At 43.2% G+C, this 143,512-nt stretch overlaps 3 protein-coding genes and 1 pseudogene across 10 annotated transcripts; 2 read left to right on the plus strand and 2 right to left on the minus strand.

The window, feature by feature from the left end:
• Positions 1-1,138: 1,138 nt before the first annotated feature.
• DBI (diazepam binding inhibitor, acyl-CoA binding protein) lies at positions 1,139-6,911 on the minus strand. 2 transcript variants are annotated; one of them, XM_045869005.3, is made up of 5 exons: positions 6,781-6,901; positions 5,936-6,218; positions 5,617-5,734; positions 3,070-3,132; positions 1,139-1,434 (listed from the first exon to the last, which is right to left on the minus strand). In XM_045869005.3, the coding sequence occupies exons 2-5, from the start codon at positions 6,002-6,004 to the stop codon at positions 1,361-1,363; spliced, it is 324 nt and encodes a 107-aa protein (XP_045724961.1). In that variant the 5' UTR covers positions 6,005-6,218; positions 6,781-6,901; the 3' UTR covers positions 1,139-1,360. The 2 variants fall into 2 exon arrangements, with proteins under 2 accessions (XP_045724961.1, XP_045724963.1); XM_045869007.3 differs by lacking the exon at positions 5,936-6,218 and having other exon boundaries at positions 6,781-6,911.
• A 5-nt stretch (positions 6,912-6,916) lies between these two features.
• On the plus strand, positions 6,917-64,907 carry CUNH2orf76 (chromosome unknown C2orf76 homolog). 7 transcript variants are annotated; one of them, XM_064586422.1, is made up of 7 exons: positions 6,946-7,046; positions 13,614-13,749; positions 33,760-33,904; positions 47,928-47,978; positions 51,822-51,859; positions 56,091-56,172; positions 64,718-64,907. In XM_064586422.1, exons 3-7 carry the CDS (start codon positions 33,772-33,774, stop codon positions 64,792-64,794), a joined length of 381 nt encoding a protein of 126 aa, XP_064442492.1. In that variant the 5' UTR covers positions 6,946-7,046; positions 13,614-13,749; positions 33,760-33,771; the 3' UTR covers positions 64,795-64,907. The 7 variants fall into 7 exon arrangements, with proteins under 7 accessions (XP_045724953.1, XP_064442492.1, XP_045724956.1 ...); XM_045868997.2 differs by lacking the exon at positions 13,614-13,749 and having other exon boundaries at positions 6,917-7,046; XM_045869000.3 differs by lacking the exons at positions 6,946-7,046; positions 13,614-13,749 and adding an exon at positions 7,078-7,234.
• LOC123839953 (U4 spliceosomal RNA) lies at positions 21,617-21,741 on the plus strand (annotated as a pseudogene).
• A 46,530-nt stretch (positions 64,908-111,437) lies between the features above and the next one.
• On the minus strand, positions 111,438-131,764 carry STEAP3 (STEAP3 metalloreductase). Its single transcript, XM_064586421.1, has 5 exons — positions 131,651-131,764; positions 130,448-130,947; positions 128,273-128,800; positions 121,651-121,815; positions 111,438-114,271 (listed from the first exon to the last, which is right to left on the minus strand). The coding sequence occupies exons 1-5, from the start codon at positions 131,700-131,702 to the stop codon at positions 113,990-113,992; spliced, it is 1,527 nt and encodes a 508-aa protein (XP_064442491.1). The 5' UTR covers positions 131,703-131,764; the 3' UTR covers positions 111,438-113,989.
• Positions 131,765-143,512: the final 11,748 nt, after the last annotated feature.

Raw genomic sequence — 143,512 nt, forward strand, 5'->3', positions numbered from 1 at the left:
CTTCATTATCAAGACTTCTATCTGGTGCCACTTCTCACTGAAGGTATGCTGTATGCCAGGCCCTTCCTGCTGTTCCGGTTTCTCCCGTTCCAGCACAGGGCACACCTGTGAGGCTACCTGTGTGGTGCAGGCATCTGAGCCAGGGAGATGAGCGTGTGAATGCTGGCTCTTATTTGCCAGCTGAGTGGCCTTGGGCAAGTCACCGCAAATCTGATTCCTCCCTGTACTGCGGGCTGAACGAGGTCTAAGACCAGGGCAGAGGCTTCGGAGGGAACGGACTGAGGCTGTGTGTTGGGGGAGGGCGGGGGGCGCGGGTGTGCTTCCAAACCTGGCAGAGTCTCAGAATCACCTGAGATGCTTAAAAACGTATGGCTTAAAAAAAAAAAAAAGAAAAAGAAAAAAGTATGGCTGTCTGGCCTCAAGGAGCTTCTCCCTTGACCCCTTTCAGCCTCAGCATCCTCACCTGCACAATGGGAAAACCACGACCTTCCTCGCAAGACTGTGGGAGTGAGTCGGGTAGAGCATCTGGCAAGGAGGGCCTGTCGGCTGTCTTTTGCTTTCTTACTTTTCGACAACCTATAACCCCCAGGGTCAAGCTCCAGCCTTTCTTCTCTGTAACCTTAACCCTTGGCCTCCTGGGTCCTGATCTCCCTTCTTCCTGCTGAACACCCACTTCCCCACTCAGTTTTGCCTGCCCAGCTGCCCACGGGCCTGGAACTCTGGGAATACCCCGTGGCAGATGCACAGTTCATTCCTGACTGGGGCTTCTAGCCTTGCTCCTTTGCTCTGGAACCATGGACGGGAGGGACTTCAGACAAACCTCAAATACTTGTCAACCCTGCTTTACTTGGAGCTTGAGGCCAGCAATGTCTCCAGCAGAGGGTTGACAGTCCCTGAGGCCTGAGGTCTCAGCCAGCCCACCCGGTCAGTGTGGCTGGAAGGGGGAGGAAGAAGGAGGTAGGAAAGGCTATTTCTGTAACCCTTTCCCTCCCAACCAGAGGTGTGTCACCTGCTCGCATCCCACCAGAGTAGAGGAGGGTGAGCTCAAACACTTCCAGATGAAATCTTTAGAAAAAGGGTGTGAGGAGGAGTGATCGGAATGGAGTAAACTATTTCAAGAACCCAGATTACTGAAGACTTAAAGTAACAAATGTGCTTTTAATAGATCTACGGATAAAAACTACTCAGCGCAGGTCAGTAACCATGGCAGGCCCTACTCTGTTGGAACCATGCCCTGTGCGGTCTTCAGGACCTAGGCTAACAGGCTATTTGCATTATTTCATGTCATCCACAGTATTAGAAAAGAAAGGCATTAGATCGGTTTAGATGATATGCAGTGTTGGCAGCCAAATCCAGTCTGTTATATTCCATATTTTTTCTTTAGTTCTTCTACTTTGTTGATGTAAGCTTTCATGGCGTCTTCCTTGGAAGTCCCTGGAAGGAATCAACAGGATTATTTGTCAGAGAGGCAGCACGGTAGAAAAGCAGCAGACTTAAAAGCCCTATACAGTCCCAGTTTCATGTTTGGAGGCTCAGTTTCTCCCCTGTGAAGTGGGGTGTCTCTTACCTGCACCTCACAGACGTCCAGGATTCAACTTGAAATACTTAAGGAGCTGGGCCTGCAGCTGATGCTCCCGAAAGCACTGAACCCCTAATGTGCGTGCAGCTGTCCTGAGGCCCGTCATTGGCCTGCTGGCCACATGAGTCTCCCACTGTTGTGAGTGAGTGGTCAACCTGAGCCTCAAGGGCAAGGCTGGATGCTCCAGACAGGTCGGAAAGCCTAACATGGGGAGTCGCAGTGACTTTCCTGGCCCTGTTGACTCTGACTCTCATGGTTGGCTCTGACCTATCTGTTGGGCTCTTCTCTGCTGGAGAAAGCTGGCAGTGAGAAAGCAAAGCCAGGCACCCTCTTCTCCCCAGAGAGGAGCTGTGGGAAAAGTTTCGAGAACTGTGAGCAAAGGCAGCTAGCTCGTGGAGGTGAATGAGGCACATCTCTGCCCTCGTGCTGCAGTCCAAAGGACACGGACAGTGAGCTCCGGTTTCCTGGACTCTGCGGTGAGGGAGAGACGCTGGGAATCGGAGCGCCTTCTGAAACACTGCAGAGCGCCTGGACACCGGTATGCGAATGGCCAGTGACGATGGGCAGTCAGACGCGCATTCCTGTTCCAGTTTCTTGCAAATCCTAGGAGTGTATTGATTGTATCCTGGCCCTTTTTGAATCCGAGGGCTTTTCATTTGCAGGAAGACAGAGGGCTTATTCAGAAGCTAGCGAGCGAGAACACAAAAGCTGGTAGGCAGCTTCAGTGCCAACTGGCAGGTCTTGCTGCCGCAGGCGACACGTGATGAAGTCGGAGCTGGGGTACTTCTTGGCTACTGCTGTTTAGCGTGTAGTAGCTCCGTTCATGGGGAGTACTCACTCCCTTCCTTTATGTGCCTTTCTGGCTGGAAGGGAGCTGGGGAGGGCTGCTTGGGCTAGGGGATCACTGCCCGGCCTTGCAAGGAAGAGGAAGGTGCAGGCAGGAAACCACTCCTCCTTTTTTTTTAAGATTTTATTTCTTTATTTGACAGAGAGAGACACAGTGAGACAGGGAACACAAGCAGGGGGAGCGGCAGAGGGAGAAGGAGAAGCGGAGCAGGGAGCCCAATGCAGGACTTGATCCCAGGACCCTGGGATCATGACCTGAGCCAAAGGCAGACGCTTAATGACTGAGCCACCCAGGCGACCCGCAACCACTCCTTCTTGTGAACACATATAAAGCCCAGGCCAACTATTTCACACACCGCCCCCCCCACCCCCCGCCCGCCACAGTCTGTTTTTCAGTAACCGGGTCCCCAGCCCCTCCTCTCCCGACAATACCACTGCTCAGAGACAGTGCTCTTGGAGAAGGCATACATGGTATTAGGAGAAAAAGTAGGTGGTCCAGTTTTTTTCCATTTTGGCCAGGCCAGGCTGGTTTCTGGCATGTGTTCCATCCACTCTGTTTACTCTCCTTACCCCTTACACTCCATAATGAAGAGTATTTCATTACTGGGCTTCACAGACTAGGGAAACTGATTACGAACAATTACCTTTCAGATGATTCCAGGCATCCCACTTGGCCTTGCCTTTGAGATCCAACAGCCCAGGCCGTTCTGAAACAAGGAAAGAAAAAGACATTAGACCTGCTTCAAGTTCTAATGGAGAACATCATCGACTCTCTTGTCCTGAAAGCCATCTTTCATTTCATTGGTTCCTTCCAAGCTCTGTTAGGGAGTTAAATGGGTCCAGCACAGTGGGTTCTGCCTTCAGAAACCCAGATGTACAGAAATCCAAACTTAAGATTTAGAGAAAATAGGAAGAAAACTGTTCTCATTACTAGGCAGACTTTGTCTTAGAAGTTAAATTTTAACTCCAAAATTTCTCCTTTTAAAAACCATACTTAAAAAAATTTTTTTAAACAAGTACTACATCCATTCATATGGCTTAAAATTGAAATGCTGTCACGGAGAATACTATAAAGTTTCCCTCCCACCCCTGCTCTCAGTCACCCAATTTCTCTCTTTCACGTTATTATTGCTATCAGTTTTCTGGGCTCCTCTTTCTGTGAATAGTCTGTTCATATCCTTGCCCCATTTTTCTACCAAGTTGTTAGTCTAATTCTTGTTAATCTGTGGGCGTTTTGTCTCCAAAGGCAAAGCATTCTTAAAGTTACGCCATGATTTTACACCAGACCTGTCATCAGCTGCACTTGGGAAACACACTGGCTACTTCCCTGCTGACCTATTTTACTGCCACCCTGAGAACAAAGGCAAGAGGAGCAATCCCAGTGCCCATGGCCCAGACCACTGTGCCTGAGAAACCGCAAGTCTCCTCAGATGCTTTCAGAGAAGCATTTCCAGGGATGCTGGAGAGGGCGCCTACAGAATCATCATCCAGGAAGAGTGAGCACACTCCAAAAGCCCTTTTTGTGATGATGGACATGTACATTTACACTAACTCAGGGCCACTGGCCACTTGTGGCACTTGATATGTGGCTTGTGCCACTGAGGACTGAGCTCTGGATTTTAACTATTTTCAACTTAAAACTGAATGGGGCTAGTAGTGACAATCTATTGGACAATGGAGCCCTAGAATGAGCTGATGCCTCCCCAATGAGGAAGCGACAGATTTCCAAGCCAGTCTACATACTCATGTAAAAGCAGGGCAGAGGCCAGGGTCTGGGAAAATCCTGTTTGGCAGAAAAGCATCTCAGCTCCTCTGGCCAGCCCCGCTTCATCTCTCCTTTCCCTTCCTGGGAGGATATAAAGTTTATAAACCCAGCGCAGAACTCACCTTTGCCCCAAGACCTTCTCAGCAAAGCCCTTCCTGGGAACTTTGATTTGGCACTGCTCTGGGCACCATTTGCTGCTTCCCAATGGCTGGCAGCCACCCACCTGCTCCACCGCCCACCCCAAGCGCGGTGGGATTGGCCATGCTTTCCCTCCTGAACAGAGGAGGGGGTGACCTTCTTCTATGCTGCCGTGGCCACTGCACTCCGAGTCCCTGCAGAGACTGCATTGTGCTGTTGCCTCAGTACACACCTGAGTTGCAGGGACTTAGGGGCAGAATGAAAACTGTCCAAAGCAGGAAAGACTATTCAGAATATGGTAGTCTAAACTACCACCTCAAAATCTGTACTAAGATTTTCTTCTTTTTTTTTTTTTTTAAAGATTTTATTTATTTGACAGAGAGAGACACAGCAAGAAAGGGAACACAAGTAGGGGGAGTGGGAGAGGGAGAAGCAGACTCCCCACCGAGCAGGGAGCCCGATGCGGGACTCGATCCCAGGACGCTGGGATCATGACCTGAGCCGAAGGCAGACGCTTAACGACTGCGCCACCCAGGCGCCCCAAGATTTTTTTCAATAGGGAAGAAACGGTCAGCAGGAACCACTGTCAGCAAAAATGCTTCTGACCGGCCTCAGGAAGCCGGCTTCTCTGCTCCGGCTATCAGGCTTGGCCTGGCTGCCGAGTGCTCTGACTTTGATTCTGCCTGTCTGCGGTGGAAGTAGTAGGATTCAACAAAGCTGCTACTGAGCTCAGAGCTTGGACTAAGTCTCTTCCAGGCTGGGGTCTCTGCTTCCTCCCAAGTAGATGGAAAATGCTGGTGATAACCAGTAAAGTCCTTCCAAAAACTAGGATTTGAATTCTGCTACCCAAGCCACCAAGAACAGTACAGGGTCCATGAGCCTCATTCAGGAGCATGATCTTGGCACGGGGGCGGGGCGAGAACGCCATGAGCCATTACCATGTTCCACCTGAAGAGTAGGGCTTTGGGTGGTTTTGAGTGTGCAGTTCCCATAGATTAAGAGTTCCAGCACCCGTCAAGGCTGCTGAGTCTGCCTTGATGAGTAGGGGGCCTTCCCAAGCTCATCTCAGCATACCTGTGTTTATTTTTTTAATTAAAGATTTTATTTATTTATTTGACAGCTAGAGAAAGCTAGAGAACACAAGCGAGGGTAATGTCAGAGGCAGAGGGAGAAGCAGGCTCACCGATGAGCAGGGAGCCTGACACGGGACTTGATCCCAGGACCCTGGGATCATGACCTGAGCTCAAGGCAGATGCTTAACCAACTGAGCCACCCAGGCACCCCATACCTGTGTTTATGTCACCCACAGTTGCTTGTTTGTAGTGGCTGTAGATGAACAACATCTCATCATCTGCTGGTTTGGTCTTGAGGTGCTTAACATCCTCAGCAGCTTTGTCAAACTCAGCCTAAACATGAGGGAGAGAAAAGGCCTAAATAGAGCTCAGTAATGGGGAGAGACAGGGTGGAAAGGCAGCACTCCTGCGATGCCTGTGAGGAAAAGCAGTGTGTGTTCCCCAACAGGGCAGCCAGAAAGATTCAGCAAAACAAGGAGGGGAAGCACAGGGGTTCACTCGTTCGATGGATAACTATGTACTGGATGCTCTTACCATACCAGGTACCAGGTGCTGGAAACACAATGGTGAAGGAAGCAGGCTAGGAGTGCCTGCAGGAGGCATATACTTCACTGAAAAAGCGTGGTCAACTGCCTGACCACCCCTGGGTCAGGCCGGGGTCTCAGTAAAGCCCTGACTTGCGGATAGGGCTAGCACAGCGTGTTTCAAACAGTTGAGAAGGAGACGGGGTTTGAGTACGGAGGTGTCAGCGACCGGAGCCCGTTGGACTCCCGCCCCCTGGGGCTGGGCGTCCAGCGCTGACCTCTATTTCAGTGTTCTGATTGGAGAGAGGTGAGATGAGTCAGAGGTCAGCCCACACAGCTCAGTCTCCGAAAGGCGACTACATTCGAAGGAGGAAAAAGGCTTCTGGGCCACCTCTCCCCAAGCCCTCCCCTTCCCGCACGTTGGACACTAACCTCCAATGTCCCCTGACCTCTAAGTTGTCAGCCGCGGCTTCCTTGCTTCCCCATTCTGCATGGCGTCCCTACTCCTGCCCTGACCTTCCGGATGGGGAACTCGGTCTCTTTGCTCCTTCAATCCACGGAACCCTCTACCTGCCATCTTTCTACCTAGGACCCTCGCCTCAGACCCCTGTTCCTGCTTCATCGCGAAGTCCACCCCATGGGCAACTTTCTAGCGGTTGCGGGTGGGTAGCAGTGTCCAAACCCTGCAAGTTCCGCTCACGAGGCTCCCTGCAAAGAGTACCTGGGCACGGGTCCAGGAGGCACAGCGGGGCGTGGAAGGGAAAGACCCTGAGGAGTTCTTCCTGGGAGATACACCCCTCCCCCTAGCCTGCAGCCTCGCCGCACCTTCGTTGCCAGGCTAGGCACGCTTTATACCTGAGACATGCTGGCGGGGTTGCGAAGATCCGGAGAACCCGCGGAGACGACGAAGAGCAGGAAACACACGACTCGACTGGCAGCGCCTTTAGAGGTGCAGCCGCAGACGACTCCAACCCCGCCAGGCAGGCAAGAGGCAGCCAATCAGAAGCCAGCTCTACGCTGGGGGCGTGTCCAGCCGCCGCAGCGCCGCCAAACCCCGCCCGAACCCACGTGGGTTTGCTCGCATGCGCGCAGTGAGGAGCCGAAGGGGACGCCGGGAACAGGTGGGGCCCGCGGAGGTCGGGCGTGCTTGCTGGAGGGGGCTTGCAGGGCCGAGTCGGGGTCAGGGTTCGGCTGCTGTGGGGAGTGGACCGCGGGGGCGGAGGAGAGGGGGCGGTGGCCGAAGAGCAGAGACTTCTTCATTCAGTCTTGTGTCTGGAGTGAGGAGCCCGGAAGATGCGCCTCTGTACAAGTAATCTCTCAGGCCTGGGGAGGACGAGTGGGCTCCGCCCCTCACGGGGGACTAGGGCAGTTTGTTAGGGGCTGAGGGAGTTGGAAGTTTACAGTTTTACATGGAAGGTAGGGTAGGGGAAGGTAACATTTGAGAAAGCCTTTTAAGGAGAGGAAGGAGCATTCCAGGCAGAAAATAAGTGTAAAGGTGTGAGCAAAGAGTGGAGGGAAAGAGTAGAAAGAGATGAGGCTGGGGAGTTAAAGAGGTGTCAGACTGGCTAGGTGATGCAGAGCTTGGCCTTTATAAGAGCTATAGGAATTTGGGCTTTTATTTTGAGATGGGAAGCCAGAGGATTTTAAGCGGAGGAGGATGAGACTGAGGGGAGGCACATCTTCGCGAAGTTGTTGTAGAGGCTGATCCTCTCCATGGGAACAGAAAAGAGCAGCGCAGGTGGCTGACAGAATTTGAAGTTGATGAGAATTTTCTGGTGGTTACAAAGCTGGGTGAAGGGAGGGAATTGATGGAAAATTCACTGGAGATCATTTACAAAGATCATTCCTCTCCAATTCCTAATTTGTGTCAAGAGGACTAGACTAGAAATCCTCACACACACACCCCAGCCCCCCCATTTACAGCCACAGGTGTTTAGAAAGAAAGGCCAGGTGAAAGCTTTCAGATGTAACTTCTAACTAGTGGTAGGCCAGCCTTTATAAAATGTTTGGGAAGAAGTGGAGATGCAGTAGCAGGGAACAAATCTAGAGGCTTAAGTCTATGAATAATTTTGGTAGAGAAAGCAAAGCCAAACAAATTAACAAAAAGATTGTAGTTAAATTTGGGGAGATTACATTTGAATCTTAAGAAATAGAGGGTCCCTGGGCGCCTGGGTGGCTCAGATGGTTGAGCGTCTGCCTTCGGCTCAGGTCATGATCTCAGGGTCCTGGGATCGAGTCCCGCATCGGGCTCCCTGCTCCTTGGTAGCCTGCTTCTCTCTCTCTCTCTGTCTCTCATGAATAAATAAATAAAATCTTAAAAAAAAAAAAAAGAAATAGAGGGTCCCCCCCTAACAAAGTGACAGTTCAGAGCTGTCCCCCCCCGCCCCGCCCCGGCACACGTGAAGCCTGGATTCATTTTTGTTCCATCATTTAGTGCTTACAGATTCCTTGATGGAAATTCAGATTATTGTCTGTGTGGGTCAGATTTATAGTCAAATGTATCTTAAAGTCATTAGGTTTTAACACTAGGTTATTGTGTTTAGCACAATAGCACAATTAGGTAACTCTGACAATGTAACTTTGTATTCCTCAAAGATTGGTTGATGTGATTGAGTTTTGTCTGGACACTGTGGAAAGCAAGGCTAGTATTTTAACTTGGCAATCACCAGTTTAAGTGAGGTTGATTTGTTGCTTTCTTATTTGGAATATATTCCACTTTCCTAAAAAACAAACAAAAAAACCCAATTTTCCACATGGTAGTTCTGTGCCCAAGTGAGTCCACAAAAGTTGCCTAATGCAAGTGAAGTATATAACTAGTAAGGATTGTGGGACTCAGGGAGCAGGGTGCTAAGGGGTTTTCCTTGCTACAGGGCCCACCCTAGGCCAAGTTTTGAAATAGCTGAAGGCATGCTCTTTGGCCTGTGTCCTTCTTCCTTCCCTCATTCCTCAGGGACCCATTTTGTGTGATTTCCACCTACTGAAATGTTGCCTTAAGTCCTCCATTTACTGTTTCTATTCAGGCAATTAGAATGGCATTTGTATTTTAAAATGAAGAGCTAACAAGCCAGCATCTGAGATTTAATTTTTTGAAGTAAATTTTAGAGTAAATTTGGGGATCAATAAATTGTATGAATTTTTAATTCCAGATTTCGATAGCATTGGAAAGGAAATAGTTCTTCATATCCCCAGAAAATGCAGGTTCCTCAGCTATGTTTATATCCTTGCTAACAACTAGCACACTTCGTAATAATTTTATTTACAATCACTTTTACTTATTCTTCTGTCTGATTTCTCTCCCCTACATAAGCCGGGGAAAATAGGGATCACCTTGTATTGGTCAGTGCTCTATCTCCAAGTGCCAGGAACTTCTTAGGCACTGAGCAAATGGCAGGTGATGAACAGAGTCCTTTGCTCTCTATGAAATGTATTCATTTTGATTAGCCATGAACTTGGAAACTAAGTTTTTGGAACTGAATGTGCAACTATAGGCTATGGTAAAGTAGATGAATTCTGGTGCAAGGACCATGTAATCTCTTTGTATCACTCCTAGCTGGAAAACAGGACACAAAACAAATATTAAGGGAAGATGGGGAACCTGATGAGCCACCTAATCAGTCTAATTGACCCTCCCCATTTAGTAGAGAGGCTCTTGTCATTGCTGCAACCTGCCCTCACATGCTTGGGGGTGCCAATTTTGACTATTCACAGGCTACACTTGCTGGGTCTCAGTGTAAAGCCAGACGGGCAAGATACATTAACAGGTGAAAGCGGTTCTTGCTCAGTGGGTGTGAATAGTAGTTTTCTTTTTTCCCTATTTATTTATTTATTTTTTGATGTAGTGTTCCATGATTCATTATTTGCGTGTAACACCCAGTGCTCCATTCAATACGTGCCCTCTTTAATACCCATCACCAGACTAACCATCCCCCCACCTCCCCCCAGAACCCTCAGTTTGTTTCTCAGAGTCCATAGTCTCTCATGGTTCATCTCCCCCTCTGATTTCCCCCCCCTTTATTTTTCCTTTCCTACTATCTTTTTTTTTTTTTTTTAACATACAATGTATTTTTTGTTTCAGAGGTACAGGTCTGTGATTCAACTGTCTTACACAATTCACAGCGCTCACCATAGCACATACCCTCCCCAATGTCTATCACCCAGCCTCCCCATCCCTCCCACCCCCAACCACTCCAGCAACCCCCAGTTTGTTTCCTGAGATTAAGAATTCCTCATATCAGTGAGATCATATGATACATGTCTTTCTCTGATTGACTTATTTCACTCAGCATAATACCCTCCAGTTCCATCCACGTCATTGCAAAATGGCAAGATTTCATTCCTTTTGACGGCTGCATAATATTCCATTGTGTGTGTATATATATATACACACCACATCTTCTTTATCCATTCATCTGTTGATGGACATCTTGGCTCTTTCCATAGTTTGGCTATTGTGGACATTGCTGCTATAAACATTGGGGTGCATGTACCCCTTCGGATCACTACATTTGTATTTTTGGGGTAAATACCCAGTAATGCAATTGCTGGGTCGTATGGTAGCTCTATTTTCAACTTCTTGAGGAACCTCCATACTGTTTTCCAGAGTTTTTTAATATTAGGTTTCTTTTTTTTTTTAAATATTTTATTTATTTATTTGACAGAGACACAGCAAGAGAGGGAACACAAGTAGGGGGAGTGGGAGAGGGAGAAGCAGGCCTCCCCATGGAGCAGGGAGCCCGATCCCAGGACCCTGGGATCATGAGCCGAGCCGAGCCGAAGGCAGACGCCTAATGACTGAGCCACCCAGGCGTCCTAATACTAGGTTTCTTGATTAAACTAAACGTCTAATTTCTAAAAGCAACCTAATCATTAAAAAAAATGGACTACAGTTGCAGTAAAGCTTTACTAGAAGGCAGGGGCTAGAGTACTCACAAATGATGAATTATATCCCTTTGGTATTTATTTTCACTTCTTGGAATGTGATTCTTGAGGCATGGCTCAAGCAAAGGTGAGAGATTAGTGTGTTTTAAAGGGAAGGAAGCTCTTGGCAAATGCTTCTGGGATAGTAGGTGGGCAGAGTTGGGGGTGTTTGTGAAGGTGGAGGGGGGTAAGAGCTGAGATGAGATAAGAATGTAGTCCCCCCCCCCCCCCCGCCCTTCTTTTCGATTCCTCTGTCTCTTTAACTTTTCTGATGGCATAACTCCTCTTCTAGAGGCTGGGCAGCTGCAAGTCTTAACCAACCCCTCCCGCCTGCCATCCTCTTGTTCCTTTGGGTATTTATATTCAGAGGAATTGCAGCAAGCTGGATGTGAGAGAAGTGTGTGTGTGACCTGTATGTGTACGATTTGCTCCTTTCCTGAGTCCTGTTTCCAGCTAACATGGCGGGGTGGTGGTTTGGGCTGAGGTGAGACTTGGATACCAGGGCTTGGGAGCAGGGGGTTGTGGGGAAGTGTCCTACACTGGCTGGGAGTAAGGAAGGAGAGAAGACTTTCTTTTTTTTTTATTTTTTTTTATTTTTTTAAGATTTTATGTATTTGACACAGAGCACAAGCAGAAGGAGCAGCAGGCAGAGGGACAGGGAGAAGCAGGCTTCCTGCTGAGCAAGGAGGCCAATGCTGGGCTCGATCCCAGGACCCTGAGGTCATGACCTGAGCCGAAGATAGATGTTTCCCCGACTGGGCCACCCAGGCGCCCCGAGAGAGGACTTTCTGAAGACTTAACTTAAACATAAGTAAAGATAAACACTGCTGAGACAAAACTCCTGTATCCTGTTTGGAAATACTTACGATTATGGACAGGAGTAATGAAGCACCTTAGGAAGATAGCTTGAGTTCAGTACCGTAGTTCTTATTCAACCTCATTGGAAGTATAAACTCTTCTAAATCTGCTTTCATTTTGCCTGTTTCCCTAGCTCCTAGTTGCACATGACAGACCCTTGGTAAATGCTTTAGAACTAGGTTGTTAGGTGAATTTTCTAGTGAGCTTTTTTATTGCCCATCAACAAGAAAATTAGAAATATTAAAGTCTGATGATAGGTGTTTTGGCTGATAATACCTTTAGAGACGATGCCATTTTAAAAAACTTTATTTTTGAGGTGATGCACTAAAACAAACAAACAAAAACCCTAATTTTTATTTTGAGGCAATTGTAGGTTCACATGGAGTTGTTAAGTAACACGCAGATCCCTTACACCCTTTACACATTTCTCCCAGTGGTAACATCGTGCAAAACTATAATACATACCACAATCAGTACATTAACAATGAAATATTTAAGATACAGAACATTTCCATTATCAAGAAGCCCTTGTGTTATCCTTTGATAAGGAAATCTATGTGATTTAAAAAGTTAGAGCTTTTGCAACTTTATTACTGGTTACATAAATTTGGCCATTATAATGTGCAAGCAATTGGAAAAAATGTCAAGTAAATGCTTGTTTTTATAGCAGTCCTCATTAAAAATATTCATATGATAATGTCTGTAAACAGCATCACTTTGATTAAGTAGATGTAGTGTTGTGATAAATTGTTTAATGGGGGAAAAGCTTTCCATTATTGAGTCTGATGTTAGCTGTGGGTTTGTTATATATGGTCTTTATTATGTCTATCCTCTTCACTGAGAGTTTTTGCTATAAATAGATGTTGAATTTTGTTAAATGCTTTTTCTACATCCATCAAGATGACCATGATTTTATCCTTCAATTTGTTAATTTGGTGTATCACATCGATTGATTTGTGGATGTTAAACTATACTGGCATGCCTGGAATAAATCCCACTTGATTGTGGTGTACGGTCTTTTAATGTATTGTTGAATTGGGTTTGTTAATATTTTGTTTGGGATTTTTGCATGTGTATTCATCAGGGATGTTGGCCTGTAATTTTCTTTTTTGGTGGTATCTGTCTGGTTTTGGTATCAGGGTGATGCTGGCTTTGTAAAATGATTTTGGAAATATTCCATCCTTTTCAGTTTTTTAGAATAATTTGAGAAGGATGGGTACTAACTCTTCTTTAAATGTTTGGTAGAATTCATCTCTGAAGCCATCTGTCTCTGGACTTCTGTTTTTTGGGAGTTTTAAAATTACTGGTTCAGTTTCATTACTTGTAATCAGTCTATTCATATTTTATATTGCTTCGTGATTCAGTCTTGGAAGGTTGTGTGTTTCTAGGAATTTATCCATTTCTTCTAGGTTTTCCAGTTCGTTGGCATATAATTGTTCAAAGTACTCTCTTTGATCCTTTGTATTTCTGTGGTGTCATTTGTAAGTTCTCTTTCATTTCTGAGTTTATTTGGATCCTCTCTGTTTTTTTTTGTTGAGTTGGTCTAGCTAAAAGTTTGATCTTGTTTATCTTTTCAAAGAGTCAGATTTTTTTTTTTTTTAAGAATTTATTTATTTATTTGACAGAGAGAGACACAGCCTGAGAGGGAACACAAGCAGGGGGAGTGGGAGAGGGAGAAGCAGGCTTCCCGCGGAGCATGGAGCCCGATGTGGGACTCAATCCCAGGACCCTGGGATCATGACCTGAGCCGAAGGTGGACGCTTAACGACTGAGCCACCCAGGCGCCCAAAGAGCCAGATTTTTAGTTTTGTTGATCTTTTCTATTTTTTTTTTGTTGCTATTTATTTATTTCTGCTCTGATCCTTATTATGTCCTACTAAATTTGGGCTTTGTTCTTTTTCTCGTTCCTTTAGGTTGAAAGACCGTTTATTTGGGATTTTTCTTGTTTCTTGAGATAGGCCTGCATTGCTATGAAGTTCCCTTTTAGAACTGCCTTTGCTGCATCTCATAGATTTTGGAAGGTTATGTTTCCATTTGCATGTGTTTCAGGTATTTTTTAAAATTTCTTTTTGATTTCTTTGTTTGACCCATTGGTTATTTAGTCTCCATGTGTTTGTGTTTTTTCCAGTTTTCTTTTTGTGATTGATTTCTAGTTTCATACTGTCGTGGTCAGAAAAGATTCTTGATATGATTTTAGTCTTCTTGAATTTATGGAGACTTGTTTTTTGGGCCAACATGTGATCGATCCTAGAGAATGTTTCCTATGCACTTGAAGAGAATGTATATTCTGCCTTTGGATGAAATGTTCTATATGTATCTATTTAGTCCATCTGGCCTAATGTGTTGTTTAAGGCCAGTGTTTCCTTATTGGTTTTTTTCCTCTGGATGATATATTCATTAATGTAAGTGGGGTATTAAAGTCTCCTACTATTCGGTATTATTGTCGATTTCTCCCTTTATGTCTGTTAATATTTGCTTTATATATTTAGCGGCTCCTATATTGATTGGGTGCATAAATACTTATGAGTGTTATATCCTCCTGTTGGATTGACCCCTTCATCATTATGTGTAATATTCCTCTTTGTCTTTTGTTACAGTCTTTGTTTTAAATTCTTTTGTCTGATGTGTATTGCTACTCCAGCTTTCTTTTCATTTCCGTTTGCATGGAATATCTTTTTCTATTCCTTCACTTTCATTCTGTGTGTCTTTATTTTTTTTTTTAAAGATTTTATTTTATTTATTCAACAGAGAGAACGCGAGAGAGGGAACACAAGCAGGGGGAGTGGGAGAGGGAGGAGCAGGCTTCCCGCGGAGCAGGGAGCCCGATGTGGGGCTCCATCCCAGGACCCTGGGATCATGACCTGAGCCTAAGGCAGAGGCTTAACGACTGAGCCACCCAGGCGCCCCTCATTGTGATTTTAATTTGCATTTCCTAATGGCTAATGATGTTGAACATCTTTTCATGTGCTTATTTGCCATCTGTATATCTCTTCTGTGAAATGTCTCTTTGTGTCTTTGTACATATTTTAATTGTATTTTTTCAATGTTGAGTTTTGAGAGTTCTTTATGTATTTTGGGTACTAGACCTTTGTTGGCGAATATTTTCTCACTGTTTTTAGCTTGTCTTTTCATCCTTTCACAGAGTCTTTCATAGAGCATAAGTTTTTAATTTTGACTGAAATCCAGCTTACCCATTTTTTCCTTTTATGGATTGGATTTGGCATCTAATAACTCTTTACCTAGTTCTATATCCTGAAGATTTTCTCCTATTTTTTAAAAAGTTTTATAGTTTTGCATTTAGTAAATGCAAATAATACAAATAACGTAATTTTTGTATATGGTATAAGATTTGGGTTGAGGTTCCTTATTTTTTTCAAGGGTTTAAGTTCCAATAACACACAGTGTGATATTAGTTTCAGATGTAGAATTTAGTGATTCATCACTTACATACAACACCCAGTGCTCATCACAGCAAGTGCACCCCTTAACTCATCCCCACCCCCCACTTGAGGTTCTTTTCTTTTTTTTTTTCCTCCTGATGTCTAATTGCTTCAGCACCTTGTTGAAAAAATATCTTTCCTCCATTGAACTGCTTTTTACCTTTATCAGTAATCTGTTGGGCATATTTATGTGGTCTTTTTTTGGGTTTTCTCTCTGTTCTGTTGATATATGCATCTATTCCTCCATTAATACCGCAAAGACCTGATTACTGTAGCTATGTAATAAATCTTGAAATTGGGTAAACAGATTCCTCCAACTTTATTCCTCTTTTTCAAAATTGTTCTAGCTATTCTAGTTCCTTCATTTTTCCATATAAATTTTGTAATGTCTATGTCTACAAAAAAATCTTTTTGTGATTTTGATAGGAATTGCATTAAATTTGTATATCAGTGTGGGGAGAATTGATTTATTTACTCTCAGGTCTTCTAATATATGAACTCCATATGTTTTAACTTTTATTTTGATCTTCTTTAATGTATTTGATCATCAGTTTGTACTTTTTAGCATATAAGTCCTGTACGTGTTTTGTTAGATTTATGCTTGTTTTTGAGTGATTGCAAATGATATAGTATTTTTAATTGTGTGCACGTGTTCATTGCTAGTATATAGAAATACAATTGGTTTTTATATGTTTGTCTTGCATCTGTTACTTTGCTGAACTCACTTATTCTAAAAGCTTTTTTTCTTGTAGATTCCTTTGGATTTTCTCTATAGATAATCATGTCATCTGCAAATAGGTACAGTTTTATTTCTGATTTATGTGTCTTTTATTTCCTTTTTTGGAAATAAATTCCTTTCCTATTTTCCTTTTCCTTTGTCTTATTGCACTGGCTAGAACTTCCAGGATTGTGTGGAATAAGAGTGATGAGAGAGGAAAAGAAGTGATGAGAGTAGATATCTTTGTCTTGTTTCTCATCTTAAGGGAAAGGCATTTAGTCTTTCACCATTAAATATTTTGATAGCTGTGGATTTTTTTTGTAGATGTGCTTTATCAAGTTGAGATAGTCCCCCTCTATTCCTATTTTTCTGGGAGTTCTTATTGTAACTGGATGTAGAAATTTGTCATATGCTTTTTTTTTTTACCTTGATTGATGTGATTATGTGATTTTTCTTCTTTGGCCTTCTAATGTGGCAGATTACATTGATTACTTTTCAATTATTGAACTAGCTTTGCTTCCTTGGAAGAAACCCCACTTGGTCATGACTTATAATTCTTTGTATATATTGCTGAATTCTGTTTGCTAATATTTTAAGGGTATTTATATCTGTATTCATAAGGCATATAGGTCTGTAGTCTAGAAGGGTTCTGTCACCCATAACAAGTCTGGCTGGTGAGTGATCCTGACCCGAATGCCCTGCACTGCAAGGTGGTGGTACTGATCACTGTAGCTAAAACAGGAGACAGATTTCATACCACCTTTTCTTTTCTTTTTTTTTTTTTTAAAGATTTTATTTATTTATTTGAGAGAGAGAGAGCACATGAGAGGGGGGAGGGTCAGAGGCAGAAGCAGGCTCCCATGCCGAGCAGGGAGCCCGATGCGGGACTCGATCCAGGGACTCCAGGATCATGACCTGAGCCGAAGGTAGTCGCTTAACCAACTGAGCCACCCAGGCGCCCTCATACCACCTTTTCTAATTGGAGGTCTCATTGTAGGGAAAACTACCCATAGGGTACACTTGAAGTAAGGAGCCAGTTAATCTTTCTAGAAGCTCCCCCTGAGTAATTAAGATTAGTTTTGGAGTGATTGCCACTGTTGGTCTGCTTGTTGGTATCCAAGAGCTTGCTCATGATGTTTTTAAAAACATCTGCAAGACTAAGATGCAAATAACAGTGTTTTAGGGAGGGAGGCAAGTTAATACTGACTTCCACAGGGAAAAAAAAAAAAACAACACAGGCCTGGGGGTGCACATGGTGTCCTTGGAAAGAAATTGCTTTACAGTGTATGACTGGGACCCATGTGGCTCAGAGGGCACAAGGCATCAAGGCCTCCAGTATAACCTTTGGCCAGCTGGTAGGCATTAGGGTTCTCACTTGAGTACACATCATTGCATTTGGAACTTATTTTTGGAGGGACTGCCTGAGGGCAGTCAGTCTGGTCTGTCTTGTTTGTCTGTGCCACTAGCTGAGTGACATTTGTTTGTCCCATGGCGTGGCTGTGGGAAGGGGGTGGCGTGCGGCAGTGAAGAAGACACCTGGAAATGTTGACAGGTGTTTTGCATGGGAGGCATAGGAGCTGGGATATGTGTTTCTGATAGACAGTTCTGGTAATGGTGATCCTATTGTGGTCAGAGCCATCTTTCAGGACTTGGCAGATTCAGGTGTCAGTAAATTGGAGGTGCTTAGAATAGTTTGGGGGCAATTCAGCAGGGTGTTTTGCTTCATGAGGACTTTTGTAGGGGCAGGTAGTTTTCAAGACAGATCTCTAATGAGCGAGCGATCCTTCCCACCCACATCTCCTGGGGTATAAGTTGTTCTCTGTGTAGATGCCTTAGATGCTGAGGTTATTTCCTTCCCTCCACCTCTACAAAAATCTGTATGTCTCATTCTGCTAGCTATAACTTTACCTTTCTTCTAATTAGCTCCTATTCCCTGAAGATATATTTTTTAAAGATTTTATTTTTAAGTAATCTCTACACCCAACATGGGGCTTGAACTCACGACCCCAAGATCAGGAGTCACACATTCCACTGACTGAGCCAGCCAGCACCAATCCCCACTGCCAGCCCCCAAAGGGAATTTTTGTAAAACTCATAGGGGCCCCCCATATAAAACTCATTATGTCCCCCACTTTGGCCTGCAGTGTATTTGAGTGGTCATTATGCTTGTGATCTAGGACCTGGTCAGTTCAACAAGAGAATCCAGAATTCAAATTCCCTAAGCCCCTTTTGGCTTCTTGTCACATGGAGGGTGTAGCAATTGGGCTGGCAGGGGGGTTTCTGTAGAGGAAAGAAAGAAGCATTATACAAAGGAATGGCCAGGGTGGAATCCCAGGATTTCACATTGGTCTGTATAAGCGCCCCTCCCCTGCCTCAATTTTGTGTGTTCGCATCGTTACCCGGGAAATGGCTGCGAGAGGCCAGTCCTTTTCTGGGGGTGGCCACATTCAGTGCATAGACTGCTGCCCCATGTTATGTGCTCCCGGAGGTTGGGCAGGTCGGCTGAGAAATCTTTTCAAGTTGATTTTTCAGGAGGCTTTTTCAATGCGTCATGACGCCAGATGGCTGTGGGTGGTGGAGTGGAAAGTCTATGGAATACCTCGACTTTTAGCCCATTGTTCCTTAGTGTTGATGATAAAAGATGAACCATGGTCAGACTGCAAATAGGATGGAAAACCAAACACACGGCGCAGGTTCATTTCAAGGGTCACGGTGGCGTGACCAGAGTCAGGTGATTTGCAACATTAATACTGAAACCTGGAAAAAACTGCCATCGGGAGTGTGGAGTCTTGAGAGGAGGTCAAAGGTCAAATGTCATCCATCTGCTGGGAGCAGGGGTGAGGGTTGGGCAGCAGTGTGTGCCATGTGGCCTCCCTCACTGCAGGACCAACGCGTCAGCTTCTGGCTGGAGTCACAAGCCTGGCGGTGGCCCTCCTCAGAGGTGGAGTTCTTGTTGTTGTGCCCGTGCGTGAGGATGGACCCAGGTAGCAGTGGTGGCGGTCTGGATGGTGCGGGCTCCAGCAGGAGCTGGAGGCCAGGGGGTCTCATCGGAGAATAGGGCATCTAGATGAGTTGCCCCGGTGGTTCAGTCAGCAGCTGAGAATTGTCACAGTTCACAGTGGATAGTTTTCCAAGAGGCAGATCAAACCACTAGGACTTTGGTGACAGCTCAGATGTCAGTAAAAATATAAGCTCCATCTGTGGGAACATTAGCCAGGGCTATGGGAATGGCCTTGAAGTTCTGCCACTGAGCAGAGTGACCGTGTCCATTTTGGGTTCTTCACAGGGAGGGAGCCTGGGGAGCTTGTGGTGGTGTAGCTCTTCCCGATGGGGGAAGAATCCCCTCTGGCACTACATACAGGGAAGTGTAAGTAAATGTAACGTACCATTCATACATTCACATGTAAAAACAACAGTACTTTGAATTGGCCTGAAGGGCCCCCATCCACTGGGTCGTGTTAGTCTCTTTCCCACCGTGAATCCTGTCCAAACCCCATTGGCTGAATCTGAGTACTTCCTCCCAGCACAGATCCAGGTAGGATGGTACCTGGGTGTTTGTATCCACAGAGCCATGAAAGTTTGAGTCCCGGGCGCCTGGGTGGCTCAGTCGTTTAGCGTCTGCCTTCGGCTCAGGTCATGATGCCAGGGTCCTGGGATCGAGCCCCGCATCGGGCTCCCTGCTCACTGGGGAGCCTGCTTCTCCCTCTCCCACTCCGCCTGCTTGTGTTCCCTCTCTCCTGTCTCTCTCTAAATAAAATCTTTAAAAAAAGAAAAAAAAAAAGAAAAGAAAGTTTGAGTCCCTCCCCTCCCTGAAGTTCCTCGTACTTGGATACATAAAGCCTTCAGTCTCTCTTAGGGACAGGGAGAGCCCAGCCTACCTATAATCCTCCTCCTCCTTAAAACAGATGTCAGGGTAGAGGGTGAGGGGAGGAATTGGGGGTGCACAGCAGGAGAGCAGCTCTATGCCAGTCAGTAAGGCATGCTTTTAGTTCCAAGTGGCCTGGCTCAACTTAATGAACTTTTCAGTCACCCAAAGCTCTAGATCCTCATTGCTGACATCATTTGTTTCGGCTTTGCAGACTCCTTCCCTGTTGCTGCAGCCACATTGCCTCTCATCAGAGGGGTGGGTGATGTGCAGCATTGCTAGGGAGAGTGACTGACCGACCGACTGACTGAGGGACAGCCAGAGCACCACTGGACAGCTCCTTGCAGTCCTCCCCTTTGCTGCTCATCCTCTAGAAGTTAGTTAACCCTTTCTCCTCCACACCCACTGCTTGGACAAGAGCATTTGCTGCCAGATCCCAGGGGATCTTCTTATATCCCCTAAGCCCACGAGACCTTTGCCTGATCCAAAAAGCCCTGTCTGTGGCAGGATCCATTCTTGTCAGCAACAGCTGCCAAGAACTGTGAAGAAGCTGAGATTTTGTCCTACTTGAAAGCCAACAGTCAGCCTGTGACAGTTTGCCAGACACTGGCAAAAGACACGGCACTCTGGGGTCAGAGACAGAGGACTCTATATAGCACAGGCAGAAGCATGAATTGCATGTTTGTGTCAGTGCTTCTTGCCCCACAGATCCCCTGGGGGGAGTGGGAATGGCCCAGAAGGATGCTGTCCACGCAGTGGGTTTGAGTCAGGCTGGAGAGCCCTGAGTTCAGGTAATCTTAATCTTTTATAAAGTGCTGCGAACAAACCTGCCCAACCTCAGCCCAGAGGGAGACACTACTTTTTTTTTTTTTTTAAAGATTTTATTTGTTTATTTGACAGAGAGACACAGTGAGAGAGGGAACACAAGCAGGGGAAGTGAGAGAGGGAGAAGCAGGCTTCCCGCGGAGCAGGGAGCCCGATGCGGGGCCCAATCCCAGGACCCCAGGATCATGACCTGAGCCAAAGGCAGACACTTAACGACTGAGCCACCCAGGTGCCCCGGAGACACTACTTTTATTATACTGGACAGCAAGCAAACCTGTCTTCTCTGGAGAGAGAGGACATTTCTAGGCTGTTTGCTAGACACACACATGGGCATAGAGTGTTCAGAACTGGAGCAGCCAGTTCCTAATAAGAGATGCAAACGTGTGAGAGATCTGTGGAGACTTGCCTCCCAACACACGGTACAAGGATTAACGTTCTCACTGATGATTGTGAATCAAGAAAAATAGAACTTGTATTCCATATGTTGTGTTTCAGAAGGAAAGTGTGTGAAGTATTCTTTCCAAAGAGTTAGGTATCTAACCGCTTTGGAAAACTCAACTGTCCAGGATAGTCAGTTCTCTGAGTATCTTGCCTTGCTTTGAGCAGAGAACACAAATTGTGATTTTGTGTATTTGCCCTAATTTGAGAGTCACAAAGGCAGGTCTGTGGAATTATAGGTGTTAATTTTTCAGGGGGTAATATACTCAGAGTGAACAGCATTCAACAGTTTGTTGACTAGAATTGCTTATGACCCTTCCGCAGGAAAGGGTAGCTGCTAATGGCATTATGCAGTGAAATACTTACAACACTGAGAAGCGTTTGCTAGCCATCAGATTTAGCTAATATTCTAATATTTATTTTGTACACACTGTGCTATGTGAACACCTAAGGAGGAAGACTATTTTTCTTGACCTACCTAAAAAAAAAAAAAAAAAAAAGTTGAGGTTAAAGACTTTAAAATCATAAGTTAATACATTGAAAATGACTTTCTCAAATGTTTATTTAATCCTCACGTGGTCTTAGTCTATAAATTTATACTTAATTTCATATTTTAAAAATTATGCTTTTAACTTTGCACAGTGGCAGTATCGTAGCCAATGAGGTTTATCCGAGGCGCGATTATTGCTAATTAAAAATGCTTTTGAAAAAATTTAAAGCCAATTCCTGTTCATTTTTCCCCATTTGTATTATAATGACCAGCTTTTACTATTTCATTGTCACCGAGATCTATTTTTATTTTTTTAATTTTTTTTTAAGATTTTATTTATTTGAGACAGAGCACGAAACGGGGGTAGGGTCAGAGTGAGAAGCAGACTCCCCACTGAGCAGGTAGCCTGATGTGGGACTCTATACTGGGACTCTGGGATCATGCCCTGAGCAGTTGCTTAACCGAATGAGCCACCCAGGAGATCTATTTTTGGAATAAAGTTTTGTTCTCCCTCTAAGAGTTAAAAAACATAAAAAATGCTTTTGAAACAGGCCAGAAGAGATTAAATTAACATTTCACTTTTATTTTTTTATTTTTATTTTTTTAAAGATTTTATTTATTTATTAGAGAGAGAGACAGCGAGAGCAGGAACACAAGCAGGGAGAGTGGGAGAGGGAGAAACAGGCTTCCCGCTGAGCAGGGAGCCCAATGTGGGACTCGATCCCAGGACCCTGGGATCATGACCTGAGCTGAAGGCAGACGCTTAACGACTGAGCCACCCAGGCGCCCAACATTTCACTTTTAGTCATAATCTTCAGTGTGATGTGATTTAATTTACGAACTTCATAAATGATTCTTATGAACTTTAGAAATATAAAGTTATTGGCCAAGGTTGAGTTCTCTTTAAAAGGCGAACATTTATCATTCACCTATTTAGCAGGTGCTCACTATTTTTAAGAGTAATAAAAATAATGTTTTTTTTCCCTCTCCTCCCCAGGTCTTAAACAACTTTTTTTTTTTTTTTTTTTTGGGTGAAATGACCTATTTAGATGATAATTTAGCAATACATATGATTATTTTACTCCACAATCAGTAAGGTGCGATTTTAGAATCATTTGCATTTCAGTGATTGTCATCTTAGCAGAATTCCTTCTTTATCCTACTTTTATACCTGATCATCTGTGCCACTTTAGTTTCCTCACATAAAGGAACAATAAACTGTCTTTCTTATCCTCTTTTTATTGATTTGTTTCAAAAAGCAGGTGAATTAACTTTTTGCCCTGTAATATTAGTTCCTAACTCTAGAGGAAAACTAGGCATTTAGTGCAATATACATATATATTCTTTGGTTAGAACAGTAATTTTTTGGGGCGCCTGGGTGGCTCAGTTGGTTAAGCGACTGCCTTCGGCTCAGGTCATGATCCTGGAGTCCCCGGATCGAGTCCCGCATCAGACTCCCTGCTCAGCAGGGAGTCTGCTTCTCCCTCTGATCCTCCCCCCTCTCATGCTCTCTCTATCTCATTCTCACTCTCAAATAAATAAATAAAATCTTAAAAAAAAACAAAACAGTAATTTTTTGAAAGTTGTACCTTTTCTTTGTGGGCAACACAAGCTTTTTTTTTAAAGTTTTACTTTTAAGTAATATCTACATCCAACATGGAACTTGAACTTACAACCCAGAGATCAAGAGTCGCAGGCTCTACTGACTGAGCCAGCCAGGGCCCCATATGGGTAAGACGAACTTTGAAGCAAACTTGTTATATGGCAATTTTGGCTTTATAATATTTACATTTAGGAAGTAGATATAAGTTTACAAAGATTTTTAGTTTTTCCAAAATGATTCACCCTAGGGGTCTGTTAAAATTCAAGTCCTATCCAACACTTCTCAGAAACCTGCGGGTTGCAGGAAGGAAGGTCACCCAGTACCCTCTTCTGTCTGGTGGTTATAGAATCCTCCTCCATCTTAACTGCTCGAATGTTGAGTGTTTTCGTACTGTCACAGCTTCTAATACTTAACTCATTTTGGATTCCATTCTCTTACAAAAAGGTCAAGAGCATGCTTTCTTCAAATGCTTCAAAGGCGCATGTCCTTTTTTTTGGGTAATAAAGTCAGTCTTCCTTATTTGCATATTCTCTGTGAATTTGCCTACTCACTAACATTTATTTGTAACCCTGTATGCAAGACTCAGAGTACTTTTTTGGTTGAAATGTGCAGAACACTGAAAAATTTGAGTTAACCAATATTCACATTCCCAGCTGAGGTCAAACCAGGGGACCTTCTTGTTTCAGCTCTCATATTGTAAACAAGTGTCTGGTTTGCGCTCTGTTTAGTGCCATGCTTTTCACATTTTTGTGCTTTTTGTTGGCGATCTCACTATTTAAAATGGTCCCCACCTGGAGTGCTGAAGTGCCCAGGAAGGCTGTGATGTGCCTGAAGGAGAAAAATACATGCCTTAGATAAACTTTTTTCCAGACCTGAGTTATAGTGCTGTTGGCTGTGTGTTGAATGTTAGTAAGAAATCAGCAATATAAAATAAGGCATCTTTATTTATTTATTTATTTTTTTAAAGATTTTATTTATTTATTTGAGAGAGAGAGAATGAGAGAGAGCACATGAGAGGGGGGAGGGTCAGAGGGAGAAGCAGACCCCTTGCCGAGCAGGGAGCCCGATGCGGGACTCGATCCCGGGACTCCAGGATTATGACCTGAGCCGAAGGCAGTCGCTTAACCAACTGAGCCACCCAGGCGCCCTAAAATAAGGCATCTTTAAACATAAACACACATAAAACAAGGTTACATATTGGTCAGTTGATGAAAATGTTGGGACCAGATGCACCAGTGACTCGTGAGAACCTAACCCTGTATTTCCCTAGGAGCAGCGGTTCAGTGTTCACTAATTCAGTGTTTGCGACCACTTGATAGACCTTATCCACTACGAATAACCAGCATTGGCTGCAGTTAGTTGTTTCATTTATCTCATTTGGGCTGGTAGAGATCCGCCTAACATCAACAACTAAGTGTTCTGTGAGTATGCATATTTTGTACTTGTCGTCATGGTAGGCTCTGAGCCTTTACATACTGTGCTCAGTTTTTTCACCTCAGGAGCCCGTGCCAACTGGTTGACAGTCCCTCCGCTCAGAATTTTGCAATGAGGAGAGGGGCCAGCTTGGAATGAGAATAGCTGGGTGTTTAGGGAAGCTAGCATGCAGCTTGGCTTGGCTTTCCCTGACCCTTCCATGCTGAATTTCCATCTTCGCCGTTCATGCTGCTGGAGCCTGGGCCATAAAAAAACAGCTCCAACTTGTCCTGTAAGGACCAGGGAATTCTAGTCCAGGAGGGGAGGCTGCTGGGCTGCATCCATTCTTGGCTCTAATGAGACCCCCGTTACCTGTCAGGGACGTGGGAGCTCTCTGTGAGGAGGTTCCTACACAGATTTTATGTTTCTTTTGTTTTTTCCTTGTTTTCAAGAGTTGAGTTTGCTTTGGATATGGTGGCTTCTTCATTATCCCAAACCAGCTGGGTAAGTATCAGCCAGAACAGGTTTTTTTTAGGCAGGGAGGTTTAAAGACCTTCCTAACCCCTAGGCACTGTCACTTTTTCTGTCTCTCTTTTTTTTTTACACCCCTCACCCCTCAGTACTGTTTCTTTTCAGATCCCCACACTACATCATTTAAAATGTACACATATCCTATATTAAACCTAACATTATTATGAATAGAGTTGAGTTGCTGTTGAAATGTTATATGGTGGGCGCCTGGGTGGCTCAGTTGTTAAGCGTCTGCCTTCAGCTCAGGTCATGATCCCAGGGTCCTGGGATCGAGTCCCACATCGGGCTCCCTGCTTGGCGGGAAGCCTGCTTCTCCCTCTCCCACTCCCCCTGCTTGTGTTCCTGCTCTCGCTGTCTCTCTCTGTGTCAAATAAATAAATAAAATCTTAAAAACAAAAACAAAAACAAATGTTATATGGTGCAGGTATTTGATTAAATGTTACTTCTGATTTTTAAAAGTTTTCATATTCTAGAGCAATAGGGCTTTTCTTTAAGGTCTCAAATATTTTCTTCCTTTTTTTAAAAGATTTTATTTATTTTTGCGACAGAGGGAGAGAGTGTACATGCGCACACAAGTGAGGGGGGTGGGGGGTGGGGCGGGGTGAGGGGGCAGAGGGAGAAGCAGACTCCCCGCGGAACGGGGAACCCGGTGTGGGACTCGATCCCAGGACTCTGGGATCATGACCTGAGCCGAAGGCAGACGCTTAACCTGAGCCACCCAGGCTCCCTAAGGTCTCAAATATTTTTATGGGAAGTGGAAAAGCTCATAGACCCCAAGGTACTATGAATGCAGTGCAGGAAAGGATTCAGGTTTTCCTTAGCCCCTTAGCTGCACTCGGTTCTGCTGACGTTGTTGGGGTTCTGGTGTGCCTCAGGCCACACATGTTGCTGTATCCAAAATAAGCCGTATAGCATTCTTTCCCTCAAGGGGCTGATAAGCCAGACCCCTTCAACAGCTGTCTTCCCTGTGACATGACCAGGTGCTGTGGCCAGCCAGAGGGTCTGGTAGCTGAGCCCAGGGCAGAGGAGTTGCTGATGGCAAGGGTGTCCTGGAGCAGGTGGTCCCGACTGAGTTTTGAAGGCTGCCTGCGTGGTGAGGCAAAGAGGTGCGGGACAGAGGGAGTGTGGGGACAGCCGGGGGCGGAAGGTATGGCCGATGCTTGGAAACTGGTATGTGTGGGAGACTGTGGGCTGTCTTGGCTGCTGGAGTGCTATATGGAAGGTGGATCGTGGTGGTGATGGGTAGCATCAGAGTGGAGGGAGGGGCTGGGTACCGAGTGCCTCTGTGCCATCTCAGACAAGATTAGACTTGTCCTGGGTGTGTGACCTACTTCTGGAACCTCTGACTGTTGCATGCATTTGAGATTTATTGGTATCCCTTAACTGCATGTCCGTTGCATAACTAAGTTCCTCACCCTCTCTATCCTTGACAGTATTGATACATCAATTCTGTTTTGTTTACTCTTGTCCTGTTACCTCTTAAAAGGAAATGGCTTTGTTTTAAAAATAACTTTTTGTCCATGCAAAACACACCAGAGAAGCACAAATGTTAAGTATACAGTGAAACAGCTTAACTTAAAAACACATTATCGTTATTAAAACATCAAGCAATATTAAAAATATATAAAACAGAGAAGTCTCTTACATTTCTACCGTTCAGAGATAGCCACTGTCAACATTTTGGTAAATGGCACTCTGGATGTCTCCGTGTGCTTATGGAGATACTACATGCCTGTGGTTTTCTAGTTTGTTTTTTAGTTCACTGGTCTGTCATAGCCATCTTCCAAAATGGTATCCATGGATCCCCTGTAGTGGCTGCAGGGGATTTTATCTTATGGTAACTGTGTGACAGAGTTTACCTAAGCAGTTCTTCGTTGATGGGCATCTAGATGGATTCTAATTTTTTGTTAACTCCTAGAAACACTTCAATGAAAAACAAGTTCCTTGAATGTAGATCTTTGTGTATTTTTCTTAAAATGTTTCTATTGTGAGAAATTTTAAACATATAAAAAATAGAATAGTATGATGAGGTCCCATATATACCCAGCTTGAGCAGTTAACAATGTTCTGCCATTTTTTCTTTTAATCTATGCTCTCATACTGGTTTTTCCTCTGCCAGGGTGTTTGAAAGCAGATTATTCATACCATTTCATCTATATATACCTTACTCTTATAAGAACTCAAAAATATAATAATATCAAATAAAGAGAATTAATATTCTTAATATCGTCATATTCTATTTTTTATATGTTTAAAATTTCTCACATTAAAAACATTTATGCAAATCAGAATCCATTTAAAATGTTGCATTGGTTGATCTCTTTAAGTCTCTTATAATTTATAATCTTCATCCCCTTCTTTATTTCTTGTGTTATTTATTGAAGAAACCAAGTCAGGGATGCCTGGTGGCTCAGTCAGTTAAGCGTCTGCCTTCAGCTCAGGTCATGATCCCAGGGTCCTGCGATCGAGCCCTGCATCGAGCCCCGCATCAGGCTCCCTGCTCGGCAGGGAGTCAGCTTCTCTCTCTGCCTGCTGCTCCCCCTGCTCGTGCTCGTGCTCTCTCTCTGTCTCTCTCTGACAAATAAAATAAAATAAAGCAAAAAAGAAACCAAGTCGTTTATTGAGCAGAATTTCTAGTCTGAACTTGGATGCAAATAAAATCTTAAAAAAAGAAAAAAAAAGAACTACAGCTTGTTAGTTTAGGGAGGCAGGCATACTGAAGAGACAGTTTAGAAAGCTAATATTACAGATTATAAAATATGATATTTTCCCAGAGGTTCAGCTACTTAACCTCTTTTTTTTAAAGATTTTATTTATTTATTTGACAGAGCACAAATAGGCAGAGCGGGAGGCAGAGGGAGAGGGAGAAGCAGACTCCCCACTGAGCAGGGAGCCTGACACAGGGCTCGATCTCAGGACTCTGAGATCCTGACCTGAGCCGAAGGCAGCTGCTTAACTGACTGAGCCACCCCTAAAGATAGCCAATTACCTTTACCCATGTTTCTACTAAGGTATTGGTCTTTTCTTATATATTTCTGTTGTTATACCTATCAGCCTTTTTCTGGATGGTTGCTGATTTTTATTCACTTAGGAAGGCCTTTCTTACCGTAAGATTATAAAAATATGTGCCCATTTTTCTGGTGCCTCTCTATGATTTTACAGTTACGTGTGAATATTTGTTCCATGTGTGATTTATTTTTGTATAAGGGATACAGTAAGGATCTAGCATTACTTTTCTCTGAATGTCTGACCAGTTTTTCCCAGTGCCATTTATTAAATAATCTTTTCCCCACTAATGTCAAACACCACTTTTTTTTTTTAGATCTTATTTATTTTTTTGAGAGAGAGACAAAGATAGAGCAGAAGTGGGGAGGAGAGGGAGAAGCAGGCTCCCCGCAGAACAAGGAGCCTGATGTGGGACTTGATCCCAGGACCCCGGGATCATGACCTGAGCCAAAGGCAGACGCTTAACCGACTGAGCCTCCCAGGTGCCTTCAAACACCACTTTTATACTCAGTTCTCTAATCTTGAGTCTATTTCTGAGTTTTCTGTTGTGTTCCACTGATTTGCCAGTTTTTCCTGTTTCATTATCCAACTTGAATTGCTACAGCTTAATTGTCCTTTAAAATTTTTATTACTGACTTTGGTGAATATATGAATCATACCAGCTTATTCATGTATACTATTATATGTCTAACTATTGCTTAATAATGTGTTGTAATAATTGGTGCTGCCTTTTTTTGTGTGTGTGTGACTTTGCTGACTAAGCTCACAAATTTATTCTTCCAGATAGATTTTAGAAATATTTGTGACAGGTCTCCCAAGGTACCCTTTTATATTTTGATTGAGATTTTATTCAGTTTCTAGATGAATTTAGGGGAGAATTGATTTCTTTACAACTTTGAGCCTTCATAGTTAACAACATGGTCATTTCATTTATTCAAATCTTTTGTCTGTCCTTGAATATTTTTTATTAATTTATTCCAAAGTTTTTATTGGTTTTGGCTTCTCTGTCGCTTCAGTAGGATGCTTTTAAATTTGACCAGATTTTGGGCGCCTGGGTGGCTCAGTCGTTAAGCATCTGCCTTCGGCTCAGGTCGTGATCCCAGGGTCCTGGGATCGAGTCCCACATCGGGCTCCCTGCTCGGCAGGAAGCCTGCTTCTCGCTCTCCCACTCCCCCTGCTTGTGTTCCTGCTCTCGCTATCTCTCTCTCTGTCAAATAAATAAATAAAATCTTAAAAAAAAAAAAAATTTGACCAGATTTTTTTTTAAGTAGCTGAACCTCTGGGAAAATATCATATTTTATAATCTGTAATATTAGCTTTCTAAACTGTCTCTTCAGTATGCCTGCCTCCCTAAACTAACAAGCTGTAGTTCTTTTTTTTTCTTTTTTTAAGATTTTATTTATTTGAGAGAGAGAGAGTGCAAGAGAGTGAGTGGGAGTAGGGGCTAGTAGGGGGTGGGGAGAAGGGCAAAGGGAGAAGCCGCCCTCCCCATGCCCCCCATATGGGGCTGGATCCCAGGATGCTGGGATCATGATCTGAGCCAAAAGCAGACCTTTAACAGACTGAGCCACCCAGGCACCCCTACAAGCTGCAATTCCTGCCGTCCTTAGGACAAATCAGGTAATGGTTGCCTCCTGACAATAGCTATTTTTTTTTTTTGACATGGAATGTTAGAAATTTCTTTATTCTTATTTTTATTAAGCACTAGCTTAATACTGCAGAAAATTTCAAATCACCTATTCTTCCCTCCCCCACCCAAATTCTTGATAAAGAGCTCTTCAAGTGAAGACATGCTCTCTTCTGTCTTCTGTATAAAACTTTATCAAATAAAGGCAAATAATTGTGTACATCTTGCTGTAAAATGCTGCCCACGGCTGTGCAAAGTGTCTGCCCAGGCTCCTTTCACTGTCCGGGTCCTGAAAGACTCTTGTTCATGAACTGTCTCTTCACAAAGCAAGTCCACCACATGCTAGGTTTATCATTCTGAGGGTCAAAAACTTTCTCACAAAGTCTCAGTCCAGTCTCTTGTCTCAGTTGCTGTTAAGTAGGCCCTCATCACCTCATCTTCCTATTTGTTTGCAGGTTTGGCATAAATTGCATTAAGTGGAAAACCAGGCTCTCCAGGAATGGGAAAATTAGTGATTCCCAGCATATACATTTCTTTTTCACCTTGGCTTTTGGAATTGCACTTTTGGAGTTTCTTTTTTTTTTTCTTTTTTTTTATTCTTATGTTAATCCCCATACATTACATCATTAGTTTTAGATAAAGTGTTCTATGATTCATTGTTTGTGCATAACACCCAGTGCTCCATGCAGAATGTGCCCTCCTCAATACCCACCACCAGGCTAACCCATCCTCCCACCCCCCTCCCCTCTAGAACCCTGTTTGTTTTTCAGAGTCCATCGTCTCTCATGGTTCGTCTACCCCTCCGATTTCCCCCGCTTCATTCTTCCCCTCCCGCTACCTTCTTCTTCTTCTTCTTTTTTTTTTCCTTAACATATATTGCATTATTTGTTTCAGAGGTACAGATCTGAGATTCAACAGTCTTGCACAATTCACAGCGCTTACCAGAGCACATACCCTCCCCAGTGTCTATCACCCAGTCAGCCCATCCCTCCCACCCCACCCCCCACTCCAGCAACCCTCAGTTTGTTTCCTGCAATTAAGAATTCCTCATATCAGTGAGATCATATGATACAACTTTTGGAGTTTCTTTAGACACTCAGAAATGTAGAGAGTTATATATATCAAGGTTCTATCAGCTTCGTTCTTTTTTTTTTTTTTTTTAAGATTTTATTTATTTGGGGCGCCTGGGTGGCTCAGTTGGTTAAGCGGCTGCCTTCGGCTCAGGTCATGATCCTGGAGTCCCGGGATCGAGTCCCACATCGGGCTCCCTGCTCAGCAGGGAGTCTGCTTCTCCCTCTGACCCTCCTCCCTCTCATGCTCTGTCTCTCATTGTCTGTCTCTCAAATAAATAAAATCTTTTTTTTTTTTAAAGATTTTATTTATTTGAGAGAGAGAGCTTCATTCTTAATCTCATAGTTTTTGAAGAAGACATTGGCCTTAAAGTAATAGATGGCTTTATCCGCAATATCTGTATCTTTTGTCTCTCTAGGGGCAGGTCCTTTGAACTGACTTCTGATAGGCAACAGTGCCATGTTTCCAATGAGTTTGGTGTCAGGGTCCATGAGAGAAGAGTGGTAAGCTGGCATCTTGGTGGCGCCCATGTTTCAAGCTAGACGAGGAGGTTGGGGCAGTAGCTATTATTCTTTAGTGACTGAGTACAAATTATAACAAATTTCTGATGAAGACGACAATGCACTGCTGACCAAAATTAGGTATGAACACAAATGCAAAATTTCAACTATTTAAGTGTGACATTTGGGCAGCTTTTTATTAAGTGGAAGGAACAAACCTCTAATTATAAAAGTTTCACAAGCCATGCATGTGCCAGTCTGACCAGCCTCGTTAGACCATTTATATGGTTTATTTATTGCACCTGGGAATCTAGGATCTTCTCCTGCCTCCATGAGCTGTCCTTATGCCCAAACCTATTTTATCCCAAGTTGACTTGCTAAAAGCGGCTACTATTCATTAAGATTCTATTATGTGAAATACAACTGTGTGTTACAGCAAAGAGGTGGAGTTGATTTTTAGTTAGATCTGGCCATGTCTAAACTCTCTGGGGACTTGGACTACATGATAGGGCTTCCTAGCATGTGTGCCTGGTTGTGTGTGTGTGTGTTTTGGAGGGCTTCTTTGTTGTTGTGGGAGCTCCATGACCGGAGGAAGAAGTGGTCATGATTTCAGCAAACCTGTAACACTGTTCTAAAATCTTTTACAGAAATCTTTTACAGTATCCCTTTTTCAAGAAGTATACTTTATCAAGTACTTCAGTATATCTTACATTGTAATTTTGTAGATGTCTGCTGAAGTGCTATTACTTGATAGATTCTAAGATCAGAATTTTGGGGGAGCATGGTAATCCAGATTCAAGAAGAAATAATGTCATCGCTAATATTGGAAGTATCCATTCCAGTTGTTAGAGGTCATTAAATACTAAGCAAGATTATAAGGTGAGCCCTTACCTTATTTTAGAGGGGAAAAAAATGATTAAGTTCATTAAGAACCATTCATTTAAATATAAACAATGTAAATTATAAATTTTTGTATTAAAACAGCTTGAGCCTTTGCTTTTTTTTTTTTTAGATTTTATTTTTTTGACAGAGAGAGATATAGCGAGAGCAGGAACACAAGCAGGGGGAGTGGGACAGGGAGAAGCAGGCTTCCCGCAGAGCAGGGAGCCCGATGTGGGACTCGATCCCAGGAAGCTGGGATCATGACCTGAGCCGAAGGCAGACACTTAACAACTGAGCCACCCAGGCGCCCGAGCCTTTGCTTTTCACACATAATGTGCTATATATTCTCTCAACCTTGTAAAATATTTGTTTAAGCATTCTATGATACAGAGATTTTCTAGGCCAAATTAGTGTGGCTTGTTTGGGTATATTATGAAATAGTCCAGACACACTAAAAGGCATAAAGAGTAATACATTATCCATGTACCTAACATCCTGCTTAAGATATGAAATTCTACCAATATAATGGCCCATGTACTTCTCTCTAATTGCATAATCCTTCCTTTGCCTCAGAAATAACAATTATCTCCTTTTATTTATTTATTTTTTAAAATTTTGTAATTATCTCCTTTTAAACATAATAAAAGCTATGTTTTTGAACTTTAGTGTAAGTGGTGGGGTACTATGACTCTTCTGCAACTTGCTTTTTTTTTTTCATTTGCCATAATATTTTTGAGATTCATTTATGTTGATGCATAGGTCCGTTCATTTTTGCTGCTTGTACTCTTCCACTGTATGCCATAATTTCCTTATCTCTTCTGTTGACAGACAAGTTGTTTCTAGTCTTTGCAATTAATTAACAGTGTTCTTCGTATGCATGTATTTCACAGATTCCCTAGGGTACCTTTGAATGAAATTGCTGGATCAAAAGATACCTGTTGGGGATGCCCACCTTCCCTGATTAAATTCTCATTGCTTTACACACTGTTCCTTGCCAACACTAGGTATTATCAGATTTTTTTTTAGTTTGTTAGTTTGGTGAGTGATAGGTCTCATCTTAAATTTCTCTGATTACTAGTGAGGTTGGACATCCTTTCTAATGTGTCATATTACAGGTATTGTTTCCTAGTATAATTGTATATTATGGCTGAAAATTATATGTAAAGTTGAAAGTACCATGAAGTAGTTACTACTAGATAGAAATATACCATAATTGTATCTTTAGAACATGGGCAACTTTGCAGATTTTTTGGGAGGAAATCATTTGGCATGATTTTCCAATAGCATATTAGAGCATGGACTTGGGAATTAACTGATGCTTGAAACCTGGCTGCATTGTTTTTTGTTTGTTTGTTTTTTGTTTTTAAGAGGGGAAGGGAGGGGCAGAGGAGGAGGGAGAGAGATTTATCATTTTGTGCCAATCAGGACATTAGTGACTATGACAAAGCTGTCTAGGGGTCACAGTGGATAGGTGGGAGTAACCTTGGGACTCTTGTGGGTGCCTGGGCTCTGGCCTAGGTTTGGGGACTGTCAGTAACCATACGATGTGGGAGAGATGGCTGGGTGCCCTGGAGCTCATGGTGGAAATGCAGACTTGTAGATTATTATGAATTTATGTTATTTAGACTGTTCTCATGTCCCTTACCACAGGAATTTCTCCACATGGCTTCCAAAGAAGTGACTGTTACAGTTCGCCTCATTCGTTCATTTGAGCATCGCAATTTCCAGCCTATAGTATATCATGGAGTTAATTTGGACCAAACTACAAAGGAATTTATAGTATTTCTAAAGCAAGGTATGAGATGTCTTAGTCATTTTGCTTTATTAGTATTTTGAAAAAATAGTTGACTATTACATGGATGGTAATCTTTTAAAAATACTTTGAAAGATATTAATCTAGGTTCTCAGGTACTAGGTCACCTCCTGTTCTGTTCCTTGGCATCAGCCTGAAGTACCTTCCCGAGGCTCACTTAGCACTGTGTGTGCCCACCTCAGGAATTATTACCCTCATGTTTGGCTTCTATCTTTTTTCCCTCCTTTTTAAATTTTTAATTTTTTATTGTTATTTTTTAATTTTTTGAAAGATTTATTTGAGAGAGTGAGAGCATGAGCTGGGGGGAAGGGGCAGAGGAGAAGCAGGTTCCCCACTGAGCAGGGAACCCAACATGGGACTCGATCCCAGGACTCTGGGATCATGACCTGAGCCTAAGGCAGATGTTTAACCATCTGAGCCACCCAGGCACCCACTTTTTTTTTAATTAAAAAAAAATTAAGATCTAGGTTTTCTTATAATAGGTTTTTGTATTTGGAGGTTGATTAACAAGGGAATGCAATGTAGCTAATTGTGTTACCTGGCTGAGCACACAGAGGGCCTCACGGGTAGCAAGCTAGGAAGGTGGCAGGCCTCTGTACGGCCAGAAAATCATGAGAGCTGTTGGTCACTGAGATCACAGAAATGACAGCCAGACCAACTGGTGCTATTTTATCATTTTGAGCTTAAAATTTAATAGGTATGAAGTGAGCAAAGACTTTCTTTTTCCCCAAAGATTTTATTTATTTATTTGTCAGAGAGCGAGAGAGAGCGAGCGCACAAGCAGGGGGAGCAGCAGACTGAGGGAAAAGCAGGCTCCCAATGTGGGACTTGATCCCAGGACCCCGGGATCATTACCTGAGCCAAAGGCAGACACTTAACTGACTGAACCACCCAAGTGTCCCAAGTGAAGGCTTTTGATAGGACCTCGATGGGTTTATAACCCCCGTTTTTTTTTTTTTTCTTTCCCCCAAAGATTATTTATTTATTTGTCTTACAGAGAGAGAGGGAACACAAACAGGGGAGTGGGAGAAGCAGGCTCCCTGCGGAGCAGGGGGAGCCTGATGTGGGGCTCGGTCCCAGGACCCTGAGATCATGACCTGAGCCGAAGGCAGCCGCTTAACCAACTGAGCCACCCAGGCGCCCTCTAACCCCTGTTTTTAATTATTGAAGTGTTCCAATCATCAACATTTGATAAAACATCTAGAATGAGCTTTGGTTATTTTAATTGAAATGTAATTTACATATGGTGTACAGATTATAGTTTCATGAGTTTTGACAAATATATTGCTTTATAGCCATCTTAATTTTTTTTTTTTTTTACTTTGACATAATTTTAGACATAGAAAAGTTGCAAAAATAGGACAAAGAATTCCAACTTTGGGTAGTTTTACTGCTCAGTATTACCTGAGTAGGGAGTAGGCAAGGTAGGCGACCTATACAGAAGACAGACCACTCAGTCTCCCTTGTAGTGACTGTTAAAAGATTTCATAAGGAGAACATCATTACTCCTTAAAGTAACTATAGGCTGACATATGGAGCATATGTTGTTATTGCTGTGTTCTTAATTGTTAGGGGGAAATTGAGAGTTGGTACTAAGATATTGCCAATTACAGAGTGTCTTGCTTTTGAAAAGATAACACCAGAAGCATATTTGGATTTTGAAATAAAAACAAATCCCTATATTTCTTATTTTGAAATCTTTATGCGTATTATGGATTACAGTGTTTCTTAGTATTGTCATAGTAAGTGCTACGATGTTCTTGGTACAGTGCAGGATAAGTTCTTCTCAAAGTCCTTGAGAATGAGGTATAATCTTCAGGTTGCTGCAGTGGTAGAGGAAAATGTGCTGTTCCTATATCCTGCCCCAGTCCCAGAATCAGCCATTTCTCAAAGGAGCCCCGGTTCCTGAGAGCCAGATCTGGGTGCTAGCTGTGCTCACTACTCCTAGGGTATTGTTCTTTAAAGCTCTCTCAGCTGAAAGAGCAAACAAATAGATCACCCTGTGTACATACACCTATCTATGAGTATTTTCATGTCACCATCTGTATCTGTATGTTAAACTTGAGTCCTTCCTGATGTTTTCCAATCCATTCCAACACGTATCCTTCTGGCTTCCTCCCCTTGTGTATTTATATTCCTACTCTAAGTGAGAAGTCCGGCTCCCATCATCTGCCATCCATTTACTTCATTTTTTAATTCCAGTATACAGGGTCATTAATCTGTACCCTCTGGGAAGCAACTTGATATTAACTAGAAGTCAGCGCTTTGGCGCAGTTCCTTTTGCCTTAGATTAAAAAAATGTCTTCATTGCCACAGTTACTGATGTCAGCAGCTTTTCCTCCACTGCCCTCAGGAAGGTTGTTTCATACATTTGCAATATGTCTAGATTCTCTTGTCACCGTTTGCATTCTTGTCCTCCTGAATGGTGATGTTTTTTCTTTTCTTTTTTTTTTTACTTTGCATACATTGAAGTTCACTCTTTGTGCTGTAAAGTTCTGCGGGTTTCAACAAATGAGTAATGTGTCACATTACACATACAGAATAGTTTCACTGCCATAAAAATCCTCCATACTTCACCTCTTCATCCTCCCTCGCAAGCCCCAGGCAACCGCTCATCTCTTTACTGTCTGTAATTTTGCTTTTTCCAGGATATCATGTGCTTGGATTTGCACAATATGTAGCCTTTGCAGACTGGTTTCTTTCACTTAGAAACCTGTATTTAGGGTTCCACTGTATCTTTTCTTCTTCTTCTTTTTTTAAAAGAATTTATTTATTAGAGATAGCAAGAGCAGGAACACAAGCAGGGGGAGTGGGAGAGGGAGAAGCAGGCTTCCCGCCAAGCAGGAAGCCCGATGTGGGGCTCGATCCCAGAACTCTGGGATCATGACCTGAGCTGAAGGCAGATGCTTAACGACTGAGCCACCCAGGTGCCCCTCCACTGTATCTTTTCATGGCACATCCTGTCTTCTTAATTTCCTTTAATCTGGAACAGCCCCCCAACTTTTGTCTGTCATTGTATTGATTTTTTTTTTTTTTTTAAATCCAGGTCCATGTTCTTACAGACTGTCCTAAAATCTGGATTTATTTGATTGTTTTCTTGTGATTAGATTCAGGCTAAACATTTTTGGCCAGATTATTCTGTAGGTTGCAGGTCAACGAGCTATGACAAGCTAAGACTGACCTGCGACCTGTTTCTATAAATGAAGTTTCTTGGACCACAGCTACAGTTGTGACCCAGACTGTATGTCACACAAAACCTAAAATGTTGATTAGCACGCCTTTACATAAATAGTTTGCTGAAATCGATGGAGGTGATTCCTTACTGTTGCATCACATCAGGAAGTGCCTGATGTTGCTTTGCCCTGTTATTTGTCATACAAATTTCCGTCATTTGGTTAAGGCACTGTCTACCGGATTTCTCTGTTGTAAAAGTATCTTTCTGATTAATAAGTAGTGTATGGAGTGATAAACATTGAGACCGTTCACATATCAGGTTTCCAGGAGTTTTAGTATCTCTTGATGATCCTTACTTGAATCATTGATGTTTACAAAACTCAGGATTTTTCTTCCTCTGTGAGTCCTTCTACGTTTATTGTTTCGCCTTCTGCTGTAAAGAAGCAGTCCTCCGATGCCCCTCTTTTTTAGAAAGCAACACAGGGTAATTTTGCAGCAGCTAAGTCACAGCGCATTATCGCCTTATCACAAAGGGACTCTTCCTTCAATGTTGTGTTGAGGCAATGTTCTCTTGTTTGTACTATAAAATATACTGTAGATTCTTTAGTTTAAATATTTAACTCTATAAACTTAAGACACAAACTAACACTCTAGTCTCTGTGTCTGTGACCAATGGAATGAGAGTATAACAATAAAGGGGATATGTTACGTGAGGGGCAGTCAGTGGTTATCTCTAGGAAGGGGGGTATAAGGGGACTAGGGAAAGACAGAAGGTTTCCACTGTATCATGTTGTTTTATTTAATAAAAAATAGTAAAGTGTCTGAAGCGGTCATGACAATATAGTAAATGTGGTTGGTGGGTTAAATGAATTTTGTTCTAATCACCACACTTTTTTTAAAAATTTAGTTTTTAGAGAGAGCGAGAGAGCGAGCAAGCGGGGGGCTGGGGGCCGAAGGAGAGGGAGAGAATCTTAAGCAGGCTCTTCCTGTGCCCAGTGTGGAGCCTGACACGGGGCTCGATCCCATGACCCTGAAATCACAACCTGAGCCTAAACCAAGAGTTGGAAGTTTAACTGACTGAGCCACCCAGGTGCCCCTATTCTCCACACTTTTTATGTTTAGATTATTTCATAATTAAAGTGAAAAGCATCTTGATAGATCTTAACCTTGGAATCTTACTGTAATATCAGACAAGACCCCTTATTAGGTTATAATGTTGGCACATTGTTCTGATTAATGGTGGGTATTTGGTATTCTTGCTCATACAGATTAGTCATTAAATTAATCAATTTCTTTTTTTTTCCTGTAGGTGTTCGTGCTTTCCTAAAAGTCTTTAAATGTAGAGCTAACATCTAAAAATAAGTTACAAATTGTATCCCTTCTATTTTTAGAGGCTTTACTATGAGGTAAAGAATTATTTTATTGCCCATCAATATTTTAATAATGTTCAAAACTTTATTGATCTTTACATTGAAATGTGATTTAACATTTCAGACTTTTAAAGATTTTTATTTATTTATTCATGAGAGACATAGAGAGAAAGAGAGAGAGAGGCAGAGGCAGAGGGAGAAACAGGCTCCCCACTGAGCAGGGAGCCCGACGCAGGACTCAATCCCAGGACCCTGGGATCATGACTTGAGCCGAAGGCAAACGCTTAACCATCTGAGCCACCCAGGCGCCCAACATTTCAGACTTTTTTTGTGGCATCCTAACTGCCAGCAGTATATTTATTAAATTGCCTTATTTTACTAATTAATTTTTCTATGGATGCCTTTTATGGTGACCTAAATGAACAAGTAAAGTTAGTGGTTACCTTTTTGTGAACTTTGCAGTAATGAAATATTAAACTGATTTTTTTGCAGAATTCATCTTGTAATCTGAAAGTCTTCTGTAAAAGTTCATTAGGTCTCAAAGTTAAGTTCAAAGGTGGGGAAAGATAAAATTAAAGGAAAACTCTGTGCAAAGTGGGAAATACTTTCCAGAATGTAATAGATATGCCACAGATTTTCCTTTCAGCCCAGGTGAACAACAGGGACTGAACTTACTCTTCCATCTGAAACAACTGAAAAAACTATGCAAGATTTATGAAACAGTGGTTTTCAGATATTGTACATGAGGGAGCACAAGACAGTGGTCCCTGGGATAGGAGAAACAAACAAGGTGGAGAGAGTCTTTAGGCCACAGAGCAGGGCAAGGGGAATGCAGATAGAACTTGGTTAGTTCCATGAGTTCAGGAGTCAAAGCTGGCAGTCTGGAGTGGAACCTGGAGAGTTCATAGAACAGAGAACTGGCATGGAGAGGGTTGTACAGAGAGAACACTCCGAACATTTGCAGTGTCTTTGAAGATTTGCAGATGTGTATCTTCAGTTGAATACAGTCAGCACAAGTGTGTGAGGAAACTACCAGAGGCCAGGTAAAGAACAACCTGATGTAAGCAGAAGGCAAAATGCTCAGAGCTCATATAGGCCTGGGAATAGTTTTTTTTTTTTTCTTTCCATACCAGCCAGAGTGGAAGACCTTGTAATTTACAGGTTACCAGGCAGAGTATCTAGAAGGGTATTGCTGAATTGTAAGGCAGAATGAACCCTAGAGTGAATTCTACACTGCTGTCACCTAACAAAGCTCAAAAGCAAGACTCAAAAGGATCTAACAGTTTCCAAGTAATTTAACCAAAGCTCAGAATGTTTATAGAAATACACAAATATCCAGCACTCAAACAAGATAAGATTCACAATGACCTGTATCAAATCAGAACTTCCAGGCATGCAAAGAAGCAAGAAAATATGAACCATAATTAAGAGAGAAATCAATCAATTGAAGCCAGCCCAGAAATGTTGCAGATGACAAAATTAGTAGACAAGGACAATTGAAAGTTATTATAAACTATATTGCAAATGTTCAAGAAGGTAGAGGGACAATTGAACCATGTTAGAGATGGAGGATAGGAAAAAAAAACCCAAATGGAACTAGAGATGAAAAATATGAATTTGAGATGGATATGCACTGAGTAGGATTAACGTGTAGATCAGATGGGGCAGAGGAAAAGATCGGTAAACTTGAAAACAAAGCAACAAAAGCCATCTAAGAGCATAGACAAAAGACTGAAAGAAAAATAAATAGAGCAGTAGAGAGGGGTGGGGCAACTTCCACTAGCCAAATATACATGTAATTGGAGGCCAGGAGGATGGGAGCTGGAACAGGGGGACAGAAGACATATTTGAAGAAATGATGGTTGAAAATTTTACAAATGTGATGAAAACTATAAACCCACATATTGGAGCAGTTCAACAAATCCCCAAGAAACATGAGGAAAGCTACACCAAGGCATATTTAATCAAATTGCTTATAGCTGGTGATAAAGAGAAAATCTTAAAAGCAGCTGGGGAAGAAAAACCACACACACATACATTACATAAGGAGGAACAAGTATGAAGGACATCAGACTTCTCATCAGAATCAATCTATGTCAGAAGATAGTGGAGCGACATCTTTAAAATACTGAAAGAAAATCAGTCTAGGATTCTATTCCCATCTTTCAGAAATGGAGGCATAATAAAGACTTTAGACATACAAAAGCTGAGAGAGTCCATCACCAGGAGACCTGAACTATAGGAAATGCTAAAGGACCTTCTTCCAACAGAAGGGAAGTGATACCAGATAGAAATTTGGAGGCACACAAAGAAATGAAGAGTACAGGAAATGGTAAACATGGGTAAATATGAATGCCTTTTTTTTTAATTTTATAATTTTTCTTCAAATTTCATTACGTAAAGAAAAACAGTAACAATGTGTTGTGGGGTTTATGGAAAATACATGCACTAGCACAAAGGCTGGGAGGGGAGAAATGGAAGCATAAGATTCTTTCACTATAAAGTGTTACAGTATCGCTTGGAGGTAGAATGATAAGATAAAGATGTTTACTACAGACTTTAAAGCAACCTCATGTGCACGCACACACACCTCACCTAAGAGTTACAGGTAATATGCCAACAAATGTGTTAAAATGGAATCATAAAAAAGTGTCAAATAGGTCAATCCAAAAGAAGGTAGAAGAGGAAATAACACATGGACCGAACAAAACAAAACCCAAATAGCAAAGTGGTAGGTTTAAATCCAATCATATTAATAATCACATTAAATGTAAATGGTCTGAACACCCTAATTAAACGACAGACATATAACAGGAAGTCCTAAATTATATGTTGCCTATAAGAAATGCACTTTAAATATAAAGATAAAAAGCAGTTAAAGGTAAAAGGATGAAAAAATTATACCATGCTAATACCAATCAAAAGAAAGCTGGAGGGGCTATAGTAATATCAGATAAAGTAGATTTCAGAGTAAAGTAGATTACTAGGGATAAAGACTATCATTTTATAATGGTAAGGCATCAATTAAGATGGCATAATGATTCTAAATGCTTATGCACCTGACACAACAGAACTTCAAAAATATGAGGTCAAAACTAACAGAACTGCAAAGAAAAATAGATGACTCTTCAATCCCTGGGAGATTACAACATTGCTCCCTCAATAATTGATGAAACAAATAGGTAGAAAGTCAGTAAGTATACAAAAAACTTGAACAACACTATTAGGCTAACTTGACCAAAGTGACATTTATAGAACACTCCACCAAACAACATAATACACATTCCTCTCAAGTGCACACAGACCATTTACCAAGAGACTATATTCCAATCCATAAAACAAGTCATGACAAATGGAAAAGGATTAAATTCCTATAATGTATGTTTTCTGACTACAGTGGAGTTAGATTAGAAATCAATGACAGAAGAATCTCTGGAAAATTCTGAAATATTTGGAAACCAAATAGCATACTTCTAAATAACTGGTTTGTAAACGCAGAGATCAAAAGACGGAGTATTATGAACTGAATAAAAATGAATACACAGCTTTTCAAAATTTGTGGAAAGTAGGTAAAACAGTACTTACAGGAATATTTATAGGACTAGAAATGTCTAAAAAAGAGAAGAGGTCTCAAATTACTGGTTTCAGCTTCTGTGTTAAAGTAGAAAAAGAAAAGTAAAATCCAAAGTAAGCAGAATAAAAGAAATCATAAAGATTATAGTAGAAAATGGAAAACCACAGAGAAAATCAATAATCAGCCATACCTGATTCTTTGAAATCCATGAAATTGATAAAGCTGTAGCTGGACTGATTGGAAAAAACAAAAGAGAGAAGACACAAATTATTGGTATCAACAGTGAGAGTTGTTACATTGCTACAGAATCTCTACAAATACTAAAAGAATAATAAGGGAATACATTAAACAACTTTATGCCATAAATATGTTATCCCAGGACAGTGGGCAAGTTCCTTGAAACACCCAAACTACCGAAGCCCACTAACAAACAGACAACCTGAATAATTCTGTATTTTAAAATGACCAGTAATTAAAATACATTTCTGCCATATATTTAAGGAAGAAATAATCCCAATTCTACAGAAAGTCTTCCATAAAACTCAAGAGGAGGAAGTATTTATCAGAAAATATTTTCTGAGGCCATCCTTACCCTGATATCAAAATCAGAGAATGTAATTAGAAGAAAAAAACAGCTACCAACCAACATCTTTCACACAAAGAGATACAGTAGTTAAAGAAGAATATATTATGACCATATGGAGTTTACCTTAGGAATGCAAGGATGGTTTACTATAAAAAATCAGTGGGGGCGCCTGGGTGGCTCAGCTGGTTAAGCATCTGCCTTTGGCTCAGGCCATGATCCCAGGATCCTAGGATCGAGCCCCATGTCTGGCTCTCTGGTCAGCAGGGAGCCTCCTTCTCCCTCTGATGCTCCTCCTGCTTGTGCTCTCTCTCTGTCAAATAAAATCTTGAAAAAAAAATCAATGTAAAAACAACAAAAAGCAATCCAATGTAATTCATTATATGAATAGATGAAGGAAGGAAAACCAGATGAATCTCTCAGTAGATAAAGACAAAATCCAGCATCCATTCCTGTTAGAAACTCTCAGCAAAGTAGGAATAGAAGGGAACTTATTCTACCTGGTTAAGGGTATATGAAAAATGGACCTCCAACATCATACTTAATGGTGGAAGACTGGGTGCTTTCCTCCTAAGATTAGGAACCAGGCAGAGGTGTCTGCTCATAATCACTTCTATTCAACACTGAGCTGGAAGTTCTAGCCAATTTATTGAGGGAAGAAAAAGAAATAAAAGGCATCCCTATTAGAAAGGAAAAAGTAAAATTGCCATTATTCATTGGTGACATGATTACCTACATAATCTATTATGATTTTATTATGATTATTATAAAATCCTGCAGAATCTATATAAACTATAATCGAGGCTTAAGGAAGTTGTAGGATATAAGACTAATACACAAAAATCAATTGTATTACTACTAATATACGGCTTGAAAATTACAAAAAACCTTTTATAATAGCATTACAAAGTATGAAATGGAATACATTTGCTAGAGTGTAAGACTTTTGCACTGAAGACTCTTAAAACATCACTGAGAGGGGCACCTGAGTGGCTCAGTTGGTTGAGCGACTGCCTTCAGCTCAGGTCATGATCCTGGAGTCCCGGGATCGAGTCCCACATCGGGCTCCCTGCTCAGCAGGGAGTCTGCTTCTCCCTCTGACCCTCCCCCCTCTCATGTGCTCTCTCTCATTCTCTCTCTCAAATAAATAAATAAAATCTTAAAAAAAAAAAAATCACTGAGAAAACTTTTAAAAGACCAAAATAAATGGAGATACCTTGTGTCTGTGGGTCAGAAAAAATATGGTGAAGAGGTCATGTCTCCTCAAAATGATGTATAGCTTCCAATCAAAATCTCAGCACACTTCCTCCCTTCATAAATATATACATAATTATATACTCTACAGTTTAGAAATAACTTATTCTATTTTATTCTAAAATTTATAAGGAAAGTTAAAAAGACCTATGATGTGGGAAACAAAGGCAGAAGAAAAATTATAAAATATCCTTACTACCTACAGCCCATTGACAAGTCTTTGAAACAGGCAGAATGACATTCCTCTAGGGACTCAACTGCCTCAATGTTAATACTTTGCTAAGGGCAAAAGACAATCCTAGGACAAACCCCCAACCCTGGATCCTGTAAGTCTACTTTAACATATAAAAATTCCTTCAGAAATTTCCTTTATCTCTAAACTCCCCAAGATACGTATTATTTATCTCTAAACCCCCCAAGATACGTGTTGGCAATCACCTCCCCCCCTCCCAAACATATGGCCCACCGAGATACATCTCAAGGGTCTCATGACTTAGGTTGTATTAGACAGTAATAAATGACCTTTTCCCAACAATAGTTAACCCCCTCAAGGTCCTGGAAACCTCACTTCTAAATTCCTTAGAGACTTAAACTATAACTCCCTCCCAACTTGAAAGTACATAATGGGCCACTCCTCATGACCCCGGTGCAGCTCTTCCTGCCCATGGGTCCTATCCCCGTGCTTTCATAAAATCACCCTTTTGCACCAAAGACGTCTCAAGAATTCTTTCTTGGCCATCGGCTTCGAACCCTAATGTTCTATCCTACATCAACCTGTAGTTAACTCACAAAAAGAAGAAAAAAAGTTGTAGGAATTACACTGATTACATGACTTAGTACTATAAAGCTACATCAACCAAGACATTGTGTGTGGTATTGATATATAGATGACATATCAATGAAAACCAGTGCAGAAACAGACCTACACTTACATGTATGTTCAGTTGATTTTTGACCAAGGTGTTTTTGGGGGAAGAGGTGATCTTTCCAAAAAAAGGTACTGGAACAGTTGGATATCCATATGCAAATAAATGAACCTCAGCTCTTACCTCGTACCCTATGCAAAAATAACTCAAAATTTGTCAAGATGTAAATATAAATATAAAAGCAGAAACTATAAAACTTCTAAAAGAAAACACAGAAGAAAATGTTAAAGACTTTGATTTTGGTAAAAATGTCTTAAATACAGCACAATGAACACAAACTGTAAAAGATTAGTCAGGCTTCATCAAAATGAAAAAGTTTGCTTTTCAAAATACAGTGCTAAGAAAATGAAAAGACAAGCCATGGACTTGGAGAAAATATTTGTAGAACATCCAACCAAAGACTTGTGCCTAGAAAACAACAACAAAAAATCTCTTCTAACTACATAGGTAGGACCTAACCCTATTAAAAAGTGCTAAAAGATCTGAACAAACACTTGAGCAAAGATACGTCATACTCACCATTGTTAGTCTAGTGAAGTGCAAGTTAAAGTCACGGTGAGAGGCACCTGGGTGGCTCAGTCATTAAGTGTCTGCCTAGAAAAACACATTTCCTAATTCAGATGTGTGGGTTTTTAAGAACGTTTTCTTTATAGATAATACATGTATGTAGTTTTAAGGTCAGAACGTAAAAGGAAATCAGTAAAAACTCTCCTTTCCACTTCTGTTCTCTGACCAGTACTCCGTGCTCTCCCCTACCCCGTGAACGTTTAAGCAAATACAAACATATATGCTTCCTTTTCCCCCATTTTCCTCAAAAGGTGGCTTACTTTAAAAATAATGGTCTGCTTTATGCTTTCCTTTACCTTTAACATACCTTGAAGATACTACTAGAGCACTTCCTGTGCCTCTTTATTTTCTTTTTTTTTTTTTAACAGTTGAAAAATATGTTTCATTTTTTGGGCATATTATTTATTTAGTAAGTCCCCCCACTGGAGGACATTTGGATTTTTCTGAGCATTTGCTACTGTAAGCAATGCTACAGTTAGTACCCTTGTATGTATATAACACACACATGTGAGAATGTATCTCTGTGATCAATTCTTGGAGTGGAATTCCTAGGTCAAAGGGTATATGCATATGCATATGTAATTTTCATACATATCAAATTGCCCTCTGACGTACATACCTCAGGTCATGGTCCCAGGGTCCTGGGATTGAGCCCTATATTGGGCTCCCTGCTCGGCAGGAAGCCTGCTTCTCCCTCTCCCACTCCCCCTGCTTATGTTCCCTCTCTCAATGTCTCTCTCTCTAATAAATAAATAAAATCTTTAAAAAAAATTATTTTAAAAAATAAAGTCATGGTGAGAACACAACACTCCCACTGAAATGGCTAGAATTAAAAAGGTTTATTGGGCGCCTGGGTGGCTCAGTTGGTTAAGCGACTGCCTTCGGCTCAGGTCATGATCCTGGAGTCCCGGGATCGAGTCCCGCATCGGGCTCCCTGCTCGGCAGGGAGTCTGCTTCTCCCTCTGACCCTCCTCCCCTCATGCTCTCTGTCTCTCATTCTCTCTGTCTCAAATAAATAAATAAAATCTTAAAAAAAAAAAAGGTTTATTAATTAAAACCCCAGTTTTGGCTAGGATGTGGAAGAACTGGAACTCTGATAGGCCACTGGTAGGAATGTAAAGAGGAACCACTTTAGAAGATGAGTTGGCAGTTTCTTAAAAGGGTACCAACCCCTACCGTACAATCCAGCCATTCCACTTCTGGGTGAAATGCAAGTGCATGTCCGCATATGACTACCCGCAGCCTTATTTGTTGTAGCACAAAATGAGAAGCCACCTCTTTTGCCTCTTTCGTAAGGAAGGTGTTTAGTTTTGTCTCTTCCTCCTCAGGCCTTTTTATGTGTTTGTGCACCAAAGTTCTTATCTCACCAAATGGGTTGAATGGCTGGTGTCTTTCTGCCATTGCAGAAGAGAACCCCTTCCCCTTGCTGCAGAATGGGAAGATTGGATTCTAGCCCTAACTCTGACACTCTGGGCCAACCAGGACCTTGGAGTTCTTAACTGCCAAATGAAAGGCTTAAGTTATATTTATTCATTCACGAATATTTTTAAGCACCTGACATGTGCCCAGCACTCTTTTGGGTACTGGTAACACAATGAAAATTGGCTAAAGTCCCTGCCCTCATGGAACCAGTTATCTATTAACCTATGATGTGGCGGACACGGTCTTCGGTTTCAGGATCTATGGCCTACTGTCTTAATCTCAAGGAGTTTATGAATTAGTAGGGAAGGGAGACCAACAAAACAGAACTACTGTTGTAAGGAATGTCATGAAGGAAACCGTTTGAGGGGAGACCCACCCTTAGCAGGGCCTGCAGGGGAGGCCTCTCGGTGGAGTGGCACTTGAGCTGACATCCAGAGGAAGAAAGACAAAGTGCTCTCATTTGCCTTCCCTGTCTCTTCTCTCAGAAGTCCAGACTGAACGGAAGACTGTGATTTGATTTCTTAGAATGTAGGCACCTCTAACTGTGAGCAGTTTCACGGGGCCCTCTGTTCCTTACCTCACACCTTCACAGTGTTTCAGTGTCTTGTTCAGGAACTATAAGGGCTAATAAATTAAACAGATCTAACATTTGAAATTCTGTTTTAAAAAGAATATTTAATTTGTTTTTGTTTTCTTTGCTGAGTTAGAGTTACATTGTAGGTTATCTGAATTTTGGTAAGAGTAATAACACTCATCTAGATCATTGGTTTCCACTACAGGCCTGAATGAGTTCTCAGGTTCATATGCTAAATGAATGTCACCTAATAGAAAATAATATCTCACACAGGCATGCTATATATTTCGAATGTACATAGATGCTGTTGTACTTAATAAAATGACAATTCATTTAATAACGTTACTGAATTCTTAGTTCAGCTAGTAACAGCTCAACATTTCCTCAGTGGTTCCATTGTTTTAGATGACCTCTGAATTTTGATGGCGTGTTAGCTTCATTTTGTGTTCTACCAATTTTTCAAAGTAGCTTAGTCTGGAGATCTAGGAGAACGTAGCAAAAGACTGTGCATATACTACAAGTGTCTACTTGAATATAATAAAAATAATCTTTCTCTTATAGATATTCCTTTAAGGACCAACCTGCCACCACCATTCAGAAATTATAAATATGGTAACTAATTTTACTTATTCTTTAAAAACGTATATTAATACAATTTTACGTTAGTTTTATGTTGATAGCAATTTAAATTTGGTTTTCAAAAATGAGTTTACTATCTGTAAACAAAAACCAAAATGGAAGTTTATTTAGAAATATAGGAATCCTGGTGTATCGGTGAAGTAAATTGTAATAGTGTATGAAAGTGGCCTATTTGTGAGGAACAAATAACATGTTTGGCAAACGATGTCTAAAATGAATTTCTTTGTCAGTTAACCAGGAAAGAAAAATGATTTCAGACTAGGAATTAAAAGAAGAGATTAAACATTTTAAATGCCAATAACTTAAGCATAGTATATAGGAATTTTGCATGTTACAGGGGTCGATTAAACAATGCAGTAATGAGGCAGGAAGTTGGGTTCCATTATTTGGTATAAAGGTGGTACAGTTATTAACCTTCAGCATAGTGACACTCACCAAACTTTGAGTTTGAGACCTCACTTGAAAATTATGACGCATCTAATAAATATTTCTGTTAATTGGTACAGACATTTTTTGAAGTATAAATTTTTTATTACCTCAGATCATTTTTTGGAGTGGCTTTTAATTCTGTTCCCATTTGGTAGAGCAACTTATGACCTAAAATACTTTGAAATCACAATCTTCACCGTGTGTATGCATTTTAATATCCAGAGACTAATTGTGAGGTCATAAGGGGTAGTCAAGCAGAAGTTGAAGGCACTGAGTGGAAAGTACTTTGATTTATTGGGCTTAAAGAATTTACATACTAAATATTGAATAAGAGAAGGGAATAAAAAGCACAGTTAAGTAAATATGAAACTTCTCAATTCTGGCTTTCGTGGCTTTCAGAGTATAATGACTTGCAATATAACCTTAAACTTGAATCAACCTACAGATGCCATTTCCTTTTTGCATGGTGTGTGTGTGTGTGTGTGTGTGCACACATGTGCATGCATATGCATACATATTCCAACTTGTGTTCCATATAAGTCATTTTGAAAGATAAGTTTTAGATACTGAATGCATTAGAATATCTGACTGTTAATCATCACGGGGGTAGATAACGTACCTCTTATATTGTCCCACCTTATTAACACTGTTTTGACCTAGGATTTGTATACTATTCAGGTGAATTGGCAGAAGAAGTGAACACATTTATCTGTGAGATGAGAAATTAGAGAAACACTAGGGTTTTGATGGACTTTCAGTGACCCAGTCTGGGTTTGGCTCTGTAACAATCTGCTGCTTTGTGTTTAAAAAGGAAGGCCAAACGTTACTTTCTCACCTGTCCTTGTCCTCCAGTATTGCTACCTGCTCTGTGGGAATAGAACACATTGGGTGTTGGGGAGTGGAAAGGGTCCAGAGTCAGATTTCAGCTTTGCTAGTTGCTGTCTCCATGCCCTTGGGCAAAGGGCTGGCTCACCGGCCAGACCACGGAGAGTCTGAGATTTCTTAGGGCCCCTCCTCCTATTTAATTGACATCTACATCTATGACTGATTTATCCCGACCAGACTGGGTTCTAAAGCACATTGGATGTGGTCTTATTTTTAAATCCTGATCACCTAGACGCTGTGCCTGTGTACAGTAACTATTGGTGGCTATGCAGTGTGGAGCTGCTGATACTGTTTATTTCATAAGGCCGTGTGTGATTAAACCCACTTGTGTGAACACATCAAATGCACCACAGATATATTCTTTTTATTTTTTATTTTTTTTTCAAGGTTTTATTTATTCATTTGAAAGAGACAGAGAGAGCACAAGCAGGGGGAGTGGCAGGCAGAGGGAGAAGCAGGCTCCCCGCTGAGCCACATACCTGACGGTGGGGCCTAGGACCTGGAGATCATGACCTGAGCCGAAAGCAGATGCTTAACCGACTGAGCAACCTAGGTGCCCTGATTCTTTTTATTTTTATGAGGTGACTTTCCTCAAGGAATTTGCGCTTCAGGTACAATACCCACAGATGCTGTTTCTGTTAATAATGAAGATTTTTTTTTTTTTTAAAGAAGTAAAAACAAGTGAAAGAGATTATTCAACAAGGAAAAGGACATTATTAGTACAATATCTTTTGCTAGCTGGTTGTTTCCCTGACCCTCTTACCAAGTCTTACTAGTTTCTGTTGGAGGGAAAAATCTGAAAATTTCTGTTCAAATCATTTCTTATTCTGCTAAAAAAAAAAAATGTGGCCTTCTTATTGTGGGTTTGCAGGACCCATTAGAGCAAGGATATTTCTAATAAAGGCTCATTAGCAAAATATGTAGAACATGACTAATATTTGGTAAGATCAAACCACAATTTGGCTTGTTGGTTGTAACAGACTTTAAGTAGGATCCTTTTAGTTAAAAAACTTACTGGCTTTTCTTTTTTTTAAAAAATATTTTATTTATTTATTTGACAGAGAGAGACACAGTGAGAGAGGGAACACAAGCAGGGGGAGTGGGAAAGGGAGAAGCAGGCTTCCTGCGGAGCAGGGAGCCCGATGCAGGGCTCGATCCCAGGACCCTGGGATCATGACCTGAGCCAAAGGCAGACAGTTAACGACTGAGCCACCCAGGCGCCCCCTTACTGGCTTTTCTAACTTGTCTCTAATAATAAACCGTTATCTAGCTATAATGAGAAAAAGATAATAGGTAACTCAGAATAACAGATAATCCAAAAGCCAATTTGTTTATTTTCTTGTGTACATTCTGAGCTTATTTTTATCAATTGTGGTGTATTTACATTCCTAATATGCATTTTTTCACCTAGATTAGATTTATTTTTAGTTCTTAACAGTACATAGTTGCAGTCCTAGGATTAGGCTGACCTTGTGTTAAAAATTGCAATAGATAACTGAAAGTTGACTCTTTAAAATAATGGGTAATTCAGTGCTAGTTCTTAACTGGGTAGCTACCCTTTTCTTTCGTATTATTAGAACAGAGTTAAATCAAGGCCTGTTTTTTAAGTAGATCCTTTCATTTCATTTTACTGTTGGAATTCTTTATTGAATCGAATGGAATTGATAGAAATGAATTTTAGTTTAAGGTTAAGAGTTTGTCCAGATATAATAATACATGTAATCATAATACATTAATTTGATGGTTAAACAAAACTGAGTGAAGAATTGGAAACTTTCTGACTTGAAACCCGTTAAATGCTGAGCCCCTGCTATAATTAAGAGCTCACTGATGCAGAGTCGGACTTCACCGAATGTAGAGAAATGACTTACTGGAAAAGCACAGCATAGCCTGACATCAAGATAAACAGATTAAGGAGTGAAGGAGGATTGAATAAAGCAGATTAGATGGTGTGAGCCTGTGCAATGTTTGAAAACCAGGAGGCAAATACTGATATTCTTTGGGCATTAGCAGCCCTGCTCACATTACCAGTGAGCCTGAGCTCAGAGAGTGGTAACAAGTTGTCAGGATAATCGTTTGACTCCTGTCACTATATGTATTCTGAAATATTACTAGGTTTTTTTGAACTGCTTATGTTAATGTGTGACATTTTTTACAGTATTTGCTAATTATAGCCTTTTGCAACTCCAAAAAACAGGATCGAGTAATATCCACCTGTCTTCTATTCTAAGGGAAAGTGTGCCAAGTTCATTGCAGGTTATGGCACCCAGTTGTGTGTGTCAAAGACGAAGGCTTTCAAATATCTTTAAACAGCAGTGACCTTTAAGGTGATGATATATAAAAGTAATTTTTTTTTTTTTTACTGTATACTAGATTTTTAAGTGAATGGATCATAAGGCAAGGACTTAAGTTTCTCAATTTCATAGCTGCACCCTCCCATTTCAGATTATTCAAATGAAGTTTTAAAATAATCTTTTACGAAGACTTCTTTTTTTCTTTCAGATAAACTAAAGATTGTTCATCAAGCACATAAAGCAAAGGTACGTTTCATATGTACAGTAGTATCTGACACATGGCAAGTGATCGCTGTTGGCTGTCTCAGTGAATAAATGAATGAACACACGTACTTCTGAAATATTTCCCATTATAATAGCATTTTTTATTTTGTAAGTACCCTTTCTACAGCCATTAAGGAAAAAAAAAACCCACTAAGCCCCTGTTAGTAGTAGATCCTTTAAAAAAGTGTTAATTTTTTAAAAAGCGTGCATGTTCTATATCAAGCAAATATTTAACGTAAAAATTAAATTTGCAAAAAAATGTTTTTTGAAGTTACTAATTCATAGGCAACAGCCATACCCTCATGCCGTTTTCTTTGTAATCTCTGGTATACAGTTATTTGAAAGCTGATTGAGTTTATGGTGGGTATCTAGGATTAGAGAAGACAATGAAATTAGGTGAATTAAAAAATAAATGCTTGGGGCGCCTGGGTGGCTCAGTTGGTTAAGCATCTGCCTTTGGCTCAGGTCATGATCTCAGAGTCCTGGGATGGAGCCCTGCATTAGGCTTCCTGCTCAGTGGGGAGTCTTCGAAATGCTAGTGAGGGTCATTCAGTTGTCCACACTCATTGAACTGAACTCCCCTTAAGATCTGTGCGTTTTATTTATATGAAATTCTACCTGAATTTCACAAAACAATAGACATGCCAAAAGGGATCCAACATAAGACTTAAATGGAAATGCTTAGGATATTTGGATGGGAAGATGCAACAGTATGAAGATGTCCGTTTTTTCTTAGTTTACGAATTTAATGCCACCCCATCTATATATGAATGAAAGAAGCTGATTATAAAATTAATATGCAAAAAATAAATAAGAATAGTTAGGAAAAGGAAGAGAAAGGGGAATGACTAGCCCTGACATGTGTTACCCATATTATTAAACTCTAATAATTAAAACAGTGTGGTGCTGCCATATGAACTCTTAGGTCAATGGCACAGAATTAAAAGTCCAAAAATTGACCCAAATATATATCAGAATTTAGTGTATAGTAAATATGATATTTTAAAGCTATGGAGAAAACATGAGGATTCAGTAAGTGTTACTGGGACAATTGGGAGATATCCAGAAAACAGTGAGTTGAATCCATATCTTTTTTTTTATGCCAAAATAAATACCTACTGGATTAATGACTTAAATGTGAAAATAAAGCTCACAGGTGAGGACAGAGGTGAAACCAACTGAACATGAGTAGATCATTTGTTCAAGCTGGGTGATGGGTGTGTGGAGGGTTCATTGTGCTGTTCTATATGTTTGAAATTCTTCATAATTAAAAACTTAAAAAAAAATGAAATTGACAAAAACATTTGAAGAGAACAGGGAATTTTAAAATTAATCTTAGAATGAAAGTCTTTCTAAGTATGGTAGAAAACCCAGAAACCATAAAAAATTGATAATTTTACTTTATTCAAACATTCAGCACCTTTTTCTAGGGAAAAAAACACTAAAAAATTGAGAAACAAGTGAAAACGGGGAAAATTTTCTAACTTATATTACAGAAAAGGCCTGATTTCCTTAGTATATGATGCTGTTTTATAATTCCATTTAAAAAATTATCCTTCAAGTCCATTAAAAAACAGTATTTACGACTTGACTCAAAATAAATGCAAATTCAGACTACACTTACTCTCCATCTGTTAGGTTGGCAAGGATCAGATGGTTTTGATAGTACACCGTGTCAGTGATGCTCTGGGGACTAGTACTCTCAGCGATTGGTAGCGTTCCTGTAAAGTGGTACGGCTACTCTGGAGCGTCATTTAGCAATATCTGCCAAAATAAAATTGCACGTACTCTCTGACCTAACAATTCTACTTCTAGGAACTTACCCTACACATAAAACTCATACAAAGGCAAAATGATACACGTTATGAGGGTATTTGTTGCAGGGTTGTTTATGGTAGCAAGAGATGGAAACAACCTGAATGTCCATCCATGGGGACGGAGTGTGTTGTGTGTGTGTGTGTGTGTGTGTGTGTATCCCTTCAGTGGAATAGCCCACGGCCTTGATAAATTGAGGCAGCTCGTATTACTGGTTTTGAATGATTTTAAGCTATATTTTAAGAGGAAAAAGTCATGTGTTAGAATATACCATACAATATGCTGTTATGTGTTTGGAAAAGTTTACCTGCACATTTCTGCCTGCATGAACGTGTACAGAGACAGCCTCTAGAAGGATACGCCAGAATTAGTGTAAGTTCTTTGGAAGGAAACTAGACCACCTGGTAGATAAGGGTTGGGAGGAGACTTACTTTTCTCTCCTTCCCTATGTGCTTGGAGAATTTTGTATCATGAGTATGTGCTACCTATTCTTTTTTTTTTTTTTTTTTTTAAGATTTTATTTATTTATTTGACAGAGAGACAGCGAGAGAGGGAACACAAGTAGGGGGAGTGGGAAAGGGAGAAGCAGGCTTCCTGCTGAGCAGGGAGCCTGATGAGGGGCTTGATCCAAGGACCCTGGGATCATGACCTGAGCCGAAGGCAGACGCTTAATGACTGAGCCACCCAGGCGCCCCTTTGTGCTACCTATTCTAAAGTGATTTTTAAAAGATTTTATTTATTAATTTGACAGAGCGCAAGAGAGCACAAGCAGGGGGAACGGCAGGCAGCGGAAGAGGGAGAAGCAGGCTCCCTGCTCAAGCAGGCTCCCTGCCGAGCAGGGAGCCTCACTCAGGGCTCAGTCCCAGGACCCTGGGATCATGACCTGAGCCGAAGGCAGATGTTCAACTGACTGAGCCACCCAGGCGCCCCTAAAATGACTTTTTTTAAATAACATTCCCCCCCCCCCCCTTTAATCTGTGTACTCTGGAGGTCAAGCCCTGCGCTCTCTAGTGGGTGAAGTTGTGGACTGTGGAGCATGGCTTCTGGGCCTTCTGTTTTAGCTGCTGGAGTGGCCTTTCTGTTCCCTCTTAGCTACATTCTAGAAATAGACTATGTTGCTAAGCAGCACCTGGTTGACAGGTGGTACTGTGTGTCCAACTAGTGGTCACCTCTGTATGCTTTTTAGGGGCAGATATCAACTCAAAATCTTCTCCTATATTATAATGTTTAACTGGATTTGTAAATTTCAGTGGAGGGCCAACTCATCCACTCCCACCCCAAACCTCATAGAGAAAGGTTACAGTCAGTATGACACGGGGTCAAGTTAATATGACGTGGGATCAAGTGTTTGCTATTAGGGCAAGGTTTTTAGATACGTGGACTTTCGGCCGTACAGGTAAACTTGCTTCTCTCCGAAGTCAGGCTGGTCAGAGCTTAGGGGCCTCAGTTCCGTATACTCTGGGGTCTCTTTCTTTTTCTTACTCTCTCTCTTTTTAAAGATTTTCCTTATTTATTTGAGATGGAGCGTGAGTGGGGGTGGGGGTGGGGGGAAGAGGCAGAGGGAGAAGCAGACTCCCCGCTGAGCAGGGAGCCCAACGTGGGGCTGGATCCCAGGACCCCGGGATCATGACCTGAGCTGAAGGCATCCGCTTAACCGACTGAGCCACCCAGGCGCCCCCCTCTGGGTCTGTTTCTTAACCTCTCTGGCTCCTGGAATATTGTGAGGATGAGATGACAATGATGATGGTGAGGACAACAGCCACAGAACGGTGACAGCTAGCATGGAGAGGCCTTGCTCTGTGACTGACACTCCCTTACGGTTTTCTGTGCTTCATCTCATTTCATCCTCACCATGGGGCGAAAGAAGATTCATCCCCCCCCACCTTTTTTTTTTTTTTTAGAGTGAGAGATTGAGGGAGCAGGGTGTGGGGAGGGAGAGAGAGAATCTTAAACAGGCTCCACACCCAGCACAGAGCCTGACATGGGGCTCCATCTCACGACCCTGAGATCATGACCTGAGCCGAAATCAAGAGTTGGATGCTAAACCAACTGAGCTACCCAGGGCCCCCTCCCTGTTTTTTTATAGAGGAGGAAACTGAGTCTTGGAGAGGCTGTGTAGTTTGTGGAGAACACAGAGTGGGGCATCAGTGGAACCCAAATTTTCATCCAGACCTGGCCCCAGAGCTCCATGCTAAGGCGCTGTCTCCCCAGCACTTACGGAGTGTGTGCACACGGTAGGTGCTCACATCCATTTGCTTCTGCCCTGATGATGACGGGAACAGCATGTGACTTGGTTATTGCTGTGACCCAGAGTAACAATTCTGTGTCTTCGAGAAGCCTTCACCAAATATGAAGCACATACGAGTACCCATAAGATGGAGGTTTTCTTTCTTCCTAGACGAACGAGCTTGTGTTGAGTCTGGAAGACGATGACACACTCATTCTGGAAGAAGACAGCACGCTGCGTGCCAGTGGAATCGGTGAGAAAGAGTGCCCCATGGTGCTGGACGGGCGCTCACTTCCCCAGCCTCTCTGCCAACGCCCGGCTGATTATGTTTGGATAACTCACCGCAAAGTAAATGCTACCCTGGGTGCTCTTTACACTCCCTGATAATTATTCAAAGGAGGAGGATGAGAATGATGTACGTTCAGAGCGTTTGACTGAGGGCAGGCGATATCTGCTCTCCAAATGTGCAGAATGCAAATAGTTCTTTTCTGCAGGTATGCTCAGAATTCTCCTGAGGGTTGTTTTAAGTGATTGACAGGTTATTACTCACTTAATAACCTACTTACTCTTATCAGCATCATTTGAACCAATGGTTTGAAAGAAATGAACCTGGTAGAACTAATGTGGAATAATGAAGTGAGATGTTTGTATAGTGTGCAGTGCGGTTTCTAATAGTCCTCCGGATTACTCAGGGCCCGCCGAGTCGTGGAATTTCAAATAGGAGCCTCGCATGTGCACTCGAAAGGGGGCCCAAATTCGCTTTTCAGCCTAGAATGTGCATGTAGTGCTCTTTTAAAGAAATGCCATGTGACGTGTTTTGTGACCATTAGATGTCACTCTAATTCTGTGTATGTACACCTGAAGGTTATCTGGCAATGGGAGTGAAGATTTTCAGAGAGGTGTGAGCTGTTGAAGGTGCTATGCCTCTGACGCACCTTTGTGGTCCGTGACTCTAAGGAAACAGTCCAAATCACACTTTATAACTATCCAGACACACAGCTTACGGGGCCCTCTAAGTGAGGTCCATGTTAGGAAGCCTTACTTTTTTTTTTTTTTTTTTTGACAGGTGTTCTATTGAGTTATTTTAAGGACATATGTCAGGAATTCAGTTTTGAGTGACACGTGTGGCTAAAGTGAGTTCCTGACTGGTCTTCTCATTTAAATAGGATTCTAAATAACATGTTACAAAATCTTAGACTTACTTTCCTTGTTTGTCTACACTATTGGCTACACTTAATGTCTTTCCATATTATCAATATGTAAGGTTGCTATTGTTCGAAAACAGTTTTTATTTTGGCATTTATTTCCTCAAATGCTGGTATATTATTATAGCAAGTGGCACCTGTGTTATTGAGGCACGGGGCACCTAGAAGCTAGCCCTGCTTGTTGTTAAAACATAAAGCTATAATTCTTACAACGGACTGGTTTGGTATGATGTAGGGATTGAAACCTCTATGGAAAAGATCAGAAACAAACTAAAAAAAAGTCAGATCTCACAATATGGTAAAGTTTTGACCTCTCAAATAAGTGTGGTAAGAATGAATTAGCCAGAAAATGATGTTGGGCCCATTGCCAAAGTATTTGGGAAAATAAAATTTAAATCCTATCCCAACCTTTATTCCAAAATAAATTGTAGATTGATTATATGTCATAATGTAAAAAAATTTTTTTATTATTTTTTAAAATTAAAAAAAAAAGATTTTATTTATTTATTTATTTGAGAGAGAGAGAGAGAGCACGAGCAGGGCAGAGGGAGAGGGAGAAGCAGACTCGCCGCTGAGCAGGGGGCCCAACATGGGGCTCAATCCCAGGACCTTGAGATCATGACCTGGGCCGAAGGCAGACGCTTAACCGACTGAGCTACCCAGGCGCCCCTAAAAAATTGTTTTTAAATAAAATGTAGCTTAGTAGTTTCATAATCTTGGGGAGAAAAGCTTTTCAAGCATGACCTTGAAGGCAGAGCCATAGAGCAGGGAGAAATGATAGATTCGTCCATGTAAAAACTAAAAAATGTAAGCAGAGTTAAAGGAGAAGCACTAAACTATGAAAAAAATACTTCATATATGACAAAAGGTATTAGCCTGAATTTATATATAGATATATATATTTTTTAAATCAAGAAAGACAGTTTGTTTTTTACAGATTTTATTTATTCATTTGACAGAGACAGTGAGAGAGAGAACACAAGCTGGGCGAGTGGGAGAGGGAGAAGCAGGCTTCCCGCTGAGCAGGGAACCCGATGCGGGGCTCGATCCCAGGACTCTGGGATCATGACCTGAGCCGAAGGCAGATGCTTAATCAACTGAGCCACCCAGGTGCCCCTAGCCTGAATTTATAAAAACCTCTTATAATTAGGTTGGAAAAATATAAGAAATCCTACTGATAGAAGAAATAGCTAACATATGAAAAATAGTTCAGCCTTACGAGTCCAGAGAGAAATACACATGAAGATAGATGCTATTTTATGTAGTATACTACATGGTTTTTAAGTGGTTAAGAATTAGAGACTGGAGCCAGAGTGCATGGGTTTACAACCCGATTCTGCCACTTACTGGCTGGGTGACCTTGGACAAGCAGTAATTTCAAAACTAACAGACATCAAGAAAAGTGGTAGTATCCAAGAGAGTGTTGCGAAGTGGATACTCTCTGGTACTACTGTTGGGAATGTATATTACCTCTAACTTCCTGTAGGTCAATTTGGCCAGTAAGACTTTACCACTCTTAACTTCCTGTAGCATCTGTTACCAGGCCAACAGGAGTATCCTTCCTTAAGCTCCGTGACTCCCCCGAGGTTGAGATGTGCCTTCAACAGGGTGGCAGGGTTCTCTCACCTTCCCTGTTTGTGAATCACTGATAGAGAGCTTTCTTTATTGCATGGAAGTAGAATATATTGTGTGATGCCATTATTGTTTATAAATGTATATATTTACACGTCTGTATGTGTATGTGAAGAAAAAATCATGTAACAAAATTGTAGAAATGGTTCTCTGGCTGGTGGCACTGCAAGCATTTGATTTTTTTTTTTTCTTCTCGATATTATCTAATTGTTCTCATAATTTAAAATTTTTCTACAGTTCCCATGTAAATTAAGGAACCAATTTTAAAGAATAGACTCCTAAAGTTGGAGAAAATTGGTTTGAATGAGGGCTCTGCATTTTACTTATTTTGTGACCATTCATAAGCCATTTAGTGTTTTTGAACTTCTGTTTTGATTCATGTAAAACAAAACAGAAACCACTGAACCTGTTTCAGAGCGTTGTCCTAAGAGTTGAATGAGAAAAGCCTATGAAAACATCTGGAACGATGCATGTAAAGACCCTCAGAAACACATATTTGGAAGCCATTTTAGAGAAGGCAATTGGCGAATGTTTTGAATTTATTAAAATTACTGAGTTGTTGGCTTAACTGTCATTTTCAGACTCATGTAATGAACCAGCTGTAAAGGTAAGAATTAGATCCATCTTTCTGTCATTCTTGTTGTAAGGCTATGGGTCTTTGATAAGCATCAGATTCTTGTCACGAGTTCCCCACTAGTTTCAGGGTGGTCCTGGAACCTCACGCTGCCCCCCAGCCCTGGCAAGCCCACAGCCCTGGTCTGGGGTGACTCCTGGCCCGGCTGGAGTGGCTTCCTGTCCGTGTCACCTGGAGCCGCCATGCTGTGCCCTGGAGAAGCTTCACATCCACATGGGAAGGAGGTGGTGGTCCCTGGAAGCCACAAAAAATTCTGAGTGGGAGGAGAGTTGTAAAAATGACACTTGAAGTGTGTGATTTTTCTAGGGAATTTCCCCTCCCTCGGTGCCATGTCTGGTTAGGTTTTTAAGTGGTTGAAGAGAAGAATTCCGAGTCCTCACTCTCCCTTTTCCCCACTTGATCTTGCTTAGAGCTGTCACTCTGCCATCACAGTTGCCATGGGAATAAGGCCAATGTAACAAATTTATCATTAGACTTTTCTGCAGAATTCATGAAAGGAAGACAAGGACTGTGAGCAGGGGGATCTTAGGGGAAAAAACTTGTTTGAAGATCTCTTTTTTCACGGAGAAATTCTCTGGTTCCTGCCCCAGCCTTTTAACTGTATTGCGGATCCCAATTGTATATTCTGTGCCTGACGTCAGGGCACATTTTCGCTTGTGGACTCAGAGCTAAAAGACCTCAGTAAAAAGATGTGCTTTTTTTTTTTTTTTGGAAGGAAGAAGAAAGCTTTACTTAGAATTGTTATTTGTAAATGTAAAGATTTTTACCTTGTCATTAATGATTGTAGTTTTATGGACTCATTCCCCTAAGTGGTAAATTTGCACATCAGTATTTTTGGGGTGGTGTTTTATCTCTTTCCTTTGGCTACATTCTACTACTATTATCTTTTGAATCCTCTTTCCTTAGGAAAGAAATGGTGGCAGGGTAACTCTTTTCAAGCCTCTTGTGTTTTACTGGAAATATTTTAAAACAAGATACAGCAGGCCAAACCCTAAGTGCTTATCTGAGGGAAGAGTTTGCTTCAAACCGGATCCTGTACTCATTCCAAAGCTCCCCTGTGGTCGGTTTTCATTTTATGTGTCAACTTATGTTGTCTGCCCACAACCAGAACCCTGACTTTGTGCCCAGCACCTTTTGATTATCTCAGATGTACAGCTGATATTGCAGGATTCTTTGGCTCTCACTTCTTTATCAGGATCGTGTTTGATTTGTGTTTCCTGAACATTCCAGGTGCCTTTCCCATCCTCTTTTGAGTAATAGTATCTTAGGGCATACATGCTTTCCTCCCTTAACAGCGTCTTACAGGGGCTGTTCTTTACCTTAAACATCAAAACAGTGGTAGTCTGGTATTCAAGAAGGTAGGTGGTGGGCTTGGGGAATTTGGGATTCCAGAACAAGGGGCCTGGATTGTTCTTCCCTTTTTACCCTCCCTTCACCACTGTGGGAATCCACAGGCCTGTGTCCAGTCTCTAAAAGGTCAGATTTATTTTACTATTTGCTCTCTTCAAACTGAACCTTGAAATCCTCTCTGCCCACTGATCTAAAAAACAGATGCTTGAAGCAAATGTGAAATAAAGCACTGTGTTTGGGAACTCTTGGCTGGATCACTTTGGTGCAAACTTAGAAATATAACTCAGCTGTAAAAAAAAAATATATATATATATATAAATATATAACTCAGCTGTGAGCATACTTTTGAATGATTTGTAGTTTCAGATTTTATGAGCCTTGGAAGGATAGGATATACTCCTGGAATAGGAGAGAAGGTAAAACTTTGTCCTTTTGGTCTCAAATTGCTGCAGAAACCAGACCTCACTCCTGTATTTTTTTTTTTTGGCCAATAACCTGTACTTATTATCACATTACAGCTTGCCTGATCATTAATTATCTGTACTACAGAGTCCGTGTGCAGGTCTCTGTCTCTCTTCTCAGACAGCAGTTGCTGTGCCTTATACTACTTTGGTGCCGACTAGTACAGGCTAGGGAGTTCAAAACTGTGCAATAAATCCTCATTGATAGGTGAGTTTTTGGAATAAATTAGTTAGGAGCTTAAGTATATTGCCTTGAATTTTTCTTGAGCTTTTACATACAAAATTGGTTTTTCTTACATTCTTTTATTTAAAGTCATTATTATTTTCCTGTTAAAGGTGTGTATATACATGGAGCTGACCTGTTTGGACACATTATAAAATTATTAATTTCAGGGGCCCCTGCGTGCCTCAGTCGGTTAAGCATCCGCCTTGGGCTCAGGTCAGGATGCCAGGGTCCTGGGATTGAGCCCCCCCCCACCCCCGCCCCATGTCGTATCGGGTTCCCTGCTCAGCAGGGAGTCTGCTTCTCCCTCTCCCTCTGCCCCCGACTCATGCTCTCTCTCTCTCTCTCAAATAAAAAATAAAATCTTAAAAAAATTATTAATTTCATTTTCAAAGTTTGAATGTCCTGGCTTGTGTTCACTGCATTAAACTTGAAAGTCACATTAAAATGGTGCACAGTATTTGGAGGGTTCTTACTTGATTTCATTTGATAGTAAGACAAAGGGATGAACTGGCAATGTATTTATTGGATTTTAGATTTTACATTCATTTCAGATTCACACGCCAAGGCACTCTGCACCTGAGTGCACTGCGCCTGCTGCACATTTAATTTAAAATCAGGTGCCCTAGGGGACTGGCACATAGTAGACTTCCTTGGGGTTCTTTGGAGCCATTTTAGGTAGAACTGGGGAAGCAAGAATTTAAGGGATAATGGTCGAAAGGGTGATGATGCAGAGGTCTTGAAAATCTTCTGTAATTTGTTTTCACTCTAATTGATAAGTAAATTTGTGGTGTAAATACAGGACATCATTCTCAAACATTTTCAAGAGAATTTTACAGATTTTAAAAAGCATTCTATTTGGTTTGTTTGAGGACCACATTACTCAAGTTTAAAATACATTTTATGGGGTGCCTGGGTGGCTCAGACAGTAAAATGTCTGTCTTCGGCTCAGGTCATGATCCCAGGGTCCTGGGATCGAGCTCCACATCGGGCTCCCTGCTCGGCGGGGAGCCTGCTTCTCCCTCTGCCTCTGCCTGGGCTTCCCCTGCTTGTATACTCTCTCTGTCAAAAATAAATAAAATCTTTTAAAAAAAATTAAAAAAATACATTTTATGTCTGACTTTTGAATGTTTAGAGTAACCCACTTTGAACTTGTGTGTTGTTTTCCAGTTTTTGAAGGGTGTAAATTTTATCAGCCTTCATGAAGTATTGGGAGTTGAACCCATTTGTCAGTCTTGTTTTGTTGTTGTTGTTGTTTTGAAAAAAAGTATTCATCTGAAAATCTTTATCTTAGGGGATCTCATGTTGAGCGTATATTGTGAGAGATGGCATATAAATACTTCAGATAAGTAATGAATTGATCTGTAAGTTAATTAGACCCAAGAAAACCTATGTGGCAAAACAAAAATGCTTTGTCAGTTCTTCTTTACTTCAGCTTATCCTGAACCTATTATTAACATACTGAGGAACTCTACGATGTATTTGTTTCTCAAAAGGGGTACAGATAAATGTCAACGGCAGTAAGTGAAAATTGTAATTACAGTTAGTGTGTATTGAGCAAAGTGCTGCGTGGGCAAAGCGCTATGTAAAGTTCTGTATGTAAATAGCACATTGTAGGTAAAACCTTGCATTGTGATTCTGAAGAACATTCTGCATTTGGAGGATGATTAGAATTACTTGCAAATGATATAGGTCTACCTTTGGGCTTGCTTCCCTTCAAAAAAGGAAACCCCGGGAGCTTTTTATATAAAGGAATAGATCTCAAAATTATCTTCTCTCTGAATATTGAGTTTTCTGAACCCGCCCCCCCCCCTCAACATTTTACTGATTCCACGTGTGGAGCCTCTTAGCCATTCTTTTAAATGCTATTTTCATGTAAAATTCAGCTGTACAAACTTCTTGTTTGCCCAGGGTTCATTTGTTTCCAGCATCTTCTCACTGATTCTCAGTTTGTCGCAGCCCTGTCTCCTCCTCACCCCCAGGCTCATTGTGCCGAGAGTTTGCAATCTGATTTTCATCAAGATTAATCTTCATTTAATCTTGAAGATGCACTGGGACTGGAATGAGGATCTGAAACTATGGGTGACTTTATTTTCTTCTTTCAGCATTTCTGTATTTTCTGTAATGAGCACGGGTAACTCATGATTGAGAAACAATAAATTTGATATTCTTAAAACCAGCAAAAACTTTTTTTTTTTTAACTGAAATGTCATGCTAAGCTCCTTAATTTCATTCTTTTGTGATAAATTCTGTGATGAGATGAGTTTGGTAAACTAAGAGACCAGTGGGAATCCTTGGCATCTTTCCCTGTTATCCTGTTTATTTGGCTTGAAGAGTTTTTACTTGTCTGTTTTTAGAGGATATGTTAATTGAGTGATCGGTATTCATTACAAATAATCTCGTCTGTTTTCTTGTCGAGAGTCTTGCAGGCCCTTTTGCTCTTTCTGTAAAAGCTAAGCAGACTGTATTAACTTCTGGTTTAATTTAAAAAAAACAAATGCGGAATTTGTTGGCGCACACCTTAAAGAATTGCATGTTTAATAATTGGAAGGCTCTCCATCAGATTTGTCTCCAGTCTGAATTAATAATGTTGCTGACTTACTGTTTTAGAAGACGGAGTCCTTGACCTGCTAGGTTGAAAGAATTGTGACTGCTCTGCTCCTTTGTGGGTCCTTTAGCTGTGCCATATCCCCTGTGAATAATTAGAGGTGTTTGAAGGTATTGCGGGAGAAGCCAATTTGTGTCTTTCACTTTGCATATTGTTGAAGCCTCATGAATTAGTCATAAGCAGGCAAAAAATTAACTTCTTCAGACACATATTTTGATGGGTCATGAGGGAGAATGTAAAGTGATCTGTAAAGTATTCTGATCCTCTAAGTATTAAATTATTATACCTACAGGCTAATTTTAGAGAGAAAAAAAAGCGTTTTCCCCTCCTCCTTCAGTAACTGAGCAGCACATTTGGAAAAAAATAAACGTTTATTTTCTAGGATTGTTAAGAGGACTATAACATGAGTAATTTTATGGTTTCCTGGAAACCAGTCTTGTACTCATCCTTGTTTTTAATTTTTTTTTGGTTATTTTTCTTTTTACTTTTAAATTACTTAAATTCTAAATTCTTATAGTGACAGCTGATACTTATTGATTTGGTGAAATGTGAAACCAAACAAGTAGCTCGTCTTTCTCACTTTAGGCATCTGAAACACTGAATCAGAGTAATATGGATTTCAATGCTTGCTTAAAATCTAGTTTTACATTAAAATTTTTTTCCATTGTCTTTTTTTTTTTTCCAGCTCATGAAACTGAAATTGCATTTTTCTGTGAAGAAGATTATAAGAACTACAAAGCTAATCCCATTTCATCCTGGTGAAAACCTCTTGGGGGCTCCCTTTTTGCATACCTGTATTAAGCTCTTTATTCCACTAGTGAGTTTTGGAAATTGACAAATAAACTTAAAAATTAATCTCAGGCTCTGCTATTTGAGCTGAAGTCTGTGGTGTTTTCTCTCTCTGCCGGTCTGCCCTTTTTCTTTCTTTCTTGTTATAAAATAATATATTTATGAGAAAAACATTTTTTTTAAGTGAAAGAAAGAGTTATTCAAAAATTATCATGGAGGGGTGCTTGGGTGGCCCAGTTGGTTAAGCGTCTGCCTTCGGCTCAGATCATGATCCTGGGGTCCTGGGATCCAGCCCCAAGTCTGGCTCCTTGCTCAGCGGGGAGCCTGCTTCTCCCTCTCCCTCTGCCCCCCCCACCCCCTGTTCATGCTCTCTCTCTCAAATAAAATCTTAAAAAAAAAATCATCATGGAATATTGGTTCTTTAGTCATAACTTATTTTTCTGAAATTAGGGGTTATTTGGGTGGCTTGCATGTTGGGTTCTTTAAAAAGATTGTTAAGACTAAGGTCATTCTGTTCATTTTATATTTTTTTCAGTTTCTATTAGAGCCACTATGCATTGTTACTGTCTGTAGTTAGCAAAGATTATGAGTCTCTGATGACCACCAGTGCCATCTTTTTGCTCACGATGATACACTGCCATGCATGAATTGAATTGTGTATATTTTAGGGAGGTTTTCTGATGTAAGAGAGTTTCTTCTTTTAATATTTCAGCCCACACAAATAACATGGCTGAATTCCCCCCCCCCCTTTTTTTTTCCTTCAGGAACAGACTATAATAGAACCAAACTCATTTCTTTGGAGAGAGAAGGTAGCAGGATGTTTGCACTTCTGGAAGAAAATTGTTCATTGAGAACAAGGCTAAGACATGGAAGATACATTCTTTCAAAATAATATAATACTCTCGATTCCTGATAATGGCTACTCTCAGTGCCTGAAGACTAGTGATTTCAAAGGGGCCTCTCAGCCAGGATGTATATCTAATCAGGACTCCTACGAGATTAGTTGGCTCTAGAATTTTTCTAAGAACCCTTAAAATAGCTAGTAAGGCAAATTGGTTTCGTTGTGGTAGGAGGCTAACTTAAAAAAAAAAAAAATCAGCTTTGAAGTCTGGTTAACATAATCAGAATATGCTTTTTTGCTTTGTTGAAAGATGTGGTAGAGCCTTATTTAAAACAGAAAATTTATTAATTTCATTCATTAAAAAAGGACCAATGACCCAGGCTTCTGGGGAGTTAACAAAGAATTAAATAAGACACAGTTTTTGCCTTGGTGAGTGGGGAAAGATATTTAAGCAAGTAATCTTAATATAATGGCAGTGAGAACTGCTATGGGAGCATTGATGATGGGGTAGTTAATTCTATGTGGGATTAATTTTTATTTTAAAAGAAGTATCAGTTGAGCTTGTTCTTAAAAGGTTGAATAGGAATTTTTGCTTAGTAGAAAATAAGGGAGAGGCTTTTAGGAAAAGGGACCGGCATATGCAAAGGCAAAGCACGGTGAGAGAGCTTGTGATTTTCTGTAGAAAGTACAGATTTCAATGTACTGGTGTGGAAAGCCCTTAGACCAGAGTGGAGGAAGAGAAGGTCAGGAGGGAGGTTGAGGTGGGCCTTATCCCTCATGCTAAGGAGTTGGACGTTTATCTAGTAGGTAGTGGGGAGCCAGTGAAAAGATTTAAACAGATAACATCACATGGCTAGATTTGTATTTTAGAAAGGGAGCTTTGGCAGCTGTGTCCTGATGGCAGAAAGATAGTTGTCATGGACCAGATGAAGACTGGAGAGCCTGACCTAGGGCACAGCACAGGAGAAGGAGAGGGGAGGAGACCTTCGTGAGATAGTGTTAACATTTGCTCATGCATTACACAGCAAACATCGTGCTAGGTACTTTACATATATTATCATTTAATTTTGACCACAGCTTTTCAGTCTTGGTAATATCCTATCTATTTACAGATCAAAAAATTGGGGCCCAGAGAGGTAAAGTAGTTCATCAAAGCAGGGCAATCATGTGCAGTGGGATTGGAGCTGGGTGTGTCTTGAAGTCCTGACCTTGCGCATTCTGCCCTGTGGCCTCCCATTAGAGGCATGGGGTAGAGTGACTGGTGGGATCCTGGGACTTGGTGAATGCTGTGTGCAGAGGGTTTAGCAGAAGGAGGAGTGGGGGCTTCGGTGGATTCTGGCTCCAGTGAGTGGCCTGATGGTGACGACATTAACCCAAATAGGGAATTTAGTGAGTAGAACAGGTTAAAGCACACACTATTTGCTCATTTTGCACACATTTAGTTTACACACGTTTTTCTTTTCTAAGAAAAATTAAGTCTATCTTTACCTGTATATTTTCTTTTTTAACAAAAATGCAAAAATATGCATATATGACCCTTTGGTGTGTATTTTGGTGTGTATTTTCCTTGTTAGACAGTTACATGTAGTTATAAACACAGGTGTGAAAACTATATTATGACTAAAAAGGGCTATCACCAGGAGTGGAAGATTGGTTCAAAACTATAGAAAACCGATCAAAGTAATTCACAAATCCTACAGATTAAAGGAGAAAGAAATTATGCTTATCTCAATAGATACCAGAAAAGCATTTGATGATCTGCAACCCCAGGCACGAATAAAAACTAAGACTAGAAGAGGATTTCCTTCACTTGAGGAAAGTTACCCACAAAAACTGCTTAATGGAGAAGTGTTTTAAGCAGGTCTATTAGAGAAGATACAGGACCAAGATGACCACTGTTGCCAGGACTATCCAGGATTGTTCCGCAGGCCTTATTATAGCCAATACAGTAAAAAAAAAAAGTCATAAGAAGCACCGATACTGGAAAGGAGGCGGTAAACCATTCATTTGCAGACAATAGGATTGCAAGAGGATCAACTGACATGTTATGAGAAGTAATGAGAGACTTCCAGAGTGCTTGATAACAAACCTACAGTGACATGTGCACAAAAGCTACAGAAATATTACTAGAGGATATAAGACACCTGAACAAAGAGACCTCACGTGTTTATAGATGGAAGCTTTGGTATACTAAAGACATAGATTTATACTGAATCTATAATTTAGTGTGACCTCCGTCAAATCCCAAAGGATTTATACTGGAATTTGACAAACTGATTGAAAGATTCATTTGGAAAAGTAAATGTACAAAAGGAGGCACGATCACTTGGAAAAGCAAGAAGGAAGGGGGATTGCCTACCAGATGTAAAAATGTATCTTTGTGTAGGAATTAAAACAGCTGTGGAGTGATACAGAAATAGACCAAAAGAAAAAAAAAAAAGGAATAGAATAGCAAACTAAGCTGACTAATGTATTTGGAAACTTATTATATAATAAAGGTATTTGTAAGAAAAAGGTATTTAACACCTGACTAGGCATTAAAAAAATGATTAAGGGTCCTTTTTCCTACCATTCACTAAAATTTCAGATGGATTAAATAACTTGACATGAAAAATGAGATGATGAGCTTATTAGAAAAAAAAGTGGATTATATTTATGACCATGGGATAAAGAAGTTCTCCCTAAAACACAAAATTCAAATACTCTAATTTGCTAAATTTGATGTATCTATGAAAAACTAGCTCCCCCTCAAAAAAATCAAAGGTTGAAGGACAAAGATGGGGAGAAACTACTTGCACTTATAAAGGAGACAAAGGATAAGTTTCCAGATTTTGTGAATGACTTTTATAATAAGTCTATGAGAAAAGGACAAACATGCAGCAGAAAAACACATTTTATAGAGAAGTAGTTCATAAAAAAAAATCTATATGGCTTATAAACGTGAAAAGATGCACATCCTGTTATTCAGGGAAATTCAAAATAATAGGATACATTTTCATTTGTCAAGTTGGCAAAGAGTAAAAAGGGCTTGGTAATAAGTATTGGCAGTGATGTGTGCCCACTCTGCCAGTGGGAATATAAATTCGTGTACAGTCACTTAGGCAAACAATTTGGTTTGCTAGCTATTAAAATAACAAATGTGCAGATTCCATTGATCCAGAGGTTCCACTTCTTAGACTCTGACCCAAAGAACCCTCTCACACATGCAGAAGGGGCATTTTATAAGGGAATCCACCACAGTGTTATTTGCAATAGAAAAACATTGTAAACATCCTAATTGAAGTCAGTAGCAGAATAGCCAAACTACGGTGTATCTATGTTCTCAACTACTTAATCCCAACAATGAAGGGCGTATATCTTATTTGTGGACATGTGACCATCTTTGGGACATCCTGATGGATGGAATTGCAGAGACTCAAACTGTGATGTCATTTGTTTAAAAGCACAAAATATCTATAGGGGCGCCTGGGTGGCTCATGGGTTAAGCGTCTGACTCTTGCTCTCAGTTAAGGTTTTGAGCTCAGGGTCATGAGTTCAAGCACCACATTGGGCTCCATGCCGGGCATGGAGTCTATTTAAAAAAAATCTATAATGTATATATATGTGTACATGTATGTGAATATACACATCTATTCATATGCACAAAAGCATATACACCAAATTGATCACATTGATTATCTCTGGGGAGGGGACTAGTACTGGGAGGTGACGTGGGAAAAGCCTCTGTAATGTTTATAAGGAGAATGTATTTGTGTTAAGAATTAGTAAAAACTAATACCTGTGTAGAAGTTAAAAGAAGCAAGAAAAAAAAAACCCATTAGGCAATGGCCATTACCATTTTGGCATATTCTATCTAGGTTATTTCTTCTATATACGTTTTTCAGTGTTTCTGATCTTTCTGGTGTGTTTTAAGTTACACAGGTAACCTCGGATTTCTAAAAACAACCAACTCTAAGGTAAAGTGAAAATCCCCTTCTTCAAAGGTCACTTCTTTGCATAGCCTGATATTCCATACCTTTTTCTGCACATATGTCATTATTTAAAAACATGCATTCTAAAGCGCTATCCTTTGATATTTAAAACAGTTATTCCCTTAAATACAGTTGAGGTGTCTCTTTTTCCTTTTGAATCCTCACTATGTGCCGGACACTGCATGTTACCTATTATCTCATTTAAGTTGTCCCATTGGAAAGAACTGGGGGCAGCCCCATCTGTAAAATGGAAAAGACAATCCCCACCTCCCAGAGTTTTGGGGATGAAGCGAGATTGCCTATGGGCACTTAATAGACAGGGCCTAGCACAAAGTTACATGCTCAGTAAGTGTCTTATGATGCTTATTATGAGCAGTGCAGCAGAATCAACTTTATTTTGGAGCCAAGAACCTTGATGTTGTTGGACATTACGGCACTTGCCCAAGACCTGAAATTTGGTTAAGTCCGAGAGCAGCTTTCTTCTGACTTCAAATCCCACATTCTGCCATTCTTTGAAAACAAGGGGTGTCGGGCCCTTGGAGAAACATGGTAGGAAGGGGGTCAATCACAGGCCAAGAGACCGTGCCCCACTGTTTGTGGTTGGCACTCCTTCTATATGATTTTTTGCCCTTTTCAGTTGAAGAGAACTTACTTCCTCTTCTTGTGCCACAAGAGCTTACAGGCCCTAGTCCCACTAACTAGCCAAGCCTAGTTATGAGTTCAAGGAGCTTTTTCCATAGCAAAGGTGTTTTATTTGCCTTGTCTTTCTGCCTGTTCCAGACGCAAGCAGGAGAGGGGATGATGTTCCTGCCTACCTGGGACACTCTGAGAGGTGGCCTTGCCTGGGCCCCTTTGGAAAACTGTCGCTGCATGTGGAGGCAAGGAGGGCGCGTCTAAGGTGGTGGAACCACCTCCCTAGTGGGAAGAGAAGAAGTCCAAGTATGACGGTGTCCGAGGACCCGAGTCTTGTCATCTTTTCTTCATTATGTGCGTGTGTGTTGGGGGCAGGGCTCCGATTATCGGTTGCTGGCAGTTGCCCCTCGTTTTACTCAAAACTCTTCTGATTCATCAGATTAGCAAAGGTAATTGAAGTAAGAATAGTTCCTTAATTGATTTGAGGTCAGTATTTTGAACTCCACTATGAAGACAGTGGGATTTGGGTTCTGCAGGCCTGGGCAGCTCCCATCTCTAACGTTGGACCCACAGTGTAGAACTTGTTGCCAGTCTCCACCTTTCACTCGGCCCGGCCAGCACTTAAGTTCGGGAAGGAGGCTGGTGGTAGAGGAGAGCGCAGCTTTTGCCATTTCTTTCCATCAAAGGAGATCTATTTATTCAATGAATCAGACCTGAGACTATTCCCCACCCCCACCCCCACCCCCATCCCCAAAGGTGCATTTTGGGTTATAATACTAACGTTGACTTTAGATAATGGCCTTTGGCGATTCGTTTTTCGATCATTAGTCAGTGAGAGGATTACATCATGTGTAACGATTTAAAGGAAACATACAGGATGTGTGTCATGCGGCTCTCTCTGCCGTGTGGTTTTTAGAGAGCAGTGACCCCGCTCTGCTGGGTGCTTTTGGCACTTACAGAAGTATTCAGTAAGTAATGTCATTCATTGGGTACTGAGATTTACGATGGAGCACATCCATTTCAGGTCCCAGATAATGTCATACGATTCCTGAAATAAATGAAGGCAGGCTGTTTTGGGAATGCTGCCTTAGAGACTCAAGCTTTTGGTTTTAGCCTCATTCCTGTTAAGTCCAATACACAGGGAAAGATGTCCCTGCCAGTGACACTGTTCTTGGGGTCAGAGCCGTGACCAGGGTACTCTGAAGTTTCCATTTCTTCAACAGGACTAAGGCAAATGGGAAGGATGAGGATCATGAGGGCTTTTCCCCCCTCCATTTCTCACCTGGTGGGAAATGAGAGCCAGAAAGATCAAGAGCTGTCTCTTGTCCTTTCGGTGTTAAATTCTCTTTAGCAAAAAACAAAAAACTCATTTAATTTCCTAATCACTGCCCTGCCTCCTCTCTGTACCCCTCAGCTTTGCTCCTTATGCCATCAAATTATGCACTGCTACCTCCCTACCCCCTTTGCAGACACCTGCAGGCCCCCAGGCCACTCCCCCTCATTCCTTCACCATGTTAGCTCTTGGCTCACTGTCACCTCTCCAGTACTGCTCCTGTTGTAGTTCAGTATAGACAAGCCTTCCAGTACCATGGGGCTCTCAGGCCACTGACCAGCTCGACTGCGGTGTTGTGATCATGGACTCGGTCTCAGCCACCTGCTCCCGCAGTCACACCCTAGCCATAGTCACCACCAGCAACCACACCCCAGCTTGTAACATGATCTTCATACCATGCCTCCTGCCCTTCACTCTCTCTCTCTCTCTCTCTCTTTCAGTCTGGTGCCCCCTCCAGCAGTTCTTCAGCCTCACCAGACCTGGAGTTTACAGCCCCTACCACCTTTTCACGGCCCCTCCTCTAACCTGAGATTCTCTGGTCCTCCTCCTCATCCCCTCACTGCCCCCAAGCCCTGGGGTTTCATCCCACTCTGTGCCAGGAAGAACTGAACATGGCGGGGTAAAAGGATGCAGACTGACAAAGCTCTGGTTCATGACTGCCAGGCTCGAGGAAGTTCCTGACCTTGCCCTGCAACTCTGCACTTCAAGGTCCCTTAGTCCCCCAGGTTCTCTTTGGCCGTGGACCCTGACACCTCCTCTCTTCCTCATTCTGGGCTGCCGCCCTTGTTTCCTATTTCACTGAGAAAACAGAGGCCATTGGCAGATGGCCTGCTCTGGCTGCACTCCCGTGTCCCCCTGCTTGTGACAGTGGTGAGCCAGCAGTGCACCTTTCCAAGTCTGTCCTCCGTCTGGGCATGGCACCCAGAGCATCACTGCAGGGCTGTCCTCCCCATCTCTTCTGGGTCATTCCCAGAGGCATGTGAACGTGCTGTGGTGTCTTCCATCTTGACTCCCACACCAGTTGCCCCCTCTTCCCTTTACAGCAAACCCTTAACAGAGTTATCCACACCCTCCTTTTCCCACTTTCTTCTCATTTTCTCTTCAACTCTCCGGTTGGGCTGCTGTTCCCATCAGTTGACTAACAGCTCTGGTCCGGGTCACCAGTGGTTCCCCTGCTGCCAAGGGAATATGATTCTCCGTCTTCAAATTAACCTGTCAGAAACATTTGACATGAACCAATGGACACCTTCCTTCTTGCAAACACTTTTTCTTTTCTTTCTTTCTTTTTTTTTTTTAAGATTACTTTATTTGAGAGAGACAGAGAGTGAGCGCATGAACATGAGCGGGAGAGGCAGAGGGAGAAGGAGAGAGAATCCCAAGCAGACTCAGTGCTGAGCGCAGAGCCCGACATGGGGCTTGATCTCATGACCCTGTGGGCAAACACTTTCTTTATGTGGCTTCCTCATGTTCCACTGGCCACTCATCCTCATTTCCTCTGCGGGTCCTTTGTCATCTCCTCCAGCATTGGAATCCCCAGGGCTTGTCCTCGGGCTTCTTTGTTTGCATAGAACCCCCTTGATGAGCTCATGCATCTCACAGCTTTAAATAACAATGACATGCCGTGGACTCCTCATTTTATCCCACAGCCCAGATCTCCCTGCTGAACCTAGCACTCGTACATTGAACTGGCCACTCTCCATCTCCATTAAGGTGGCTAATCAACTAATAGATATCTCAGACTTTAAGATGTCAGAAAACACGCTTCAGATCTGTCGTCCCTAACCTGGTCACTCAGTCTTCCCCACCAAAGGAAAGAACTCTCATCCGTTTGTGTAGGCCAGAAACTTTGGAGTCCTTTCTCTTTCACGTCTTAGACCCCATAGCCAGTCCATGAGCCAGCCCTGTCTGTTCCACCTTTGAAGTATATCCAGCATTCAGCCTCAACTCACTTTCTTTACTGCTACCACCTGGTTCGAGGCACCACTGTCCCCCACTGGGATTACTGCAATAGCCTAACAGGGCTTCCTGCTCCTACTCCTGCCCTGCCACCGTTTTCTACCCAGGAGTCAGAGTGATTGTTCTAGAACATAAATTGTCATGCTTTACTCAGGAAAAAAGCCAGTCTCTTGCTGAGGCTTGCAAGGTCGTATGTGATCAGCCTCTACGACCTCTGTGACTTCATCCAGCATCTCTCCTCTCTCCATATAGCCACCTTGGCCTTATTTCCCTTCCTGGTGTATGCCAAACACATTCACACCCCAGGGCCTTTGCACTTGGTCTTCCCTCTGCCTGCAATGCCTTTTCTCCTAGTTATTTTTGTGAGTTTCCCTATTTCTGTCAGGCGTCTGCATAAATGCCATTAGGAAGACTTCCCTAGTCACACTATATAAAATAGCAAATGCCTGCCTTCTGCAGCACTCCCTGCCCCTCTAACTCTAAAAAAATTATTTTTCTGGTCTCCTGCTATTAGAATGCCTCCAGCGTATAGAACAGTCTCTGGCACTTAATAGGCCAGCATAAATCCTTCTTGAATGAATGAATGACTTTGAGACTGTATTTGAATCTTAAGGCGAAACCTTACAGATTCTCGAAGCTCATTTCACAGCAAAGTATACCCGTTGTAGATTGGATGAACTCTAGAAGCTTCTGCACTTGAAGAATGGTCATCCAGATTTATGCACGGATGTAGACTGGGCTCTGGAGTAATTGGTCAGCAGTCCTGAGTGCATACGTGTTTCAAATGGAGTTCAGGAAATGAGATTAAAGATCTCATCCATAGTTTGTTTTTATTGGTCTGAAGCTGGTTGCTGCTGCACCTGCAAATTCGTGGAGCGGACAGCTCTTTTGTGTGGTGCGATTGCTGTGTATGCCTGGAGGCGATCCTGTGCCTCATGTGAGGGCTTTTTACCAGGTGGAAAAGCGCCGTGGTGGTTATTCACAATAGGCAAGATAAGTGTCCTAGGTTGTCATTTGTTTCTGTTTGAACTGTTCCCAGAAAGCCAAGCAGAAAATTGAACAGTGGATTCTACAACTGTACAAATTGCAGCAGGATTTTTTTTCCCCTCACCTGCCTTAAAGCAAAGTTCCTTGTTTTAAAAGTGACCTAGAAGGGAACTTGTGGTGATATTTAAAATGACACAAATTGAAAAAGGCAAATGGTGCACTTTTGCATGTATTGGAATTCTCTTTCCCTCGGTGTTTGGTTTCGGCAAGCGTGAGGAGGAGGAAAGGGGATGGGTTTTGAATTCAGACAGTCCTGGGTTGGAAGAACGCACACACTGTCGCTAGTTTGCAGGTGTGACCTTGGGCCAGCCACCCGGTCTCTCCGCGTCTCTGTTTCTTTCCCCGTTAAATGGGGGATAATGGCACCAACTGCACGGAAGTGCGCTGAGGTTTTGGTCAGATGACCAGGCTCGGTGCCTGGCACACACGTACTCTGTTTTGGGGAGAACTGTCATGTTGCTTTTGCACAAAGCAGATGACTCCTGTTGCACAGAGGGAAGGTTTAGGCACAGAATGAGACACAGGGAAAGCACATCAAACACTGGGGAGCAAAGCCAGGCCTTTTCCTACAAGTCGGGTGTTTCCCACTGCTTGTCAGCTCTTTCCCATCCACCTGCACCTGTCAGCTCTCACAACACTGCCCAGCACTGCTCCTGCGACCCAGGGAAGGACTCTCATTTTCCAAGAAATCTTCCCTCCCCATTCCCTTGCCTTGGGTGCCCTTAGCGCGTTACCTGTCAAATGTTTCCTGTACACGTCCTCTTTCTCCCGGTTAGAATTTTTCCCAATTAGGGCCGAGTTCATTAACAAAAGCAGAATAATTCAAATTTCCTTTTCGTAAGAGTAAGGCCATCCCTATTTTCTGGGCATAACTTGCGTAACAAGAGTGGGATACGGGTGGTAGAATGATTGGATATAGAGATGGATCAGAGGTTGTTCAAACACGTACAGTCTTTGGGAAGAACGATCTTGCAAAGGCAGGCTTTGCAGTATAGATATCCTCACATCTGCCCGGGCATCTTCAGTGGTGCTCATGCCTGGCCATTACTCTTTAGAGCTTGTAGCTCTTCCTCCAATATAACACCTTTCCTGCTGTTTTAGCCAGCATTCATTACACAGACTCGACATCCAGGTGGCAGGTCAGGTAGAGGGAAATCTGCTTTGGACTCAGGCCCATCTGCCTGCTGTCTGCCACCAGGTGTCAGCAGAGCCTGCCTAGACCTCAAAGTCTCAAGGGCAAGAGGGCTGGGCATTTGTCAGTGACTGTGCTTAGTGGGTATGTTTGTCCACCTGTCAAATCAGCCTTTAGCCGACTCCTTTAGCTGAAAGTCAAAGCCTTCAGCCTGTAAATGGTATGGAGTTTTGTACTTTTGTTTAAAAGTGATCATATGGCTGCTACTGCCTAAAATTCAGATTTATTTCAAAAGTCAGTGCCTAATTATTTCAAAGCCAATACCTACCTTTAATCAGACCTCAATAATCTTACTTATTCCTAAAAAGAATACCATGATGCATTTATGCTTTGCAAAATGCCCCTGCTTATTTGTCGAGCATTATTTTTTAAAGTTAAAGATTGAAAAGTGACAAGCAAGTGTTAATAGGTCCTTTCTTAAAGCTTCCAAGGATACTGCATTATGTGCAACTTCCTTTGTTTAGCTGAGCTTAGATGCGTAAACAAATCCCTTTCCAAACCAGTGATATTAGACAAGACACTCCGCTCGGTGGAAGGGCCTGGAAGCGATCCTTCTGCATGGGAAAAGGTGAGTTGACGGCAGAGCCCAGAGCTTTGGAAGCAGAGTGACTCCCACCTCAGGGACATGGTAGCATGAGGTGCTGTCTCTTCCCTTCTGAAAGCTGGAAGTGCTCACATGCAACATCCCATTAACTCTTCGATAGTTTACAAAAAGCCTTGTGTTTATTTCTAGGTTATTTAATAAGTTAAGAAATACAGCTTTCAGGTCATAAATAGAATAAAAAATAAAAACCAAACCAACCTACCAGAGTGCAGAATTGCCTCTGCGGGCTTTCTTCATGATTCAGCTCAAGTCTGGCCGACGGAAGCAAATTCTAGGGCAGAGGGCTGGATTAGCCCAGGAGCAGGGCCTGAGATGGCAGGATCTCTGTATAGCTGGTGACTCTGTTGGGGTTGAATTTCGGTCCCCAGTCCTGTCAGTGTCACTGAGCTCTTTAAGATGCCGGGGAGAGACTTGGTCATACTTGGGATGAAACACAGGAGCTGGAAAGGAGAGAGGACCACCCGAAGGCCTGTATCAGGTGGGAGCTCCCCAACTCCTCCCCAGCTCTCCCTTTTGCAAACTGTTACAGGCCTGGGCAGAATGGGGCTTTCCTGACCTCGAGAGCATTCTGTGTATGGTCTTAGGTCTCCTATATGTGATGGAAACATGTTGAGACCTGTGTGCAGAGGTTCTGCTGACTGGCCTTCCTCAGATCTCCAGAACAAGGGGACAGAGTAATTTATTGAGATGGGAATTTGTATGCAATTCTCTGTATTCTTTTCTCCTCTCATTCCAAGGTAGTCAGGGCTCTTTGGTGTTTTAACCCAGGGGTGCTTGAAGACTGAAAGCAGAAGCAGCTTGAAGACAGATTCTTTCAGTCTTTCCTGGAGCCTTATGCTGGTCAGGCAGGTTTTGCTATGAGGCTTGAGGTGGAGGGGAAGGAGGAGCGGACTGGAGGGCTGGAATGATTCCACAAGGCAGGTTCTACCCCTGGCAGGGGTCTGTGTTCTGGGGAGGAAATAGGTACCTAGAGGGGGCAAGCCCTCCCACTCTACCCAAGACTCTGGACCTCCACTCCTCACAGGAGCCAACAGGTTGCTCAGCTTCACAGGATCACATGGATAGAGACAGCAGGAACCTCTGGGAAAGCCAGTGTGTACCGAAGACTGAAAGAGTCTCCTCGGAATACTTTGCCCCAGGACTTTTACATAGCCTAGAGGTAGAGGATAAGGAAGCTCAATAATGTGAATGAGTGAGATTGAATTTCAAGCCAGATGGGGACCTGGAATCCGACTTAAGAAAAGAAAGAGGATGTATATGTGAAACTAATAGTACACTGTATGTTAACTAATGGAAATTTAAATAAAAACTAAAAAAAAAAAATAGGAAATTTCTTTCACAAATATTTATAATCACAAATTCATATACAACATACGGGAGTTGGCCCAACTTAATATTTAAGGAAGGACAATGTAGCCTCTTGGTTTCTATTGCCAACCAAAAGGATAATTTGATAAAAATGGAGAACAGAATGAAATTCTACTTCCAAATTATCAAAAGAACCTTCTCTTCTTTTTTGAGAATTAAAAAATGTGTAACTTTTTACCAATTTAAAAAAAACATCAATCATACTAAAAGACTTCTACCACAGTTTCCTGACCTAACTCCTCCCTCTTTGGTGAAGGGTGTGTTTTAAATTTGGTGTGGATACTTTTAATTTAGAAACTCATGTCTTTCAGTTTGGGGAAGTTTTCTTGTATAGGTTCTCTGTTGATTTCTTTCTTCTCTGTTTCCTTTGTTCTCTCTGGCATTTCTATTAGCCAAATATTGGACTCCTGGAATTGTTCCTCTGGGCCTTTAACTTTTGGTTTTTGGTTTCCCTTCTTGGCAAGTGTACTAAGTTTTATCTTCCTAATTTTTTCTATTTTAAAATATTTCTGCTATCATTTTCAGTTTTTTTTCTAATTCTCTATTTCTTTTCTATAGTGTCTTTTCCTTCTTTTATGGGTGTAATATCTTCTCTTTTCTCTCTAAAGATATTATTAATTGACATTTTATCTAAATGTTTTAGTCTGCTGCCCATATTGTCTCTGTTTCCTCTGGGTTTCTTTTCCCAGTGGTTTGCTTTGGGTTCTTTCTTACATGGTAGAGGCATTCCCTAAATGTCTGTCCACTTATATTTAAGCTTGAGGTGCTAAAAAGCTCCAAAGTAGTACTCTACATCTGGGTAGAACCTGTTTCTCCATGGCGTTCCAGGCCCCAGAGCCCAGAGAATAAACCTCCAGAGTGGCCTGGGGCTCCCAGGATTTGGAAGGGTGAGTGAGCCAGCTTCTTAGGGATGTCACTTTCTGTGACCACTCCAGTTGGAGCTTCCTCCAACTCAACTCTACCTTGGCAATTCCTACTTCTCTGTCCACTTTCCATCTCCAAAATGGGATGAACTCTGTTGTCCTTTTATCTTCTGGTCTCTCTGTCTTCAAGGGCTTATTATACCTATGTTATCCCTTTACTCCATTTTAGTAGGATTTCCAGAGGTGCTATAGTGAATATGGTCATTCTATCATGTTTAACTAGAAATCTCACTCCGTCCTTCCTTCCTTTAAAAAAATTGGAGTATTGGGGCGCCTGGGTGGCTCAGTCGTTAAGCGTCTGCCTTCGGCTCAGGTCATGATCCAGGGTCCTGGGATCGAGCCCCGCATCGGGCTCCCTGCTCCATGGGAAGCCTGCTTCTCCCTCTCCCACTCCCCCTGCTTGTGTTCCCGGTCTCGCTATCTCTCTGTCAAATAAATAAATAAAATCTTTAAAAAAATTAAAAAAAAAAAATTGGAGTATAATTTACATGCATTAATATGCAAAGATCTTAAGTGTATAGTTTAAGAGTTGTGACAAATGTGTAACCTACAGCCCAATCTGTGTCTTTACAGAGCATGTCCATGACCTCAGACATTTCCTTCTCCCCTTCCCAGTCTCCTCCCTGCCTCTCTGCCACCAGCAGCCACTATTCTGATTTCTGTCACCATAGATTAGCTTTGGGGCCTCATTTTTGGATGTTTGAGGGAAATATGTACACAGTCTAAATTACTCTCCCAACTTAACTCACTGAAGAATAGCTCTATTACAAGAAATTGGAATTGAAGAGAGAACAATGCCATTTTATTTTTTTAAAAAGCACAAAATTTGGCCAACTCTAACCTCGTTTTTCAGGAGTGAAGAGAGATTTATTCTCTCCTAGATAGGCTTTTGGGGAAATCTGTTTTCTCCATAACCAACAGAACTTCATATCTCATATTTAGTTAAAAACTCGGTAATCAAGGGGCGCCTGGGTGGCTCAGTCGTTAAGTGTCTGCCTTCGGCTCAGGTCATGATCCCAGGGTCCTGGGATCGAGCCCCACATCGGGCTCCCTGCTCAGTGGGAAGCCTGCTTCTCTCTCTCCCACTTGTCCTGCTTGTGTTCTCTCTCTGGCTGTCTCTCTCTGTCAAATAAATAAATAAAATCTTTAAAAACAAAAAACAACAAAAAAAAACCCTTGGTAATCAAAAAAGATCCTTAATGTCTTTGAACCCACATCATGCCCCCTTTACAGATCTTCAAGGTCATACTCTTCTTTCTTCTTCTGAACAAAAAATGAGATTTCCCTGTTTTCAAATGTGTATCTGACCTCTATCAAAAAACATTTGACTAGCCATCCTTCTAGTACCTTCTGAAGTGTGTGCACTCATGGGCACAGGGCCCTCATGGCAGGGGTGGCAGTGAGGGGTGGGTCTTGGGGGGCTGCCATGTGCACAGAGGGAGCCTGTAGTATTGCTGGGTTAAGAACTGGGTGTGCTGGGCGCCTGGGTGGCTCGGTTGAGCGACTGCCTTCGGCTCAGGTCATGATCCTGGAGTCCCAGGATCGAGTCCCACATCGGGCTCCCTGCTCAGCGGGGGGTCTGCTTCTCCCTCTGACCCTCTCCCCTCTCGTGCTCTCTGTCTCTCATTCTCTCTCTCAAATAAATAAATAAAATCTTTAAAAAAAAAAAAAAGAACTGGGTGTGCTAGTTGCTTGGCTTCCGGTTGGTGGTTGCTCCCTTCATGTAGACCTCCTGTGACTGACAGGAGCCATATTTAAAAAGACCATGTCTGAGTATCTTTCCTACAAACAAGTTCAGCAACCTCTGCAGGACAAGCCAAGCCATGGGAAGGGAGACCTCATTCAGTAGTGCAGTAACAGCTAGTATTTAGTGAGTGTGTAGTCTGTGTGGGGCCTCACCACTTTATGTGTTTTCTCACTCATTTACTCTGCTAGTAAATGATGGAGGGGGCATTTAGAGCCTGCTCACAACCAACTATACACTATCTTTGTAAGGAAGGCAGGAGGGACTCTAGGGGTAAAAGGGGGAGGCTCCTTATACTCACTGGATGTGCTAGAAAAAAATTCCTAACTGTATCTACCATGAGTGATACCTTCTTTGCTTCTCAGTACTTTCTCATGACTCCTCAGGATGAGTCAGCTCAGAATTCCTAGAATTAACACTGCACAGGAACACCCTTCCTTCTCTTTCCACTGCTCCTGCCCTAGTTTGGGCCCTCATCATTTCTCATCTTGACCATCGAGACACTCTCCTGTCTGGTGTCCTTACCTACAGACTCTCATCCATCGGGTCCGTCTGTCATGCTTGCTGCCAGAGTGCTCCTTTAAAAATGCAAGTCTGACTGTGGCCCTCCCTTGTTTACAACCACCTGGTCATCCCCATTTCCTTCAGGATAAAGTGCAGACTCTAGTATGGCGTTGGGGACTTCCTGGCTTAATCTCAAGACACATCTCCAGCCTTTTGCTGGTGATTTGGCAACCCCCTCCTCTCTCCCATAGCCGTCTTCTGTCCCTACCATGTGTTCTTTCTGGACACACCAGGCTTCTGTCTACTTCAGGTTTCTCACACTGTTCTCTCCACCAGACTATCATTCATCTTGGGAGACAGTCAAGGACCACCAGTCTCTAAGATCTTTTCTTACCCACCTCTCCCACTACTTCACAGCTAGTAGACTCGATTATGCTCTTCTTTGGGTCCTCACCATTCCTGGCCAGTTTTTTATAGCCATTAGAATACACTGTTGCCTTGCTTTCTTATATGTTGATCTTCCCCACAAGATGGGGCTCTCTCCAAGTTTGGGGATCAAGTCTTATTCACAGTTGTAGCTCCACTGCTTGGCACATATCAGGACTTAATAAATGTACAGGTTTATTTATTTACATATAAATGAATGGGTTCACTTTCCCTATTGCATCTGTATTCTTCTGAAAGCTACTGGGCTTTCTGGAACTTACATTAAGGAATTCACATACTAGCAATAACAGCCAGATAACTCAGCCTATGTCCAAATTGCCTAATGAGATTATCTGTGTCTCACAGCTAGGACCACAATTTCTCCTTCTTTTATATTCTCTCCGTGTCCTGACACAGTGTTGGATATGCACTATCTGTTTAAAATGTATTTGTTGATTTGAGTTGGCTAGGTTGGGGGATATAAAAGACAGGTAAAATGTGGTCCCTACCATTGAGGACCTGACACATAAAAAGGGAGACAGGACAGGTCCTGTGTGTGTGTGGGGGGGAAGCCTCATTAAAACCAATTACTGAGACTTTCTTCCAAAGTCCCCAAAGATGCCTGCACATATCCCCAGAGAAGCCCTTCTGAATTACATGACCCTGATGAAGGTCTTCCTTCACCATATGATTTGTTGCAGGAAAAATAAGGAAGGAATTTCGAAGCGGTTAAGGTCACTTTGTACTAAGACGGTGGCACTCGATCATGTTAAATAAAATGTCAGTTGATAGTTACTGTGTCATTCTTTTCACATGATTTTATGCACAGTGGATAATTTTATTATATATCGGTGTCTATATATGAATTGGATTTGACTAAATTATTGATTTTTAAGAATTTAGTAAGAATATGCAAACAAATGTGTGTCCCTTATTTAAGGAACCTGAGAAGGAAATGACAAGATACTGATGTGTTGTGAGGACTGTGGTGGGCTTTTTGTGTATGAATGCCTTTATCTAATCTTATGCACAACCCTGGGACATGGATATTGCGTCCCTTCCTTAGAGATGAGAAGACCGAAGCTCAGACACACTAATTTGCCTCAGATCTCTACAGCGAATATCACAGAGCATAGGCTCGAAATTTTAGAGGTTTTCACATTATGCTACCTACAGATACTCAAATCTAAATTCATTCACATGAAATTTTGGGTTAAATCCTTCACAGATTGTCAGCCATAAGATTCTATTGGCGAATACCTATGGTGTATGTATGTGTATATACATATATGTATATTATTTTTATATAATATATATCTTTTTAAGATCTATTTATTGAGAGAGAGAGAAAGTACGCATGTGTGCACAGACGCATGAGCGATGGGGAGGGCAGAGGAAGAGGGACGCTGAATCCTCAAGCAAACTGCCTGCTGAGCACGGAGGCTGACTCGACTTGGGGTTTGATCTTACGACCCTGAGATCATGACCTGAGCCGAAATCAAGAGTCCAACGCTTAACTGAGCCACCCAAGCGTACCTGTATATTTATTTCTTATATGTGTGCATGTATTTAAGTTTTTAAACATGAGAAATATCTTAGCTGTTAGATTGCCAAAAAAAAAAAAAAAGATGCATAGTATACGAAATGAACACAAGCTTATATACCTCAGTACTTCTGTGTAGTAACAGCATGAGGAAACCTAGAATAGTATTTTCAGTGTGGAGGTAATTTGACAATATACCTAAATCAGTATCACACAAACCCAGTGACTCATTGAAATCTCTTTGGGAATTCTATGGGCACAGTGAGACAGTGGTTAAGATCACAGCTTCCGGGGTCTGTAGGACTCTGGGCAGTTTACTTTGAGCTCCATTTTACTCATCTGTAAAGTTAGGCCAGCAGTGCCTACTGCAAGGGCTGTCATCAGGATTCAATATCAGGATGTCTGTCAGGTGCTTAGCAGGTGCCTGTTCACAGCATGGCTCAGTGATGGGTAGGTAGCTCTTGTCATTGGCTGGATATGCACACTTCTTAGCTACCACCTGAAATCATCCCTAGTACAGCACTAGGAGTGGGCTATACATACTCTGGAAAGTTCTGGAAAGGCCAATAAGATATTAGCGAGATGCACTCTCCTGGTCATGATGATTGAGAGGGCATGGGGAGGCTGATGTTGGGTGCTGGTTAATCATGGGAAGCTTCTAGGAATGCCAGTGTTTGGAGGGAGAAAAGCATGTGGCACAAAAGAGGAGTCAGCACAATGTCTGAAACCGTTTTCATATCATGGTGAGCAGGGTGAACAAAGCTGGATTCTACCAGGTAGCCAACTTTGAATGTCTCAGCCGTGCTCTTGAATGTCTGTGGGTATTTCATTGTGCAGTCGCATGGAGCTCGTATTCTGGACTTTCTGGGAAGCCTCAGTTTCCAAGATTCAGTCCCATTGTCAAAGCCCAATTTCTGATTTTTGGATTTGGCAATCTAAAACCTAGAAATGGGAAAACCCTCCAATCTCAGTCTTTAAACACTAAAATAGAAATGAGGCATGGGGGTGCCTGAGTGGTTCATTTGTTTAAGCGTCTGCCTTCGGCTCAGGTCTTGATCCTGGGGCCCTGGGATCAAGCCCTGTGTGCGCTCCCTGCTCAGCGGGGGGTCTGCTCCTCCCTCTCTCTCTGCTTCTCCCCTTACTGCCCTCCCCCCGCCACGGCTTGTGCTCTCTTTCTCTCTCAAATAAAATCTTAAAAAACAGGGCATGGAGAAGAGACAGGGGAGCAAGAGGAAGAGGAGGGAGGCATGTAAGGGCAGAGAGAGGAGAAAGAACCAAAGCAAACCCGGGGCTTACACCCAGGCAGGGGGGCTGGGCAAGCACATTACATAGAGCAGAGCACGGGAGGGCTGGGAGGATGCTGGGCGTGAAACCCCTGTGCACGCCGGACCCCCACAAGCCCATGCTGCCCCTTGGTGCCACCATGGGCACCCTACCTGAAGCCTGGAGAGAGATGGTTGCCAGCATCTTTCAGGGACCCTGGGCCTCCTGCCAAGGGTCCTGTGGACAAATTTCCCGGGTTGGGAGAGGGGCCGTAACTTCTCGATCCACTGTGAGCGGCCCAGTGAATTATCCTGACACTCAGCTAAAGTGGCCAGGCTCCGCAGTGTCTCCACAGAGAGGGAACCTCAGAAGTGGGCACTCTTTCAGAGGGACTTAAGATAATTCTCCTAAGGGCAAGAATGTGGTTTCCTACCTTAGCCTTGAGGTTTTAAAAGACTCAGATGAGAGTGTTTTGTGATTCTGGGCTTAACACTTTCACCCTATTTACCATTCCATCACACCCCTCAGGGCTATGAAATTTGGATTATTTTTTAATCTTCCCTTCCCATTTCCGTTGTTCTGGTGTTGAACTGATTATGCAGAACCCTGTATTGATGGCTCTGTGGCACCTTCCCTCCAGGGATGGAGCTCTGCTTTCTAAACATCCCCCTCATCCTCTTATGGGGGTTGGTGGCTGCCCCAGGGTGCTCACCCCATCCATCAGGGCCCACAGAGACTGAGCTTGACAGGCGCTGGGGACGTGCGCCACACAGAACAGGAGGTCCCGAGGTGCTAGGACCCCACACCTGCTGCCCTCCCCTCGAGCCACCCTCTCAGGTGACACTGGTGGTTAAAAGAAAGTATACATGGCAATTGAACCAGCCCCGCCCACGGAAGAGAACAGGAGGCAGGCTGGCTGGGAGCTGTCACCTGTAATCACCTACTGGGAAGTGTGGAGTCACCCCCAGGTGAAGGACAGCCGGAGGATAGGTGAGTGACAGTCCCACGCGCAGCGCCAGGTACAGCAACACTTCAAAGTGAAAACAGATTCTCTGCATTGGAGCCAGCCTGGTAGTGTAAGGTATTTTGCCTCAACTTGGGGATGTTTGTGATCAATGGATCGACACGGGGGTGCCTGCTTTCATTTTCATTTATATGTGTTACTCGGGACACCTCTCCCTTTCCCAACTTTTTACCTCTGGCCCTTCCAGAACTTTCCAGCGTGTATATTCACTCAGGCCTCCTCCTAGTGCACCAGGGGATGATTTCAGGGGGGTAGCACAGCGAGAAAGTTAGTCTTGTTTTGCTTCTCCAGGTCTTCTGGTTGGGTGGAGGAGGCGGCCTCGGGTTGCCCTTGGCAAGTCTTGAAGATTTCCTTCACCTCTTGCCTTCCTCTCTGTTTTACATTTTTTAAGATGAGACCAGGCCTACTCTGCTAAAGTATCTTAGCAGGCAACTATCTAGCTAGAATTTAACAGCACCATTTTGTTTTTATCTTTAATGTTTTATTTAAGAAGCAAGTGATCCTGGTTTCCCACTGATGTTAGAGGTCTCCTTTAGCCAACTTATATAGCACTTACGCTGTGGAAGGCTCGTTTTAAATGTTTAGAAAGAGCGCTGATTCTCATAACCTAATTATAAACCTCTGCAATAAGAACTATAATTGCCCTCATCTTATAGATGGGGAAACTGAGGCACGAGGGGGTTAAATCAGGTTCAGAAGTGGGGGAGGCAGCATAGTAACCCTCCCAGTTTGGCTCTAGGCTCTTGTGTTCTTAACCTCTGTGCTATGCTGCTTCTCCACAGGAGCATGTTAAAAATTAATGTATTCAAGGAAAAAAGTGAATCGACTTGAAGGAAACGTTGCTATAAAGACAATAAGGCTCCTGCACTCTCTGGGATGGCAGAAATGGTGAAAGGGGAACTAAAATGAGGGCAAATTGCTGGCTACCCTGGCTGACAGAATCAGGAAGTGCCTAGCCAATTAAGCACCTGACCTCAGACACAGCACACTCCACCCAAAGGATCCCTGGAGCTTCTGATACAACTTCTTGCAGGCTGGTTCTGTAATGGAGTCATCTTGCAGGACCGACTGTATGGGTAATAGTATGCGCATGCGTACACGATGCGTGTGTATACACTCACACGGAAGTCCACACACTGGTGCTCTTGGGTGCCAGGAATCGAGCCAACCAGCGCTCTCCTTACATGCATTCTCCTCTACCATCCATGTAGTATTCCCTTTAATTGTGGCAACAGCCTGGGAGGTGGCTTTCATCCCCACTGCTGGATGCAGGAGCTAAGCCCAGGAGAAGCTGCTGACCTTGTCCACTCTGTGCTGGGAGGTCAGCCCAGGCGGCTTCTGAACCCAGGCCAGTTCTCTTCCAGCACATGACACTGCCCGTTACTTGTGATTAAGGGGTGAGCCCACTTTCCCTGTGTTCTCTTTTGAAAAAAGAAAGTGTGGGGTTCAAATACGACTCCGGACAACAATTCTGAGACTCTGAGATTTAAATAATAAATAGTTTAAATCTTAGGGATTGATTTGGGTTCACCAGCTCTCTATTCTACCAAGTAAGGACATTTAAAACTAAACAGTACTTTCCTAAAGTGTAACAAAGCCTGGCCACCGTCCATCGTCACTGTGAATAGGTAACTGAAAGGAGATCCTAACTCAGCAACCGGGGGAGGACATAAACTCGGAATAACCTGGGTGCGTGCCTGTATGTGTGTGTATGCATGCATGTATATATATATATATATATATATATATATATATATATATATATATATATATAAGATTTTATTTATTTATTTGACAGAGAGAGCGAGAGAGAGAGAGAGCAGGAACACAAGCAGGGGGAGTGGGAGAGGGAGAAGCAGGCTTCCCACTGAGCAGGGAGCCCAACGTGGGGCTCGATCCCAGGACCCTGGGATCACGACCCGAGCTGAAGACAGACGCCTAACGACTGAGCCACCCAGGTGCCCCTATATATTTTGTTTTTAAGAAAATTAAAATTTCTTCATGGAACCGAATCAGCAGTGTTGGGGGACCTCGGTCTTGGGAGTGCTGGTCTGCCTTTCTGCTGTTTCCTGTTGACTATTTAATTGCCTTAATTTTAAAATCACCTCCCTCAAGGGATACTGAGAGGGGATCTCCCACCCATCCTGACACTGATCGTGCTTACTGTGGATGCTCCTGGCTCTTACCTTCTGCAGATGTTGAAAAGTCGCTTCACACTCAGCACCATCTCCAGTCCTCGGAGCTTGTGTGCTCCCAGAGGGTAGCAGTGGGGTCTGTTCTGTTCACTGCTCTGCTCTAGAGCCTCACCCAGTGCCTGGCATACAATGGGCACACAGCAACTATCTGTTGAGCCACTGAGTAAAGGAGCAGATGGCCGGTAAAAGGAAGAATTCCATTTTCATTTCTTTCCCTCTTTGTCTGCAGATCTGATAAGCTCTTCATGAAGAACATATTGGTAAATTATGACAGGGTAATGGGAAGTACACTGCCAACCAACCCACCACACCACCTAAGAAGAAAGTTCATGAGCACCTTCCTTATCTCATCCTTGTTGCTTCCCTCGAAGTGAAAACCATCCTGAATTTTGGGTTTCTCATTCCCTTCCCTTTAGCACATAGTTTTAAAAATCCCATATGTATATTCCATCCTAAATTTTGTATTTACCACCCTTGCCTCCCTAAAATAGTTTTTAACATCACATATGTATGTAGACTCTCAACAATGTATTATATAGCTTTTGCTTGGTTTCTGAAGTTTATAAAGATGGTATCCTACAGCTTTTTCTTGATTTTTTTTTTTATGCTATTGGCTATTTTCAGTCTATATTTTGTTTAATTGGAGCAATGGGTGGTTTATTTTCATTGCTGGGTAATTGGCCATCGCCTGAATAGTACAATTTATTCATGTGTTCTCCTTTCAGTGGAATTTGGGCTGTTTCCATTTTGGAGCAATTATGAATAATACTTCTGTGAGCATTCTTTTTTAAAAGAAGTTTAGTTGTTAACATGGCATTATATGCTCACATATATACATGTATATAGAGCATAAAACAAAATGAAAGTTAATTAGTTAACAAGGGAATGCATTTAAAGACCCGCAAGGCAAGGAGACTGACTCTGACCCCATCAGCCCGACATGCTCCCTTTTCCGAACACAGTGCTCTCCCTCCCCCAGCCTGGTTTTTATGCTGATCACCTCTGGTCTTGCTGTTTTGTCACCAGTCCTAAACACTACAGTTCAGCTTTGCCTATGTTTTTTTAAGTGTCTTTTAAATCTCCCTTAACCTGTAGGCTCACATTCCATCTCCTCTCTTTTCTCTTGCCATTTTGAAGTATGAGGCTGCAGGGGCGCCTGGGTGGCTCAGTCGGTTAAGCATCTGCCTTCGGCTCAGGTCATGATCTCCGGGTCCCGGGATGGAGCCCCACGTGAGCTTCCTGCTTAGTGGGGAGTCTGCTTCTCCCTCTGACCCAACCCCCTCTTGTGCTCTCTCTCTCAAATAAATAAATAGATCTTTGAAGTATTAGGTTACAGTTTGCATCTGTGCGTTTCTCCAGCATGCTTCCATTATCTACAGGGATGTCTTTCTGCTCCTTACTTTTTCCTTAAATAACAGTATGGGATTTGGCTTTAATTTTTTTACTGTGGCTTACATTTACATAATATTAGAATTCCTGAACTTTAAGAAAGGAGGTATAGGAGTTGTTCTAATTTCACAACTTTACAGCACATTCTTCTGTCATTTTTGTTAAGTACCGAAGAACTATGGCATCTCCCTCCCTGCTTTTATCTGGGTCCTTTTATTTCATTTATTTTTTCTTTTCTCTGTGTTCCTGACCTGCTCCCTTTGGATTTTGTTCTTGGCAGTTACTCCTCAGCTGGAGTTTGTCCTGGTTGTGAGCCTGGCCTGGTCAGTTCTGAGTGTTTCTTGGGCCCAGTCTTCCCCGGTCCCTTCAGACTTTGCCCCTTGGACTTACCTGCTGTCAGAGTCAGTGGATCGCTGCCCGGGTCAGGTGCCCTTCTCTAGTTGGCCCACTGGCTTTCCCGTGGTTGCCTGTTGGTTATTTTGAAGTTCTTAGGTCTGTGGCCTGCTCTGTCACTTCCTCTGACTCAGCTGCTGTGCCACGAAGGTCTTGTAGGTGTCTCCACCCGTTCAGTTTTAGGGTTCGCAGGATCTGTGGGATAGTCTGTCGTAGGTACTGCCTGTGGGATTTTAGTTTTGCAATCCTGGCTGCTCTATCTTTGTGGGGGATCTGGAGAGATTACACACCTACAACACCAAGCATGTTGCCTTCCCAGAGTGCCCAGGAATACTTGTATAGACATTTACTATTGTACACCTACAGGAATGTTTCTAAGTTTCCTTGTGGGGGGGTGGGGTGGTGGGAAATGACACATTCATAGGGCAAATATTTGGCATTACAAGATAGCGCTAAATTGTTTTCTAATGTTGTTCCATCTTGGGGCCTCTGGGTGGCTCAGTTGGTTAAGCGTCTGCCTTCAGCTCAGGTCATAATCTGCAGGGAGCCTGCTTCTCCCTCTCCCTCTCCCCCTGCTTGTGTGCTCTCTCTTGCTATCTCTGTCACCATCTGTCTCTCTCTCTCAAATAAATAAATGAAATCTTTAAAAATAAGTAAAGTTGTTGCATCAGTTTATGCTGTTACCGGTAGAATATGAAAGCCCTCATGGATCCACAGGTGTGCCGATACTTGTCAGATTTCTTAATTTTCCACATCTGCTTGGTGGAAATAGTTTGCTGTTTGTGGTCTTCATTTGCATTTTCCTTCATTTTCATTTTCTCTTCGTATGCTTACTTTCCCCCCATATATCCTATTCCATGAATTGCCTGTTCATGTCTTTTCTCCAGTTTTCTTTAGGGTTGTCTTTTTTAAAAAAATTTGATTTTAGTTCTTGCAAATTATTTTTCTCTCTCTCTTTTTTAAGGAGACTTTAATTAATTAATTTACATTAAGTTTTAATTTTAATTCCAGTATAGTTACTATTTCATATTATTTAAGGTGTCTTTTGATAAACAAAGAGTTTTTAATATTTTTACTGAGGTGAAATTCATATAACATCAAGTTTACCATTTTAACATGTACCATTCAGTGACTTTAAAAGTTTTAATATAGTTGAGTATATTTTTTTCTATTATGCTTAGTGCCTTTTGTGTCTTGTTAAGGACTCTTTCTCTGCCCCTTTGTCATAAAGATGTTCTCTACTTTCTCCTGTAAGTGCTAATGTTTTACCTTTGAAACTTGAGTCTTTATCTGGAATTGTTTTTAATAAATGTTGTGAGGTGGGATTTGATTTTTTCCCACATATGTAATTGATTGACCAAGAACCATTTATTGATTATTACCTCCTTTTCCCCAGTAACCTGCAGTGCCATATCTGTAAAGTCATATTTCTAAGAAGCCATCTATGTAAGATGTAACATAATTTCGGTACAACAATAAAAGAAAAATTATTGTCAATTAAAAAATGACATAATGCTTTCTTATGACTTAACATTTCTTATTTCTCTGAAATGTCTTTTCATCATAAATCACTCTTCTGGATACACATCAGGAGAATATATGTGAATTAAATTGGTTAAGGTATTCTCAGAGTTTCTTCACATTTACTTCTGAATCACTTTCTTTCTTTTAATTGGGATATAATTCACATACCATAAAACTTACCTATGAAGAATATAATCTGGTGGCTTTTAGCATATAATCAGGTGTCTTTTTACTGTTGGATTGTAAGAGTTCTTTATATATTCTGGATACAAGTTCCTCATTAGATAAAGGATTTCAAGTATTTTTCTCCCATTCTGTGGGGTGTCTTTTCACTTCTTGGTGGTGTTCTTTAAAGCACAAAAGATTTTAGTTTTGATGAAGTCCATGTCATCTATTTCATCTTTTGTTTCCTGTGCTTTACATGCCATGTCTAAGAAACCACTGCCTAATCTATAGTCACAAAGATTCACATCTATGTTTTGTTGTACAAGTTTTATAGTTTTAGCTCTTACATTTAAGTTGCATATCCATCTGAGTTAATTTTTTTTAAAAGATTTTATTTATTTATTTGAGAGAGAGAGAATGAGAGAGAGCACATGAGAGGGGGGAGGGTCAGAGGGAGAAGCAGACTCCCTGCCAAGCAGGGAGCCTGATGCGGGACTCGATCCCGGGACTCCAGGATCATGACCTGAGCCGAAGGCAGTCGCTTAACCAACTGAGCCACCCAGGCGCCCCATGAGTTAATTTTTATATATGGTGTGAGGTAGAGGTCCAGCTTTTTCTTTTGTATGAGACTACCAGTTGTGTCAGCACCATTTGTTGAAAAGACCATTTTTTCGCCATTCAGTCAGCACCCTTGTTGACAATCAATTGACCATAGTTGTATGGGTTTATTTCTAGACTCTAAACTCTATTTCACTGATATATATGGCTATCCTTATGCCAGTCTTTTTTATTTATAGCTTTGTGTAAGTTTTGAAATTGAGAAGTGGGAGTCTTCCAACTTTGTTCTTTTCCAAAATTGTTTTGGCTATTCTCTGTCCTTTGCCTTTCTATATGAATATTAGGATCTGCTTATCAATTTCTGCAAAGAAAGGCCAGATGGAATTTTGATAGAGATTACACTGAACCTGTAGATCAATTTGGGGAATGTTGTCATCTTAACAATATTAAATCTTCCAATTGGTGAAGATGGAGTGTCTTTCTGGTTGTTTAAGTCTTCTTTGATTTCTTCAATGGATGTTATATAGTTTTCAGTGTATTTACATCTTCTTGTTAAATTCATTCCTTTTGTTTTACTTATTTTTAATTTTTTTTATTTGAGTAGAATTGATGCACAATGTTACATTAGTTTCAGGCATGCAACATAGTGATTCAGCCTCTCTATACATTATCCTGTGCTCACCACAAGTGTAGCTACCATCTGTCACCATACAATGCTATTATATCATTGACTATATTCCCTATGCTGTACCTTTTATTCCCATGACTTCTTCATTCCATAATTGGTAGCCTGAATCTCCCACTCTCCTTCATCCATTTTGCCCACCCCCCTACCACCTTTTAGCATCAGCTTGTTTGCTGTATTTATAGGTCGGATTCTGCTTTTTGTTTGTTTATTTACTTGCTTTTTTAGATTCTACATATCAATGAAATCATATGGTATTTGTCTTTCTTAGCTTGACGTATTTCACTTAGCATAATACCCTTTAGGTCCATCCCTATTGTTGCAAATGATAAGATCTCATCATTTTTTATGAGTGTGTAATATTCCCGTGTGTGTGTGTGTGTGTGTACATCTTCCTTATCCAGTTTTCTGTTGATGGATACTTAAGTTGCTTCCATATCTTGGCTATTGTAAATAATGCTGCAGTAAGCATAGGGGTGCAGTTATCTTTTCAAGTTAATGTTTTCATTTTCTTTGGGTAATAACCCAGTAGTATATTTAATAGATCAAATGGTATTTCTATTTTTAATTTTTTAAGGAACCGCCATACTGTTTTCCACAGTGGCTGCACTGATTGACATCCACCCTAAAGTGTATGAGGGTTCCTTTTTCTCCACATCCTCTCTAATATTTGTTATCTCTTGTCTTTTTAATTTTAGCCATTCTGATAGGTGTAAGATGATATATCTTTGTGGTTTTGATTTGCATTTCCCTGACAATTAGTGATGTTGAGCATCTTTTCATGCCTCTGTTGGCTATCTGTATGTCTTCTTGGGAAAATATCTGTTCAGGTCTTCTGACCTTGTCTTTAATTGGATTTTTTTTTTTTTTTTGGTGTTGAGTTATATCAGTTCTTTATATATTTTGTATATTAACCCCCTATCACATATATAATTTACAAATATCTTTCCCATTAGTAGATTGCCTTTTTGTTTTGTTGATTTCCTTCACTTTGCAAAAGCTTTTTATTTTGGTGTAGTCCCAATAGTTTATTTTTACTTTTGTTTCCCATGTGCAGACATATCCAGAAAAATGTTGCTATGGCCCATGTCAGAGAAATTACTGCCTCTGTTCTCTTCTAGAATTTTTATGTTTTGGGTCTCACATTTAGGTCTTTAATCCATTTTGGGTTTATTTTTGTGTATGGTGTTAGAAAGTAGTCCAGTTTCATTCTTTTACATGTAACTATCCAGTTTTCCTAGCACCATTTATTGAGGAGAGTATCTTTTCCCCATTGTAAATTCTTGCCTTCTTTCTCATACATTAATTGATCACATAAATGTGGGTTTATTTCTGGGCTTTCCTGTTCTGTTCCATTGATGTATGTGTCTGTTTTTTTGGGGGGTTTATTATTGTTCTTGTTTTGTTTGTTTGTTTTTGTGCCAGGATTATCCTGTTTTGATTACTGCAGCTTTGTTTTTGTTTTGTTTTGTTTTGTTTTAAAGATTTTTATTTAATCATTTGACAGAGAGGACACAGCGAGAGAGGGAACACAAGCAGGGGGAGTGGGAGAGGGAGAAGCAGGCTTCCCGCCGAGCAGGGAGCCCGATGCGGGGCTGGATCCCAGGACCCTGGGATCATGACCTGAGCTGAAGGCAGACGTTTAATGACAGCCACCCAGGCGCCCCTGCAGCTTTGTAATATATCTTGAAATCTGGAATTGTGATAACTCCATCTTTGTTTTTCTTTCTCAAGATTGCATTGGTTATTCAGGGTCTTTTGTGGTTCCATACAAATTTAATATTACTTGTTCTAGTTGTGTTAAAAATTCTGTTGATATTTTGATAAGGATTGCATAGAATCTGTAGATTGCTTTGGGTAGAATGGTCACTTTAACAGTATTAATTCTTTTAATTCACGAGCATAGAATATCCTTCCATTTGTGTTGTCTTCAATTTTTTTCATCAATGTTTTATAATTTTTAGAGTGCAACTCTTTCACCTGCTTGGTTAAGTTTATTGCTAGGTATTTTATTATTTTTGTTGCAATTGTAAATGGGTTTGTTTTCTTAATTTCCCTTTCTGCTACTTCATTATTAGTATGTAAAAATACTATTGATTTCAGGGTATTTTGTTTTTGTTTTTTTTTTTTTTTAAAGATTTTATGTATTTATTTTACAGAGAGAGCAAGAGAGCAGAAGCAGGGAGAGTAGTAGAGGGAGAGGGAGAAGCAGGCTCTTCGCCGAGCAGGGAGCCCTATGTGGGACTCGATCCCACGACCCTGGGATCATGACCTGAGCCAAAGGCAGATGCTTAACATCTGAGCCACCCAGATGCCCCAATTTCAGGGTATTTTGTATCCTGCAACTTTACTGCATTCATTTTTTACTTCTAGTAGTTTTTTGGTGGAGTCTTCAGGGTTTTCTATTTAAAGTATCATGCCATCTCCAAACAGTGACAGTTTCATTTCTTCTTTACCAATTTGGATGCCTTGAATTCCTTTTTTCTTGTCTGATTGCCATAGCTAGGACTTCCAGTACTAATTGAATAAAAATGGGAAGAGTGAACATCCTTGTCTTGTTCCTGACCTTAGAGGAAAAGCTCATTTTTTTTTTTTTACCATTTTTACCCTCATATTTTTTGAATATGATGTTAGCTGTGAGTGTTTCATAGATGGCCTTTATTATGTTGATGTATGTTCCCTCTAAACCTGCTTTGTTGAGAGTTTTTATCATGAATGGATGTTGAATTTTGTCAAGTGCTTTTTCTGCATCTATTGAGATGATCATATGATTTTTTTTATCCTTCATTTTGTGGATGTGATATATCACATTGATTGATTGCAAATATTGAACCATCTTTGCAATCTCGGAATAAATCCCACTTAATTGTGGTGAATGATCCTTTTAATGTATTGTTGAATGCAGTTTGCTGATACTTTGTTGAGGACTTTTTGTGACGCTATGTTCATGAGGGATATTGACCTGTAGTTTTCTTTTTTTGTGGTGTTTTTGGTTTTGGTATCAGGGTAATGCTGGTCTTGTAGAATGTATTTCAGAGCTTTCCTTCCTCTTTATTGGAGTAGTTTGAGGACACTAGGTATTAACTCTTCTTTAAATGTTTGGTAGAATTCACTTGTGAGTCCATCTAGTCCTGGACTTTATTTTTTGGTACTTTTTTAAATTTCATTACTAGTAATTGGTCTGTTCAGATTTTCTATTTCTTCCTGATTCAGTTTTGAAAGATTGCACATTTCTAGAAATTTATCCATTGCTTCTAGGTTGTCCAAATTGTTCGCAGATAATTTTTTTGTAGTATTTTCTTATACTCCTTTGTATTTCTGTGGTGTCAATTGCTACTTTTCCTCTTTCATTTCTGATTTTATTTATTTGAGTCCTTTCTCTTTCTTTCTGGATGAGTCTGCTAAGGATTTATCAATTGCATTTATCTTTTCAAAGAACCAAATCCCAGTTTCGTTGATTTTTTTCTTTTTTCTCTTTCTTTTTTTAGTCTCTATGTCATTTATTTCTGTTCTGATCTTTGTTCTCTACCATTAAGAGTCTCTTATGGTTTGCTCCCCCCACCAACTTTTCCCCCTCTTTGCATATATTCATCTGATTTGCTTCCTAAATTCTACATATGAGTGAAATCATGTGGTATTTTTCTTTCTCTGATTGACTTATTTTGCTTAGTATACCCTCTAGTTCCATCCACGTTGTTGCAAATAGGAAGATTTCATTTTTTTGATGGCTGCATAATATTCCATTGTATATATACCACATCTTTTTTTTTTTTTTTTTAAGATTTTATTTATTTATTTGAGAGAGAGAGACACAGCGAGAGAGGGAACACAAGCAGGGGGAGTGGGAGAGGCAGAAGCAGGCTTCCCGCCGAGCAGGGAGCCTGATGCGAGGCTCGATCCCAGGACCCTGGGATCATGACCTGAGCCGAAGGCAGACGCTTAACGACTGAGCCACCCAGGCGCCCCTATACCACATCTTCTTTATCCATTCATCTGTCAATGGACATCTAGGTTCTTTCCATAGTTTGGCTATTGTGGACATTGCTGCTATAAACATTGGGGTGCATGTGCCCAGAAGCTTTTTATCTTGATGAAGTCCCAATAGTTCATTTTTGCTTTTGTTTCCCTTGCCTCTGGCAACATGTCTTGTAAGAAGTTGCTACAGCCAAGGTCAAAGAGGTTGCTGCCTGTATTCTCCTCTAGGATTTTCACAGGTTCCTGTCTCACATTTAGGCCTTTCATCCATGTTGAATTCATTTTTGTGTATGGTGTAAGAAAGTGCTCCAGTTTCATTCTTCTGCATGTTGTTGTCCAGTTTTCCCAGCATCATTGTTGAAGAGACTGTCTTTTTTCCATTAGATATTCTTTCCTGCTTTGTCAGGATTAGTTGACCATATAGTTGTGGGTCTATTTCTGGGTTTTCTATTCTGTTCCATTGATCTTTCTGTTTTTGCACCAGTACCATACTGTCTTGATGACTACAGCTTTGTACAATAGCTTGAAGTCCAGAATTGTGATGCCTCCAGCTTTTCTTTTCTTTTTCAGGATTGCTTTGGCTATTCAGGGTCTTTTGTGGTTCCATACAAATTTTAGGGTTGTTTGTTCTCTGTGAAAAATGCTGGTGGTATTTTGATAGGATTGCTTTAAATGTGTAGATTGCTTTGGATAGTATAGACATTTTTACCATGTTTGTTCTTCCAATCCATGTCTTCTCTGATCTTTATTATTTCTTTCCTTCTTCTCACCTTGGACTCTTTGTTCTTCTTTTTCTAGTTCCTTTAAGTGTAATGTTTGTTTATTTGAGATTTTTCTTGTTTCTTGAGTTAAATTTACTCTTTTTTTAAAAGATTTATTTATTATTTTAGAGAGAGCGATCACGAGTGGGAGGGGCAGAGGGAGAGGGAGAGAGAATCTCAAGCAGACTTCGTGCTAAGGGTGGGGCTTGATCTCATGACCCTGAGGTCACGACCTGAGCCGAAACCAAGAGTTGGATGCCTAACCAACTGTACCATCCAGGCGCCCTGAGTTAAATTTATTCTTATGTATTTTAGTATTTTTGATGGTATTATTAATGAAATTATTTTTGTTTTTAAAGATTTTATTTATTTATTTGAGAGAGAGTGAGAGAGAGCACAGTGGTGGGAGGGGAGAGGGAGAGGGAGAGGGAGAGGGAGAAACAGACTCCCTGCTGAGCAAGGAGCCTGATTTGGGGCTCGATCCCAGGACCCTGGGATCATGACCTCAGCCTAAGGCAGACACTTTACTGACTGAGCCACCCAGGCACCCCATGGAATTGTTTTCTTAATTTCATTTTTGTGTTGTTCATTGCTTGGATATAGAAGTACAGCTCATTGTTACATATTGATCTTGTATCCTAAAACCTTGCTGAATTCACTTATTAGCTCTAATCTTTTAGTAGATTCCTTAAGTTTTTTTTTAAACATTTTATTTATTTATTTGACAGAGAGACACAGCGAGAGAGGGAAGAGTGGGAGAAGGAGAAGCAGGCTTCCCACGGAGCAGGGAGCCTGATGCCGGGCTTGATCCAGGACCCTGGCATCATGACCTGAGATGAAGGCAGATGCTTAATGACTGAGCCACTCAGGCGCCCCCCTTAAGATTTTCTATATACAAGATCATGTCATCTGTAAACAGAGATAATTTACTTCTTCCTTTCCAATCTAGCTGCCTTTTATTTCTTTTCTTACCCAATTGCCTGGGATAGGACTCCAGTACAGTTTGGTGAGAATGATCATCCTTGTCTTCCTCTTGATCTTAGGAGAAAGGCACCCAGCTTTCACCATTAATTATGTTGTTAGCTAGAGGTATTTCATATAAACCCTTTATCAGGTTGAAGAAGTTTCCTTCCATACTTATTTTATCATGTATTTTTATCATGAAATGTGTTGGGTTTTTTCACATGCTTTTTTTTTTCACATCTAATGAGATAGTTAGGTGATTTTTGTCCTTTATTCTGTTAATACGGCCTTTTACATTGATTTTCCACTTGGCTATGATTGTAACATTTTTTAATATGTTACTGGGTTCAATTTTCTAGTATTTTATTAAGGACTTTTTTTGTGTTTCTATATCTATAAGGGATATTGATTTGTAGTTTTCTTGTGATGGCTTTGGTTTCATTATGAGGGTGATAATGGCTGCATAGAAGGAGTTGGGAAGTGTATTTGTTTGCTAGGGCTGCTGAAACAAAGTACTACAACCTCACTGGCCTAAACAATAAAAATTTACTGCCTCATAGTTTTGACTTATATTGTCTCATAGTTCTCATAGGTCTAGAAGTCTAAAATCAAGGTGGCAGCAGGTTGGTTCCTTCTGAGGCTGCCAGGGAAGGATCTGTTCCAAGCCTGTCTTCTTGGCTTGTAGATGACCATCTTCTCCCTGTGAGTCTTCACATCATTTTCCTTCTATATGTACATCTGTCCAAATTTCCCCTTTTTATAAGGATATGATTCATATTAGATTAGGGCCCACCTTAATGACCTCATTTTAACTTACTTCCTCTGTAAAGGCCCCATCTCTACATAAGGTCACATTCTGCAGTACTGGGGATTAGAACTTCAATATGTGAATTTGGGCAGGGCAGGGGGCTTTGTGTGGAGGAGACCCAGTTCAACGAGACATAGGAAATGTCTCGTATTTTCTGTCTTGAAAGTGTTTGTGAAGGACTATCATTGATTGTTTTTTTTTTCTTAATTAGGCAGAATTTACCAATGAAGCCTCCTTGTCTAGGGTTTTTCTTTGTAGGAAGTTTTTTCGTCACTAATTCAATCTTTTTTGCTTGTTATGGGTCTGTTCAGATTTTCTTCTTGACTTGGTGTCAGTAGTTTGTGATTTTCTAGGAATTTGCCCTAGAAATATATCTAATTTGTTGGCAGACAATTGCTCATAATATTCTCTTATAACCCATTTTATTTCTGGAAGGTCAGTAGTAATGTGCCCACTTTCTTTTCTTTTCTTTTTTAAGATTATATTTATTTATTTTACAGAGAGATAGAGAGAGCCAGAGAGCACAAGCCGAGGGGGAATGGGAGAGGGAGAGGGAGAAGCAGGCTCCCTGCAGATGCTTAATCATCTGAGCCACCCAGGCACCCCAAAAGTGCCCACTTTCATTTCTGATTTTATTCATTCAAAGGTTTCTTTCTGTGTTTCTTGATCAGTCAAGGTTTGTCAATTTTGTTGATATTTTCAAAGAACCAACTTTTTGTTTTGTGAATTCTCTGTATTGTTTTTCTCTTCTCTGTTTTCATTATTTCCACTCTAGTCTTCATTATTTCCTTCTGCTTTTTATGGGTTTCATTTGCTTTTGCTTTTTTAGTTTTTTCAGGTTATTGATTTGAGAAGTTTCTTCTTTTTAAATGTAAGTATTTACAGCTATAATTTTTCTCTAAGCACTGCTCTAGCTGTATCATACAAGCTTTGGTATATCATGTTTTTGTTTTCATTCATCTCAAAATACTTTCTGATTTCCCTTGTTATTTCTTCTTTGACCAACTGGTGTGTTGTTTAGTTTCCACATATTTGTGAATTCCCCAAATTTATTTCTGCTATTGTTTTACAACTTTATTCCACTGTGGTTGGAAAACGTACTTGGTATGATTTCAGTCTTGTAAAATGTATTGGGACTGGTTTTATAGCCTACTGTATGGTCTGTCCTGGAGAATGTTCCATGTGTACTTGAGAATGTATATTCTGCAGTTGTTGGATGGAGTGTTCTATAGATGTGTGTTTAGTTGTTTTACAATGTTCAAATCTTTGATTTATTGATCTTTTGTCGAGCTTTTCTACCTGTCATTGAAAATGGGCTAAATATTATTGTTGAGTGGTCTATTTCTCTCTTCAATTCCAACAGTTTTTACTTCATGTATTTTTGTTGTTAGGTGCATGTATGTTTATAACTGTTATATATTCTTGATAGGTTGACACTTCTATTATAAAATGTTATCTCCAGTAACAAATATTGCCTTAAAGTCTGTTAGTCTTTTATCATATAGTATTTTATCATATAGTTCTCTTTTGTTACTGTTTGCACAGTATATCTTTTCCCATCCTTTTACTTTCAACCTATTTGTGACTGAATCTACAGAGCGTCTGCAGTGAACACATAGTTGGGTCTCTAAAAAAAGAAAAGAAAATCCATTCTGCCAATCTCTGCCTTTTAATTGGAGTGTTAAATCTTTTTACATTTAATGTAATTACTAATAAGGTAGGATTTATGACTGCCATTTTGCTATTTGTTTCCTTTATCTTTTTCTTTTCTTTCCTTTTGAAGAGAGGACGTGGGGAGGTACAGAGAGAGAGAGAATCTTAAGCAGGCTCCATGCCCAGTGCAGAGCCAGACATGGGGCTTGATCTCACAACCCTGAGATCATGACCTGAGCTGAAATCAAGAGTCAGACACTTAACCAACTGAGCCACCTAGGCACCCCATGTCTTCTTTTTCATTCCTCAATTTCTCCATTATTTCTTTTGTGTTAAATAGACATTTTCTAGTGTGCCATTTCAATTCCCTTGTCATTTCTTTTACTATATATTTTAATTCATTTTCTTATTGTTGTGTTGGGACTTATAATTGATATATTAACTTACAACAATTTAGTTTGGGTTAATACCAACTTAATTTCAGTAGTAGCTTAATTTCAGTAACTTTGCTCCTATTTACTCTATTTCATCCTCCCTCCTTTGTGCTGTTATTGTACAAATTACATCATTATATACTGTGCCCATCCACACAGATATGTAATTATTGCTTTGTGTTGTCTTTTAGATCGTAACTGAACTAACGTGAGTTCACTCCTTGGTGAGTCACAGATAGAAACTACACCAGGTGAGTTGTTGTACAAAGGAAACTTTATTCGCAGCAAATAAGGAGATGATGGGGAATAATTTCCAAAGCCATGAGTCCCTGAGCAAGGGTGAATGGATTCCTTTTATTTAGGATTAGGATGAATATTTAGATAGGGGAGCTTGTCCTCATATGTATAGGCAGGCATAAGTCATGCATGCACCTTATAGGCCTATGCATACATTGTATATTATGTAATGAGGCTTGTGTTCCTCGTTGGGTGGAGATTTTAGTATTATAATGAGGTAAAGATGACTGTGGTCACTCCATGGGTCACTCCCTGGCCCAACTGCACTGGCATGAGTTGGGGGTTAAGCTCAAACTGGTCTGGGTGGTCTGGGCCACTAGAGCTCTTCCTCTGAGCAGTCATTATTGCTTGAGGGATAGTTTTGGTTTCCAGCACTGGGATGTTATGCATTTAGGGTCTTTTGCATGAGTTAAGAGATGAGCTGGGAAGAAGAGATTGAGGAAAAACATGGGACAGAGGTCAGTGGGTACAAGCAGGTGAGCAGTAGAAGTCAGGTCTTGGGGTCTAGCTGGTGACAAGATGGGAGAAAGAGTTATAAATAAAAAATACATTTATATATTTTTATATTTACCTCTGTAGTTACCTTTACCAAGTTCTTTATTTCTTCATGGGGATTTGAGTTACTGTCTAGTGTCCTATTAATTCAGCCTGGAGAACTCCCTTTCGTATATCTTGTAAGAGCAGGTCTGCTAGTGATGAATTATCTCTAATTATATTATATATAATTAATATATGTAATTATATATAAACTAATCATATTAGTTTTTGTTTACCTATGAATATCTTCATTTCTCTTTCATATTTGAACATATTTATAATGGGTATTTGGAAGGCTTTTTCTATGAAATCTGATATCTTGTTATTTCCACAGGCAGTTTTTGTTGCCATATTTTTTTTCACAGTATATGGGTTATATTTTTCTGTTTCTTGCATGCCTCATATATTTTTGTTGGAAAATAGACATTTTAGATAATATATTGTAGCAACTCTGGGTACTACCCTCCCTCCCCACCAGGGTTTGTTATTTTTATTTGCTTGTTTGTTTTTTAGTGACTGGATTATTTTAATGGCATCTGTTTCCTCCCTCCTATGCAGTGTTAGGTTTCTGATGTTGCTCCTCAGGGAGATCCAACTTGGAAATACCCATAGTTCCCTTGGGATGACAGTGGTATTGGTAGAATTCTCTTTCTTTCCCTGACCACATCTAGCTGTTAAACTCCACTAATTGCTAGCTGATTCCAGTAATGCCCTGGGGCAAAAATTGTTCTACAGACTAATCCAATCAAAGTGTGGCTCCTTTTTTTTTTTAAAGGTTTTATTTATTGGGGTGCCTGTGTGGCTCAGTCGTTAAGCGTCTGCCTTTGGCTCAGGTCATGATCCCAGGGTCCTGGGATCCAGCCCCGCTTCGGGCTTCCTGCTCAGCGGGAAGCCTGCTTCTCCCTCTCCCGCTCCCCCTGCTTGTGTTCCCTCTCTCACTGTGAACACAAGCAGGGGGAGCAGCAGAGGTAGAGGGAGAAGCAGGCTCCCCGTTGAGCAGGAAGCCCGATGTGGGGCTGGATCCCAGGACCCTGGGATCATGACCTGAGCCAAAGGCAGATGCTTAATGACTGAGCCACCCAGGTGCCCCAAAGTGTGGCTCCTTTGAAGGAGTAGTTTCTTAGGTCTGTGTTTGATATTTGTTCTGATCCTAGGAGGGTTCTTTCCAGCCATCTTACTCCATGGTTCTCTTGTAAACTAGCCTGCTGACATTCTAGGCTGTGTTTTCTTAAAATCCATGAATCTCCCCATTGCCTTTCTCCAAAACCTCTGGTGTTCTTGACAGTGCCCTTAGGTTTGAACTTCCTGTGCTCTGTTGAAAATGAAGTCAGTTACTTGGGAAGAGATTAGGAGCTATCTATTTTATAGCCTGCTTCTCCACTTAGGCTAATCTCTGAGCCAAGGCTCTAGAGGTGCAGGTGGGAACAATGGCAAGCTTCTGAGTCATACCCTGCTCTAGCAGGTGAGTGGTAGAGTAATGGCAGCAGCCTGAAGTCCCTTTGGTTTGCCTCTCCTGGCAGGGAACCACTACCTGATGAGCTGGAACAAGGGTAATTGGGGCCCCAGTATTCTTAGCATGCCACACCCAAGGTAGAGCCTCTGTTCTACAAGTAGGGCTAAGCAGAAGAAGGGAGCCCACACTTCTCAACAATACTTGATTGGAATTAGCTTCAGCAGTAGGAGGCTGGGGGTACAATGAGAAACACTGAAGTTCTGCTTCTCCTAGGAAGAGAGCCCTTCAACTGGTGGCCTGGGGAGAGGGAGCCCTGGGTTCTTGGCTGCAGCATTCTGGAGTCTTTACCTCACCAAGCTGGAAGAGGGAGGAAAGGCATGGTCTTAGTTCAAATACCACCACTCTTGCCTTTCTTACCAATTTTGGCAGGGGCGGGGGGTAAATTTTCTTAAATATATGTTTTGTCATTTGCTATTTGCCATTAAAACCTTTTTAGAGGCTTTAAATGCTTGTTTTCAAAATTAATTTTCACCAGTTTCACTGGGGAGTGGTCACTGGAGCTCCTCATGCTGTCATGTTAGAAGTGGACCTTCCTGTCCCTCATTTTGCAAGTATAGTTTTGCTGGATTTAGAGTTCTTGGTTGACTCTCTTTATCTTTCAGCATTTTAAATATGTCACCTTTCTGCCTCTGGTCTCCATGGTTGTCCCAGTTGGCTCAGGCTTCCATAACAAATACCATAGACTGGATAGCATAAATAACAAACTAATTTCCTCATAGTTTGGGACACTGGAAAGTCCAAGATCAAGGTCCAGCATGGTCAGTTCCTGTCTCTTTGTTGATACTCTATTTGATAAGGCATCATTCTCATGCTTTCCTGTAGTTATTTAGAGATGGTCTCCTTTAGTTCTTTGAACATGTTTAAGAATAACTAGACTCTCTTATTACTTATAAAAATTTCTACATTCTTTTGGGGTTCCAGTATAGGAAATTATTACTTGTTTTTTCAAAAAAGATTTTATTTATTTATTTGTCAGAGAGAGCAAGAGAGAGAGAGAGAGAAAGCATGCTTACAAGCAGGGGGAACGGCAGGCAGAGGGAAAAACAGGCTCTCTGCTGAGCAAGGAGCCTGATGTGGGGCTCAATCCCAGGACTTTGGGATCATGACCTGAGTTGAAGCCGGATGCTTAACTGACTGAGCTACCCAGGTGTCCCAAGAAATTGTTATTTGTAAATAATCAGTTTTGTGTCTTTCTCTCTCTCTATATATATGTGTATATACACATATATATATATATATAAATATAAATAATTTCTTTTTTTTAAAGATTTTATTTATTTGACAGAGAGCACAAGCAGGGGGAGCAGCAGAGGGAGAGGGAGAAGCAGGCTCTCTGCTGAGCAGGGAGCCCGATGCAGGGCTCTATCCCAGGACCCTGGGATCATAAGGCAGATGCTTCACTGACTGAGCCACCCAGGTGCCCCTATACCATTTATTTCATGTGTTATTTTCTTCTTTTGCATTGGCTAGTACCTCTGGTACAATCTTAAATAGGACTGGTGATCATGGGCATTTTTGTTCTTGATTCTAAGTGAACTGCTGCTAACATTTCACATTAAGAATAATATGTCCTGTAAATTTTTTTTCTGTAAAATTAAAAAAAAATTTTTTTTAAGATTTTATTTATTTATTTGACAGAGACATAGCAAAAGAGGGAACACAAGCAGGGGGAGTGGGAGAAGGAGAAGCAGGCCTCCCGCTGAGCAGGACCCTGGGATCATGACCTGAGCCGAAAGTAGACACTTAATGACAGAGCCACCCAGGCGCCCCTTCTGTAATTTTTAATAGATTATCAGGTTAAGGAAGTTCTCTTCTATTCCTATTTTGCTATGAGATTTTTAAAAAATTAAATCATGAAGAGGTATTGAATTTTATCATGTCTTTTTCTGTAATTGAGATGATAAAAATTTGGGGGCTGCCTGGGACGCACAGTGGGTTAAGCATCCAACTCTTGGTTTCAGCTCAGATCATGATCTTAGAGTCGTGAGACTGAACCCTGTGTCAGGATCTGCGCTCAGTGCAGAGTCTGCTTGAGATTCTCTCTCCCTTTCCTCCTCCTGCTCATACTTGCTCTCTCTCTAAAATAAATAAATCAATCTTCAAAAAAAAATTTTAATGTAGTGAATATAGAGTTTCTTATATTAAATTACACTTGTATTCCTGGAATATGTCAAACTTAGTCATGGTATTCAGTCTTTTTATATATCACAAGATTAAATTTGCTGATATCTTTATTTGGGATTTTTGCATTTATGTTCATGAGTGAGATTGGCTTATAATTTTCCTTTCTCATATAGTTCTCATCTATTTTTATTATCACTCATTGCCTCCTAGAATAAGTTGGAGAATAGTTTATCTTTTTATAATTTTTGGAAGAGTTTATGTAAGATGGAATGATTTGTTCTTTAAAAGTTTAGTAAAATTTTGCTGCCAAACCATCTGGGCCTTGGGTTTTTTGTGGGAATTTTTTTTGGGGGTGGGAAAATTTTAAACTACTGATAGAATTTCTTTAATGACAGGAATATTCAGACTTTCTTTTTCTGAATCAGTTTTGGTAAGTTATATTTTTGTCCATTCTAAGTTGTCCAATTTAATCACATAAATTCATGTGTAGTATTCTCTTACTATCTCTTAAATTTGTTTCATCTGTAGTTTTGTCTTTTTATACCTAAGATTTCTTCAGTCTTTTCTCTTTTCCCCATGACTGGCCTTATCAAAGATTGATCTATTTGATTCATCTTACCATAAAACCAGCTTTTGACTTTGTCAGTCCTTTATACTGACCTTTCTATTTCATCAATTTCTGCTCTTACATTTAGTGTGCCTTTCTTTTTACTTTCTCTGGGTTGATTCTTAGTGTATTAATTCTTAGTGCATAATTGAGACTGTTGATTTCCTTCTAAGTAATATTTTTGCTGTATCCTCAAATTTTTGATGAGATACTTAATTACCATTCCATTTTAAATTTTTGAAAAAAACTTCACTTTAATTTCCTTTTTGATTTATGGCTTATTTGGAAATCTGTATTTTAAATTTCAAGATATATGGGCATTTAAAATGCAGCCTTGTATTCTTGATTTTTAACTTCTTTGCACCAAGTTTAGAAAGTATATCTGTATGACATTTGTTCCTTGAAATTTTTTGAAATTTGCCCAGGTCTAATATATTTTCTATTTGTTTTCTTGAGAAGAACATAATTTCCTTATTCTTTATGATACCAAGCTTCTTATGTTATAAACACACACACACAATTTTTTGTTTGTTGCAATTTCCCAGTATAACGATGAATTTGTCTACATTTCTTTTTTTTTTTTTTTGCTTCATGTATTTTGAAGCTGCATTATTAAATGCAGACATTCTAAAATATTTAAATCTTTATCATTATATAGTGACTCTATCTCTAATATTGTCCTTTGTCATAAAGTATACTTTGTATAATAATCTAGCCACCTCAACTTTCATTTGGTTTGTTTTTGCCTAACACATTTTTTTTTACTATTGCTTATCTTTAGTTTTTAGGTAGGCCACTTATAAATAGTATATAACTATATTGAAAAATCCAATCTGGTAATCTCTGTCTTTTAACTCAAGAGTTTAATCCATTTGTATATATTGTGATTATTGATATATGTGGATTTGTTTCTAACATCTACTTTTTGTTGTTGATGTCTCCTGCTTTTTCTATGCTATTTTTCTCTTTTCTTGCTTTTTAAGAATTGAATTTTTACTTGTTCTTTCTTATTTCGTTTTTTCCTCTCCTCAGGATTTGGATGTTATATTTTTAGGTTTTTAGTGGTTACCCTTGGCATTTTTCCAGGCTTACTTAACAAAATCTAAATTAGTCCATAATTTCTCCCACCCCTGAACAAATACAAGAGTCTCAGAACATTTTAACTCAATCATTTACTCAGTCACCTTACATGTCATTGTTGTCCAGTCCTTCAGTGTCCCCTTTAAAAAAAACCCTCACATTAAATAGACATGAATGTTATTTTATATAGACATGGCTTGTTTAGATTTATCTTCACGGTCACTATTTCTTTGTTTACCATTCCTTGTTTTTTGGCCCCCCCATGGGATCATTTTCCTTCTATCTGAAGTATACTTTTTAGAAGTTCTTTAGGTAAAAACTATTGGTAAACTCTCCAATTTTTGCATATCTGAAATGTCCTTATTTTGCCTCTTTTTTTTTTTTTTAAGATTTTATTTATTTATTTGACAGAGAGAGACACAGCGAGAGAGGGAACATAAGCAGGGGGAGTGGGAGAGGGAGAAGCAGGCTTCCCACTCAGTGGGGAGCCCAATGCGGGGCCCGATCCCAGGACACTGGAATCATGACCCGAGCCAAAGGCAGACACCTAACGACTGAGCCACCCAGGCGCCCCTTGCCTTCTTTCTTAAAGATCAGTTTTGCTAGATCTACAGTTCTAAAAGAAGTTGACAATTATTTCCTCTCTGTTCTTTTGAGATATTAGATCACTATTTTCTGATTTCCATTGATTTGTTAAGTTTGTTATAATTTCACAATTGTAAATAATCTGTAATTTTTCTCCAGCTGCTTTTTGAGCTTCCTAGTGTGTCTAGGTGTGGTTTCATTTTTCACATTTGCTTTCCTGCTCAGAGGTATACATTGTACTTTCTGCTTTTTGAGAGTCTAGTCTTCTGTTACTTTTGGAAAATCCTCAGCCTTTATCTCTTTAAAATTTGCCTTTCTACCATTTTTTCTTTCTGGAGCGCCACTTATTTGTATGTTAGACTTTTTCATTTTAAGCTCTAGCTCTTTTAACCTCTCTTTTATATTTTCTGTCCATTTCTCTCTCTCTCTCTCTCTTTTTTTTTTTTTGCATTCTGGGCAACTTCTTCAGCTCCATTTTAGAATTCACTGATTTTCTCCAGTCAGCTGTTAAATTCATCAGATTAGGTTTGTTTCCAACAATCTTTCATTTCTGAATTTTCTATTTTTCATCATACCTGGTCCTTTCATTGTGCCTTATTTCGTACTTATTTTTGTGACTCTATTTTTTAATCCTTTAATATATCATTATTTTCTATTTGATAATTCTATTCTTTGAAGTCTTTGGGAGTTGTGTTTCTGCTGATTCTCACCTGTGGCTTGTTGAGCTTAGATACTGAGCTCCTGCTTGGTTGGTCTGAATTGAGGCAGGAAGGACTTAAATTTGCCTCTGCAAATAGATAGCCTCTGCAAATAAGATAGCACTGTCTGGTTTATTTGTATGTGCATGCATACTCCCATTTCTCTTCTGCCTTGGTGATTTCTCTTACCTCCTGAGAGTTTAGCAATACGTTAAAAAGTATGTCTTTTGTCCAAGAACCAGTTGCTTTGTAGGAGGAATACTCCTCAGGAAGTGAAAGCCTTAATGAATTCTCTAGTTAGGGAACAGTTTTAACTGTTGGATAAATTAGATTTTTTTTTTTAAGATTTATTTATTTATTTATTTATTTGAGACAGAGAGAATGAGATACAGAGAGCATGAGAGGGAGGAGGGTCAGAGGGAGAAGCAGACTCCCCGCTGAGCAGGGAGCCCGATGCGGGACTCGATCCTGGGACTCCAGGATCATGACCTGAGCCGAAGGCAGTTGCTCAACCAACTGAGCCACCCAGGCGCCCTGGATAAATTAGATTTTTATGAGTAGGCTCTGCATATGATAGAAATTATAGAAATAAGCTAGGTTTCTCATCTGGTAGATGAAATCAACACTCAGTAAACAAGGGGTTGATTATTCACTTTATGGGAGGATTGGCATGGAGGCTTTTGTTTGCTAAGTGTATCAAAAGTTCCATTTGTGACTGTCCATTTCTCAACAGAGAAAACAAAATGAATCCAAAGCATTTTGAGTAACTATTAGAGGTCAAACTGAATAAGTTAAAGTACTTGGAATTATTACAGAAATTGGTGGGGGAAAACAGAATTTACCTGAGCAAAAACTCCACTTTGCACACTAAACAAAATTAGTACATTTCACCTTAGACAAAAAATGTTATAAACAAGTTGTTTGTTTTGTTTCATCTTGGCTAATTGTATCAAGGTTCCCTGGACAGCTCCCTTTTCACTTTCTCCAACAATTATTTTTAACCTTTTCCTCCCTCTTCAACCATCAGTGTCAAATCTTCTTCCCTCACGGTTATGCTTAGCAAATGCCACTGACTTTTCTACAAAGGATACAGACATCATCAGAAAAGAACTTCTACACCTTACGTCACCAAAGTAAATCCTCCACCCATTGGCACCTATCCTTTTCTCCTAATTTAATTAATTAATTTATTTTTTAGAGAGGGAGGGAGGGTAGAGGGAGAGGGAGAGAAAGAATCCCAAGCAGCCTCCATGCCCAGTGCAAAGCCGGATGTGGGGCTCCATCCCACAACCCTGAGATCACAACCTGAGCCAAAATCATGAGTCGGACGCTCAACTGACTGAGCCACCCAGGCACCCCTTTCCTAATATTAAAAGACAAGCCGCTCCTCCCTGTGTTCTGGACCTCATCTCTTTACATATCTTCTGGGACTTTGATTCCCATTCTCTTTCTCTCTCTCTTTCTCACTCACCTTCAACTACTCCTGTTCATCTTGTTCTTTTCCAGGAACACCTAAAACATGTTCAGGTTAAAACCATGGGGAAAAATCCCCAGCTCTCCTTCTTCTACCCCATTTCTCCCCAGTTTCTGATCCTCTCTCTCTCTCCCACTTCATAGCCAAATCTCGGATGAGTTGTCCACTGCTCTCCATTTCCTCACTTCTCATTCATCCCCAGTCCTCCAACACATTCCATTGACATTCTCACTGTAAAGTTTCCGTATTTCCAAATCCAGTGGACATTTATTGGTCTTCACCCTCTTTGACTGCTCCATAGCATTCAACCGTGTTTCAAACACTCAGTGCACATGTCTACACGCATACACACTCATACACTTCTTTAACCCTTATTTTAAAATGTCAGTTATAAAGGAGGTCGATAATGTTACGTTCATTGTATTTCTCTTAAAACCAATTACTGTAAGATTATTACTCGTAATAATCACTATTCATTATTACTATAGTATATATTAGTGTAAATTACTTTATTTCTACTTCATGTTTCAATTAAGACCTTATTATATTGATTTAAAAAGTGTATGCATAGGTAGATTCTATTTCTAAATTTCATTTTAGGTGAGTAAAAAGGGTTTTCAAATTATCTGTTAGAAAGAGTTGGTGCTGGTTTGGTGGGACTGAGAGTTTCTGCCAGCTTCCTCTTTGTAAAGAGAGCAGGGCAGTGACCCAGTAGAAGCCAAGGGCCCACGTCACTGCTTTTGGAAAAGATTCAGCTTGTCAAAGAGCTGAGTGACAAATCTTCTCTTAAACTTCTAGGAGTTATTTTGGTCACTCCTTAGTTCTTGTGTGAACCACCTTAATAATGGACATTCTTTCATCACTTCTTTTAAAGCTTAACTCTCAGCATCATGTGTGGGAGGACACAGAGTAGAAAAACAAAACTCCAAGCGTGAGATATTTTTTGCTGTTGAAAATGATTTGTAGTGAAGTTGTTTTCTGACCATGGTTCTTTCTTTGGAAGACTCTTCTCGTGGGCTCAAGGCCATCTTTTGGTTATTGTTCCCAAGAAATGGTTTTTAGCCACTAGACTGCTTTATGCACGTGGGTTTCTTTTTTCTTTTTCCCCCTATACAGTAAGACAGTTCTGCTTTAGTAGAAAAGCTTGACTGCATAATAGGTCGGTGTTCTGCCTTTCAGAGAACAGGGGCTGCAGCTGCATCTGCAGTGTGCACGGGCCTACCTCTCCAAGGCTGCCAGGGAACCAACGTCCTGGGGAGGGTTAACGCCGCAGCGATGCAGCACAGCAGGGACAAAGGAAGCCATCTAAGCCCTTGTTACTTAAGAGTGTCTGAGGATCAACACCATCCATGTCACCTGGGAGTTTATTAGAAATGCACAGGCTCAGCCTCATCCCAGATCAGTGGCTCAGAGCCTGTGTTTGAACAAGATCCCTATGTGACTCCTGTGCACACTCTAGTTTGACAAGCACCACTGCTCTTAACCTACATTCAAAGTTGCAGCCTTCCGACCAGAGAACAGACACTGCTTCCTCCGGGAAGCCTTCCCCTGACTCCACTGGCTTTGGTTAGGGTGCTCCTTTTGCACACACAACCGATCCCCTTCCCCCCACCCCCACGTTGTTGCCTGGATCTCGTCTGTCCTTCCTTGTCTGTTGCTGTAGGTCTGCATGCCTGTCCTTCCTCAGGGGTGAGCTCTAGCCCAGATCATTCTGTGCCCCCCCTTGCATACTGCCTGACTCAGAGCAAGCGCCAATCAGAAGCCTCATGGAGCCAATGAATGAATGAGTGGGCAGTGATCGGCAGGACAGAAATAAAAGCCTGAAATTCACAGAAGGTTAGGTGTTTATTTTTGCTGCTTCTTCGACAAGCTCTACAAGGTAAACACAAAATACACAGACTGTTTCAGTGGCATTGATTTTAAACATCAACCTCAGACCATGGCATTTAGGACTTCTGGAGCACATTGGTTCAGGCACTTTTGTACCCAGAGGCACATAGAGTTTACCAGGCTGAAAGGGAGTGACTTGCTCTCATGGGGATGCTGTTGCCAGCTGCCTGGTGAGGTAGGGAAGAGCAACAGACACCAGATCAAGCCCAAGCACACAGCACACCCTGCCTTTCATGAGTTGATTGTCCAGTTGGTAGGCGGCCAGGTCCTCTGCTGCACCTGTTCCCTCCTGCCACCCACCTTGGAACCAGTTCCCTCCCCTAGGAGCACCTGCAGCAGGAGGTGGGTGGGGAAGGGAAGGGAGCATACTGGATGTTGCTGGAAGTCAGCATCTTTGGTATAAGGAGATTCCCTGGGCCCAGGGAGGGCTGGAGAAGGAAGGCAGCCAATACTGACTGGGGTTGGAGATCCCTAGTGGATCCCAGGTGCCCCTGTTCTCCCCGCCTCCAATCAGCAGGAAATGGACGGGCCCTCATTTTATGAATCGAATGCTGGAATCTGTGCTTCGCCTGCCTCCTTTCCAGCAAGCCTCTCCGAGGAACACAGCGGCCGCTCCATCAGGGCCCATTTGGAAGACAAGCTTCTGCCGCTCAGCCTTCAAGCAGCAGATGGAAAACATCAGCAGGAAGCAGACAGCTTCGCCTGCACCGCCTTCCCTCCATCAGTCACTGGCCTAATGAGATATTCTTGCACTTGGCTTTTTTTTTTTTTTCCCCTTTTCACTAAAGGACCCTAATGTGCTCTACAGACATGAGCTCATGAGGCCTCCCTGGGGGAGGCAGGGGCCTCCTCTTCTCGCAGCGGTCTTGTCAGCCTTTGCTGCCTCAACTCTCTGTTCCTAAGATCCCCCCTGGCCGGGAAGACCTGAGACATAAGCATGACCAGCGCTCCCCATTCAGAGCAGAGTCCAGCGTTTGCCTCACTTGCGTCTTCCATTGGGACTTCATCCCCTTTGTGTTCACAGATGCTTTTTATGTGGAGGTGACAGATCATCCTGGTTCTAGGGTGTGGGGGCTCAGCCCAAAACAGCTTTTTCTCCACAGGGGACATAAAAGTGGTTTCAATAGGAACGAGCATGGGGTTTGAGGACACGTGTCCTATGACCCTGGCTGTGGTCCAGCCTCTTGTGCTTTGGGGTTGCAGCACTTCAAGTTTGTAGCTTTGGTAGAAAAGACCCTCCCCAATGATTCTGAAGCGTGACCGCCTGGGGTTGGTGATTCTTGGGGTGGCCCACTGCCCACGTCCTCCCTGTTTCCCTGGAGCAGTGGGGAACTTGGAGCCAGTGTGGTTTTCTGGCAGGTTCTCTGCCCGGCAGCAGCAGCGGAGGACATACTGATGAGGTCCCCAGTATTTTTCCACGGGACGGTTTCAGTGGAGATAATCAGTCCTTCTGTGCGCTGGGTGGGGCCCCGGAAAGCCTTAGCTGGGATGCTGAGCGCTGTCTGCCTTGTTTTCCCCTCCCCCTCGAGCTGACTTTTAGAGGGCCTGCTCTGGGTCTTCCTAAGAGATATCCACACTAATGATCTGAAAGGTGAGAAGGCACAGTGGTTTAAAGAACGGTCATCACCAACTTAAAGGAGGGAAAGACATTACACTTGTTCTCAAGATGGTTCATTAGTAGCTCCTGCACAGAGGTGACTTCACACTCCCATAAGAGATCAATGTGCCGCCGCTGTGGTGACTTCTGACTTTCAGGGAAAAAAAAATCTCCCCAGCTCAGGGAGGACTGGGGAGATCAGCTTGGGCCCCAATCGCCTGCCCCCTCGACCTGGCAAAGGACCCCTCGACAATTGGCTCCCAGGGTACAGACAGCAGGCTCACCCCCCAGGGGCCCTGGCTCCCGTCTGACCTCCTGCTGCTGCTGAAGGTGAACGAGGGAGGAGGCCTCCCCCTGCTCTGCTTGCTTGCTCGAGACTCTTTAGCCCGGTGCACCAAATCCGGCTCCAGGCCGCGCTCTTATCTGCCCCCTTAGAGCCCCGGCTCTGCAAAAGCCTCGGGAAAGCAGCAAAAAGGGAGTGGGAACACAAATGGATCGAATCCACCAAGGTACAAGCCTCTCACTGCCTTTTCTGTGCAAAGAGTGTGTGTCCGTCCCTGCAGAGATCCCAATAGGGTGAGGTGCTGTTCTCCTAACGTCTGGCACTGGCTTTTAAATCTACAAGTTGAAATCTCAGGGACTCAACTTTTTAGCTAAGTAAGTATAAATGCAAATCCCGTTATATATATGAAATCTATATGAACATATATGTCACACCCGCACATGTGCCATTCTGAATATTACCGCATACATGTGGGTCCCAGGAATTCAGACCTCGAACCACCACTTGGTGCACAATTTCACCGGACCGCACGATCCAGAAAAGCAGCCCTGACAGGCCCAGGGCACTGTCCTGCCCGTGTCTGGTTTCTGGGATCAGAGGCAGGCACCTCACACGTGGCTCGTCTTCTGGGCCAGGGTGTGGTCCATTGGCAGAGTAAACTTGATGCCACCATCCTTCTCCCAGCCCCTCCGGATTTTGGAGAGCCTGCGGCTGAAGCAGGGGAGCAGGAACAGGCCTTTGGCCAGGATCACAACACAGGGCACGAGCAGTGTGAGCGTGAACGTGGGAGGCAGGTAGAACTTGTAATGGTTATCTTCGAAGGCACGGGTCCAGCCATAGGTGAGTGTGTGCAGGGTGCTCAGCACCAGGGCCACAAAGCCCAGGGTCGACTGCAGGAGAAAGGAAGGATGGAGTTAGGGCCAGGGTGGTGACACGGGGTGATTCCACCAAGGGCTCTTCTGCCTGCCTGGCCGAGGGGAGAAAGGAGGACTGCTCTGGTAGTCGAGACTCTGGGTTCCAATCCCAGCCCTGTCCAAATGCTCTGAGCCTCAGTTTCCCCAACAGAAAAAGGAGAATAATGCCTCTACCCTGCAGGTGTGTAAGGATCGACTAAATCATGAGGATCTGGTAAATGATGCTGCTTTTCCTCAAACTGTGTTATTTGTACCTCTGGTGGATGCTAGAGGACTTTAGATGGAACGATGTTTAAAATGTTTAAAAACATTTTAAAAACATTTTACTAGTTTTGTGCATAGTTTAATGTATAGTAGAGTAACAGGTGTCTGACAGCATATCCAAGCCATAATTTCACCAATAATATTTGGCCTAAGATGAGGCCAGATAAAAAAGTGAATTGGTTTGAAGTTGATTTAAACATGGACACAAAGTAACAAATGTACTTGACGTGTGGATTTGGCATCAGTAGTGAGGGCGGCTCTGAGGCCTGTAGGCCGGGCTACAGGCCGGGCTACAGGCCGGGCTACATGACACCATGTGTGAAGCCCTCGGCTTTCGAGCATCATGTAGATGCTCTTGGTAGGGGCTGGTCCCTCCCCTCCTACCCACACCCTGACTCATCAACACCTCAGATGGAAACCCCGCCAGGTTCCTCTCTTGCCTAGAAGGGAGTCGGTACTGCATGGAGACCGGGACAGTCACAAACCCAAACGGAAGCAGTTTAGGCCATCCTGCAGCGAAGGTGAGCATCCCAGCCCTTGAGCCACAGATGGGCTTCTGTGCGCCACCTCCAGCCAAGAGCTGCTCTTCATCACCCCAAGGGCTATACAATCCTGACTTTCCATGGGAGCCGGGGCATGTAAATGGCTGGGAAGCGCTGATCTGTAGCTCTAGCCTTAGAATCTTGGGCAGTTTCTTGTGGACGACAAATGAGGCATTCCAGAGTCTACTGGAACAACACTGTGACCCTGGGCAAGCCACTACTGAGCCTCAGTGACAAGTAAGTGGTCCCCAAAGCTAAAGTTGGAGATGTGGGGGAAGCACTATATGGATGGGCATTCTGCAGCCGCCAGAGGAGCCAGGGATGATGGAGAGCTTGGGGCAGCAAGGGGCAGGGCTTTGTGGAAGGCACAGAGGAGAAGCACTGGGTGGTTCTGACTGCATTCCGTAAGCACCAAGGAACCACTGAGAGATCTGGGGCAGGAGAGCCCTGTGTTTATTACATAAGGAATGAAAATAGCAGTGACTCATCAAGCCATGAACACATATGCATTTTCTCCAAGGAGACACTGGAAGGGCTTAATTGAAATGTGGCAGTATGACGGTACCTCGGGGTACTCTTTATAGGTTGGCTTGGAGCTTTCCACAGAGAAGCTACAATTGGGCCTCCTGGATTTCCTTCCAGCCCCACTTGTCAGCATTGATCCAGGGGGCTTGGTTGAGAGACACTGTCTTGCTTGCACTCCCCTCAGGCACGGTTCTAAGTGGGTCTGATTCTGCTACCATGCCTCATTCTCGCTTCTCTCTATTGTGGGGGACGCCTTGCTTATGCCAGGATGGTCAACCTTGGTATGCGGAAGAACATTGTTCGGGAGAATTGCTTGCAATACTTTTATGAAAAAAACAAAACATTTTCTAATGGCTCTACACTATATGTTCACAGATAGGTTCCCAAGTACAGCATTTTTGACCCCTAAAAAATACTAGTTGCCAAAAGATCCCCAGTTTCTAGCCTTCCTAGCCATCTCTGTGTTTTCTTGGCTTTTAATAACTTTGAAGATGTTTTTATCCCATCTTTCACAATTTCCTGGCTCCGCACAGCCTGTCGGGAAGAGCCGTGGGGTGGCTCTGTGCTTCTACCCACAGGTATGTCATATTAAAATGGTCATCCCCCAAAATGGAAGGCTCCCTGACTGTGAGTCACAACCAGCTCCTCGTCACTTCTAGATGTATCTATCAAGAATTCCAAATCTCCTCGAAACTTCTGAACCACACCCACTTTGTCTAAAAGTTCTGATCTATCGATATTGAAGACTGGGGTTAAGAAGGTCTCCAGCACTGAGGAACTATTTGGGATTAATATCCAGACTATATAGAGAACTCCCAAACTCAACGACAGAAAACCAAACACCTCAATTCAAAAATAGGCAAAGTACTTGAATAGAAATTTCTCCAAAGAAGAGCTACAAAATGGCCAATAAGCACACGAAGAGATGCTCAGTATCACTCATCATCAGGGAAATGCAGGTCTAAACCACAATGAATTGTCGCCTCACACCCATGAGGATGGCTACAGTCAAAAACCCAGAAAACAAGTGTGGAGAGGATGTGGAGAAATTGGAAGCCTTGAGCACTGTGGGTAGGGGCAGCCGCTGTGGAACGTGTGTGTGGGGGGGTTCCCTGAATAAATTAAAAATACAATTACCACACACTCCAGTGCTCCCACTTCTGATCTATACCCCAAAGGAATGGAAAGCAGGGTCCTGAAGAGATATGTGGACACCCCATATTCGCAGTCGCCAAAACATGGAGGCAGCCCAAGTGCCCACCAGCAGAAGAATGGACGAGCAAAACGGAATATTTCTAAACAGTGGAATATTATTCAGCCTTAAAGAGGAAGGCAGTTCTGACACCTGGTGTGACATGAACGGACCTTGAGGACATGATGCTCCGTGGAGTCAGCTGGGCACGAAAAAGACAAATACTGTAGGATTGTCTTATATGAGGTGGTAAAGTCATAGAGACAGAGTGGAATGGCGGTCGCCAGGGGCTGGGGAAGAGGACCGTGGGGAGTTAGTGATTCATGGGGACAGAGTGTCAGTGTTGCAAGACGGAAAAGAGCTCTGGAGATGGATGGTGGGGATGGTTGCCCCCAGTGGGAATGTACTTAATATCACTGAACTGTTTACTTAATGGTTAAGAGAGTAAATTTTGTGTTACGTTATTTTACTACAGTAAAAAAATTGAGGGGGAAGGAAAGGTCCCTAGCACTGACCATCAGAAATAAATCTTGAACAAGCTGGACAACTGCCCTGACATTCCCAGCCAGCTGCCTGGCCCCAAACCGTGGCTCCCCTTACTCACATGGATTTACTGGGCTTTGCTCAGATGGCTGGGAAGTGCCTTTTACCCCTGAGTCTGAGACTGTGGTTTTCACATCCGGCTCCATGGTAAAACAATGGGGAGCTTGGGAAAAATATGAATGCCCAAGCCCGGCCCGGAAATGCACATGAGATTGGTTTGGGGTGGGGCTCAGGCATCATTAGCTTTTAGAAATTCAGTGATGATGCTAATGTGCAGTAAGGACTAAGAACAACTAATTTAGGGGACTCTCATCACCCAAGCCTTTCCAGCATCAGGATGAGAGGCCTCTGTGTGTCCCTTTGCCCAGGCTATTTGATTAGGATGGACCTGATCCTATGTGTGCCTTCCACAAAGATCCACTGAAGCCTCGTGGGGCTTCCCCAGATGCTGAAGCAATGAGAACCCACCCAGGCCGAGGGACCTAGCCCTGGTGGCCCTCCAGGGAGGCCTCAGCATTTCCCTTAGTGACACGTCCTGGAGCTCCAGTGTTTGACCCACGTGGGCCGCCATCCCCAGCCCCTAATTTGGAGTGACGGATTGTGCTAGACAATGTGGACGTGCACTGGGAGGGCACTGAGATGCTGCTCCCATTCCTGCATCCCCATCCTTTTGCTATCCAAAATTCCATGGTAACAGATGGCAGGAAGCCCCAGCCTCAGGCTAATGGTTTAGAGAGAGGGCTGACAGCCAAAGATCAGCCAGTAACAAAGGGCCTTTGGACTTTGCAATCCCAATGGGATACCTGGATGGTTCCAGTGAGTTTGTTTTCCTCACCCTCTCTCTCCTTGGCAACAATCTGAAACAACAATCAGCCCACACCGCCCCCCCACTGCAACAACCCCCCCGTACTCCCCAAGCTAAGGCCGTTTATATTGTGTGTAAGCTTGTTAGCAAAAAAGAAACAGCCAGGTTGTCAGTGGCTCCTGCTCTTGGTCACTTACTGTGGCGTAGAGGGGCTGTGGACAATCGTTCACGGAGTTGGGGTCAGAGCTGGCCTCTGTCATTATTTCAGGCAGGTGGCTAGAGTGGGCGAGGTCACAGGAAGTCCCTCTAACCCTGGGGCAGAACTGAGCTGCTAGAGGAGAACCCTAATGTCCCTGTGCAGGTGAGCGGCCCTGACCTGGCAATTCTGCAACCTAACAACATTTAGCTGGCTAACTTCGAGCAGTGAGCACACCAAGACCAAACCAGAGCCATAAAGCCATAACCACAAAACCTCAAATTTAAACCTTTGAAAACAGCCTCGAACAAAAGGATAAACATAAACACAAGTCACCACTGTAGAGTCAACACACTGTTTTGATGCCTTTTAGCTCCATAAATCATCACAGAGCTAGGAGTCAGGCCAAGTCCATGGAGAGGCACGGCTCTCCACAGCCAGCTGCTCAGCCCTGGTGACCCCCAGTGGTCGTGCGTGGCAGCGGGAGGAGACGGGGTCCGGACACCGGCGGGCTTGGGACTGAAACCCAGAATCTGCTGGCTCCACAACCTGGGTCCGCCACCCCAATGGTTACCACACACGTGCACCTGTCACCCAAGGAGCTCACGAAAACAGACTGCGTGGACATCTGAGTCCGTAGGTCAGGGGTGGTTTTGGGTATCTGTAATTCTCCAAAAGAGCTCTGTGACTTCAAAATTGGAGATGGTGGCTCGCAGTAAGAACCACACTTTTCATTACTGTCCTGGACACAACCAGAGACACCACATATGTAAATATAACTACTGAATCAATATAATACTGAAAAAAAATCTATCCTTAGAACATGCAAGGCCCTCTGACATTTTTGTAACATTTTGTCCTATTTCATTTTTAAAAAGCTGGTTGTGGGGCGCCTGGGTGGTTCAGGTGTTAGGCATCTGCCTTCAGCTCAGGTCATGATCCCAGGGTCCTGGGATCGAGCCCCGCATCAGGCTCCCTGCTCAGCGGGAAGCCTGCTTCTCCCTCTCCCACTCCCCCTGCTTGTGTTCCCTCTCTCGCTGTCTCTGTCAAATAAATAAATAAAATCTTTAACAAAAAACAAAAAGAAAAGAAAAAAAAAGAAAATCAACATTAAAAAAAAAAAGCTGGTTGTGATCCACCGAATTCATTTCACGACCCACCAGTGAGTACTGACCATGGTTTGCAAACCCAGCCTTGGACCATTCTGACACCCAGGGTGGGAGTCTCTTGGCCTCTCGTGAACTCAGAAATGGGTGGTTGGTAGCTTAGTCAGGGGTAATGGAAATGTGGCCACATACCCTAAGAATAATAGCAAAATACTTTCTACTTTCTTCCACATGTCGTTTTTCTCACGGGGGCTCATGACACTTCTGCAGGCATTAACGCCATCTTACAGGTAAGGCGAGGTTCGGGTGGGGTTCGTCACCTGCCCAAGATTCTAGAGCTGGGACGGGGGACGCAAAGCTGGACCCCAGGCTCTGGGCGCTGACTTCCTCCTCCCTACATTAGCACTCTCGGGAGACAGAGTATTTGTTCTCGTGGACAGACTATGGGCGTTTGACTTCCCCAAGTAAAACCCTGCCTTTCTTACCCATCTCCCAGCCTTGCAACCCCCCACTGTTCTTGCAGTGGCCGAGGGACTTCCATATTTACATTTCAGCTCTTCAGTATGTAAAGTCGAGCACGGCTCCTGAGGTTCCAGTCTGCTTTCCCTAACAAAATCAAATCCTCTGGCTTTCTCTGGCAGCCAGAACCGGGCTTGTAATCTACAGCTGCTTAACGGGGCAACTTTTCGGTGAGGGGAGCGACCTGCAGTCTGTTTTAATTGTGGATAAACCAGGCACCGCAGGATACTCCAAGCAGGAACAGGAAAATCCAAGATTTGGGTGTGCGACACATGGGGATTAGCAGCAGATAAATAAAATTCTGTTTTCCCCCTCTGCTGCTGGCATGTGTCAGCCCTGAGCATTCCTCCGGAGACCTTCCGAGATGAGCAGAGCCAGTGAGATTCAGAAACAGACAGACTTCAAAAAACCAAACAAACCCAAAACAACCACAACTGTGTTTTGTTCTAGGTATGTTAGCGTCCCCAATCGGGGACAATTAATTTTAGGATTACATAAGAGCATTGCACGGTCAGTGTCCCTCTGTGAATCCCGCACTGTGTCCTCACCACACAGAGAAGAGATGTGACAGATTTTTGTTGATACTGGGGGTGGATATGAGCGCTGTTCTCTGCCCTGATCCAAGATCAATGGCAGAATCCAGTATTAGTCAGCACCTATCCACAGAGGGGATGAGTTAATCCGCCAACACTTGGGGGCTGACCACGTACTTTGTATAGAGAACAGTGGGGGATGCCAAAGCAGTGTAAAAACTGCCCCTGTCTCAGTCGGCCTTGTAACTGAAACGTGGCTGTGCCTGTCTTGTTCCCTCTCACATCGGAGGCCTAACACAATGCCTGGCATGCAGTAAGTGCTCAATAAACACTGCCCGAGTGAATACCTGCATAAAGGCCTTGTGCTATTGGCAGTATTTCCTAAGCGGTGTTTGGTGGAGTGCAGTTGCCATACTCTGAAAACCAGAAACAAGACAAAAAACCAAACCCCAAAAGTGGGGGGAGGGAGGGTGTTCATGCTCAAAGAAGTCTGGTTAACAGGGTTGGTTTGTTGTAGATGTTACTAGAATCTTTGATGTGCCAAAGTGCATTGTGAATGTCTTAGGGAAGGCAAATCTTTTCTCAAATTTATTTGACTACAGATCTCCTTTTCTCTGATGTCTCATAGGAATGGTGTCCTTCGGGACATGCTGTGTTTTAGCCCCTATAAACCGGTGATCCTAATGCTCACCTCCTCTTTGGCCCTGTATGAATCAAGGGGTTAAAGGGGACCAGAGAGCCGGGTGAGAGGAGGTTGCTGAGTGGTCGGCGAGGCTCACTCACTGGCTCACTAACTGCCAGCTAGACCAGTGAGATACGCAATGACTGCACAAAATCATGCAATTTTGTTTGGGAAGCTCAAGAACTGTAGGAACGGAGAATGTTTAGTCCAAGGTTCACTGTTCTGTTGTCTAATTTTTTCACATGTCTACATCTGGCTTCCCCAGATGATGAGCTTGTCCTGCAGCCCCTTTATCAGGAGACTTGGGGGGAGCCCTCGAGGCTCGGGAAGGCCCCAGCGTCTGAGGGAGCGGTCGTGTCGCACGGATTATGAGTCAAGCTGGTTCATGGAGTGTTGGGGCCAATGCCACGTGAGCTGAGGCTCACCAGCACAGGAAGAACTACTTTACCTGAACAAAGCTGAACTCCCTCCAGTTGAGCGAGTTTGCAATGGAGGGCAGTGACGTGACAGCCAGCAGGGACAGCGTGCCAAGGGCCAGCACTCCCAGGGATAGGTAGATCTCCATCCGCCAGACCTCCTCCTCGATCCACAGGTGACTCTTGTTGGCCAGGACCTGACGTGGGGGGAGGAAAAACCATGAGCACAGTGGCAGAGGTTGGTGCGCCGGGGTGTGGGCGACAGGGTAGTTTAGGGCCGGAGAAACACTGTGATGACTAACACCCCCACCACGTCCCACATGGGCCTGGTCCCGTTCTAGGTGTTTTTTAGGCATCAGCTCCTCTAATCCTCAACAACTCCATGAGGTAGGGTGCACTATGATCCCCATTTTACAGATGAGGGAAACGAGGCACGAGGATCAAGTCATTTTCCCAAGGTCATGCACAGGGCAGTAGAGGGCAGAGCTGGGATTGGGACCCAGGCAGTCGGGGTCTTGGCTTTCTCAAATCTTCCTGGGGCCAGTCAACCAGCCCAGTAAGCCATGCAGACCACCGCCTTCCACTCAGGGCACACAAAGACGCACAGAGATACTAGACCCCTCCACATTTCCTGACTCAAAGCCACCAGCTCCCGACTTCCCACTCGGTTCCCCATTTCCGCTTGAGGAGTATAGCTTTGGCTTAACTGTTGCCAGGCGACAGAGACTGACAACTATCACCATCACCAAGTCGTGAGCACTTGTGGAGCACCTGCTGTGTGCTGTGCCCTGGGCTGCAGGGAGCCAGAGTGCCTGCCCTCCCAGAGCTCTGGGATCCCCCACTGAGCTAGAGGTAGACACAAACCAGGGAGCCCCTGTGGGCCCAGAGATTTCTACCACCCCACCTCCCCACTCCCAGCCCGGCCAGCACTCCCTCATACGGCGCACACACTTGAGGAAGCTTTTATTAAGGTCTTTCCATTGGAACCGTCATTTGCCAACCAGACCAGATAGCTGAGTTCCTGGAAGTCAAGGTGTTCTCTGAGAAACCCCAGGAAATGCTGGTCCTTTCATTCTAGCAGCAGATCAAGGAACAGTATTTTCTATTAGGGAATGTGACTCTGCCTTAGCAGGCAGGTCCCTGCTTTGCAAAACAGAATGACTCATACAAGTTTGTGAGAAACTCTTTCAGCAGGAAAAAAACAAAACAAAACAAAACAAAAAAGCCAGGCCCAGTTACCAGATACAATATTAAAAATGAGTCTGGTGGGCCGAGCAAAATGGTTGAAAAGCTGATGAGACGAAGCTTAAAGAAACTGAGAAAATGCCATCCCCCGAGTGCTTTTCCTGCAATTGAGAAACACGATGGCCTCGGTTCTATTTTAGGGCAGGCTGGCTCACATCGGTGTCCTTAAGCCACAAAAGGACCAGGAGTCTGGGGACTCGGGTTCTCATCTTGACCACAAGTCGTATGTGACTGTGGGCAACCCTGGCTCTGGGCCTCGGCTGCGGGCTGGGAGAGGTGATGTCTACAATCCCATAACTGGGCTTGTGTACCAAGCATGCCGGAAGGCTCTGACCGACACTGCCCTGCAGAGGGCGGTGAGGTCTCCTGCCTAACTCGGCTCCGAGTCTTACTCACCCCTTCGAGGTGTTGACAACTGTCTTTAAGTAAGTCATCTCATTGCAAATTGTTTGTTCTTCAGATAGACTTCATTAGTCATTCCTCTCTGCGTTTCAGTAAGATCAGGCGGTTAATGTCACAAGTCAGAGTCTGGATGATTACACACACATACCACACTTGCTTGCAAAATGTCTTGTTTTTTTGCTCTAATAATTTCCACTCTGCAATGACTCTGGGAAGCGGTGGGGTGAGGTGGGCAGCGGAGCAATGGGTGCTGAGGAACCTGATTGAGGATCTGCAGCCCGGCTGCCTTCAATAGCCTGTGGGATTCTCATCAACCGGCTGGGCCACTGTGCTGGACTCAGGGCTCCCCAGTGCCCAGTGTCACCCACGGCTACCTGGAATGTTGGTTCAACAGCTCTTCATTCCCCTGGTAATTCTCCCACATTCACAGCTCATCCAGTTGGTCACCTTGAGAATGACAAGGATAGTGCTCGCCGACAGGAGATGGAATAGTGGTGTTCACGTGTAGGATTTCCTTTCCCTGTGGGTTGCAGGCTACAGCCTGAAGAACCCAGGGGCAGGAGGACCAGTGAGGCTGTGGCATGAGGCCCTCTCCTTGTCCCAAGGGTGGTCAGAGGGTGGTGCTGACCCCCAGGCAAACCCAGAGAAGGGGGATACAGGACATAAAAGAGGCAGCCTTTGGTAATGGGACAGCGGCTTCAGTCCCAAGGCCAGGCTCCATGCCGATGCTGCCACTAGGGGGCAGTCACGAGACCCTGGGCAGTGCCTTCACTGGTTCATCGCACCCGGGGCCTCTTTCTGGCTGTGTAATCACAGGGAAAAAAAGATGTCTGTGCAATGAGTCGCATATGACTGGCACGCAGTAGGTGATTGGTACAATAAATGGCTGGTGCTGTTTTTAACGCCAGCTAGGAAGTTAGACTAGTTCTTGCCCTAAGCCCTCCATGTTCTCCTCCTAAGAGATGCCTTGTACTGGCTTCATGGTGGCCAGTTTAACAGCCACTCCATGAACATGCACTGGGAATCTCTCAGGAGCCATGGACCTCAAGGGGTGGAAGGCCCAGCCACGGAACCGAATGGGGGCAGAAGACAGACAAGTGCTGCACAATAAACATCACAGAAGCATGGACAAAATACAACAGATTATAGAGGTGGATATGGGGAATGGGCAAGACAGGCAGGAGGAGCTGAATGGAGACAGGGTTTTACAAGAGAAATACAGGGGCACCTGGGTGGCTCAGTTGGTTAAGCGTCTGCCTTCGGCTCAGGTCATGATCCCAGGGTCCTGGAACTGAGACCCATGCTGGGCTCCCTGCTTAGCAGGGAGTCTGCTTCTCTCTTTCCCCCACTTGTGCTCTCTCTCTCTCAAGTAAATAAATAAAAATCTTTAAAAACAAAATAAAAGAGAAATACAAGTTTGTCGGACGGTCAAGGTGTCCCAGGGTGGGGGGTCTGGGCCAGGAGGAACGAGCTGTGGCCACTCAGAGGACAACATGGGACCCGAGTGTCACAGAAGCAGTGGTGCGGGGGGGAGCATAGCTGTCCTGTGAGGGGTCTCTCATTACCCTGAGGACGGTGGGGGACCACTGAGCTGCTTTTCAGCAGGGACATGGTAAGATGCAAATTTTAGACTCCAACAATGCCTAGCAGAGGATGGGGGCAAGGGAAAGGAGAAAACAGTGTGTGGGTTAAACATTTTCTTTGATCTTGTTTTTTTTTTTAAGAATTTTTTATTTATTCATTCGAGACACAGAGATACAGAGAGACAGAGAGAACATGAGCAGGGGGAGAAGCAGAAGGAGGGGGAGAAGCAGGCTCCCTGCTCAGCAGGGAGCCTGATGCGGGGATCGATCCCACGACCCTGGGACCATGACCTGAGCCGAAGGCAGACGCTTAACAACTGAACCACCCAGGCGCCCCATCTTTGATCTTGTTTTTGATCTTTGATTTTGTCTTGAAATGCATTTCTAGGGGGCCGCACAAGCAAATCAGAAAGCGCTGTACAAATATTAGGTATTGTAGGTGATACTATGTCAATAAACGGTCTCAGAGACTCTCTCTGTAGCTGAGATGCCGCTCTGTTTCCAAATTTGCAGACTCAGGGGATTGAAGGGAACCGTGGAGAGTTTCCGGTGCCCAGGCTAACCTGCTCCCTTTCCCCTAAGGCCCAACAGGGCAGCCAGGATGGTGAGGACGGCCTGAGGGCAGGCTGGAAAAGTCACAAGTCAGGCAGGAACCTGAAGTTAGGGGCTGAATGCAGAACAGCTTCTCAGCGGTCCAGTCTCAGGGCCCGAGGGCGGGGGTGACCCACAGACTATCTAGCCTCTCCTCCAACACCTCCAGGTTCAGGCGATTCACCACTGCTGGGCTGCCCTGCCCTGTGTTAGCCTCCCCCCTCCCCATCCTTCTAACCCCTCCTCCTCCCCGACACACTCACTTCCGCCCTGGCTTCAGCCCTGGCTCTATCCTCCAGAACTCTACAGGACAAGTGAAAGCCCCTTTGCATGACAGGCCTTCACTGTCTCCAAGTGATTCTGTCCTGTGGGAGGGATGGTTGCCTGGCAACCTCCATCGGTGGGGTGGGGCGGGGGGGGGGGATGTGCAGGCTGCAGCCCTACGGGGCTTTGGAACTCCGGGAAAATTACCTCACACTCGCCCCTCTGAGCTCTGGTATTTGCATCGTGGCAAAACTGGGTTAACAATATCAAGCAGAGCATTGGCAGGGTAGAGAATTTAGAGAATGGCAATCAGAGGGTGGATGGGGGAAGGGAGGGCACAGGGGTCTGCCTTGTGCTCTAGGGGGGAGGAGGCATTACCTTCTTCACTGCCCACTGCCTGAAACACCTGCCACCCAGATCTGCCACCTCCTGGGCAGCAAACATTGTGCCAGTCCCTGAGAAGCCACACAGAGCCTCCTGCTGAGCGAGCTGGCTCATTTTAGAAAATATCATCAAAGAGCATCACAGACATTAGCAGTGGGAGAGGCCTCACTCTGTATTAGGGCCTTCAGGACAAAACAGGGGCTGTGACTTGCTGAAGGTCAAGGTCTTTGTTCTAATCAGTGATGCTGGAGGACAAGAGTTTAGGGCTCTGGCCTTCAGGAGTCGGCGCCACCCCCACTCCCACCCCAGCATCAGCTACAGCAAGAGACGAGACGGTCTTATTCCATTCTGGGGCCCCAGGGTCTGGCAGAGTCGGTGCTCAGGGAATGAACGAGGGAATGACCTGAGTTCTGGGATCATTTACTCAACTGTTAATTTGGACTTAGTTTCCCCATAGAAAGCAATAAGGATATAAGCATGGATCTGGAGTCAAATGGCTGGATCTGAATCCCAGCTCAGCCACTTACTGGCTGCATGACTTTGGTCAAGTGACTTACCCTCTCTGTGCTTCCGTTTGCTCATCTGTAAAATCAGGGTAGCCTAGCACGTGCCTTAGAGGAATGAGGGTTAAATGAATTCCCGGGGAGTACATGAAGCACTTAGGATGGCACCTGGAACGCAGCACGTTCTTTTTCAGGGTTTGTGCCTGTTATTTTTCCCTTCTTCTCATTTCCAGTGGGCATCTTGCTTCTCTGCCTGAAGTCTGGGGTTCTTCCTTTCTCTGAGGAAAGCCTAAGCCCACAGACACAATGATGCCAGGTGTCCGTGGGTAGGAAAGGATGAGGGCTTGAGAAACTACCAGCAGGGGAGCAGGAACCCCAAGAGTGAATGGGGGCTGAGGCCCTTGGTTCTCTGGAAGCGGCCCAGCCTTGCCTTCAGTTTACCGCTCTGGGAGGTGGCCGGGCTTCTGAGGGGATGGCTGCATGGTGGGCACAGCTGGGGAGATCCCTGCCTCCCAAGCAAGAACAGGAACTGCAGGGGCCACCTGGGCTGGAATGAGGGTCTCATTGGCACCTGGGCCAAACTCTAGTGGGTGACTAGTGTCCTGCATGCAGCGGGAAGGCCCCATGTGCCTGGCTGGGGACTTGAGGTAGGATTAGCACGTGGGGCAGTGTTGCCTGGGACTCAGAATCAGGCCCCGTGAGCTTTGTAAACCAGGCCTACCTGGTTGCTACCTGGCCTGGCCCGTAAAGCCCTCCGTTCTCCAGGAATCCTGTGGCAAAAGAGCACCACACAGGTTTCCTAAACGAATGAATCATTAACGCCTCCCCCTAAACCCCACCAAAACAGCTTGCTTCTGCAGCCTTCTGCACCTCAGCTGATGGCAACTGCCTCCGTCCAGATGCTCAGGCCAAAAACCCGGAGTCATCCTTGACCACCCCGCATACCCCCTATTTCAAAATTCTGGGTACTAGGGCTTCAAAATATGCCTTCAATGCTTTCCGGCCCTCTGCTGTTCCCACCTCACTCCAGGCCCCTGTGGCCTCTCGTCTGGGTTCCTGCGCAGCCCCCCATCCCCACCGCCCCGGCCGTGGGTCTCTCGGCATGTGCCTTTGACCCCTACTTCCTGTTCTCCCTGCAGCAGCGAGAGTGAGCGAGCTAAAACGTCAGGCAGAGAATCTCCCCTCCTCAAAACCCTTCACCGGCTCCCTGTTTCACTCAGAGCCTAAGGCCAAAGCCCTTCCCCTGCCTTCAGGGTTTCCCTGGTCTGGCTTCAACTACTTAGGCCTGGCCCACCACCCCTCGCTGGGCTCCTGGAGGCTCCCACGTGAGAGCCTCTGTTCTTGTCCCTCCCTGGGCTGGCTGAAACTGGCCGCTCTCACCTCCTTCCACCTCTGCTCACCCGTCACCGCCTCGCAAGGCCTCCCCTGACCTGCTTCAAGACTGTGCTCCACCACACTCCCCTGCTTGGCTTTTCTCTTTAGCACTCCTCCTGCAGAGCCTCGAAAACTCGCAGCTGTCTTGCGTCCGTCTCCCGCCCCCAGCCCTGGGCTGCGTCCACCAGCCCTGGCATTGCCCCGCCGGGCTCACCGGTCTTCAGCACGTCGGGCGGCGGCCGGCGCAGCGCCCCTGCGGGGCCAGAAGCGGCCGAGGACGGCCGGTGGGCTGCGCGCGCCGGTCGTACCTGTTTGATGGCGAGGTTGACCACCTCGTAGCGGTTCACGCGGCTCAGGGGCAGGCAGAAGCTGTAGAGCGCGTGCAGCGCGGCGCAGAAGAAGCTGAGCAGGCCTATCTGCTTGCGGTGCTGCAGCCAGTGGTCCAGCCAGTCGGGGAAGCGGCGGTACTTGGTGCCGCGGCGCAGCTGCAGGGCGGCCGCCAGCACGCCGGGCAGGTACACCAGGGACAGCAGCACGTAGGCCACGCACGGCAGCGTCGTGTTGACCACGGACACGGGCAGCTTGTAGAACTTGCTCTTGCCGTCCCGCACGTAGGGCTGCAGGACGTCCCGGACGAAGTTGTAGACGTAGAAGAAGATGAAGAGTCCCAGGGCCAGGAGGGCGGGCACCTTCCAGCCCGGGAGGAGGCGCAGGGGCATGGCCTCCACCTCCCGGGCCGAGACCAGGGCCCCCATGTCCACGGGCATGAAGCCCATGGCTTGCACCATCTCTGAGACGGCCCGCTTGGCGTCTGGGTGGTCACTGCAGATAGGCACCTGTGGGGAGGAAGGGGGGTGGATCAGATGGGGTCACAGGCCACAGGGGCGGGCAGGGCCCCAGAGAGTGTCTCGGCCAAACTCCTCACCAAGCGGCCAAAGAAGCTGAGGCCAGGGAGCCACAGCTTGGACGGTGGCTGTGACTCCCAGACCAGGGTCTTCCCCCAACTCCCCCGGCCCCCTATAGCTGCCCAGCCCCTGGTTCAGCACACCCATGATGCAAAGGGAGGACCCAGGGCTCACCCGACAGTGAGCGTTTTGTCCAGTTCATTGCCATCAGCAACCACAAGCAACATGCCACCTGGGGGGCCCCCAGGAGCCCCTGGAGTAGGTGCTTTGAGAACGGTGGCCTGCTCGGGGGTTGCTCAGTAATTGGGCTTTGCATATGGCCCAGAACATGCAGCTGTGGATGCAGCTCCAACCCTCAGTCCCCTTCGATGGTGTCCCCTTTGATGGTGTCCCTCAGGCCCCCATGCCCCTCAGCTAACACACAAGCCAGCCCTAGCCTCATAGCCCAAGGCTTCCCACCATGAGCTCCAGGCAGTGTCCAGTGTCCTCGGATCTCTGAACACTGTGGCCTTGCTCACACTGCTATGGTTAGTCTGGTCCACCGACGCTGGCTCAGCACCTACTATGCGCTAGGCTTTACACACGCAGTCCCTCCGCCTTACCACAAGCCTGCAGGTTGGTACGGCCCCATTTTGCAGGTGAGGAAACTGAGGTCCAGGAGCATCATTTCTCACCTCTGTACCTTTGCCGGTTGTTCCTGCAAACTGGGATGTCCTCCCCGCTCCCTGTCACCAGGAAGTGGGACTAGGCCAAAGCTGACCTTGAAGTCTTCCCTAGCCAGCCGCTAGCTCTGTTACCTTCTAGGCCCTGCCACCCAGCCTTCATGCCCTGTTCCTTGCCTGTCCACATATGGGAGTCCTACAGCGCAGGCCACACGTAGGGCCTTCCAGGCGAGACCACTGTGCACTCTCCCACAGGCTGGCACAGAGCTGAGCAGGTGAGGCATGTGGGCTGGACAAATTGGTGGAAGTTCTCACACACATAAAGCCTGACATCCTTCCTCCAGGCAAATGCAGGTGGCCCGTGGGCATTAAAAACGACCTTGTCGTCATAGGAGCCCCTCCTGCCAAGAACTGTATGCAGCTCTGGCCATTTTCTGGAGCCATTTTCCACCCCCAGAAAAAAACCCACTATTGACTATTCTAGGAAACCAACTTAGTTCTTGGAAGTTCTTGGAATCCAAGCACTGAAGTTTGGGACCTGCCTGCTTCCTTGGGACCTGGCACATAAATGTGTTGCTTTCCTCTTTCTAAGTCCATTCTCAAAGCAGAGTCTCTCCTATTCTTGACTCCAGATAGTAAAAAGAAAGCCTCTTCCTCCTTGCCCCCTTGGAAATTGAGTTACCACAGAAGAAAGAACATGGATTTCAGATTCATATGAACTGGGTTCACATCCCAGCTCTCCAGCCTGTGGGAGCTGGTATAAGTAAGTTCATTAACATCTCTGAGCCTCAGTTTCCCGCTCTGTAAAATGGAACTCTGCAGTGATGTGAGATGAGGCTGGCACACTGAGGGCCCGCAACGAAAATTAGCCATTTATATTTATTGTTTTGATGGCTGGTATGCCCCCAGCACCTACCTGCCTGTTCCCATCTCTTGGGCCGGACTGTAGGGTCCAGGCGGAGATGACATTGAAGGCCTTAACCACCGTGCAGGTGGGGAAGAGGGAAGCCAGGTACTCAGCATTGGACTCGTGGTGCCGGAGGTGCTCCTGCTCTGTGGGGTTGCTCACGTCCACGAGGATCTTGCCAGCCAGCTGGTCGCTGAGGCCACACAGTGAGGAGTAGTGCTCCCGGAACATGGCCACAAAGATGACGTCAGGGGAGTCCACTGCCTCCGCCTGGAAAGTCACTTGTGCCGCTGAGGGGAACAGCCCGGCCGTGCGTTTGGGGTTGCGGCTTCCCACCACCACGCTAAAGCCAGAGCCCACCAGGCGTGTGACCAGGGAGCGGGCAAAGTCCCCGCTGCCCAGGATGCCCACTTTGGGGCCTTCACTGGGGGTCTCGGCAAGGCTCCCATCGCTGTCCACCAGGCGGCGGCTGATCAGTGGCTTGTCCATCTCTCCTGACATTTGGGTGGCTGGAAGGAAAGCAGGAACTTGATCAGTGGAGAGCTCCCAGACTGTCCTCCATACCACCTTCCTCTTTCTTGTCCACTGTAACCATATGGTGGTCAAACATTCACCCAACAGAGCTCCATGGGTGTTAGCAGGTGCCAGCATAGGGGGATGGGCTGAGCGAGACCTAGCGCCTTCCCAAGGACAGCACAAAGTCAGGAAGATGGGGAAGGACCTCTGCCCTCCACCCTCTGTCCTGAATTATTTCCTTGGCATAAATGTGCAAATTTGCAAGAGTGCTGAGAAAGAAGTATATAGAACTTCTATGATGAGGGCACCTGGGTGGCTCAGTCGGTTAAGCATCTGCCTTTGGGTCAGGTCATGATCCCAAGGTCCTGGGATCGAGCCTTGCGTAGGGCTCCCTGCTCAGCAGGGAGTCTGCTTCTCCCTCTATCCCTCCCCTCTGCTTGTGATTGCTCTCTCTCAAATAAATAAATAAAATCTTAAAAAAAAAAAAAAGAATGCTTAAAAAAACCCACAAAACGTCAACTTCCATGATGAGTGCTATGCGGTGCCATACTTCTTTTCAAAGGAGTATGTGAGAGATGGAGGGATAGTGTTACTGTCTAGGAGTGACCCCGACCTCACCACTGCTGGGTGTTATCTGATTACCAGGAAGGGTGACATGTCCCTGTGCTTGTGTACATTTGCATTTTGGGAAGGTACCTCTGTGCTCTTCCTTGAGTAGATGATGAGCAGCTTGAAGGAGGGACCTCATCTTATTTGACTTCGGGTCTCACCATTTGTCCCAGGGCCTGGTACAGAGCTGGTGTTCAATGTCTGCTGAGTGAACAAATGAACACTGACATCTGCTCTCTGAGGGTAGGATTGGAGTGGAACGTGACAGTGAGTGGGACCCTGAGACTGCGTGGGTGCCCTGGGATCTCCTTTACTGAGCCTGACATATGAGCGGCCATGGTGGAAAATCTGGGCTTGGGCCAGGAATTCATAGTAAACTTGGGTGGGAAAAATTCTGCTGGCCTTGGCACCAGCTTCAAACTGAAATTTGCCATTTCCTTTGAGCATGAACGTGAGCAGCAGATCACAATAGTACTGGTAGTCAGTGCTGACCATATCCCAAGTTTAATTGTGAAAGAGTTCTTCAAATACTATCTAAACTTATCACTCACTTAAAATTATGGCAGACAGGATAAATATATAATAAATTTAGAAAGCAAATATTAACATATGTGAAGAGAGAAATAGATGGCAACACAATAATAATAGGGGACTTCACTACCCCACTCTCAACAATGGATGGATCATCCAGACAGAAAATCAGCACAGAATCGTTGGACTTGAACTATACTTGAGACCAAACAAACCTAACAGACATATACAGAACATCCCATCCAACAGCAGCAGAATACATGTTCTCCTCATGCATCCACAGAACATCGTCCAGGACAGATCACACATTAAGTAATAAAAGAAGTCCTACAAATTTAAGAAGACTGAAATCATAGGGGGTATCTTTTCTGACCACAATGGTATATAACTAGAAAACGGAAAAATTCACAAATATGTGGAAATTAAGTAATACACTCTTTTTTTTTTCTTTTCAAAATTTTATTTAAATTCTAGTGAGTCATCATACAGTGCAATATTGGTTTCAGGAGTACAATTCAGTGATTCATCACTTACATGCACCCAGTGCTCATCATAATAAGTGACTTCCTTAATGCCCATCAGCCATCTGGCCTATCCCCTACCCACCTCCCTCCATCACCCCTCAGTTTGTTCTCTATCTTTAAGAGTCTCTTATGGTTTGTTTCCCTCTCTCCATTTCCGCCCTCCCCCCATGTGTTCATGTTTTGTTTCTTAAATTCCACATATGAGTGAAATCATATGGTATTTGTCTTTCACTGACTGACTTATTTTGCTTAGCATAATACACTCTGGCTCCTAAAACAGACATATAGATCAATGGGAACAGAATAGAAAACCCAGAAATGGACCCACAACTTTATGGTCAACTAATCTTCGACAAAGCAGGAAAGAATATCCAATGGCAAAAAAGAGAGTCTCTTCACCAAATGGCATTGGGATAACTGGACAACAACATGCGGAAGAATGAAACTGGACCACTCTCTTACATCATACACAAAAATGAACTCAACATGGATGAAAGACCTAAATGTGAGACAGGAATCCATCAAAATCCTAGAGGAGAACACAGGCAGCAACATCTCTGATCTCAGCTAGAGCAACTTATTAGACACGTCACCAGAAGCAAGGGAAACAAAAGCAAAAATGAACTACTGGGACTTCATCAAGATAAAAGCTTCTGCACAGCAAAGGAAACAATCAATAAAACTAAAAGGCAACCTGTGGAATGGGAGAAGATATTTACAAATGACATATCTGATAGAGGGTTAGTACCCAAAATCTATAAAGAACTTATCAAACTCAACACCCAAAAAAGTAATACACTCTTGGAGAACCAATGAGCCAAAGAAGAAATCAAAAGGGAAATCCAAAAAATCTTGAAACAAATGAAAATGGAAACTCAACATACCAAAACTTATGGGATGCAGCAAAAGCAGCTCTAAGAGGGATGTTTGTAGCTTAATGTGTACCTTACAAAAAAGGAAAAATCTCAAACAACCTACCTTTACACCTCAAGGAGCTAGAAAAAGAACAATTCCAAAGTTCTAGCAGAAGGAAGGAAATAACAAAGATCAGAGTAGAAATAATGAAATAGAGGCTAGAAAAACAATAGAAAAGATCAATGAAACTAAAACCTGGTTTTTTGAAAAGATAAACAAAATTGACAAAACTTTAGCTAGACTAAGAAAAAATAAGACTCCAAATAAAAAATGAAAGGTACATTCCAACTGATACAACAGAAATACCAAAGGTCATAAGAGACTATTATGAACAATTATATGGCAACAAACTGGACAACCCAGAGGAAATGGATAAATTCCTAAAAACCTATAATCTACCAAGACTGAATCATGAAGAAATAGAAAATCTGAACAAGCCAATAATGAGTAAGGTGACTGAATCAGTAATAAGATATCTTCCATCAAGCATTTCAAGAAGATTTAATGCTAGCCCTTCTCCAACTGTTCCAAAAAAGCAAAGAGGAAGGATCACTTTCAGGCTCATTTTATGAGGTTAGTGTTACCCTGATACCAAAGCCAGATAAGGACACTACAAGAAAAGAAAATTACAGGCCAATACCCTTGATGAACACAGATGAAAAAATCTTCGACAAACTACTAGGAAACTAAATTCAACAGCACATTAAAAGGATCCTATACCATGATCCCCTGGGATTCATCCCTGGGACACAAAGATGGTTCAACATATGCAAACCAGTAAATAAATGTGATGCACATCAACAGAATGAGGGAAAAAATCATGTGATCATATCAACACATGGAAAAAAAGCATTTGGCAAAATTAAACATCCTTTCATGATAAAAACTCAATACTGGTATTGAAGGAGTACACCTCCACATAATAAAGATCATATATGACAAGCCCACACCTAACATCATACTCAATGGTAAGAAGCTGAAAGCTTTTCCTTTTAGATCAGGAACAAGACGAGGATGCCCTTCTTGCCACTTCTATTCAACATAGTACAAGAGGTCTTAGCCAGAGCTGTTAGGCAAGAGAAAAAAGAAAAGGCATCTACATTGGAAAGGAAGAAGTAAAATTTGTCTCTGTTTGCAGATGACATGATCTTACATATAGAAAACTCTACAGACCCCACCAAAAAACCCTGTTAAAACTAAGAAACTAATTCAGTAAAGTTGCAGGATACAAAATCAACATAGAAAAATCAATTGTGTTTCTAAGCACTATCAATGAACTATCCAAAAAAGAAATTAAGAAGATAATCCCATTTACAATACCATCGAAAAGAATAAAATACTTAAAAATAAATTTAACCAAAAAGGTGAAATACCTGTATACTGAGAACTATGAAACACTGATGAAAGAAATTCAAGACACAAATAAATAGAAACGTATCCCGTGTTCATGGATTGAAAGAATTAATGTTGTTAAAATGTCCATAGTACCCAAAGTGATCTACAGATTTAAGGCAATCTCTATCAAAATTCCAATGGCATTTTTCACAGATATAGAGAGAACATTCCTAAGATTTGTATGAAACTGCAGAAGACCCCAAATAGCTAAAGCAATCTTGAGCAAGAAGAACAAAATCGGAGGCATCACTTCCTGATTTCAAATTATATTACAGAGTTATAATAATCAAAACAGCATAGTACTGGCATAAAAACAGACACATAGATCAATGGAATGAAATAGAGTCCAGAAAGAAAGCCATGCATATAAGGGCAACTAATCTTCAACAGAGGTGCCAAGAATACTCAACGGGGAAAGGACAGTCTCTTCAATAAATGGTGCTGAGAAAACTGGATGTACTCATGCAAAAGAATGAAATTGGACTTTTACCTTACACCATACACAAAAACCAACCCAAAATTGATTAAGGACTTACTCAAAAGGGATGTAAAACCTGAAACTGTAGAACTCCCAGAAGAAAACATGAGAAAAAGCTCCTTGTCATGGGTCTAGGCAATGATTTTTTTTGTTTGTTTGTTTTTTTAAAGATTTTATTTATTTATTTGAGACAGAGAGAATGAGAGAGAGAGAACACATGAGAGGGGATAGGGTCAGAGGACGAAGCAGACTCCCTGCCGAGCAGGGAGCCCGATGCGGGACTCGATCCCAGGACTCCAGGATCATGACCTGAGCTGAAGGCAGTTGCTTAACCGACTGAGCCACCCAGGCGCCCTTTTTGTTTGTTTTTTGATTGACACCAAAAGCACAGGCAACAAAGTAAAGACAAATAAGTGGGACTACATCAAACTAAAAAGCTTTGGCACAGCAAATGAAACAATAAACAAAATGAAAAGGCCACCTATGGAATAGGACAAAATATTAGCAAACCATCTATCTAAAAAAGGATTGATTTCCAAAATATGTAAGGAACTCCTACAACTTATACAACTCAATAGTAAATAAAACAAGACAACCCCCCGCAAATAAATAATTCCATTAAAAAATGGGCAAAGGACCTGAGTAGATATTTTTCCAAAGACAACATACAAATGGCCAATAAGTATATGAAAAGATATTTAACATCACTAGTCATTAGAGAAATGTAAATCTAAACTACAATGATATATCTCCTCAAACCTGTTAGGATGACTATTATCAAAAGGACCAAAAAGTCAAAAGATAGTAAGTGTTGGAGAGGATGCAGAGAAAAGAGAACCATTGTGCACTGTTGGTGGGAATATAAATTGGTGCAGCTATTATAGAAAACAGCATGGAGGCTCCTCAGAATACTAGAAATAGAAATACGACATGATCCAGCAATCCGTCTTCTGAGTATGTATTCAAAGAAAATAGAATCACTATCTCAGGGACACCTGGGTGGCTCAGTCGGTTAGGCATCTGCCTTTGGTTCAGGTCATGATCCTAGGGTCCTGGGATCGAGTCCCGCATCAGGATCCTTGCTCAACGGGGAGCCTGCTTCTCTCTCTGCCTGCCACTCCTCCTGGTTGTGCTCTTTCTCTTTCTTTCTCTCTCTGACAAATGAAGTCTTTAAGAAAAAAAAAGAATCACTACCTCAAAGAGATATATATGTACCCCATGTTCACTACATCATCACTCACAGTAGACAAGATATGGAAACAATGGGAGAGTCCACTGGTGATGAATGGACAAAGGAAATGTGGTATATACACACAATGGAATATTATTCAACCTCCAAAAAAGAAGGAAATCCTGACATCTGTGTCAACATGGATGAACCTGGAGGACATTATGTTATGTGAAATAAGCCAACACAGAACAACAAATAATGAATGATCTCACTTGTGTATCAAAACATCACATTGTACACCTTAAATATATATAGTTTTGTTAATCATACCTCAGTAAGGGTGAGGGAAAATTTAAAAAAATAAAACTATAGTAAATATTAGGCCAGCCACTAGATGTTATTTAATGTATTCAAAAGCATGCCTATTACTATGACACATTCAAAACATATTTTGGGAACTATGTTTCACTATAATTGGTCTCCTTTGTAACCCTATGTCATTTTGTGCATGTAGGAGCATTCTTCTTCTTTTTTTCAACTAACATCTTCTTTCTTGATATTAGAAGTGTTCATTATTATTACTGTCATTATTATTATTAGTTTCAGGGGTAGAATTTAGTGATTCATCAGTTGCATATAACACCCAAAGCTCTTTGCATCACATGCCCTCCTTAATGCCCATCACCCAGTTACCCCATCCCCCCACCCCACTTCCCTCCAGCAACCCTCAGTTTGTTTCCTAGAGTTAAGAGTCTCTTATGGTTTGCCTCCCTCTCTGTTTTCATCTTATTTTTCCTTCCCTTCTCCTGTGTTCATCTGTTGTTTCTTAAATTCCATATATGAGTGAAATCATATGGTATTTGTCTTTCTCTGACTAATTTCACTTAACATAATACCCTCTACCTCCATCCACCTCCTTGCAAATAGCAAGATTTCATTCTTTTTTGATGGCTGAGTACTATTCCATTGTATATATATATATCACTATCACATCTTCTTTATCCATTCATCTGTGGCTGGACATCTGGGCTCTTTCCATAGTTTGGCTATTGTGAACATCGCTGCTATAAACATCGGGGGGCACGTACCCCTTCGGATCACTGTTTGTATCCTTTGGATAAATACCTAGATCATAGGGTAGCTCTATTTTTACCTTTTTTTTTTTTTTAAAGATTTTATTTATTTATTTGACAGAGAGAGAGACAGCGAGAGAGGGAACACAAGCAGGGGGAGTGGGAGAGGGAGAAGCAGGCTCCCCATGGAGCAGAGAGCCCGATGCAAGGCTCGATCCCAGGACCCTGGGATCATGACCTGAGCTGAAGGCAGACGCTTAATGACTGAGCCACCCCAGCGCCCCTCTATTTTTACCTTTTTGAGGAACCTCCATACTGTTTTCCAGAGTGGCTGTACCAGTCTGCATTCCCACCAACAGGGTAAGAGGGTTCTCCCCTTTCTGTGAGAGCATTATTCTGAGCAGAAGTCTAGAGGCCTCACCAGCCTATGGGTCCATGGGAGTCCTCGGCAGAGAAGGGGTAAGAAGCATTGCCACTCTGAGTGCAGCAGCTCAGAGAGGTTAAGGAACTTGCTCCAGGCAGCAAAGAGGATAATGGGGAAAGGAGAACAGGACGCAGGTCTACTAGCCTTTGCAGTGAGCTTCACCAAGAGTCTTATTGCTCAGACAGAAGACCTGTCCAGAGATGCCCAAGCGAGTGGCAGAGCTGGAGCCCTGTGGCTGAGAAGAGGGGGTCAGGGTCGAAGGGAATGCACTGACTGTCCATTCTAAGAGTCAGGGGACATGCGTTGTGGCCCCCACCCTGCTCCCGTGGGACTCCACTGTACGCTCTGATGGGGACAGTCCCTCCCTGCAAAATGGGAGAGCGTTTTCTGTCTGGTTCTGGGGACAAGGATATTTTTTCCGATGGTGATGAGCTAGCCTTTGCAGTTGCAAGCGGGGCTCCTGATGATCCCTCGAGTGCAGACTTGGAGTCGTGTGTCACCATGGAAGGTCAACCTCGGCACCCAACTCTGCCTGGGTTCTAATTCTGACTCTGCCACTCACTAGCTGTGACTGTGGGCCTGTCAGTGCCTCGGTCTCCCCAGCGATCCAAGGGAGACAATCACAGCACCTTCCTTAAGGCAAGGTTGTGGCAACAAATAAGTTAATATAAATGAAGCACCTAAAACCTAAAAGCCCTAAGATTAGAGAGTGACTGATCCTGGCTCGGCACTCGGTGGGTGTCGGTCGGTAATCGTAAGCAGATCCTGGAGCCAGCACTGTACCAGTAGCAGGGACAAGGCAAAGGAAGGATGCAGAAGCCCCTGCCAACCCCTCTCTAGCCCTGGGAGAGTGGGGAGAGTCAATGACAGGGGCTCTGCCGGTGGACTCGGGCTCCCAGGCCTGTGTGGGGGATTTGGGCCGAGGTGAATATAAACCCCTCCACGAGGCCTCCAGCATTCCCTGTGGTCAGTCAAGGCTGAGACAGATGCACTGGGGCCTTCCCCTGTCCCTGCAACAGCCGCCTGAAGACACCAGCCCTGGGGTGAGGCTTGCCTTTATGGGGAGCGGGAGTGACGACCCTGAAGCCCCCAGATCATCTCCACGTCTGCTGGCAATTCAGAGGGTCCCAAGTCGGTCCCTCCCGGCCAGAAGCGTCTCCTCTGCTCTCTCCTCCCAACGCTGGAGTAACTACCATGTGCTGAACAGTCTGAAGAGAATAAAGATGAGGAAGATGTGGCTCCCACTCTTGGATGGTTTACAATCGTGTGTGTGCGCATGTGTGGTGGGGGACGTGTTCGATAAGACGCACCCAGTCATGAGTGGACACAGAGCGACAGGGGATGGACACCATTTCCCAAGGGGAAGTCAGCTTCGTGGCACGTGTGGCATTGTCTGGCTCTTGAAGAACCCCCCGTGGTTTACAACCTCACAGCAAACTGAACCAAAGTTGGTGACACCCAGACTTTGAATCTTGTCCATGCTGAACCCCAGACTGAGCAACCCAAGGTGGAGGTGGGGAGGACTTATGTGGGGCTGGCTCCCGAGGTTCTTTGCTCAGAACCTGACTCGGTATTGCTTCCTTCGGGGCGCCAGGGTGGAGGCAGCTGCAGAATAGGGAAGCCTCGGGCAGGGGCTGGGGGAACTGGGGCTGGTGACCTGGCGGTGGGACATCGGAGTGTCGCTGAGCCTCTCTGGGTGGCTTCTCTGACCAAGCCGCTGCACCGAATCACCTGCGAGCCCCTCCCAGTGTATTAATGGTCCCACACTTAGGGGCCTGCTTTCAGTCGTAGGCCGCGTGGAAACTAAACACAAAACATCCCTAAGTGCTTCTTGCCACCAAGACTGGGTCCTCAGGACAGGAAAATGCCCGGTTGTAATGGTGACTTGTGAGGCCTCCCACCCCAGGGGCAGCTCCCACCTCTACAAGTTCTGATGCAGGGACAGAGCCATCGGCAGGCCGGCTGCGGCGCTGGGGTCCAATCAGGGCGCTGCGTCGCTAGGGGGGATCCCTTTGTGCCTCAGTCCCCCTCCTTTAAAATGGGGGCACTACTTGTACTTTCCTCCAAGGGTTGCTCTGAGGATGAAATGAGTTAATGGGTGCAAGAGCTCAGAGCCGAGTTTCCCGACCGATGCGTGTGTTTGCGTGTACATGTGCGTATATGTGTACGTGTGTATGTACCGTTCGCTGAGGGGGCTTCGGGGGCTTCACGGGCGCGGTTGCCTCCCCAAATTCTGCCCTCCCAGTGCCCAGCACAGGGTCTGCTGCCGGCGTGAAGGCCAGAGAAGGGAGAGCAGGTGGTACAAATCCTAGAGGCCTGGGGCGGGCGGGGGCGGGGGCGGGGGTGGGGGGGGTTGGGGGGGATGGGCAGAGGAGCGCCTGTCGCCTGTCCACGTGGCCCTAAGATTAGAGAGTGACTGATCCTGCCTGGGCCCTGGCTCCCTGGTGGTTCTATTTACAGAGCTGGAGGAAGGAGGAGGGAGGGGATCAAATTACAGCCCGAGTGGGGGTGGCAGGCTGGGGCTTGCCCGCTGCGAGCTGCCCACCTGCCCTCCCCCCCCCCCCCCCCCGTCCCCCCCCCCAAGCTGAGGACAAAACGGCTTTGAGGCTCCGTTGAGCAGGAACTGGCACACACCACAGGCCCCAGTCCTCTCTGGGTGTTTGCCCAGGCTTGCCTGGTCCCTCCCACTTCCTGGCAAGGTCATGACATGGGCTGTGTTTGTGGCTGGGAGCCATGTGGGGCCCAGTGGCCGGCCTGCCCGCTCCCGCCGCGCTCCCGCCTGCTCTCAGGCAGCCACTAATGGTGGCCAGTCACGCCACGGACAGCCTGACAGCTTCTTCTGCGAGGGCAGCGACAACCTTTCAGACTCACGTGGCCAGGGCAGTCCCCGTCCATGGAGGGGTCAGGGTGGGTCACATGTGGTGGCGGGCGTGGGGTGGCTGGCTGTGGCACCTTGCGGCTGGATGGAGGAGGGGTGGCTTGTGGGTCAGCTGGGGTGCTTTCCACCCCTCCCACGCAGAGGTTGACTTGCGCTAACATTTCTGGCCCCAGCTGGCCCCAGGGACTGAGAGAGGACTATGGCACAGCTCTTATCCTCAAGAGGTAACTTTGTTTAGGTTTTATCTAGTCAGTAAAATTAGACTGGGGAGGGGGGAGACACATTCCTATTACTGCTATTTTTACTTATAAGTTAAATATATTTAAAATGTCCTAATTTGTGGTGTATAATATTATACACAGGATAAACCATTATGTTAACATAAATGTCAATGTAGATAAATGTAAAAGGATAAGGCTAAGCTTTATAGAAGCTCTAAGTGTTCTTCTTGGCCCCAGGGAATGATCCTTTACAATCCCTGGGGGGTCCATACCCATCCTGGAGACTTGAGCCCAAAGGGACCCATATCTGCCCAGCTTCCCTCCTGGGGCAGTTGGGAGCCACACGCACCCGGGGCATTGCTCGGTGGCTGGGGACTTCTCTGAGAGTCCTCGCCTGGTGGCTCCTGTGCTCACTGAGCTGCTTTACCCTCCTGTCAATCTTGGCAAGGCAGAGACTGCCACGATCGGTTGCATGGTTGTTAACTCTGCAATCCAGCCCTGTGCTGGGCACATCAGAGAAGTTTCATGCATGTTTCTGAATGAAGGCAAACATCCTGGATCTCACAGCTTCAAAACTTACTCTGCTTATCCTTGGGGACCAAAAATCCTTCCAAAATGTAGTGCATATTTCAAGAGAAGCAGTCAGATCCTCACTGAGAACCCTGGCATCACCCTGAACTGCAAGAGGGGATGTCCTTGGGTCTTGTCCTTGTTTTTATAAAACCGTTTTATAAGTTTACAGGTTTAAATCCTCCCTCATTGTCAGGACATTGATCACAGCTCTCTCTCTGCCTGCTTGCCTCTTAAAGCCTTCCCAGGTCCTGCTGTGGACAAGAAATACAGGCCACACACCACTGAGAAAGCACAAAGACAGCCCACAGAGTGGGAGAAGAATTTTGCAAATCATTTCTCTAATAAGGGGCTTGCTCTCAAATATATGAAGAACTCTTACAACTCAGTACTAAAAAGACATATAACTTATATAAACATGGGCAAAGGATTTGAATCGAAGTTTTCCCAAGAAGATACACAAATCGTCACGAAGAACACACAAAGATGCTCAACGTCATGAGTCCCCAGGGAAACACAAATTAAAACCATGACATGCCACTTCACACTCACTTGGACGGCTTAAGCAACAAAGGCAGACATAGTAAGTGTTGTTGAGGATGTAGACACATTGGAACCCACATCCAGTGTTGGCATAACAACAAAATAAAATGTGTACCCACTGTGGAAGAGTCTGGAAGTTCCTCACAAGGTGGGACAGAGAGTTGCTATATGACACAGTGATTCCACTCCTAGTTAAACACCCAGGAGAACTGAACGCACACTGTCCACACAAAAATGTCTACACCAACATTCCTGGTAGTATTATTCGTAACACACCAAATGTATAGACAACCCAATGTCCACCGGCTGGAGAACGGAGAAATCAAACGTACTCTAGCCACACAACAGAGCATCATTCAGCAACAAAGAGCAAGGAAGCAACGCTACGGGGCCACAACACCCTGAGTCTTGGAACCACTATGCTAAATGAAGGAAGCCAGTCACAAAAGGCCACATGCTGTATGACTCCATTTATATGAAATGCCTATAAGAGGCAAGTCTACAGAGATAGAAAGTAGATTAGCAGTTGCCCTGAAGGGGGCTGGGGTGGGGGGAGTGGAAAGAGTTCATTGGCACAGGGTTTCTTTTCGGAGGTGATGGCACGATTCTAAAATGGACTGTGGCTGGGCGCCTGGGTGGCTCAGTCGGTTAAGCGTCTGCCTTCGGCTCAGGTCATGATCCCAGGGTCCTGGGATCGAGCCCCGCATCGGGCTCCCTGCTCACCGGGGAGCCTGCTTCTCCCTCTCCCACTCCCCCTGCTTGTGTTCCCTCTCTCGCTGTATCTCTCTCTGCCAAACAAATAAATAAAATCTTAAAAAAAAAAAAAAAGGAAATTGAGATAGCACAGCCTGATGTGTGTTACTGATGTGTGCGAACGAGAGAAAACTTGCTCTGGGTGAGAGCCTCCTCATGACCTTAGAGCATGGATTCCGTGACGTCAGTGCTGGCGGCTCTAATTTATTCCCTGGTTGTTTCCCATATATCTGAGTTTCTAAGCCCCACGACCTCTAGAAAAGTGAGTTGTGTAGTCAACACTATTAATAACTGTTGTAGGGGAGATGGTACCATAGGCTAGTCTTCTGGTTTCTGAGTGGACCTGCAGCTTTTGCTCACGAAGCTCCTGCCCTGTGCTCCATCCCATGCAAGCAGACAGCCACTGAGGACCACAGTGCACGGCACGCAAGGAAGGTTGCTGAGGTCTGAGGCCCACCCATCCAGCTCCCGGG

The sequence above is a fragment of the Mirounga angustirostris genome, unplaced genomic scaffold, assembly GCF_029215605.1.
Source record: "Mirounga angustirostris isolate CCGP_5_RB_7025 unplaced genomic scaffold, mMirAng1.0.hap1 SCAF_3, whole genome shotgun sequence".
Taxonomy (NCBI): Eukaryota; Metazoa; Chordata; class Mammalia; order Carnivora; family Phocidae; genus Mirounga; species Mirounga angustirostris.

What these genes read in the sequence shown, in the direction of transcription:
- CUNH2orf76 (XM_045868997.2), top strand. Translation starts at nt 7,008, where the DNA reads ATGCGCGCAGTGAGGAGCCGAAGGGGACGCCGGGAACAG. An exon ending in GAAGGGGACGCCGGGAACAG is followed by an intron (nt 7,047 to 33,759) that starts GTGGGGCCCGCG and finishes CCCTTACCACAG; the next exon opens with GAATTTCTCCACATGGCTTC. An exon ending in ATTCAGAAATTATAAATATG is followed by an intron (nt 47,979 to 51,821) that starts GTAACTAATTTT and finishes TTTTTCTTTCAG; the next exon opens with ATAAACTAAAGATTGTTCAT.
- DBI (XM_045869005.3), bottom strand. Translation starts at nt 6,004, where the DNA reads ATGCCTCCTGCAGGCACTCCTAGCCTGCTTCCTTCACCATTGTGTTTC. An exon ending in AGCACCTGGTACCTGGTATG is followed by an intron (nt 5,735 to 5,935) that starts GTAAGAGCATCC and finishes CCTCATGTTTAG; the next exon opens with GCTGAGTTTGACAAAGCTGC. An exon ending in TGCCTGGAATCATCTGAAAG is followed by an intron (nt 1,435 to 3,069) that starts GTAATTGTTCGT and finishes GATTCCTTCCAG; the next exon opens with GGACTTCCAAGGAAGACGCC.
- STEAP3 (XM_064586421.1), bottom strand. Translation starts at nt 131,702, where the DNA reads ATGAGGTCCCTCCTTCAAGCTGCTCATCATCTACTCAAGGAAGAGCAC. An exon ending in CAAGAGATGGGAACAGGCAG is followed by an intron (nt 128,801 to 130,447) that starts GTAGGTGCTGGG and finishes TCCTCCCCACAG; the next exon opens with GTGCCTATCTGCAGTGACCA. An exon ending in GGGAGTTCAGCTTTGTTCAG is followed by an intron (nt 114,272 to 121,650) that starts GTAAAGTAGTTC and finishes TTTCTCCTGCAG; the next exon opens with TCGACCCTGGGCTTTGTGGC.